Genomic DNA, 142,052 nt, shown 5'->3' with positions numbered 1-142,052 from the left:
CAGGAGTCGTCCCAGGATGTACGAGTTTATGCCAAATGAGTGCCTGGTTCCACAGACTACAAAGGGAAAATGCATCCAACGGAGAGGCTGCTGCAAATCCAGATAGGCCACCCCTTCCATGCTGGCAAACTGCCTTACATGCTAATGAACTCGTTAGAAGGCTAAGGCAGTGAACACGGCAGCGTTGGAATTATTCGAGGTTCTCCTTCAGACTGGCAGCAGAGTGTGCCCCAGAAGGCTTCTCTGTGGTCGGAACAAGGGGCTTCCAGAAGAGCTTGCCTGGGGGCTTGCCTCTGCTCAGGGTGTGGGAGCCCTTAGTTTATTTGCATACAAATTGCAGCGTCTATAAAATTCTCCAGTCAAGCAATTTTTAAGTAGAAATGTTATTGCTTCCCCGAAGGCGATAATTCCTTGGTTTTTCCTTCAATATTCTCCTCACTGAGCCGCGGCTCACATTGACCTAGATTTCCACCTTTGGAGTTTGCAGCAGGTACAAGGAGTTGGAGAGAGCCAAGAAGTGGGGGTCTCGGGGGTGGGGTGGGGCGTCCCTTTCAGGGCACTCAGAAGCTGGCTTCATGGTCCACGTCTTCCTTCATTTAGTCCTCAGGTGGAGTCCGGGGGCGTAGGCGCTGCTGTCACCTCCATCTCTAACGAGGGCAACGAGGCTCAGAGATGTGGTTTGAGTAGCTCGGGGTGACTGAGCTGAGAAAGGGCAGGGCCTGAACTGTAGGGACGTCAGACTGTCTCTGCGGATCGCAACCCCCCACCAGCAAGTGGGCTCCACGTGGACAGAGCCCAGCTGCTCCATAGCTGCCTCCCCTTTCCCTGCAGAGTCCGTGCAAGCATCCAGTCTCTCAGGTAGAAGCCAAGTGCTTTCGTCTCCATGACACCCGGGCTACTTTTGGTGGTAAAATAGATAGATGATAGATCGATTGATCAATCGATAAAAACAAAACGATGCCTATTGAACAATGTCCCTCCGGGCCATTCAGCGGCAGGTCCCTTCTGTTGTGCAACCAGTACCCCAGCCATCCGACAGTTCCAGGAACAAGTTCCAGGCCTGCTCAGACCTTGCTTACTCTCCTCGTTCGATCCCGCCAAACGGAGCCTGTTTCAAGGCAACCCTGTGCGCAACTGAATGAAACACCGCCTGGTCCCCACCATTGCTGTTTGAGCCCACGCTTGCGGCCACTGTGTCCAACCATCTACTTGAGGGCCTTCCTCTCTGAGTTACTAGGAAGGGGTAAAGGTTAACTTAGATAGGCGTTGGCATTGACCCAAGACCTGAGTAATGAGGTCGGAAGACAAGCTCAGGAAGGGCATTCCAGATGGGGAGTAAGAAGTGGGGAGAGCTACCTGAGGGAATGAATAGGAACTGTATGCCTCACCTGGGGTTGCACATGTAGAAAGCTACAATCCCCACACACATACCCCTGCCCCATGCCTGTTGGTCCCCTGCCCGCCTGTACAACCTCACCCTGAGCTCCTCCCTCAGGTACTATGCCAGTCCTCTTTCCCATTCTCGCCTTGCCCATGTCTCCCCACTGGTTCCTGCTCATCCTCCCGGCTCAGCTGAAGCAGCGAACCCTTCCAGGGGCCTTTGCCCGTCCAAGCGAAAGTCAGCACAAACTACAGAGTTCTGAAGGCTTCCTGCAGAATAGTAGCCAACGTTGGTTTCTGTGTTTGTCTCTACCTTCCCTGAAAAGACTGTACCCACTGAATTCCCCTGGGGGCCTCCACTGCAGGTGGATCACAGGTACACGGGAACATTAGCTCATGAAAACAAAGCTTGGTTCCCCATCCCTCTTTTCCTTTTTAATGAATTTTTAAAATTGTGAATTAGGTGGTAGAACCCCTTACCACCACCCCCAACTTTACACATTTTGTATTGCAAATTAGATGACGCTTGATAGCTCATTGATTGTACATTCACACACACACGCACGGATATGATTTCAACGCCCCCATTGCAGTCCCCTCAAGCTGCACTGCATTTCATTTTACAGTCCCCGTCTCTTCCCGAACTCGCCATGCTTTGGCCTTGAGTTAATGCTGCCCTTTTGACCCGAAGTGGTTGAGTATGCTAACAGAGGGGTGAGCTCCTTTCCAGACCTGAGAAGTGATGAGGGGGCTTGGGGCTCCACCCAGGACCAGGGAGCGTGGTCTCTATGACTTACAGGGCTGAGGCTTACAAGCGTGTGAGACTCAATGACTGCTCACTGAAGTAGAACGTAGACCATTGTCCTTGTGCGCTCTGTGGTGCCAATTGACTTGGGTGTCCCCTGAGGCTCTGGTTCTTATCCCTCAGGCCCAGCACCTCATCCCTTTAGGCTGTTGGATGATGTCGAAGAAGTTTCCCCATCTATACTCCATCGCATTGTGATGGATCTATTTGCAGCAAAGGTAAATACCCACTTACAAACATGCCTCTCCCTCCTTGCAGGTCTATCCAAGTATCCTTGTAGATCACCACTATTACAGGATTACGTAGATAACAATATTTGCCTTGAACCCTTGCAAACCTCCCAGTGTCTTTCCTGGACTCCCCACTCCTTTATGGTGGACCCCTTAGGGACAGGTGCAGGTGAGAGTAACACCTCACTATCAAAATCAACAAGCTCATTAATAAATTGGGAGCAAGATCGGGCCTTCTACTCCCAGGGAGTCAGTCTCAGAAATCCACAGGGGCAGTTCTACCCTGTCCTGTAGGGTCGCTATGATTCGACATCGACTCCGTGGCAGTGAGAATCGATAAAGTCATGAATACACAAGCATACTGTGCACCTGTTATTTGTCAGACCCTGGGGATTCCAATGGGGAGGAATCAAGCCCCTCCTTTAAGGAGCACAGAGCATTAAGGGCGGCAGGTAGCCATGGCAACAGTCCCACACCGTGTGACAAGAGCTGGACAGACGGTAATGATGGAGCCTTTGCTAGAGAAGTGGAGGGCTCGGGTGGTCAGGGAAGGCTTCCTGGAGGTGCTAATGCCTGGGCCTTAAACTATGACTAGGTGTTAGGTTGTATGGACCTATGAGAACTAATTAGGCTCATAAGAGGAACGCACAAAGGCCTGGAAGAGATTGTGGGGTGCTCTCAGGGAACTGCTAACATATGGGTAGGGTGCCGAGTGTAGAGGGGGCTAGGGGAGCTAACTCATGACAGACAGTCTGGGAATAATCATGAAGGGGCTTGGGGTCACTCTGTCAAATCCAGAGGTGATTCTGAGTGATAGAGAAGTCTAAGAACTTTAGCAGAAAAGTCTCTCTCCCTCTGTCCGAAGAAGACAGAAGAGGGTAGTGGTAGATATCTGTAGTGATGTGAAATTGCTTAGTGTGGCTTTTCCAGAAAAGCCAACCATTGAGCGGCCGCATGCAATCCCAGGCTGCAGTGGCAGAGGCAGCAAAGACACTGGAGGCCGCAGCACCCGGACCACAAGGCACAGCTGAAGGGCCACACTGAGGCTGTAAGGCAGAGGGGCCGGCTTCCGAGCCCCCAGAATAAGGCGGAGGCCCAGAGAGATGGCTGCTGACTGGAAAGAGATATGCCAGGGTCTCAAGACTGTGTCCTCAATGTTTTCTCATCCTGACTGCGGTAACCTCTTAGCTTCCCTAGTAAACCCCCAAATCATGCATCTTGGCGGTGAGAGTTCTGGTTGTCATTGTGGACAAGTAGAGTGAGTGCCCAGGGAGAACAGCTGGTGTCCGAATAGACGAGGGGGGAGGGGGGAGGGTGGAAGGGGGTCTGAGCTGGGATGCAGTTGGGTTCTTCTTCTCCCTACTGAAGCTGGAGGAGGTCCCATGTGGCCCCTTACTGTTTGCTCAACATCAATTCATTTATCCAGAACCACTCCGGTCCTGCTCTTGGGAAATGCTCCTTCCCTGGGGCTTTGAATAGAAGCGTTTCTCAAAGTGGGCAACACTACCCCCTGGAGGTGGGCTGGTGGTAGTGCTGGAAGGATCCACAGGGACTGCAAAAGTGGATGCCTACTTATCTTGGATTATGAGCTCAAGCACAAACCCTTTTAATTGCCGGGGGGCTGGACATTGAGCCCCTTCTTGTTTTTTATTTCTGGAAAGGGGGCCGTGGGCCAATTAAGTTTGGGAGCCTAAAGAACGAAAGCTTGCTGTGTTACAGACTGTAATATTATCTATGATTGTTCCTGAGTTAGGTGCAGCCTGGTGGCACGGTGGTTGAAGTGCTCCGATGAGAGCTGGACGTGGCTCTGAGGGAGAACGAGGTGGCAGTCGGCTTTCGGAAGGACTTACAGCCCTGCTGTCTCCGGCTTTGGGCTCTCACGGGAGAAGGTCTCAGGTTACCTGACAGCGTACCCCACAACATGGACATCAGACCCGAGCTTACATCTCAGCAATGTGAATGACAAAAACTCAAAAAGGCAGAATTGAGAGGTCCTTGTGTGCCCCATGTTCTCAGTTTGGCCAGAGGGTAGATACTGTGGCTTTAGAGACTGAGGACGAGGGATGGACCTTTGTTATATTTAAGGAACTGGGGACATCCACAAATGCTTTGAGACAGTTACAAGGAATTCTGTTTTATGGCAGACCAGTATGCAGTGCATCCAGGATGCCAACCAGCTTCTGATGTAATATCTAAAATGCATGGCGCCACTTTTGCTGACCGAGAAAAAAGAAAAAAGCCAAATGGTGGAACAGGCTGCAACAGGCAAATGAAAACTGTTCTGTTCCTTAACAACATCAGAAGAGACTAATGAGGTGATGCTAGCCATGCTGCTTCGTCAGTTTCCTGGTTCAAGGAAGTAAGGCTTGTTCCTAGGAGGCCTGACACTGCTTGTGTCGAATGTAAAAACGATGGGCAGGCTGGAGCCGCCGGGGCGATTTCCCGGGATTTAAGACACACCATCCCGTGCCATGAGGCCACCTACGCCAAGAAAGAAAAACTGAAGTCGTCTACTTTAACAGATGTGGCTTTATTTATCATGTGGGTCAGGCCATTTTTATCATTGGAATCAGAGGGGATTGTAAAATTAAAACTTTGTGGACTTAAATAATTAATCTTTTGTTCACCTTAGTGAGCTGTGAAATACAAAGGCCTCATGGACAGCGGAGAAGGGGGGGAAGGGAGACTCCGGATAGGGCAAGATATGACAAAATAACGATGTATAAATTATCAAGGGCTCATGAGGGAGAGGGGAGCTGGGAGGGAGGGGGAAAAAAAGAGGACCTGATGCAAAGGGCTTAAGTGGAGAGCAAATGCTTTGAGAGTGATTAGGGCAAAGAATGTACGGATGTGCTTTATACAATTGATGTATGTATATGTGTGGATTGTGATAAGAGTTGTATGAGCCCCTAATAAAATGTAAAAAAAAAGAAAAGAAAGAAAATTATTAGGGCAAAAAAAAAAGAAATACAAAGGCCTTAATTTTGTATAATAAACTTTTATTTGTTGTCAAAAAAAGAGATTTACAGCCATTCCTTAAAGTACCCCACCTAATTCACAATTAAGAACATTTTTTTATTAAAAAAGATGTATGCCTTGGAAGTGCTGTTGGTAGTTCTACTCAGTTTCTAGAGTCACGAGGGGTCAACACTGACTAGATGGCAACAGATTTCTAATTTACAACGAAAGACCCTCCAGTCACAAAGACTTAGGGACTGTTGAGGAAGCAGAGAGACTGGCCTGAGACAATTGGAAGTGCCTACAGAAGGAAAGATGCAGTGGGAGAACTCAGAGTGCCTGAAATATTTGAATTTGAAAAGATTTTAAGTTTTTCAAACAGTGTAGGTGAATTAGGGGTCTATCCATTAAGAATGGAGGCTGTTAAAAAATGCATGACATGTCTTCCCTGTGAATCAATAGTACTAGTGGTCTTGTTAGGCGCCATGAAGTCAATTCTAACTCGGCACCCTGTGCACTGCTGGCCCCGCCCCCTCCTCCCTGAGCCCACTGTTGCCCTCACTGTGTCCATCCCTGTGCATGGGCAATTGAGAAGGGGCCCTGGAAGGACAGTGGTTCAATGCAAGGCGGTGGTTGCTGGTTGGTCTTTGGTTTGAACCCACCACCCTCTCAGCAGCGGCTGCTGTAAAGGTACTGCCAACAGAGACACTGGGGCAGGTGGACTCTGTCCTGCAGCGTCATTGTGCGTGGGACTGTCCTCAACCACACCAGGCTTGTTTCAGTAACCACTGAGGGACGTGTAATGGAGAGTCGATCCAGACCTAACACAGAAAAGTCAAGAAAGCAATGGAAACAAGTTACTCATGGAAACAGAGGTCACGGATAAGCAGTTAAGAGTTCAAGTTGGTTGTCTGGAGAAAGGAAGTTAGAGATTGGGTAGAGAAGAGGCAGGTGTGATGGCTGTTGTTATTTTTTTTTTTTTACTATCTAGGTATTTCTTGGATTAAAAATTAAATACATTTCCCTTTTAGATTCCCTTTACATAATTTAAAGGTACGTTAGTTATGAGCCACAAGAGTAGGATGGGATTGAGTTTTTAAATCAAGCAGAACCTCTGTATTTTTGTAGACTTATGTGAGTTTATTAATCTGCCTATTAATCTATCTAAACACAGTTTCCTCAACTGTTAAATGTCAGCGTGAAAGTTAGAAATAACCCTGCCTGAGTTAACATACACTCATTGTGTATGTGTGTGTTGCTATGAGTATATCATGTTACGCTGTGGATAACATGTGGGACGAGGAAAATAAAAAGACCTTACAAGGTAGTCGCTGAACACAAGCATCTAGTGTCTCAGTCTTCGTGGGTCAGCGATCCAGGAAGAGCCTCGCTGGGTGACACTGCGCGGGAATGCTTATGAGACTGCAACCAGTGTGTCCACCAGGGCTCTGGCCATCTCAAAGTTCAGATGAGCTCAGGAGTCTGCTCCCATGGCTTCTGGCAAGATGCAGAGGATCTGCTCTGCTGTGTACAGTGGCAGCTGACTTCCCCGAGCGAACAGTTCAAGAGTACGAAAGAGTGGCTGCTAACTGCAAGTTCGGCAGTTCGAAACCAGCAGGCACTCCACAAGAGAAAGACCAGGCTTTCCACTCCCATAGAGTCACACTCTCAGAAGCCCCCGTGGCCAGTTCTACCCTGTCCTATCCGGTCACCATGAGTCAGCAGCAATGCAATGGCAGTGGAGAAGAGGAAAGTTCGTCTTTTTATAAATTAATATTAAAAGTTGTGTTCTGTCCAGTAGAATAGCCAGCAACTCCAGCCCTCACATCAAGCATCTATAAAAGGACTCCCAGGAGATGGGTCCTTGGGGGCCATCTTAGAGACCATCATACTGACTGGCCCCATCCCTGTCTTAGGTCAGATGGTCCAAGCTGGGGAAATCAGAACATTTCTTTGGGATTTCTGAACTTGACTAGAAAGAAGAAATCCCAGATCCATCTGTGGTGAGATCTGGAGACACTGTGGACCACCAAGTTTTCCACCTGGTGGAAGAAGCTGGTCTGTGGAGAACATGGTTAACTCTTAAAAGGAGACAGAGACCAGAGATGGAGTGTATTCTGACTGCCCATCAGCTTCTGGTTCTATTTGAGCCCAAGACACCCCTTGCTTTGGCCATTCCTATTCGTTTGATTAAACAATAAACATCACCCCTTGTGGTAGAGACATAATCTCCTGTCAACTTGTGAAGGGGTGGAGTCTAGTCTGTCAGTCAGGTCATAGTCAATGAGGCCTCTGTGTGGGCATGGCCTTCTCCTGAAGATTCTGGGAACTCCTGTATTCCTCCCTGGAGGTGGGAGACTCTCTCTGCTTCATCTTCCTGCTGACAAGACACATGGAGTCACGCTAGAGCTCTGGAGCAGGAGGAGCCACGTGGAGACCCCCGCCAGTGCTGAGATGCTTCCAGGGTCACTGGAGCCACAAGACTTTCCACCTATTGGCCTGTGATCTTCCTGCATTCAGCGTCATTGCATGTGCTGTGTGAATCTGAAGAGGAATTTATAAATTGGTATCAGATATAGGGGCTAATATTGGACTTATGGACTTGTTTTGGACTAGGCTGTTTTCTCAATATTCAATTGCTCTTGTATATAAACATCTGTCTTATACACAAATGAGTGTCTATGAATTTGTTTCTCTAATCAATCCAGATTAACATACCCCTTCTTTTGCTGCCTGAGCTAATTCCTAAAGGTGTGTTTGGGGGTTGTCCTTTGTCACGAGGGAATGATGACAACTAACTGGATCCCGAAGTCCTGCGGAAGCAGGGAGATTAGCTAGTGGTTCAGAAGAGAATTGCCAAGAGCCTAATGAAGGCCCAGAATAGGAACAGACAGGATGGGAAGATTGGGGTTATCGAAAGCTCATCTTCTTCACCTTGTGGTCCCAGAGATTACCCTGGCAGCAGGCACATAGTGACAGTTAAGGTTGTGTATCAACTTGGTGGGGCCAGGAAGCTCAGTGGTTTGGCAATTAAGATCGAGGGAGCACCGGTGATGAGCCCTAATAAAATGCATTCACTTCCCTGATGGGATCTTCTGTGAGCAGCCAATCAAGGGCAAGGGTGTTTCCTTGGGGGATGACCTGTTTCCAATGAATGTGAATTCTTTGGCAAAGCTTGCTTGGCTCTCGCTGGGTCTGGATCCTGCTCCTATGATCTGACCTCCGTTTCTCTGGACTTGAGCCAGTGGCTTGAGTCTTGCCTGCCGATCCTGGGCATCGCCAGCAGCCTGCCCTCTTACTCATCGACCTGGGAGTCAGTCATCTGGCAGGAGCTTGGGCTCATCAGTGCCTGCAGGTACATGAGTAGAGGAAGGCTGCAGCCTGACATGGGACCCACGAACGTGGAACTTGTTAGCCGCTACGCATGTGTGAGCCATTTCCCCGAGGTCATCCTTTCTCTCTAAATGCACATACAAGCTTGACTGCTTTCTGCTCTTTGAGAGAGCCCTGCTCGAGACAGTAGGGATTCGGTAAATATTTGAGAAAACAATTCAATGAACAAAGGCAGAGAGAAGAACATCAAGGCAGTCCTTGCTAAACAAAGAAGCGATGGATGATGAAAATGAGGGGAAACAAAAACTGGAATTGAATGATCGGGTGGATGCAGCTCCAGTCAGTCTAGCAAGAGCTGCATTGGACAGGCCAGTGGGGAGGGGGCAAGTTCAGTATTGAATGACTGGCATGTTTTCGAGTTGAGTTGCAGTCTCAAGGAGCAGAGAAGGCAACAAGGGGGCACCGGTGCCCGGCCCAGGCCCTCCAGAGCTCTGTCCACGTGACCAATGGTGGGCAGCAACCACCGCAGTCAGAGCCTATTGACTCACTAGAGAGAGACCTAGTTTTGCAAATTGGCAGCGATTGCACCCACCCCAGAGTCTGGTGGTCCTTGATTAGCAGTGATTAAAGTTGGCGTGACAGAATCAGCTGTCAGGTGTTGGCCTAACAGGTCCTGGCTCTCGGCACCGGCATTCTCCGGGGTCCCCCGCATGACAGTTCATTTTCCGGCGGGGCTGGAGAAAATGATGGAGCTGGGGCACAGAGGCCGGAAATTGGACATTCAGGGAAACACATTTGCTTTTTCCCTTTGGGGATGCCCATATCGAGACTGGGCATGGCTGGCAGCTTTGTACACACTGGCATTGTGAAGCTGTCAGAGGTGGGAAGTGGTCCCTTTCATATCGGCGCTCCGTGCCCCATCAGAAGCCGTCTAGGGAGGTAGGTAAGCAAAGGTTGTTCAATTTCCCGACATTTAGTTGGAAGTGCTGCGCTGACGCATTTCCCTCCCCAGGTGAGGCCCATTAGCATGAGTCAGATCTGCTCCAGGCAGCCCTGCTGCTCACCAAGCCTCCTGGCAAGTGTTCCTCCTGCCCCGCTGGCCCAACAGCACTGGGCAAAAGCTGCTTTTGTGACCTCAGGCTGTCCTGCTCTGCGACAGCAGCGCTGACTCTTCCAAGTGCAGGTGGAGGGAGGGAGGTGGGTGTCATGGCCAGCTTGGGGTTGGGCTGGAAATGCCACGCTCATCCCCGGCTCTGGAATATTCCTACTGGTTCCCCAGCACTGCACCTCTGCCAGAGTCACCCAGGAGTGCAACATCCTTCGTTATATTCGTTTCTTTTTAACTTTTCATGTTCATTGTGGGAAATGTCAAGCATGGAGAAAGAGAGAGAGAGAGAGAGAGAGAGAGAGAGAGCGCTACCATCCAGTTTCAACCATCTTGCTTCATCTACACGTCCCCTACTGGATTGTGTGAAGCAGACCCCCAAAATCACGTCAACTCATCTGTATATATTTCACCAACACAGAGCCGATGCCGACTCACAGCGACCTTACAGGACAGGGTAGACCTGCCTGTGAGTTTCTGGGACTGTAACTCTTCACAAGAGTGGAAAGCCCCGTCTCTCCCCTGCCGAGGGCCTGGAGACCTGGAACTGCGGACCTTTCCGGTAGCAGCCCAACCTGCCACCAGAGCACCTCCACGTCTGGAGGTATTCTGGAAAACAAAGATGTTTAAAAAGAACTGCCACAATATTCTTAGCACACCTGAAACCCTTCACAAGGATTTCCTTCAGCCGGGATCTGCCCTGTGACCCAAGGAGCGAGCACCTGACCCAATTTTCTACTGAACCTGGATCTGTAACAGAACCATCAGCTTCGCGTTCCTTCGGGCCTGAGGTTCTGGCAAGTGCAAAGATAGGAAAACAGCAACAGATCGGGTCAAAACCAGAAGATCGTCCCCGCACCATGGCTGTCGTTGATGTGGTGAGCAGCTTTGGTCATTTTTAAACCATGTATTCATTTTTGCCATCTTACTCCACCGACTGTCTCCTTACATACCATCTGTTCACTCCGCTAGAGCGGGTTATGCCATCAACCATGCTACCAGCTCCGCCCCGCCCCGTGCCCTCAGGGCTGTGATTCTGCTGGTTGGGGTTGGAAGGGGATGCAGGGCGGTAGATTGAGCACCTTGCTACCTCAGTGTGGTATCCACAGCCAGGAGAGGACAAGAACTGTGCTCCCATCTCCCGCCTGCAGGTATAACCTACACAGAGAAGTACACAGGGCTGGAATCACTAAGTATTAACTGAAACCCAGGAATGAGATGTACACAGCACAGCCTAGTCCAGATCCCGGCTTGCCTAGGGTTCTCCAGCCTGCCCCAGATCCACAGCCTGGGTGCTCCGGCCTGCTCCCGAGGCTCCGGCCTGCTCTGGATCTCCAGCTAGCAGCCACATTTTTTCGATTTTTTCCCACCTTCAGTTTTGCCATCTTATGTCCACGCAGGCACTTTGCCTCCATACTTTCTTATTCTGATAGAAAGCTAACCCTGAAACAGATGAACCCTCAGGACCAATAATGAGAGTAGCGAAACCAGAGGGTGCAGGGAACGTGGGGAAGAAAGGGGGAACCAGTCACAATGATCTACATATAACCTCCTCCCTGGGGGACGGACAACAGAAAAGTGGGTGAAAGGAGACATTGGACAGTGTCATACATGACAAAATAATAATTTATGTTATATCAAGGGTTCATGATGGAGGGGAGGTAGAGGAGGGAGAGGGAAAATGAGGAGCTCATACCAAGGGCTCAAGCAGAAAGCAAATGTTTTGAGAATGAGGATGGCAACAAATGTACAAATGTGCTTGACACAATGACACAATGGATTGTGATAAGAGTTGTATGAGCCCCCCAACAAAATGAAAAAAAATACCCCAAACCCCAAAACCGATCCTGCTTATTACAGAGCGCCCGGTGGAGATCTCCCAAGGTACAAGCACCTCACTTCCGTAATTTTTAAATGCTTCCTAATGACCTACTATGAAGGAGTAAGCTCATCGCCATCAGGTTGATTCCAACTTCTAATGGGCCTGTTGGGCACAGTTGAACTGTCTCTTTGGGTTTCTGAGGCTAGCCATCTTTATGGGTGCAAAAAGCCTCATCTTTGTGTGAGAGGCTGGTGGGTTTGAACCATTGACCTTGTGGTTAGTAGCCCAATTTGTCCCCCACTACACCAACAGATAATCTACTGCTAAATATACAAATGGGCACATGTGAACACACACACACACACACACATTTAAAATCAGGTCTTTGGGCCTTGACCTTTGCTACCAGGACTGTCTGCTGAGAACAAGGAGTGTCAAGGTGAACAGGTCATTGTGTCTGATCAATGTGACTGCCTTGGGGTTCTGGCCCTACTGAAATGCAAAGCTGGTTTCATGAGACTGTGCATTGTAATGAAGACTTCTTCAGCTAGCAGTCTTTTCCTAACTATTAAATACGGGGGTGGAGGCGGGTAACTTGGAAGGTATAACATACACAGAGAGAAGCACACAGGGCTGGAATCTCTAAGTATTAAACCACAGGAATGAGGGTGGGGCACAGCACCGTTGCTATCACAGCAGTGGTTGTGTGTTAACGCCTCAAACCACCTTGATGGGTCAGCTGGGGGAGGGGGAGGGGGAGGGGGAGGGGGAGGGGGAGGAGGAGGAGGAGGAGGAGGAGGAGGAGGAGGAGGAGGACATCTTCAAGGGGGTGGCAGAGCCCAGGCCTGGAGAGCATCCTGTCTGTGCAGAGGGAGCTGGGGTGTGGGTGTGAGAGCCCAGGCTAGAGGCGCAGGTTGCCCACTGGGGGAGCCTGTGTGACCTGCCCACCTAGAGGCCCCTTGTTGGTCACCGATACTAAGTGGCCAGGTGGTCTACTGGTGAGGCGGAAGCTTTTAAATAAACAACCATCTCAGTGACTAGGCTGATCACATAAAGCGGTGGTTCTCAACCTTCCTAATGCCACAACCCTTTCATACAGTTGCTCATGTGGTGGTGACTCCTCAACCATAAACTTATTTCCGTTGCTACTTCATCACTGCAATTTTGCTAGTTATCAATCGTCATGTAAATATCTGAAAGGCAAGATGTACTTTCATTATCGCACACTGAACATGATTAAGGCATAGTGATTAATCACAAAACAATATGTAATTCTATACTGTGAAACATTTATTTCTAATGGCAAATAAATAAAATTTTGTCTGGAAGCATGGTGTAGTATGGGTAACAGTCTTCACGCCGGGTGCTCGTATGTGGGTGTATCTGCATGTGGGCGGACCTGCCTGGAGCCGGAGAGAGGAGCGGTGTCTTGGTTCCGAAGACCATGGGAAATGTGTGTTTTCGGATGGTCTTAGGCGACCCCTGTGAAAGGGTCATTCGACCTCCAAAGGGGGCGAGACCCACAGGTTGAGAACCGCTGACTTCCAGGAAGGATTTTTGATATTACAGATAGTAGCTGTTCCCATACAGGTCACATAATGATGACTAGCCTTTTGCACGAATGGAGGTGATTTGGCGGGGGAGAGGGGGAGCAGGGTAGAAGAGGTGATTTTGCAACCCAACTGTTTGAACTGATCTAGCGGGCCTGACTCAGAGTAGCCGACAGATATTTAAAACTCGGTTTTTCTTTTTTTTAAAATGTTTTATTAGGGGCTCATACAACTCTTATCACAATCCATACATACATGAATTGTGTAAAGCACATCTGGTACATTCATTGCCCTCATCATTTTCAAAGCATTTACTCTCCACTTAAGCCCTTGGCATCGGGTCCTCTTTTTTTCCCCCTCCCTCCCTGCTCTCCCCTCCCTCCTGAGCCCTTGATAATTTATTATTTTGTCATATTTTTCCCTGTCTGATGTCTCCCTTCACCCCCTTTTCTGTTGTCCGTCCCCCAGGGAGGAGGTCACATGTAGATCCATGTAAATCTGTTCCCTCTTTCCAACCCACTCTCCCTCTACTCTCCCAGTATCGCCTCTCACCCCCTGATTCTGAAGGTATCATCCACCCTGGATTCCCGGTGCCTCCAGCTCCTATATGCATCAGTGTACAATCTCTGCTCTACCCAGACTTGCAAGGTAGAATTCGGATCATGGTATTTGGGGGGAGGAGGAAGCAACCAGGATCTGGGGGGAAGCTGTGTTCTTCATCGGTGCTACATCGCACCCTGACTGACTCATCTCCTCCCCTAAACCACTCTGCAAGGGGATCTCCAGTGGCCGACGAATGGGCTTTGCGTCTCCACTCTGCACTTCCCCCTTCATTCTACCCCTCCACCCTCTGATATCACCACTCACACCCCTGGTCCTGAAGGTATCATCCGTCCTGGATTCCCTGTGCCTCCAGCTCCTATCTGCACCAGTGTACTTCTTCTGGTCTAGCCAGACTTGCAAGGTAGAATTCAGATCATGATAGTGAGGGGAGGGGACGTGGGGGGCGGGGAGGAGAAGCTTTGGAACTAGAGGAAAGCTGTATTCTTCATTGATGCTATATCGCACCCTGACTGACTCATCTCCTCCCCTAGACCCCTATGCAAGGGGATCTCCAGTGGCTGACAAATGGGCTTTGGGTCTCCACTCTGCACTTCCCCCTTCATTCACTATGGTAGGAAAAAAAATCAGTTTTTCTATAGAGGTTTAAGTAAAGGCATGTACATATGTAAATATATTTATATATGAGGATGGGAAATAGATATATGTGTATATATTTATAGGTTTAGTATTAAGGTAGCAGCATATGGACACTGGGCCTCCACTCAATTACTTCCTCAGTACAAGAATACTTTGTTCTATTAAACTGGCATTCCATGATGCTCACCTTCCCAACACGATTGCTGAAGACAAATGGGTGCATAAGCAAATGTGGTGAAGAAAGTTGATGGAGTCCAGCTATCAAATGATATAGCGTCTGGGGTCTTAAAGGCTTGAAGGTTTGCAGCCATCTAGCTCAGAAGCAACAAAGCCCACATGGAAACAGCACACCAGTCTTTGCGATCACCAGGTGTCGAAGGGATCAGGGATCAGGCATCAAAGAACAAAAAAATCAAATCATTGTGAATGAGAGGGAGTGCAGATTGGGGACCCAAGACCCATCTGTAGGCAACTGGAAATCCCCTTACACAAGGGTCGTGGGGAGGAGATGAGCTAGTCAGGTGCAGTGTAGCAACGATGAAATATACAACTTTCCTCTAGTCCACCCCAACCAAGTATCATGATCCCAATTCTACCTTACAAAGATTGGTAGACCAGAGGATGGACACTGGTACAGATAGGAACTGAAAATACAGGGAATCCAGAACAGGTGATCCCTTCAGGACCAGTGCTGAGAGTGGTAATACCGGGAGGGTGGGGTGGAAAGGGGAAACCATTCACAAGGATCTACATATAACCCACTCCCTGGGGAATGGACAACAGAAAAGTGAAGGGAGACATCGGACAGTGTAAGATATGGCAAAATAATAATTTACAAATGATTAAGGGCTCATGAGGAAGTGGGGAGTTGAGGAGGGAGGGGAAAATGAGGAGCTGATGGCAGGGGCTCAAGTAGAAAGCAAATGATGAGAGCAACAAATGTCCACAGGTGACTGACAAATGGCTGGCTGGCTGGACTGTGATGAGTTGTACGAGCCCCAAATAAAATGATTAAAAAAAAATCAGTTTTCCTTGCCTTCTTCTAGGGCCCCATCAGGACTCCCATGCTAACCCCTACTGGCCCAGACCTGTAGCCCTTCCCTAACCCTGCTCTAAAGGGAGGCCCCTGGGATTTGTTTAGTCACCAGTGTGGCATTGTGGCAGCCTTCACACTGTGGATGCAAAGACGTGGGTGAGGGCGATGCTAATAGACGCCAGGGGACCCTGGCAGTGACAAGAAAACAGCCTCCCAATGAGCCCTTGTTGGACTCTTCATGTGGCCAGACTCTAGGTCTAAACCCAAAGCAAAGCCGCTGGTGGAGTTGATTTGCACTCCCTGGCATCCCTGGGGGACGGAGCGTCTACCTTCCCAGGCTGCAAGTCTTTACGGGGGCACCTTGTTCTCTCGGGAGCGTCCAGGAACAGACTGGCCTGCAGCAAGCACTTAGAGGTGAGCCAGCATTACCATAGCAACCCCTTCTCTCCCAGGGAAGAAACCAAGGTCTACTCCACTTCTCTGAAATTACAGTTCAGAGGCCTTAAATTCAAACAGCTGTCCACAAGCACACCAGGCCGAGCTCAGTTCAGTGAAGCAATTCGTCCTCATTAGCCCTCCCTATTTTCTCAAGAAAATTACCTTTGGCTCCGAAGGAGGCTTTTTAGGCTACCTTTTCACAATACGTCTCCAACTGAACATCCCCTTGAAGCACAGAATTAGGGAAAAAGCAAGGAGTGTGCTAGACCAGTCGACAGGGAAACTGTAGCTGGAGGGACTGCCACTGTCTGCAAAGGCAAACGCCACTTTCCCCACAGCGAGTGCAGGAGTGGGAATGTGCAGGGGGTCAGGCGGGTGAAAATGGACTGATTTCACCATCTCCCTAATCCTCTTTACGATCGGACTAGTCTCTTAGCCCTTTGTGTCTAGTCTCCAGCTTGATTAACCTTTGGATAATAAGCTTATCTAGTGATTTACCGCCTCCTCAACACTACTCTGCTTATCATTTGTGCCTAAACAGGAAATGGTCTCTTCCAAGAGATGTAAACGTGAGCAGAGGCGTAGTTGATCATTTCTGGTGGTTTTCATTCATTTGTATCGTTCCAAGCTTCTGGCTACTTGTACTTCTTGCCTGAAGAACTTCCCATTTCTTGGGGTACAGATAAGCTACGGGGCCGGTTTCTCGGGTTTTGTTTGGCTGAAGCAGCTTTTGTGAATGATAGTTTCACGGGCTACTTAAATCTCAGCAGCTAGCCACACACTGTTTGGCTTGCGTGGTTTCAGATGAGAAGTCTGTGCGCATGCATTTGCTCCCCTTCTGGCCCATAGCAACCCTACAGGACAGAGTAGAACTGCCCACTTGGTTTCCAAGGCTGTGATCCTATGGACACACAGTGGAGTCACTGGTGAATTCCGGCTGCTCACGGTCAGTTATTGACCGTGCACTTAGTCATTGTCGCCGGATCTGGCTGCTCTTTCCTTGTATCACTCAAAAGCACAACCAAACTCTATGCCATCCAGTCAACTCTTGACTCATAGCGACCCTGTAGGATGGGGAGAAATGCCCTGGTGGGTTTCCGAGACTGTAAGACCACCTTTCTTCTTCGGGGTGGCTGGTGGTTTTGAACTGTTGACCTTTGTGGTTACCAGCCCGACACGTAACCACTAAACCACCTGGGCTCCTCTTCTTTATACTTAGTTCCTGCCTATTTAATTAGGGTATGTGTTTTGCTCATTGAATGTATTCGACTGGGGCTTGGTTTCGCTTTGTGGACCTATGAGTTCAGTTTTCGTCAAGTTTGAAAATTAAAATATTGGACATATTTTCAAAATAAATTTTCCTCTCCATCTTCCACCTCCCAGGCACATTAACGGTAGCTATCTATCCTCCAGGCCACTTCATTCCTAAGCCCCTCATCCTGTGCTTCCCCTGGCAGTTTCTATCACTGTTTTCAAGCGTGTAGCTCATTTCTTCTGTCGTATCTAATCTGCTGATAACCCTACCTAGTGATTTCTCATTTCAGATAGATTTGTCATCAGCAGAACCTCTGATGTTTTAATAGCGCTTATTTCTCTCCTAATGGCTTCTTCATACATGTTTATAATAGCTGTTTTAATGTTCTTGTTGGCTAGTTCCATGCATTCTGGGTTAGATAAAAATCAACTGAATTTTATCCTTGGTTTTGAGGTACAGGGCTCCTGCTTCTTGGAGGCTGAATAGCCAAGAACATGACTTTCGTGTTTGACTGCTGTATCTTCCTTCCTGGGTGGCCACCCAGGAGCCTCGGCTCAGAACTTCTCTCCACCACAGACAAACTCGGGATTTGTCTTCAGCAAAGATGCCAGACAGATTTCTGCAGACAGATTTCTGCAGTTGTTTTTCTGTGTAGCTCCCTCCTTTCTTTTTAAAGCTTTACTAGCAGTTCATCCACATGTCATACAATTCAATAATTCATCATGTCAAGTTGTACCATGATCACCACATTCAATTCTAGAACATTTTCTTCCATGTAATTTTTTTTGCTGATTGTGGCAAAAATAGACATACAAAGCATTCGCTAGTCCCCCAACTTCTACATGTATCATTCAGTGCCATTGATTATACTCTTCATGTTGTAAAACATTATTGATATCCTTTTCCAAATTATTCCATCACCATTAACATAAACTCAATGCCTCCTAACTAACAACTCTTTCTCCTTCACCCATGGTAACCATTGATCAAGTTTGGTTTCTATTTTTTTAGTAGTTTTCTTGATATAATATTCACATATCATACACTTCCATGGTTAAATCGCTTTTTTAAAAAATTTTAACAATTTATTAGGGGCTCATACAATTCTTATCACAGTTCATACATATACATCAATTGCATAAAGCACATCTGTACAGTCTTTGCCCTAATCATTTTTTTCTCTTTTCTTTTTTTTTTACATTTTATTAGGGACTCATACAACTCTTATCACCATCCATACATATACATACATCAATTGTATAAAGCACATCCATACATTCCCTGCCCCAATCATTCTCAAGGCATTTGCTCTCCACTTAAGCCCCTTGCATCAGGTCCTCTTTTTTTTTCCCCCTCCCTCCCCTTTCTCCCCTCCCTCATGTGCCCTTGGTAATTTATACCTCGTTATTTTGTCATATCTTGCCCTATCCGGAATCTCCCTTCCCCCCTTCTCTGCTGTCCCTCTCCCAGGGAAGGTTAAATCGCTTTTAAAATGAGTTTTTTAAAATCATTTTATCAATTGAAGGGCTCTTACAATTCTTATTACCATCCATACATCAATTGTATCAGGCATATTTGTATATATGTTGCCATCATTCTTTTCTAGAGCTGGTATCAGCTCCTCTCCCCTCCCCCCGTGACCCCTTGATAGATTATAAATTATTATTTCCATGTCTCACACCGTCCACTGTCTCCCTTCCCCCATGGCTTCTGTTGGTCTTCCCCCTGGAGGGCGGTGTGTGGTTGCTGATCATTATGATCAGTTCCCCCTGCCTTCCCCTTCTCCCCCTAGCCCTACCCATCTGGTATCACGATTCCCATTCCTGCTCCCGGGTTTCATGTGTCCTGAGCTCTTCTCTCTCTTATCTGCACCTGTTTATATGTTTTGGTCTAGCCTCAAGTGAGAGGCATCACTGGGATCATGGCGGTGGGGGTGAAATGAGTTTTATATACATCCTCACCATCAGTTCTAGTGCTCCCTCCCCCGTTCCCGTGGCCCGTTCTAGAACTCTGCTTGGAAAATTCTGCCAGTCTCACCGACTATTCCCAATCTCCATTGTCTGTCTCAAGACTACAAGGTAGCCTGACTGTTTCAGTTTCCTCTCTGTGCTTGCCGGCTAAGGAAAGGCCTCCAGGCAGAACAGTGCCCTGATCACAGGACTCTTACTGAGTTCTCTCTCTGTTCCTGGTCCTGTGTTCCCTGATGTCCAGTCTCTTCACCTAATTGCCCAGTTGTTAAGTCCAGCCCTCATCACAAGATTGTTGCTATGAACAGAAGTCCTGGGGACCTTTTAAAAAGAGGCCCCAACCAAGATCCACTGAGTCCAAGGCTCTAGAGCAGCCTACAGCATGTCGTCATGGTTACAAGGTGGCTTGCTAACCGTAGGCTCAGCAGTTCAGAAGGACCAGCTGCTCCATGGGAGAATGAGGCTCTCACTCCCATTAAGTTTCAGAAACCCACATAGGGGCAATGCTCTGTTCTATAGGGTTGCTATGAGTCAGCATCGACTTAATGGTTTGGGTGGTTTTTTTGGTGGGGGAGTAGGGTGGGGTGAGTTTGGACAAGCTAAGATTGGCTTTTCTCTCTTAAAAACATTTTATTGAGGGCTCTTACAGCTCTTATAACAATTCATCTATCAATTGTATCAAGCACATTTGTACATATGTTGCCATCATTATTTTCTAGACATTTACTTTCTATTGAGCCCTTGGTGTCAGCTCCCCCCCACCCCAAGTTTTTCTTTAAAAGGTTATAAAACAACAACAAACAAACCCAAAGAATGTGCAACAGAGCCTGTATGTGGCCCACGAAGTCAAAAACTTATGTTATTGGTTCATTACTAAAAAATCTACCAACTTCTGATCTGGAGGGTCTGGGAAGCTAGTGTCGAACAATACAAAAACAACAAAAGCCTTCCAAAGTGATTGTGTTGTATCCACCCCAACATCAAGGGACCAGAACAGGGGATTCATTACTATGGCTTAAAAAGTGGTCTTTGGAGCCAGGTCCTGGGTCTTCATGTATGTTCTCTGTTTCTATAGCTGTAAAATAGCAATTAATGAACAGAAATAAAGAGATTAAAGTTATTCCGGTAAAGTAGCTAAGTATTGTGTAACCCAAGTCACGATATGCAATTAGCTGTAATTTATTGAATAAGTGCTTGTGATCTAAACTCCTTTCTCTTATCAGAGAAAGTCACAAAAGTGTGTTGACTAGTTCCACTAACAAGACATTAACCCAGTGGTTTTCAACCTGGGGGTTGCATGACCCTTTCACAGGGGTCGCCTGATTCCTAACAGTAGCAAAATTAGCAATGAAAATAATTTATGATTTGAGGGGGGGGGTCACAACATGTGGAACTGTAGCTGCATTAGGAAGGCTTAGAACCACTGCATTAACCTATAATACATTTCCCTGATCTGTTCCAAACTCCCCCCCTCACCGCTCCATCTTCAAAGGTCCTTAGTGATGGATTCATACCATCTAACAAGTCTTCTCAACTTTCCACCACACATACCGTCTATGGCTTCTCTCTTGAGGTTAATCATCCGTATACCTGACATCTCCCATTAGCACAGGACACTTCTCCCATCATTCTCTACTGTGCTTTAAGTCTACACCCAGTCCCTACTGACATACATGCACATATGGCCTCTCTTCAAAAGTAGTCACCTCTCAATTCCACATGATCATTCCCTCTTAAGTTTTTAATGAAGTCTACCTTCCTTGACCATACTCCTCCATTCCCCTCTCCCTGAAATTCTGGTTTTTGCCTTTGCATTAACGTGTTAAAAAGGCATCTTAAACATTGGGAATCGTGGCTCGGTGGGCAAAGCATGCTTATCCTAGCTCTTCTGGACTTTATTCCACCATTTTCCTAAATATTCCCTTAATCCCAGCTGCAATGAATTACTTGCTGTTCCTCATCCCGACTGCTACACACCTCATTACTTCAGGCCTATGTTCTTTTCCAAGTTCAGCCATCCTCAAGGTTCAGCTCAAGTGCCACCTCCCTCATGAAGGTAGCCAGATGGGAAGGCTGAGTCAAGAATTGTTGGATTAGAAAAAAATCAACACCATTTTGACAAATTTGAGCTTGAGTTAACTTTGTAGCTCTCTTCCTGAAGAAACATAATAGTAGAATGTATTCTCTTTCTTGGTAAAGACTTCTTTATGGTTAAATGATATCCGATTGGTAAATTACACCCAGACTAGAAGAAACTATCAACTCTAAATACCTGTGAACAGAAAAGTCATTTCCCAGGATGTCCCGCCATAATATATCCCAAACCTAAGGTGCTGTTTGCAAACACCTGGTCACTGACTGTATGCTTAAAGGTCATCTGACTGAAGCTTGTCAGCCATCCACGGCAATAGGGCCTTATTGTCTCTCCCACCCTAAGTAGAGCCCACTCCTGATAAGGATTGCTCCCCTGAAGGAGAACCCAGACACCTGAGGAGAAGCCAACTCGGGGACAAGCTAGGTTAGGCTGCCATCTGGACTCTAAAGCCTGCTATCTTGTTACATGTATGTCTTCCTGTCACACATGTGCCTATTATATAACCCCTTCCTATTACGCATGTGGTTACCTGTAATTAGGGGGGCCGACATGCCCCTAGAGCGTATGTTAAGTCTGGGCTGAAAATATATTTGCTCTCTCTGCACGGATCTGGCTCCTGATGATGGCCAGAGGTGAGCACTTGCATGCTTTTGACGTCTCTGTAATTTTACCCCTTAGTTACACAACCGCCCCTTAGACCCATTCGATTGTGGAAGCTGGTACCCACCTGATGGGGAGTTATACGGGTGTCTTCTATATGCCATGCCTCTTAGAACTTGGGCATGTCTCTCGTAGGGACCTATGGACTCCTTACGAGCCAGGCTTTTATTGGCAACGAGAACTGCAGGGCAGCCAACACTATCCTGTTCTGGCCTTAAAACAGTACCAACTACTATTCCCACCCCGATGGAAGGAAGACCCCTCATTGGCTTGGGCACTTAGAATTGCTGGAAATACTGTGAGCCAGAAAAGAAAGTGAGGCAGTTGGTGGTGGTCTTAGTTCAAACACTATAGGGCAAAAGCAGTAACTGTCAAGACATTTGTGGAAATTTGCAGGCAGGTAATATAAGGTGAACTGGAGAACTGGGAATTTTGCAATCACCTGGTAGGTGGGTTTTACCTTTATAGTCGTATATTACTTGATAAGCAGAAATCAAATGTTTTGTGGCTGGGGAAGGCCACACAATCAATATGCCAACCACGGACAGCGGTTGTAACGGAGCCAAACCACTGAAGTAGTGAGATCAGACTTCCTCGTAATCAGCAAGCGCCCCTGTTCCTCTTCCTGGAGTCCTGGCCTGTTACAGTGTCCGTGTAACGTTATTCCGATTCCTCATAAAAGTGTGCTTTGTTCTCACCAACCAGCATCTTCTCTAGAACAGACCTAGCTGCTCACATTTGGTAGGAAGGAGCCCATTTTCCCCTGGAAGCCTGCGAGCACAAACTACCCAGCCTCCTGGGACCCTGCTCCTTCCAGAGCTGCACCGAATGTTTGACAAAAAGCTCAGCCAAGTTGTTCGTAGAGCAGGCCAAATGAAAAACAAGGCTATCTGCCTTGTGGGTGTACTATTTCTCCCACGAGAACACTTTAAAACATTAACTATGGTTATAGTTTTGTCAGATATCTGAATTTTTAAAAGAATTCTTTAGTATGACATTCCATTAATAGAATTATTCTATAGAAAAGCTAAGTATATTTACTTACTTATCAGAATCTTGCTTTGTGAAGACTAACAAAAAAATTAGCAGGGGCGCTCACGTGCACAGCACATGGGAGAGGGACCCAGGGATATCAGGCCAGGCAGGAAGCCTCCCCCAAAGGTGCCAATCTCATGACTGTGGCTCAGAATAAACTATGGATTGAGAATTCTAGAACACTTAATTACATTCATACAAAACCTGTCCAGACTAAGAGGGAACAAACAGCACAAGGGATGCTGAATGGTTTAACATCAGGCCAGGTGGATGCCAAGGCTACATCAGTCAGTATGCTGAGCAATCATCCTAGAACCTCAACTATACAAAGCACACACCAGGATTAGAGCAAGGCAGGTACAACCTTACTTGCTGAACAGAAACAGGCCCTCTGAAGCGTTACTGGTAAGATCCAAGACTACACTACAGGCTTCAGTATGGAGCACACCTCAATGTAAAGCAAGTAAAGATCTTCACAACTGGACCAATAATCATCATGGTGAACAGAGAAAAGACCTAAATTGTTTAGGATCTCAATTTACTTGGATTCATTATTAATGCCCATAGAAGTAACAGTTATGAATTCAAATGACACCTTACGTTGGGTAAATCTGTTGGTGCCAAAGACCTCTTTAAAGTGTTGAAAATAAAAAATGTTACTTTGCCTGACCCGAGTCATGATACTTTCAACTGCCTTATATACATATGAGAACTAGACAACCAATAAGGAAAACTAGAGACAAAACGGATGCTTTTGAATTATGGTGACAGTGAGCAGGGAGAATACCACCGACTGCCAGAACGAACCGATCTGTCTTGGAAGAAGTACGGCCAGAATGTTCCCTAGAAGCAAGGATGGTGAGAGAAGTCAGGACCAGGTAGTGTCTCATTCGGTTGGATACACGGTCGTAAGAGTTAGAACCAACTCCGGAGCACCCAACACCACCGCCATGGCTCCTCGTGAAGTGTTACGACAGCAGACTATGGGCACGTCAGTGCATGTGATGAAGTACCAGGGCAGTGCTGTGTTCACAGTGCGATCACGTCACAGCAAATGCAATCATAACTGCTACTGCAGCGCCCTTTCTCCCACCCTATTGCTTCCAGACAGGAATGGGGCAAAAGGCATGGAGCCTCCCAGAGAAAGCACGTGATGGATACTCCGGATCAATGTGAGCACTGGGAGCTTCCTGGAAAGGTTGCTCCGCAGGAGATACAAACCGGGAGCCTCAGGGGACTCACTGGCACGGTTGAGTAAGGAGGCAAAAACGTGTTAGCCACACAGACACTGCAACACACTCTTTAGCACATATACAGACTTTCTTCAAATTCCTGGGTAGCAGCCTTAGTTCTGAAACTGACAGTGCTTTGCAAGAAAATCCAATGTTCAGAGACACAAAGAAAAAAACAAGCACACGGGGGGAAAATATAACTAAAGAGCATTTATTTTTGGCTAGGATTTGTATCTTGAGGATGTAACCAACTGTTGTTACCACGCCCACCCCCACTACCATCTTGTGGAAGGATTAATACATGAAGGTTCTACAGTGGATATGAACACGTGGAAGATTCGGAACTAACATTAACTGACAAGGAACAGTTCTCTTGTAAGCCATCGTAAAAATGTTTAAGTAAAAAAAAATGAAAGAAAAAAGAAAAGGTGGGGAAGTGAGGGAATCAACAGGAAGTTCAGGTTGAACACATTCACTCCTGGCTACAGTGTCCACACGACGGACACAGGACTACTATAATACAACCCCCACTACAGCACACTGTACACGGCTGTGTTCCAGGCCCCCCCCCCCAGATGCTTCCAACTCAACTATTTCCCAGCCTGTTGCGCCTGCCGACGAAGGAGCACGTAGATCTTCTCCTTAATCCAGTCTTTGTTGTAAGGCTGGTATGTCTGGGTATCAGCTCGGTAACTGAGGAACAAAAAGGTTATAAGCAAGGTTAGCGTGGTCTGTTCTAGTCAAATTTTATACCCCGTATCTATCTCAATGTTAGCATAAATGTGCACATTCCATGCGTGGATCCAACAGCTATGGGATGATTACGCACCCCCTCAATTAAGCGATAGGAATTTTGGCGTACTAAACACAATCTTGTAGTACAAAAGGCAAGGTCTAGAAATCTCTCTAGAGGTAGGTGATGGTGTGCCCTGGGGCTGTGGAGGGCACTCAGATACTCACCCGTTTTCTTGGACCTCAAGTCTTGAATTGCTGGGAGGGAACTAATAATTTGTCGTCACCCCCCACCCCCACCCCCGAAGAGGGAGGAGCAGGCCAAATAAGCATGGGAAGCTATGATTACAATGTTGATTTTTTTTGGACAACGCATGGCCAGAAACCACGGGTCCTTTCTCCTACATTTGCTAGTTTTATTGTTCTTTTTAGGGTGAAAGATGGCTTTCCATTCCCATTAAGAGTTGCAATCTTGTCCTAAGACTGGCTGTACAACTCTTCTTGATGTGCCAAAACCACTGAATTACATGATATGTGAATTGTATGCCAATCAAACTGTTGGAAAAAGAGGATTACAATCTTGGGTACCCACAGGGCAGTCTGTAGGATCACTAGGAATCAGAATCTAACCGATGCCAGTAAGCTTTTCTGTGATTAAAACCCAAAGACTAGTATGACCTTCACATACCTAAATTTATTTTGAGGTAAAAGGGGGGGGGGGAGCAAAGGGGAAAGATGCATGACTGAGCCTCCATCGTCTGGTCTGAATTGCTTTGCTGCCTTGCTGTCTGTCATGCAGAGCACGCAGGAAAGTGGAACAGAAGCAATTGGGTTAAAACGTTAACACCTTTCCATTTGATTCCATTTTGACCCATTTTAAATTTGTTCTAGCTTTTAATATTTTCTTTTCTATTAAGCTTTTCTGTGTTTTGTATTATTTCGAAAATATATAGGTATGAAATTCAGGACAGGTAACTCTATAGACAGTAACTGGATTCATGGTTTCTTGGGGGGCAAATGGGGAGCTGACACTGAGGACAAGGAGAAGACAATCTTCTACAATGGATTGCGGTGATGATTGCACAACTCCTTTTACTATGACTGAGCTGCTAAATAGGGAACATGAATTTCAGATCGATGAAACAGAAAAGCTTAAGTGGAGAGCAAATGCTTTGAGAGTGATTAGGGCAAAGAATGTACGGATGTGCTTTATACAACTGATGTATGTATATGTGTGGATTGTGATAAGAGTTGTATGAGTCCCTAATAAAATGTAAAAAAAGAAAAGAAAAAAAAGAAAATGACTAGGGCAAAGAATGTACAGATGTGCTTTATACAACTGATGTATGTATATGCATGGATTGTGATAAGAGGTGTATGAGCCCCTAATAAAAAGTTTAAAAAAAAGAAACAGAAAAGCATTGCTTGCACAAAGATTTCTCTCACCCTGAAGCATGAGAAAAGGAAACCTTATTATCACCTGTAACTCCCTCTTAAATCTAATGCTCGAATGATCACAAGACAATTTGTTTTTTCCCAGAAGACAAAGTTTAAAGGTAAAAAGTTTCAAGAGTCAGGCTGGCCAGGTTGAGCAACAGCAGAACTCCCAGTGCCTTCAGGAGGGTTTAGAGGGCAGGTATCGGTTAGTAGCCAGTATCAAGGGACCTTTGAGGGAATCAAAAAAAGAGGGAGATCATATCCACCAGACCTCAAACTTGAAATCTACCTCCTTACCCAGTAACATTTCAGGGACCAAATGAAAGCTAAAACATACCACACCACACCCACCCACCAGAGTTTTCAAATACAAAGAATCATCAGCATTTCACAGCCACGTGCACCACCTGGTGGAAACAGTGCACTGCATCCTAGAAGCCTGGCGTGTAGTTCAACTACAGAAGTAATTTAGGGGCAGCCCAGAGAAGCAAATGACTGGATTTGCCGTTTTCTTCTTTTAGCTGGAATTTTAATTTCTCAGCATAATTTCACACACATACAAATGGTAATAAGGAAACATATCAAAGCAGGAATGGTTTAGCACCATCGATAGTACAATCTTCCCCACCAATTGTTAGGTTAGAATTTCGCTTATTAAAATGCATACACTTCATTTTACAGAATGTTTAACATGGGGGAGGGTGACAAGAGAGGGAAGAGTCCTTTAGTTATAAAGTGAGAAGCATTCTAAAAGTTAAAAATTTTCTTTTAATATTCTCTGCTCATGCTTCCCAATTAAATGGAATCATATACTTTACGATAAAACAGAATAGACTGCAATGGTAATTAATGAACACCGGAAGAAGCAAATTTTTAAAGGAACAGAATTTCTTAGAACTGTACTATCTGGGGTCACATCTGACTCAATGGTGGCTGAGTTTGGGTTTTGGGGAAGTACAGTATCTGGGCAGAACAGCCCAAAATAGATGTCATCACCAACATGACCCTGCTGGCTGGTAAGCATACAGGGGTCTATCAGTTTGTATATTGTTTCCGACTCATGAAATATTCATAATTTCCTCTCTATGGAAGGCTGTGTATTGATGATTATTAATGGCACTGAAAAGGAGATAGATTAATACTCCCTAGCTTTTGGAAGAGGAGAATCTTGTAGCTACTGTTATGGTGGGCTAAGCGGTAACACCAGCAGGGCTGGCTCTCCAGCCACCAAGGAGAGAGCATGTGAATTTTCAAAGTCCATCATTCTAGTGACATACACATGTGTATAACAGATGTATGTGCACAAACATGCATAATATATGAATATAAAAATGTGAACAGATGCCAATTTAGACATGTAGTCAAAAAAAGCAAATGGATGGACCTATAGAGAAAAAAATGGTTCTAAATTCTCCACTTGGGACAGAAACATAACCAATAACAACTACAGTATCCAGTCTTTGCCAAAAAAAAAAAAAAAAAAAAAAGTATCCAGTCTTTCAGAAAGACTGTTAAGAACTTCATAGCCGCATGAGTCTCTTATCTATACTACTGAAATAATGTAAAGTGTGCACATTTAGCTCTTGGGCTTACATGGTGTGGCATAAAGTTAGAATAGCTATGTTCTGTCAAGACATACTTGAAGCATGTCCCTTATACCCAGTTTTTTTTGGGTATGTGTGCAATTTTCGGTATCAAAACAAACCAAAAACCAAATTCACGCCAGTCGATGTTGACTCTTCTGAACCATCTGTGGGTTTCAGAGGCTTTTTCTAGGAGTAGAAGCCCTGTCTTTCTCCTGTCTAGCTATTGGTGATTTCCAAACTGCCAACCATGTGGATCGCAGATCAACTCCTAACCACGACACCACCAAGGCTCCTTTCAAATCGGACAGACTGACAGCTCTTCATGGTTACCAATTCACCTCAAAGAATTTGACATCCATGAGCCATTCTCTTCATGGCATAATCTTAAAGAACCAGTTAAAACAAAATCCCTGCTTTGACCTGTCAATCTAGTTCAAAACTCGGGTCCTGCTCTGTTTGCCACACAAGCACTGGATCTCAAGGTCCTGTGAGGCAGAGCTCATCAAACTTTACAAATGAGGAAAGAGACTTCGTTACACCAAGGAAATAGGCCCAAGGGAATGAGCGCACGATGGTAGAGCCAGGATCCAAACTATGCTTAATTTCAATAGCGACAACTTACTGTTATGTTCTTAATCAGTGAGTGTCTCCTGCGATGAGTTAAACAAGATTCTGGATTTAAGTAATTTAATATTAGGAACAAACACCACATCCCAAAGCATTGGGTGGGGTTAGATACTCCCTGTCTCCATGGGTGATTTTTATAAAATAACAAAGCTGCCGACTTAAAAAAAAACAACAACACCTACAATTAAGAATGAATTGAGGCTACCGTCATATGTTAAAACCAAAACCAAAATTAAAAACCAGCCCATTTCCATGGAGCTGATTCTGATTCCCAAGAAGCCTCAAGGATCGGGAACTTGTGGCAGAGGGCCCTAAGGCTGCAATCTCCCCGAAGCAGACGGCCACCTCCTCCCGAAGAGCAGCCTATGGGTCAAATGGCTGACCTTTCAGTTAGCAGCCCAGAGTTAGCTCCGTGTCATTGGGTCTGCTTTTGTCACATCACCTGTGTTAAAATCTTATTCTGTGTTAACTGAAGTATCTAGTCAGTTTTTAAATCCAGGTGCAATAATTTCCCAGAACAAAAAGATACTTTAAAACTCCTAGTTTCATGAAGTAATGAACTTCAATATTCTGGGAATGTAAGATGCCACAAACTTCAGCATGTAATAAGCAACATGGGAGGGCTTCCCACCTTTTTAAGACACCCCATCAATTCAGCTCTCTTCACAATTAACCCAGAAGTGCCTTAAAAGACAGGCCTGATCTGCTTCTGATCAAGAGTTGTGTTCAGTTGGAATCTGCTCAATGGTAATCAATTCTTTAAGCCCAAGAATTAAGAGAAGTTATACATAATTTAAAAGCCATGCCTCAAGTTGTATTATATACATGACAGACTTATTTATTATTTCTTTAGTATCTATTTCGTGCAGGTACAATTCTCTTGGGGCCTACAATAAGCTGTCTTACTGGGCTGTCTCCATTCCACACCTCTCCCCTCCCTTCATGCCCACTTAACATTTTAGGTCAGCCAGTCAAAATTACATGGCTTTCAACACCTGAGTGAATACATTGGGTCTTTCTGTGTATAATGTCAAACTGTAAGCAAATCGACCAAGAGGGGTCTTCAACTGCTCAGGGAAAAATGGGAGTAGAAAGAATGAACATTTCCCACGAAGCTTTCAGGACTCACTTGTACAGGCATCTGAAACCAATACAGAGACTAGTAGTTGCAGCTTTGGTCTCTTACAGACCCAAAACAGGACCACTTGAAATGTTTGGAACAAGAAAAGGAAAAAAAAAAACGAAGTGGAGAAAACAAGCTTCTGTTGGGGAATCACACAGCTTCAGCCAGGAGGCCGGCCTGCCACCAGCTGTGATTAAAAACAACAGGGCTTTAAACCAGTTCCTGATTGTGCCCACGAAAACAAGGGCACATGGTGCGTGACAACTAATCCCCTTGCACGTCATCAAATTCTTACCCGGACAGCAAACTGGCTATGCCCTCAAAGATGGCAGCTGACCATCTGAGTGGGACACCCACACCTCTTTCCCATTGAGCCAACATCCTACCTGTGCAGGAGACGTGGCTTTTCTACAATACACAAAGCACCCTGGGCCCCCAGGCTGTGACTGAGCCACATGCTGACCCGTCCGTCCGCAGTTAGGGCACAGGTCTCTCTCACCAGTGCTCCTGCAGCTTCTTGCACAACACGTGGGAAGTACTCAGAGGCCAGTGACTAAGCCCCACCCCATTATAAGACATTTCCATTTTCCTCTGCATAATCAGGTCTACTTTCACTTAGTCTCCCATCTACTCATGCTGAGAAGATAACTCTGTAAATAATCATTACTTATTTAATACAGTGGGGGTATAAGAAAATTCTACTTAGCAAAAACTGAACTTAGTTTGAAATTTGAGCTGGTATTCTCTCTGTATACTAATTGCATCAACCTGCCAATTTCTGTTTCTGTGCCTTCAATCTTATGACCATGCCGACAACTTGATTTATAACTTACATGTATGCAGATGAAATATAAATTACTACATATCACTCAAATGCAAAGGTCAGTGCCAAGCCCTAGTGAGCTTCCAGTGCTATAAATCACCTTAAATACAGACAAAAAGATTTAGTTCCATGACACAGTGGCTGATACTTACACAAGACAGCTGAGGTCCGCCAGATCATCAATGAAATCAAACAACTGGCTGATGTCGTATGTAATCGAGGGACTGTTGGGGTTCATCCTCTTCAGATGCTCTTCATACATTTTACAAACACCTGGAAGGGAGAAGAACCAAGATCTCACAACTGCGCACAAGTCTATGTACGAGCAGTTACATAGTAACATCAAGATTTAGTCCTATAGCACTGGACTGTGAAAAAATGTTATGGCTGATGGTTTCTGTGACTAGCAATTAAAAGAAAGAAAGAAAAAACCACAACAAATCCACCAGATTGTTAATAAGAAATAAAGGAGTTACTACTTCAAATCACCAGATCAAAAGGACCTTACCTAGGCCAATCCACCAAGTTTTTCAATAAATAAGTATTACTAATGCCCCAGAGTAAAAATAAAAGCAAAATAACAATGCTTGAGAATGATGAATAACAAACGAACATTTCCCAATTTCAAAATCAGGTGCAAATAAATAAAAATGAAAGGGGAGGAAAGAGATTAAGCTTAGGCAGTTAAGATCCTGGAGTCAGACATCTTGAACTCCAGATCTGTCCTTTACTGTGACAACTTGGGCAAATGTTTCTTCAATCCCCTGAACCTAACCTGTCAAAGAAAGACGACGACAATTCAGAGGTGAGGATTATAAGAAATGTTATGTTAAAATTAGCATAATAAGCAAGCACGGAATAAGTAAATGCACTGACAGAAAGCTCCCATCAACATAACTATTTATTAAAGTTTATCATACCTGGAATGTCTACGAGGTTAAAATGAGTAATTTCTTAAGAATTACAGGCCCACAATATAAAACAAATTTTATGCAAAACAATGTACCACTTTGAGTACAAAATTACTTCCATAATTGGACCGCCAGGTAGGTTAAAGGGAATAGGATCAATTCATTTTATTCAAGGAAATACTCCATTCCTAAAAGCATCCTCTACCTTTAAGACTTCCATCATCAAAGAGTAGTAAGTTGAGTGACCTGGGAAAACATGTCCTACACATACACACACAGGCCCTTTGTCTCCTAACTTCACTTCTCCAACGGGCTAGTACAAGGCAATGTGCAGCCACAGAGTTGTCAGGGTTTCTGACTGCTACTGTACACTACACTGCCATCAGGGACACCACTCAGGAATTACTTAATCAGTGTTTTCTGGCTAAGATCACAAAGAGGAAAATCTGCTCCTGGGAGATTGTACTAGAGGGCCTAGTGGAAGCAATTAGACAACACAATAAACACAGCCGCCTCTGCTTGTAGGCGCCTCCCTGGCAGAGTAGTGGGTTATGTGCTGGGCGAGCGGCAGCACCAGCAGTCTGAAATACTGGCTTCTGAGGGATCAAGAGCAGGCTTTCTACTCTTACAGTCAGTCTCGGAAAATCACAGGGAGTCCTACTACCCTGTCCTGTAGGGTCTCTACCAATCAGCATCAGCTCAATGGCACCAAATTTGAAAATCCTCCAGAGTTCGTTCTCTCTCTCTCTCTCTCTCTCTCTCTCTCACACACACACACACACACACACACACACCCCACACACACACACACAGCTATTAGAACAAATATAAAAATCTAGCTAGATTTCAGGAAACACAATCAATTATAAAAATTCATTTTATTTCTATAAAACAAGGAACACCCTGAAATAATTTCCATTTAAATGCATAAAAAATAGAATTCTTATGACTTAACAAAAGTTTAAGACTTCACACCAAAAACTGTAAGATATCACTGCAGTACATGAAAAGAACTAATAGATGGGAGCTCTTGTTTAAGGATTAGAAGGCTTAATTTTAAGATGTCAATACTCCCCCAGAAGGATCTATAAATTTAAACCAGAGGGGAGCGGGGAGGGAGAGGAAAAATGGGGAGCTGATACCAAGGACTCAAGTAGAAAGCAAATGTTCTGAGAATGATGAGGGCAACAAATGTGTAAGACACAATGATGTATGGATTATGGTAAGAGTTGCATGAGCGCACTCTCTCACTAACTGATTCATTCTCTCACTAACTCAAAAAAAAAGTTACATGACCCTCTAATAAAATAATTAAAAAATTTAAACCAATCCTTTATCAAACCTCACAGCTACTTTTGCAGAAATTGACAAACTGAAAATTGAAATGAATATATGTAATAGAACAGAAATGAGAATCTAGAAATAAACACACATGTACAGTCAATTGGTTTTCAATAAGAATACTAAGACCAGGGGTGTTGCACTCAATTATAACATGGGCCATTTGGTGCAACAGGCAAGATTCACACAGGCCACATCAGTTTCAAATTTTGTTAAATTTTATTTTGAAGTGAGGATTCAGGAATATGGATAGGATAATTAAAACACTATAATTGCTCTTAGTTAAGCATTTATTTTATATAATGCATTTATAAAACTAAAATTATTCTTTTTACCTGAAATTAGCCTGCACTTTCCTCCTACTAGTTTTCACTTACCTCTTATGGTGCGACAGGAAAATGTAACAAAGCAACTAATAAAAGACACAAAATGTTGGACAGCCGACAAACAGTAATGCACAATCCTAATGGCTTCCTGCTAAAATGTTCACTAGCCTTACGCTAGCTAGGATTCCTAACAGCACAACCCAGAGTGCTCTTTTTAACCTTTTCACTATTGGATCTGTCTACATGACATCACAGAGTGGCAGACAGATCGCTTCCAAACACGTCGCTGGGCCTGAGTCAGTGCGTTTATACATGTCCACAGGCCCGCAGGAAAGCACTCGGCCACGTGTATACTCCTCTTCAGTAGTTTTACGGTTAACGAGGGAATTGCGTGTACAGTATTGCCTCCATCTCCCCTAAGTGCTATTTTCTTCATGACATTTTTTTCTATTTTCATTGGAGTAGAAGCAGAGATAACTGATGTAAGAGTTTACAGGTGATGCCGTGGGTAGGAGATAGGGTGAGGGGATTTCGGAAGCAGAGGGAGCACTAGAACGGATTGTGATCAGTCACACAACCAATTCTACTTTTTTTAATTTAAAGATCATCTTATTGGGGCTCCTATAATAACTCATACATCAATTGTATCAAGCCTATTTGTACACGTTACCGTCATCATTGTCTAAACCAGTTCCTCCTGCTCCCCCCCCCCCCACCTTCTTCCTACCCTCCTGGACAGCTTGTTTTAAAAGTGATTTAATCATGGGAGCGGGGAAAAAATAAAATGTTCTACAATAGAACGTACAATTGTAATGATTGTATAATTCTTCTCGGTATGATTGAACTACTGAATTGTATATGTGGATGATGTGCCATTAAAATGGGTTAAACAAATTAAGAGGGAAAAGCAGAGAATGAACAATGTGTTAATTAAAGGGTGTGAGTGGTGTACAACTGGTTTAAATGACGTCATCCTGACACACACAAGAGGAACCCTATTTGTGATGATCCCATGTCTGTGTTCTTATCTCAATGGCTTACTTTGGGGAAAATGAACAAACCACATGGCTAAGAGAGGCCTTCTGAGTATTAGTTCACCAAATGGATAAAAAAATTATATTGACCTGGTTCCATTTGCCTTTTCCCCTAAGTTTTTAATTTCCTATTAACATCCTAGAGGCTACAAACAAACCTCAACAGCTTTTAACATTTGTCCAAGAGCAGGCTAATAGGTTCAGAAGACACTCCAGAGCCTGCCTTAACAACTCCAGTGTTTGGGCTTAACAAGAATGTAAAAAGGATGCCAATAAATATTTACAGAATATATAAAATCATGTGATGGTTTTTGAAATTATATACACATATAAACTTGATGAAAAAGAGTACAGTGATACTTTCAGGAAGACAGTATGTGCAATTCTTTTACTCACCTTCCATGCACTCATTCACAGATTCGTAGTCGGCGTAAGTTCTACCTTCTGGCCTCTTGGTAGGCTGGACTAACAAAATGGTGTGAGACTGGGAAAAACAAGGTTCCAATGTAAGTTTCTAATTCAGATTCGTAAAATTAATAATACAAAATCTCCATTCATGACACTAATGGTTGTTGCCCTTCCCCAGGGTGGAGATGATCTTAAATTTAATTACAGTAGCAATATTTTTTCAACCTATGGGTTGAGACACCTTCAGGGGGTCAAATGACCCTTTCACAGGGGGTCAAATGACCCAGATTCATAACAGTAGCAAAATTACAGTTAGGAAGTAGCAAGGAAACAAATTTTATGGTTGGGGGCGGTCACCAAAACATGAGAAATTGTATGAAAGGGTCGCAGCATTAGGAAGGTTGAGAACCACTGTCCTAAGGTTTTCTTAGCCTCTCAGTCCTTGGTGACTGCTCCTTTCTGGAAATTCTATTGCAGCTACTACCTGTAATTGCTTAGCATGGTCCCTTGCACTGCTTTTAAAAACCAACAGCACTACTGACCTTCTTGGCTGAGTGCGTTCCTGTGGGTCTGTCTAGATGCCACGCAGAATTCCCAAAGGCCGAGGGGGTGGTCCAAATCGCACCCGGCTGAGAATCATTTTGCCTACCAAAATGTTTCCCTACACAATTTCTGCTAAGAGTGTAAGGTTGAATAATTAAATTCAAATAGATGCAAGTCTGCTGTAATCCTAATTCTAAACCAAATAAAACATCCTCTTCTTTTGCTGTACCAGTGCTTTGGGACCAAAAGAACCCAAATAGCCCACCCTCTCTCCAATATGTGATAGGATGTCCAAATTATTTTGAAATGATCAAATGGGAGCTAAAACAGCTGATGCCTAGACATTCTGAATAAGCGACGGGAAACGAGTACTTTGAAGATAACATAAAGAGCAAAGGATTATTATATTCCTCCCTTCCCCCTTTTGACTTTCCTCTGATAAGAAAGCGTTTGAGGAGATTTGAGACCTAATTAGAACTCAATGACAAGAGTACGGAACCTCTACTCATCTACACAGACCTCTATACAAAAACCAAATCTGCCATCTGAGTGGATTTCAACTCATATTCTACTTGGTTATTTGCTAAACAAAAAATTTTTGTAACTTACTCACCTCCAAAAATCTTTCAATGGCTCCTTGGTTACGGAAACCCCCCCAACAATCTTTAAGAAGGCAAGGCTGCCCTGCTAGATATAAAGATCACACCATCTGCCAAACACAGCTTAGTCACTGTCTGTTTTTTCAGGACCCTTTCCTTTTATGAACTACTGGTTTGTGTCCCCAAATGATTGTGTCTCCACATTCCTTATGGTCATCTTTTATGGGGGAATGACCGATACAAAATACAGATTTAAAAATCTCCCCCCTTCCATTTTACAATAGGAAAAAATGGTGGTGAAACCCCAAATCACGAGAAAAAGTTATGCATAATTCCTTAAATTCTCAAAGATTATCAAGCAGTTGTGATTCGCTCTGATACATGTCTGCTTACTTTAATTTCTGCATTTTAACAACGTCAAAGAAATGGCATACAGCAGAAAAAAGGGCACGCACGGGGGTAAAATGATATCCCCAGAGTCAAGAGCCCCGACGGCACACCGGGCATGCCCTGGGCCAAACCACCAGCCCCTGGCGGCTGTCCTCTCCTCTCCTCCTCCCCTAGATTCGTTTCCGAAACCCGCAGCGAAGTTCGAATCTGTCCGCTAGGATCACTACGACTCAAGATGGAGTCGAGGGCATCGAGTCTGAGTTTTCTGCTAGTTTGAAGCCGTGTCAGAGAAGCCCTCGGCCGGAAGAGAAAGCTGTGGCCCTAGAAACCCCACACGGCAGTTCGACTCTTTTCTAGAGCTTTGTTCTGAGTCGGAATCAACCGGACAACAAAGGGTTGGTTTGCTTTTAGGCTGGATCCAACACTGTAAAAACCCCGATTCATAACAAATACAACTTGGCAGCGTTCATTATCAATAACGCCGTTGGACCGTGACAAAACCAGCGACCAGAGCCGAAATGTAAGTAAGCCTGGTTTCACGCAGCCCCCGATGGCGTCTCCCTTTTGGAACAACTCCACTCCCACCTCAGCCCGATTCTACGGGATTTCTTTCGGCTCAATGGCCTCACTTTTCACGCTTGAATCCCAACAAAACTTAAGCGGGGTTAATAACAAGGCAGGATCAGGGGACACGGCAATTTAGCGAGATCGAGCGGCACGAGATGCAATTTACGGAAGGAACGAAAGCCAAGGGAGAGCGCCGAGGCCGCACACCGCGGAGGCCCCCGGGCCCGCCCGCCCGGCCCCCGCGCCGAGTGCCAGCTTCCGAGCAGGTTGGCAGACCACCCCGGGCTATTGTTCCCACAGCCCGGCAGGGCGCTGGGAGGGAAAGGGCTCCGCGCCGCGCCGCCCCGCGCGCCTCCGCCCAACACCGGCCGGAGAGGGCGCCGCCTCAGGCACCGACCGCCACGCTGCGCCCGGGCCGAGATCCGCCACGCTGCGCCCGGGCCGAGATCCGGCGCGCAAAAGCTAGGGCGGGCCCAGGACGCGGGCCGCGCTCGGTGGCGGGAAGCAGGAGGCTCGGCCCGCGCGGGAAGGGCGCAGGCGGTGGAAAGGCAGAAGGATGTACGGGGCGGAGGGAGGCCGGGGCCCCGGCGGCCGAGAAGGCCTTTCTCACCATCGTGCCGAACTCTTTCGTCGCAGCCGCTGCCGAGATCCCCGCTGCACACGAGCTCAGCCGCAACGCCGCCAACAGCCAATCCCCGCGAGAGAGGCCGCCGGAACTCGTCGACGTCGCAACGGAAAAGTGCTCTTTGGAGCATAGAGGCGCCGGGCGCGCACTTCCGGCAGCTAGAGCGGACACTGACTCTATTCCGGCCATCTTGGCTAAGGGCAGGAAAGACGTCTCGGAAGGTTTCGCCGCCTGAGAAAGGATCGTTTTTGCCAAGACGCGGCTTTCCGTAACCTCAAAGTTGGACCTTCTGGGAGCAAGGGCGCCGGTATGTGCCGAGAAACGGGCCCTTTCTCACATGCCCGACTCAAAAATGGCGGCAGCCTGAGGACCTCGGGCCATAGGTCGGGTGCAACCCGGAAGTACCTTTCTAGAGGAGGGGGCGGGGAAGTAATCCGGAAGTGGGTGTAGAGAAGAGTTGCCACTTGGCGGCCATGGCAGCTGTAGTCTCGGTACCTCCGGGCCCAGGCCCGGAGGAGCGGGGTGCCGCGGGCAGCAGCGGGTATAGGGCAGAGACAACGTTGCATCACCTTGGCTGCTGAACCCCAGGAACCATCGTCAGAGACCCGCGGGACTCTTCCCCATCCAAGACTCGGAGCCGACTTTGCCGGGACTAGTGGGGCAGGTCCCAGCCCTGGGGGAGTGGGGATCACCGTCGGGCGATCCCCTGGGGGGCCGGGGCGCCCGGGAAGGAACAAGTTCGCTTGAATTTTCCTCCCCTTCTTGCTGCCACCTGGGACGTTGTGTGTGTGTGTGTGTGTGGCAGGGAGTGGGCCCGCTGTCCCACTCTCATTACGACGATCTTAGAGAAAGCTGGTTCGTATATTTACCCTATTGACTTCCCGTCTCTGATAATCCACGGCAATCCGGTGGCTGGCATCAGGGGACACCGACGCGTTGCTGCAAGACCTAAGGTTGCTGCAAGTTTTCTTTAGTGCTAGGAATAGCCAAGCGGCTTGTTGACGGCGCTGCCTCGTGAACGGATCTGCTGGGAAGGAATCCGAAAGTACTGAAAAGCCCTTCTGTGGAATCACCACACGTGTTTAAGAACCCAAGCACCTTGAAACCCACTAGGAATTTATAGTCTGGTGGGAATAAAGAGGGCAAGATGGATGATTTCGTCTCCATTAGCTTGCTGTCTCTCGCTATGTTGGTGGGATGTTACGTGGCTGGAATCATTCCCTTGGCTGTTAATTTCTCAGAGGTAAGAGACGCTCAACTTTCTGTCAGCTCTCAGGAAGGCTGCTAGCAAGTAGTGACAGATGTAAAGGGAAGTGGCTTCCCTGTTAATTTCAGAGCTGAAGATCTTATTAAGGAAGACTTTTAAATTTTTTCCAATTAAAAAGTGGTTGCGTTCTCGCCAGAGGTACTGGCTATTCTGAACCTTGGGCTCCTGCTGGAATTGTAAAGAAAAGTCTACATTTTCTCTAAGAGAGGCATCAAACCTTTCTTTTGATTCCGGGAGTTTCTGAGGAGTCAAGATATCGATTGTTAGGGAGAGCGAATATGCTGTTTGTTCAAATGAATGGAAGTCAATATAACTTAAGCCTTTTGAAAAAGCATATCATTTTTTGATGAAAGTTACTTGTTTTGGACATGCACACTAGGAAGAATGCAAGAAATAAAAGGTGGTGTTTAACTCATTTCCTTTCAAGGAGAAGAACAAAATTTTCAAATCTAGTTAGAAAGGAATTGATTGTTAGTGTGTTTTGACATTTTGGGCAGTTTGGTTACCTGTCATTCTTTGTGCAAACGTCCACTATGGGAAAAGAAGGGTAAATGAAAGCTTTGTTCAGTGAGATTGCAGGAGATGCCTCTGTTGGTGCCCTGGTGATTTCACAAAGCCTGCAGTGCTCAAACGTTTAGGAGGGAAAACGAGATTCAGACAGAACAGGATGTTAGGGATATTTCCTGGGGGTTAATAAAAAAGGCCCTTTTTCCTCGTGCGCTTGTAAAAGTGCAAAGTGGGGTGGTGGTGGTGAGTACCGTACCTTGGCCTGTAGGTTCTGAAAAGGGAAAGGTACAGTCCGGGAGTGAGGTTGGTCTTTGAGAAACCTAAGGGAGGGGAGGCATTGCTGGTGAAATAGCTTGTGTGTGGGAAAGAGAGTGGAGTTTGAGGAAAGTCGGTGCCAGATAGGGAACGAACTAACTGTCCTTGATTCTGGTTTACAGTGACCCGATAGGACAGTAGAACTGCCCTGTGGGTTTCCGAGACTTAACTCCTTACAAGAAGAGAAAGCCTCATCTTTCTACCATAGAGCAGGTGGTAGTTTCGAACTACCTGCCTTGCAGTTAGCCTATTGAGTTACCCCACCAGGATTCCTACCAGATAGAAGGGAAGTTTTGAATTGCTATTTTTGTTGCCTTTTCTATTGATCCCTCTCAGCCCCCCCTTTTAAAAATTGATACTTTTAAGCATCTAATAACAATGAGCTAACTTTTTTGAGTACATACATAATTTTAAAAACATAGTGAGGTGCTGAGGAGGAAATTGGCCCACACACAAGTGTTTGCAGTGCGTTAGACTCGGAGCTGATGTCTTACTTCTAGTTTTCTGTGACTCACAGAATTCTTAGCCACTCTACATAGCAGAGGTAGCAACCTGCTAGCCATGTACGGAATCCAGCCCACTTAGTAGACTTACTGTGTTAGGTTAACAAGGTGCTTCATTTTATGGTTGTTGTTTGCCTGTATTCCTTGAAGGCAGCAGCAGAGAGCCAAGCAGTCCCCGATGGTCAGGCATTCCCCTTGGCCTGTGAAGCTTACTTCTCTTCTTTTGCTTGCCCTAGGCCATATTTGTTTATTTTTAAACTTGTTATTGTGAGTTAGGTTAAGTTTACAGAGCAGATCGCCACTTGTACCTTCAGTTCATCTGTTGGCTTCCCCTCCATGAAGCATCACATACCCCACTTCCTCCCTGGCGCTGTTTCTTGTTTCCATTTCCTTCTTTCCTAACCCTCTGCACTCTGTCCTTGGATGGAACTGCCCTTTGGATCTTAAACAGTTGATTATTATAACCCAGGTTAAGGCCTGAAGGGTGACTAGGGGCCAAAGTCTTCGAGGTTGCACCAGTCTCTGTCCAACCAGTAAGCCTGGTCTGAGGATTTTGAGTTTTGTTCCACATTTTTCTCCCACTCTGCCCAGCACCGTCCAATGGGATCCTTTTCAGAGCAGTTGGTAGTGGCAGTCAGACACCATCTAGTTCTTCTGGTTTGAGGGATATGGGAACTGATGTTTGCATGACATGTTTCCATATGTCATCTAATTTTCAGCTCTTGTTTCTCTGAAAGGGAGAGTTCGATAGTTGCATCTGCGGTGGTGGCACCTATCTTTGTGAATGCTGTTAGGCCAACTGACCTTGCTACCTCCGGGACTATGGGCTGCTTCCCACTGATCTGTTTCCTGGCCTCAGACATCAGCCATGTTTCCTTGTAAACTGTGTGAGAGTGGAACTGACACTATTAGGGTTGACAATTGTGAGATTTGGGGTGGTTGTGTGTCTAAAAATATGGAAGGGGTTTCAAAAAGTCTTTAGAAAAATGGAACTAAAAGATAGTAAAATTTGTCTACAAAGCTCTTGAAGCTCCTCATTTGTAGGTCACATTTACTAAGAACTAGAATTCATCCAAATTAACAGCTGTTAAAATGTTTTCCTTCTGTAAAATGCCTGGAACTTTATCAATTTCAGTATCTCCATGGACTAGCTTGATTCATTATTTGAATATGCAAGTATATGCCACTTAAACTTTATAGGAAAGAAATGTCTGCCTAAGTGGTGTTATTAACAAGGCAATTAATAAAGATAACTTAGTCGGCCATGTCATTTATAGCTTTCTAAATGATGGTCAAATGTCTTTTCCAGTTGGTCTTAAAATTCTTAAATTCATAATATCTATTATTATGACAGGAGCTATATATAATGGCCTGTTAGAGTAAAAAGGAAATTTAATAAACTTAAAGACATTTAAGAATTCAACTGATGTTTTCTTTTAACTGATGTTTTCTATGTCATGGAAACTACTTGTTTGTTCCTGGAAAATTATACTCAACCTGTCAATGTATTGTGACTCAAAAACTAAACCGATAGCCCCTTAGTCGATTCCAACTCAGAGCGACCCCATAGGCCAGGGTAGGACTGCCCTTGCAGGTTTCTTAGGCTAGCTCTTCATGGAATCAGAAAGCCTTATCTTTCTCCCACAGAGTGGCTCGTGCTTTCGAACTGCTGACCTTGTAGTTAGCAGCCCAGTGGATAACCATTTCACCACCAGGGCTCCTTGGGATTTGTGGAGCTATCTTGTTTTTTCGGATGCCCTCCCTGGTGGTGTAGTGAGTTATGGGTTGTGCTGCTATATGTGCAGGATTAGCATTGGAAACCACTAGCAACTCCTGGGGCTTTCTACTCCCATCAAGAGTTACAGTCTCAGGGACGCAGAGGGACACTTCTACACGGTCCTATAGAGCTTCCAGGAGTCGGCATCGGCAACTTTGCAGTGAGTGAGATTTGCTTTTGCAAATGTCCTGGATTGTTCCAGTGCCCCTGTGGGTAGTGTCACTCACATTGGGGACCACTACTCTAGTCGCTTCTCCCCCTTCTTCCCACTGCTGGCAGTCATCAAAGTCTGGTTCTTTCTTCATCTTTTTTGTTAAGTTTGTTTCTTTTGATGTGATCATTTCCTCGACTGTTTTATAAAAGTGTCTCCTATAATATTTGTCGTTGTACATTTTGATATTTTGTTGATTGACCGTTTCCATGATTTTGTAGCAATGCTTTGATGATGTGCCCTGGCACATATACTCATAGCTATAATGGGTACACAGGTGGTGGTCATTTTTTTTCTTTTTTTTTTTTATTAAAAAACATTTTATTAGGGGCTCATACAACTCTTATCACAATCCATACATATACATACATCAATTGTATAAAACACATCTGTACATTCTTTGCCCTAATCATTTTCTTTTTTAAAAATTTTTTTTAAAATTTTAACAATTTATTAGGGGCTCATACAATTCTCATCACAGTTCATACATATACATACATCAATTGTATAAAGCACATCTGTACAGTCCCTGCCCTAATCATTTTTTTCTCCTCTTTTCTTTTTTTACATTTTATTAGGGACCCATACAACTCTTATCACCATCCATACATATACATACATCAATTGTATAAAGCACATCCATACATTCCCTGCCCCAATCACTCTCAAAGCACCTGCTCTCCACTTAAGCCCCTTGCATCAAGTCCTCCTTTTTTTTTCCCCTCCCTCCCCCCTCCCCCCTCCCTCATGTGCCCCTGGTAATCTATACCTCGTTATTTTGTCATATCTTGCCCTATCTGGAGTCTCCCTTCCCCCCTTCTCTGCTGTCCCTCTCCCAGGGAAGAGGTCACATGTGGATCCTTGTAATCAGTTCCCCCCTTCCAACCCACTCACCCTCCACTCTCCCAGCATCGCCCCTCACACCCTTGGTCCTGAAGGTATCATCCACCCTGGATTCCCTGTACCTCCAGCCCCCATATGCACCAGTGTACAGCCTCTGCCCTATCCAGTCCTGCAAGGTAGAATTCGGACCATGGTAGTTGGGGGGAAGAAGCATCCAGGATCTGGGGGAAAGCTGTGTTCTTCATCGGTACTACCTCGCACCCTAATTAACCCATCTCCTCTCCCAAACCCCTCTATGAGGGGATCTCCATTGGCCGACACTTGGGCCTTGGGTCTCCACTCTGCACTTCCCCCTTCATTTAATATGGTATATATATACATATACACATATATACACACACTTATATCGTTGTTTTTTTTGCATGATGCCTTATACCTGGTCCCTTGGCACCTCGTGATCGCACTGGCCGGTGTGCTTCTTCCATGTGGGCTTTTTTGCTTCTGAGCTAGATGGCCGCTTGTTCACCTTCAAGCCTTTAAGACCCCAGACACTATCTCTTTTGATAGCCGGGCACCATCAGCTTTCTTCACCACATTTGCTTATGCACCCATTTGTCTTCAGCGATCCTATCATGGAGGTGTGCAGTCAATGATATGATTTTTTGTTCTTTGATGCCTGGTAACTGATCCCTTTGGGACCACTCGATCACACAGGCTGGTGTGTTCTTCCATGTGGACTTTGTTGCTTCTGAGCTAGATGGCCGCTTGTTTATCTTCAAGCCTTTAAGACCCCAGTCACTATCTCTTTTGATAGCCGGGCACCATCAGCTTTCTTCACCACATTTACTGTTCACCCATTTTGGCTCCAGCCGTTGTGTCGGGAGAGTGAGCATCATAGAGTTCCAATTTAATAAAAGAAGGTATTCATGCATTGAGGGAGTGTTTGAGTAGAGGCCCAAGGTCCTTCCGCCACCTTAATACTTGACCTATAAATATAGACACATAGATCTATTTCCCCATCTTCCTATATATATTTGCATGTACATGTCTTTGTCTAGACCTCCATGAATGCCCTTTGACTCCTAGCTCTTTCCTCCATCTCCCTTGACTTTCCTCCTGCCCTACTACCATGCTTCATTGCCACCTGGGCTAGAGTATACCTCTTCTCTAAGCAACCTTACCCTTGATCATTTCCCACCATGCCTGCCACTTCCCCTTCTCTACCATTTGGGGTCCCATGTTTTTCCCTTGTCCCTGGGTTTGTTAACACCACTTCCTTACCCCCCCTACCCCCCCACCCCAAGTCCCCCCGGAACTGTCGGTCCCGTTGTTTTTCCTCCAGATAGTTCATCCAGCCTGTCCTATTCAGACAGACCTGTGGAGTCACTAACATGCACGAAAACAAGACAGAGGAAAACAAAGCAACAGTATACAACCAGACAACAAAACAACAAAAACAAACTACTGACAAAGAACAGAACAAAACAGTTCACAAGAGAAAAGCTTGTAGTTAGTTCAGGGATCGTTTGCTGGCCCTTAGGAACGTTTTCCAGTCCAGTCTGTTGGGGCACCACGCCCTGGCCCCAAAGTCCACTTTCAGCATTCCCTGGGGACCTTGCCACTCCATTCCCTTGCTGTTCCGCTGCACTCCCCCAGTGATTTGCCTCGGTGTGGTGGGATCAGGTCAGGTGCAATTCCCACACTGTGTCTCCGGTGCTGTCCCCTGTATCGCCCTTAGTCACTGAGGGGCATCATGTCTCATAGTAGGGCCAGCCATGTTGTTCTCTCTGTGGACTGGCTGCTCTACTCAGGAACATCATCATCACGGCCTGGTGGGCCAGGCTGTGCTCCACTCTCTCCTCCTGCCCCTTCATCTGCTCCCGTGTGCTCTGATCAGATATGTCCATCTCCCGGAGCTGCAGAGTCAATGTCGTCCTTTGGAACACATTCTTTTCGGGGAAGGGCAGGAATCCACTTAATTTATGGTGCTGGGGCCAGCCTCCCAGACCTCTCCACTGGTTCCCTCCTCCACGCCGGGATATTGCATTCACACCTTGCGACACTGGGTTGAAGTCTGGTCCCACTTTCCCTGTGGAGATATAAACAATACCCTCCCATTGGGTGGATTAATGCCCCATGAGGTGGTCATTTTTATGATGCTGTTGTGATTTATCATTTTAAGATTACTTTGCAACAGACTTCTAATAGCAAGTAAAGTCTCCTGCCTCCCTCATCCTTAAAACTGTCCTCCACTTTGTTGGGGATCATAAAGGCTGTCTTTGGGGGCAGGTATTCCTGTTTCACCACGAATACTCCCTCACTCAGCAAGACAAAGACTTTTCTCCAGCCTTCCTGCCTTCTTGTATTTTTCTTACTGCACACCCTCCATTTCTGTATTCCACTCATTCTCAAGTAAACTTCGCTCTTTGCTCTTTCAAAGAACAACTGACTCACTCATAACAAGGATCCATGGGGCTTCGAGTTACCATCAAATCAGAGGTCTATTGTGTCTGGAGAACACGCTGGTTCAGCAGGCTTCTGTTCCAACCACAGGCTTGACAAAGTTGTCGTTTTAAGGACTTTCACATTGTTCCTCTCATGTTAACATGCAACAGATTGTACGCCTGTTTTGGAATGTCATTTTTAAACTCAGCATTTTCTGCCATTTATCCAGACAATCAGTAATTCCTTGGGTCTGAACTCCAGATTATTGTCTGGTGGATGAAACTAAATTGGGATCACCAACTGATTCAATATTAACTTTCTTAAAAACCTGCTCACCTCACCCATGTGTAGATCATGAACTCTTTGTTTGCACTTGGCCTTGATGAGCGTTATCTTATTAATCCTCAGGGCAAGACTACAAGATAGATACTGATCCAGAAAGTGATTGTCTCGCAGTTCTGGGTGCTAGTATGGACTTCAGATTTCAGGATGGGATGAGACCATGTTCCCACTGAAGGCTCTAGGGCAGTGGCTCTCAACCTTCTTGATGCTGCAACCCTTTCATACAGTTCCTCATATGGTGGTGACCCCCCAACCATAACATTATTTTCATTGCTACTTCATCACTGTCATTTTGCTACTGTTATGAATCAGGTGACCCCTGTGAAAGGGTTGTTTGACCCCCAAAGGGGTCACCATCCACAGGTTGAAAACCACTGCTTTTCCCTCCCAGCTCCTGGTTGCTCCAGGTACTTGTTGGCTTGCAGATACATAACTCCACAATCAAGCACCGAGCTGTAATCCCACACCTGCCTCTGCTGTCTGCCCTTTTGGGTCTTTCTGTTTTATAGATTAGACCCAAACCCGCCCTGCTCCAGTATGCCCCATGTTGACAGTTAACATCTAGACACACCCTCTTTCCAAACTAGGTCTTGAGGTCACTGGTACAAAGGCTACAGACTCCAATAAGCTTTTTAGGGAACACAATTCGATCCACCAGTCTGTTAAACCTCACTTTTTAAGTGAGCAGATTCAGGCTTGGTAGTATTAGCATTTGTACCCCCAGTACCAAAGCTGCTGACTATTAGATGGTGTTGCCTTTTGTGGTAAGCACTGTGTAAAGAAGGATGGAGAATAAGAGGGGGCAACGTTGGTACCTTTATCCCCCCCCCCAATTTAGGAACACCTTACTTAACACCTTATCCAAACAAGGAGCTTCTTTACCATTGTGAATATCTTACTGTTCGCGGTATTTCCCATACCCTGCTCTTAGTTGTTGTCGGAAAACTTGAAACGCCTGAGGTAAACAACCTTCAAATCCATTGATGTCTTTAAGAGAGAATTGAGTGTGTCTAAGATGACCTTTAACCCTTTTGGAATTCATCTCTGAAGTTCCTCTCATTTTGAACTATACCAAGAGTAATTTCGCCCTTGACAGCTTCACTGTTGATCCTGATGTGCTGGTAGAGGATCGGCATCTTTGTCGAGGGAAGAAGTCCTGACATGGATTTTAGTGACAGTAAAGTCTGGTCCCTAATTGCTTGAGAGTTACATCCATTTACCTAATAGCCCACCACTGCCTTTGAACCCATTCCAAGTTCTGGACATGGCACAACTAAGTGCTCCTTAGAGTTCTGAGACTGTCCGTCTTTGAGGGGAGCAGACAGACTATTCTTCCACCTGAGGAGCAGATGGTGGGTTTGCACTGCTGATTTCTGTGATGAGCAGTCCAATGGCTGACCCACTATGCCATCAACACGGCAAAGCCACACTCATTGCCATCACCCTGCCCCCCCCCCCCCGCCACACCACCACCACGAGGGCTCCTTACTTTATCTCTTGTAAACACTATTTATCTGGGGGTAGATTTTTCATCGACCGACACGCCGTACCTTGGCCTCTGCACCTTGTAGTATGTGCCCCGCATTCGTTCTTGTCATTGACAAGCAATTTCAGGAAGGCAGGCAGATGTTAGAAAAACAAATGACTAATGAAAAGAGTTTTGTAGCGTAAGAGTTTAGCCCAGTGCCTGGGAGTTTGGATTTGGGTATCAGCCTACCTAGATTCAGATCAAGGTTTATTAGCTGAATATAAACCTGGATCTCTCTTTCTCGGCCTCTTGTTTTCTATATAGCCGGGGTGTATTTATAGAAGTACCCACTTGATAGGATTGTGAGAATTAATGAGTTACTATACATAAAGTGATGATAACTGAACTGCCATCATCAGTGCCTAGCAGAGGCCCCTGGGGAGTCCAAATGGGGACTAGCCTGGCAGCTTGGTGAAAGCTGGGCGGCTCCAGTCCCCCCAGAAGAAAGTTGTGGTGATCCACAGCTGAAACCCCTGTGGGCACACCTCTCCTCTGGTGCAGGACCGGCTTTGATGCCCTGCTTCCAGTTGTTGTCTGCCTTTGAGTTGATCCTGGTTCCTGGAGAACCCGTGTGCCACAGAGTAACTGCTTCATAGGGTTTTCTTGACTGTGACCTTCATGGAGCAGATTATCATCCTTTTCTTCCACGGGACCATTTGACTCATTTGAACCTACAACCTTTAGGTTCACAGCCTAACAGTTTGCACCCCTAGGGACCTTGATTTGATAGTGACTGGTGATGGTGAGGAGAAGGAGGAGGATATTGGCAGCATTTCTCTTGTGTAGAGCTGGGCTATCCAAAATCAAAGTCACTGCCATCGAATCAATTCTGACTCCTAGCAATCCAATAAGACAGGGCAGACTGCCCCTGTGGGTTTCTGATACTGTAACTCTTTATGGAAGTCAAGAGTAAAGCGCTCCCAGAACTGGCTGGTGGTTTTGAACTGGTGACCTTGCAGTTAGCAGCCCAATGCATAACCACTACCACCAGCCCAATGCATAACCATTATCCATGGCCGTTATTAATCTACCCTAAAAACCAGACTCACTGCCATTGAGTCAATGCTGACTCATCGTGACTCCCTGTAGGTTTCTGAGACACTGTAACTGTTTACAGGAGTAGAAAGTCCAGCTTTCTCCTACAGAGAGCTGCTGGTGTTTTCCAACTGCCCACCATGAGGATCACAGCCCAACTCGTAACATTTGTTAATCTAAAGTTCAGGAAAGTCTCTTGATAAGCCAAGTTAGATCCTAAAGCTCAAGCATTTCCCTCCTTCTCTACTGTCCTGCCAATTGGCTCATTTGGTTCCACTGGTTGTTGCTCTGTAATCTAATAGACTAATGTGCTCTTCATAAAGGATCAACTCTCAGCTCTGAATTCACTCTGCAAAAACGGGGCTTGGCCCTTTAAATGTTTTTCCTTTGCCAACTGGTGTAGTGTTATACTTTGCCAGAAGAGGGTCAGGATACTGGGGAGAAAAGGGTGAAATTTCCTTCATCGTTTCCTTCTGGTGTGCTTGCTCAGAAGCTCTGGTTCGTCTCCCTGGTAGCACAGACAGCTGTCCCAGTGTCCAGGCTCTGCCCCCGGCTCTGGCAGGGCATAGCAGTAGGCTGCACCCAGCAGTAGTTCCTGGCACCGTCCTTGGTGTAGGCATGTCCCTATGCGAGACACTTGTTCATGAACAGCTTTCCCTGATCCTTGGGCACAGATACCCTGCACATCGCACAGGGCAGATTGCAGCAAGCCCTGCCAGCGTGGCACTGCGCAAAGTTCTCCAACTTTCTCCGATCCCTGGCTCTTCCCACCACCAGGGTTTGGAGCTCTGCCCTGGTGGGGCCTTGTGAACTCTCTTTCTCAATCCTGGGGTAGTGGCTGCTCCAAGCATTTTCCTTAGGAGCCAATTCTTCATCTCTCCAGTGCCCTGTGAAAGTTCAAATTTTTCTGTTCAGACTATGGTTTCTCTTTGCTAGTTTGTCTTGGACTGAAAGATCTAGATGGTGGGTCATAAAATCAAGTGACTCTTGAAACTTGGCAAGAGGATCCAGCCTAGGAAAGAACACAGTCAGGATGTCGTGAGGGATGGCAGCTGCCCTTCAGTGATAGTGCCTGGGTTCCCTGAGAGCTGTGGTTACCCAAAGGGCACATGCCATTGGAGGGCACCAGCCTGACACTGCCAAATCCTTATTTCTCAGAAACCAGAAATCTGAATTTTCATATGAAATCTCCCAAATTTTCAAATGTGGCTACTGATTTACTATGTGGGCCAAAAAAAACCCAACATGTCTATGAATTGCCAGATTCAAACTTCTGGGCTAGAGTTTCTGATTTCTAAGCCTAGAGCAGTGGGCAGCAAGTGCAGGGAATAAGTCACACAGTGCAATAGCAAGGGAGGCGGCAGGGAGACAGTGCATATTGTGACGTCACCTCGAAGTACAATTTTTGAGAGCCGTGTAACCAGGGACCTGTCGCGGTCCCACGGGGGTCTTATGCTCCCAAGGGTGACCACAATGCCTTGTTAATAACAGCCACCACGTCACTGCATGTGCAGGGTCTGTGTTGAACAGTAACCACGAAAGGGAAGAATTCTTGTCTTGGTCTAAAGGAGAGAAAGCTTATCTAGTGTCTCTTGCTGTATAAGTAATAGAAGCCCTTTGTAGGGTATTTAGAAAATATCATGTTTGCAAAACCCAAAAACCTCCTAGCCATCAGGTCTGTGCTTCCCTGTAGGGCACGCTAGGACTGCCCCCATAGGTTTCCGAGGCCGTAATTGTTTATAGGAGGATAAAGTCCTGTCTTTAGCCTGTGGAGGGGCTGCTGAGTTCAAACTGGCGACCTTGTGGCTGGCAGCCCAGGAAATAACCACGACACCACCAAGGCTGGGTCATGTACTAGGGGCTTCAAAAGGTCATGAGAAAATCCCACTATCTTAAAAATATACATTAACAGCTTTGTTGACATATACTTCATGTGTCATACAATTTAATTACTCAGCCATGTTAAGATTTGTGTAATCATTACCAAAGTCTATTTCGGAACATTTCCTTCTCATACTCCTTGTTTGCTCCCCATTCCCCCCCTCCATCCTCCCCTGCCATGCCCCATGGTAATTGTTAATCAGTCCAGTTACTGTCTCTATAGATCTATCCATTCTGGGTTTCATATTACAGAAAGTCGTACAAAACTCAAACAACAACAACAAAAACAACAACAATGACTAGGCAAAACAGAAAAGAAATAAATTAAAATCTGAAAACACTTTAAAATGTGTCAAAAGGGAGAATAAATGACAAAGTATTACGTTTTAATCTAACTGTATCCACCATAATTGACTTAGCTACATCCACTCTCTTTTGTTGCCATCTTTTCACAAACTTTTCAAAGCCCTCTCATCTGTGAAAATGGCTCTAGGGGGAAGGGAGGCCATTTGACTCCGAACTTCCCAAGGGGGAAGGCGAGTCAAGCCCTGCGGTCCAAGGTTGATTCCTGTAAGGCGGATGTCAGTCACCTGCCTTCTCCGACCTTTTTTAATATTAACCATTCTTGACAGTAGCTGTCCCCCTTCTCCTCTGCTAGGTCTGATAACGTGTTAGAATAGTCAGACCTGGCAGACCGGATTCTCAGTGAAGGGGTTTTCTTAGGGAAGTAGTACCAAGTTACAGGTCAGGATGCAGTTCTTTGGTCCCGACAGCTTCTCAGCTGTGTCCACAAGTCGACCTCTCCCTGACCCTCAGCCTCTTGGGCCTCTTGACTTGGTCCACCTTTGCGCCTGTTTGGGCAAGTGTTACCAAACTCCTTAGCCTCCCCGGTCAGTACTCAAGGCATGCACCCCACTCTCCAGTCGGCCAGCCCAAGGTGATCGGCTCTCTTGCTGCCCTGTGTTTCTGCACACCCACTGGGACCGTCTTGTGCACAGGCTGGGAGACGCTGCACCATCTTCTGCCAGCCTCCTGGTCCCGCAGCCACCATTTCTCTGCCACAGCCTCACACCAGCTTGCAGGGTCCCCTGGTCTAAGACAGTCTCAAGTTCAGGGGTCCTGGATTGTCCATTTGGCTGAGCAGTGGCCTCTGGGAGTGGCTTCAGTTCTGCGTGAGAAAGGCGTTTAAGGTCCTCTGTCTCAGGGGCTTCGCCAGGCTCTGTTAGACCAGTGAGGTTGGTCTTTTTTGTGAATTTGCATCTTGTTCTACATTCACCCCTTGCCCCACCCCCACTCACCCACCCCAATTCTCTTTGGGACCTTCCAGTGTGTCCTGGTTAGAGCCCATGGTTCTGGTCTCAGGCTGGTGAAGGCGGTGGTTCATGGGGCTATAAGCCCTTTGTACGGATTTCTTCTTTGATCCCTTTTTCCGACATTCCCCTTTGCTCCAGATGGAAACAGACCAATCATTGTATCCGAGGTGGCCACTCCCAAGCTTTTAGGGCCCCAGATGCTACTGGGCTCTATGGGAACTGTGTGAGGCCAGTTGACCTGGAGATTATGTTCCCTGAGACAGTGGGTATTTGATTAGCTGAGAAGCTTCTATAAGCACTTCTTAGAATAGATGTGCATATACAAGATGGACTTCAAAAAGTGGGAGATTTCCATTATGTTTCAATTCGATTTGTCCATGAGCGTTTTGAAGGCACCCTTGTGTATCAGGTGGCACATGCAAATGCATATATAACAGTATCCACAGCCATCCCTGTGTATGCCACTGGTGTTCTCCCAGTGTATCCCAGCGGATGCACCAGTCCGGTGTATCGCTCACCAAGTACCGTTTCTTCCCAGGGCCTCGTATGTCCCGGTACTCTCCACAGTTGGCCATTGTTCCTGCCTGCCTCCATGTCTTCCTTTCCCTGGGCCACATTGTGCTGGGTCCCCCATATTATAGACTGCCTCTCTGTGTCACCAGAAGTAACATGTCAATATGAGTTGAAATCAACTCGATCACAGTGAGGGTTTTTTGCTTATGATTCTCTCTAGCTGGTAATTTCTTTCTCTCTCCCTGCCATCTCTGGTAACCTTCAAAGAATGTTCCTTTCTGGGTGCAAACGTATTCTTGGCTTTTTACAATAGTGGCCTCATACAATATCTGCCCTTGAAATAGACTGTTTTAGATTGACAGGAAAATTGTGTACAAAATAGAATTCCCATTTATTCCCACCCCACAGCTTCTCATATGAACAGTTCTCATTGTGTGGTACATTTGTTACAAGTGGTAGACCAATATGAATATGTCATTCTCATTAACCGTGGTGTAGGTGACTCTTCGTTGTACTGTCAGTGAGTTTCAGCACACACATAATAATGTCATCATGCTTTGTGCTCTACCTGTGCTTCACCCACCCCCACCCCAGACTCCTGGCATCCACTGATCTTTTTAATATCTTCGTTAAGATCTCTTTAACTTTGCTTTTTCCAGAACGTCATGTAGTTGGAATCATAAGTATATAGTTTTGGATTTGGGGGGCTGGCTTCTTTCACCTCTAGCTCATTCATGTGCTGTCGGTGGATCCCAGAGCACCACCTCCATGAGTCTTCGCAGTAATATGCCCTTCAGGTTCCTCTGTGACTTTGGGGGAGTTTGCCTTTTTTGAATCAGAGTGTGGGGTAGTTATTTTAGTTTGGGTTTATTTATTTATTTTTTTAAGAGAGAATGCATTGAAGTTTAAATTCTGAGCACCCAGTTTGCAGAAAGAAAGCTATGGATGACAGAGGAAGCCCCAAACCATTTGCAGGGAGCCCGTGTGGGTTAAGCCTCCAGTGAACCCCCTGTGATCGCTGATCATGATGGAAATAGCCCTACCAGAGCCAGTACATTGGAAAGTCGATTAATGCAAGTGTAGCAAGATTAAAATTTCATTCTATGATTTTCTCCTTTTTGAACCATTTTAAATTTGCTCTCTTTTTTTACTACTTTCTGTTCTTTTGGTTTTTTTTCTTTAATCATTTTATTGGGGGTTCATACAACTCATCACAATTCATACATACATCCATGGTGTCAAGCACGTTTGTACACCTGTTGTCCTCATCATTCTCAAAACATTTGTTTTCTACTTTAGCCCTTGATATCAGCTCCTCTGTTTGGTTTTTGATAGTCATATTAAACAATATGATCCCAGACCTCCATTTCTTTACTGTCTGGAAAAGCCGTCCATACAAAAGGGAAACAAATCAGCCTTGTCTCCCAAGATTAGAGGAAGGGGCATGACTACCGTGCACCTGCTGTCACCTCCTGGGAGTTGTTACTTTTCCTGCCAGCTGAATTAGGACAGGGGAAGTGTCTATGCCAGCGGCAAAATGGCAAATACAGTGTCACTGTTCACTTGAAGTTCTAGCCAAGTGTCTGGGTTTGGCTCTGCTTTCGATGGAACACCTTCAAAGCTGGGCTTGCATGGAGCTGCTGATGGGAGAGACAGTGATAGCCTTTGTTCTCTGCTGGCGCTGTGTTAGTGTGCTGATACCATACTGATCTGTGAGGACACACAAGTCCACGGGCGGTGCAAGTGCATCGGGTGGTGGCTGTTGCGGACCAAAAGCTGGAGGCTGGAGCTCACCCAGGGGTGCCTTGGGAGAAAAGCTGGCCATCTGGAATGCTGTTCCCAGTGGAGTGCACCTCCTCCCTGACACAAATGGGTCTGCCATGAATTGGAAGTGACTGGCTTTTTATCTGATCAGATGGAGCCTGGCACTGAGGAGCAGCATGGTTAGAGAACTGGTCCAGGCTCGCCCTGCTGCTCCTTAGCGCCAGAAAGCTTCTGGTGTCAAATCTTGGTTGCAAAGCCTTGAACAAAGTTCAGATGTGAGTTTTCTTCATTGCCCATTATGATTCATTAGCAGCACGTACCAGTTGTTAACTTGACATTGGGAACTCTCTCCTTCTTGAGGCAAGTGCATTTGTAAGACTGGAGAAAGTCTTTATTGCCTGAACAAGTTGCTTCATATCTCTTCATGCATCAAAAGGGATCAATTGAAGGGATTAACATTTTTTTAGGGGTCAATCTTATAAAAAGATAGGTAACATTAAAAAAAATTTTTTAGGAAACTAATTAATGCTGCTTCTGCTAAAATGAGCATGGTACATGGCAGATTGAGATAAGTGGTTTTCCATATGAAAAGCTTTAAAAATTGTTGCTCTAAGTTCAGTTGAACTAAATAATGTACTGACAGAGCAAGACAGGGGGAGAGGGAGTAAAAAACCAAGAAGTATTTATTCTATTTAACTACCTTGCCAAGAAAATGCAACAGACTCCAAGCTGTACTCTGACCGTTAATAACATTGAGGACGTGCTGCTGTTTGAATTGAAGCCCCGTCAGTCGTTTGGCTCAGCGGACTAAGCTGTGACATTGTCAGCGAGAAAGCCAGCGGCGCTGCACAGTTCATGCCTCTCAAGTCGACCTCTCATCTCTCTGACAGAAACTATTGCTTTGGGAGCTCTAGTTCCTCCTTGAGCTACACTTCCAATTTGTAATTCTTCATTTAAATACACGTTTTTTGTGATTTCCCATAAGCGAAACAGAGGACATGTCAACATTTTGTTAGTTCTGATAGACACACAGCTCTGCGATCAAATCCCTGGTTATGAAGTTGGCTGAATGAGGACAGCCCAACACATGACATGGGGCTGCATCTCTAGTGCTTGAGAGAAAGTAGATTGAGTCTAAAATGATTCAAGTAGTTAAGAGAGGTTTAAAATACAAACGGAAACTATTCCCTTGGTAGTGATGTTTACATTTAACTCTTGTCAACTCTCTCAGCCTGTTGGTTGTTTTGTGCTTTCATGATAGACACCTGGGTAGTAACGAATGTCAAGGTGTGAAGCAACAGTAACGCTGGCTGTGATGGTTAAGCTTATCCGTCAACTTGGTGTGCCCTGATGCTCCGTGCTCAGCTGTTATGTAATGATGTCACTTGGTAGTTGTATAAGAAGATTAGTCGTCTTCCATATTGTGATAGGGTGTGGTCATCCTCCATTTTCACTTAAGGCCAACTGGTTTCTGGAACCTAACCAAAATGAGAAGTGAGGAGTGAGTGGATTTATCAGCAGTGTTGCCTTCATAATATTAGTTACTATGAAAGAGCTAGTAGAACTCTATCAAGCTGATAAAAGATTTGTAGGGCAGTCTTTTTATCTCTTTGTTGACTATTGGAATACTGAATGGAATCCAAACCTGTTTGGGAAAAAACAGATGTCAGATATTTGCATGAAGTAGGTAAATGACAGTACTGCCTCCATTTACTTGATAGAGTCCTACTGTCATTGTCTATTTAGTGAATTTGCCTCACCTTGCGCCAACGCCATGGACACATGGCGATGCAGTGGTTGGGAACTGGCTGCTAACCGAAAACTGGCAGTTCAAATCTAGCAGCCACTCTGAGGGGAGGGGTTTGTAGATGGCAGTCTACTTCTGTGTACAACCTTGGGACTGAATAGGTTGTCCTACAAGGTCATTGTGAGTCACAGTTGACCTGATGACAATGGGTTTTGGCTTTTGGTGAGCCAAATGACAAATTCAGAATCCATTGCATCATGGAAAATTCTTACCGTGGTTATACCTATAAGGAGAATGAGAAGTCCTGGAGATACGGTGGGTTACAAGTTGGGCTGCTGACTGCAAGGGCAGCAGTTCAAAACTACCAGCCACACCACAGGAAAAAAAATGAGGCTCTCCTGTAAAGACTTGCAGTCTCGGAAACCCAGAGGGCAATTGCCCCTTGTCTTGGAGGGCTGCTCTGAGTCAGAATCGACCCAGTGACAGGGGGGTCGCTTAGGAGGATATTAGGCTCAGTTCCCCTGTACACATGGAGAGACGCTGCCACCGCATCTGGGCATTCGTTTGTATTGAACCAGTGAGGTGGTGGGTACAAGCTCTCAGGGCTTGCGTTCTTGCAACCAATAATCAGGGAGAGTCTGTTACATGTCAAGTTCTGTTCTCTAAACTGAGGCTTCAACTGTGAATTGCACACAAAAACTTCTGCTTTTGTAGAACTGAACTTTTGGGGCAAAGAGGTTTTTTTGTGTCCTGAATTGCATGCTTTATGAAAGATCTGTAAACCCCATTCTATATATCCATTGGAAAATACATTCTCTTTGTCCTGGCATGGGACATAGAACCCCTGTGCCCTGCTGTCTGTCTGTCTTTAGTATTTTCCACAATCGCGAAATCGCTCCTGAGAACCCGTTTGAATGTGTTGGGGACCCTCTCACCCCAATATCTCTTGTATTGTATATGTGATACTTAAGGACCTTTTCCTCTTTCCGCATTTTTCATCTTGCTCCTTTCCTGGTTCAAGCCTGTATTGATGTGATAGACATGGTTCTGCCTTTGTGAATAAGTGCTGTTGAAAGTTTTGCCCTGTCACCGACCCTCATCGTTTTTAGAAATAATGTCCAGTCACTTAAAGAGTTTAATGTGTGAATTGTATGCTATTTGGATTGTGTCCCAATAAAACATTTTTGTTTGAAAAACTAAACAAACCTACGGGGCACAGTACTATACTGGCACTTTGGAAATCACCAGCATCTGGTTTAGTTTGTGGTTTTTAAGATCACTCTAATACTGCCAAGATCCCAGGCAGTCAAAAAGTCTTGCTACCATGGCTCCAGTTCATACATCTATGGGTTTATTCCGAACAAAATGTGCTCGACATGCTTCTGCCATCAGTGGATGGCTGCAGACAAGTCCTCTTGTCTTTATCTCATTGGGTGCCTTCAAACAAATCCCAGCAAACCCGTGGCTTCTCAGCACATCTGCTGGGCCAGTTACATCCAAGGCAGCACGGGGTCAGCTCAGAAGGTTGTAGATTTTTCTGAAAGGACACAGGATGATCATGGGGTGTGGGTAGGGGATTTCTTAAGATGTTTTTTGAAAATCACATTGGTAAATAAAACCAAAAAATTCACTGCCATCGAGTCAGGTTTGAAGCATGGTGACATTAAAGGGGAGGGTAGAACTGCGCTGTGAGTTTCTGAGGTGTAGCTCTTTAAAGGAGCAGAAAACCGCATCTTGCTGCTGAGGATCTGCCTGTTGGTTTTGAACTGCTGACTTTGCAGATCGCAGCCCAACGCATAACCACTATGCCACCAGGGTTCAAAAGGCCAGGAAAATTGTACAGAAGAACTTTTTTCCTCTCATTCTTGGACAGTAGCAAGGGCTGTTCCATAAGAATTCTGTCGTGAAACTTTACCCCATCTAACCAACAGCCATGATCTTGCCTGTGTATAACCCGCTATGCTACCAGACCTCCTTTTACACCAGGGTAACATTACCAATCGGGCAAATTAAAAAGTGGCAGCTCCTTATTTTAATTGGTATTGATGATTCATGAAGCGAAACCGTTGTTCACGGTTTGTGGCCATTGGGGGATTTGATCTCACAAGCAAGCAGTTCACAGCTGTGATTGCAGATAGGACCCTCCCGACCAACTCTTTCATCCATGTCTGGTGCTTTCTTTCCAGGAGCGGCTGAAGCTGGTGACTGTTCTGGGTGCCGGCCTTCTCTGTGGAACTGCTCTGGCCGTCATTGTGCCGGAAGGCGTGCACGCACTCTATGAAGATGTTCTTGAGGGTGAGAGAGAAGGGCCTGATGTGACGCGTGTTATTGACATGAAAGGTGGGAAGGGGAAGTTTGTGGTATTTTACCCCCTGAACACAGATCATGTACAATTCTACCTTGGGAAGAGCTCTTCGAGAAAATTTTGGACGTTTGGGCAGTTTGCAGCTACCCCAGTTCAAGAATACCAAAACCCACACTCCCTGCCATCTAATGGATTTTGATTCATATCCACCCTATATGGGTATCTGAGGCCCTAAATCTTTATGGGAGCAGACAGCCTGAACTTTCTCCCAAGGAAGGGCTGGTGGTTTTGAACTGCCAACCTTGCAGTTAGCAGCCAGACACTTCCCGTAGTGCCACCAGGTTCCTTTTGGGCTATGTAATAGAGCATCAATGCCAGTCTTTCACATTGGAGCCACTCTTATTCCCCGTCCCTCCACCATGGCTGTGAGTTTTCAGAAGCAGATCACCAAGTTCCTCTGGGTGCCTTCAAACCACCAACCTTCCACTTAGTAGCTGAGTGCTTCACTGTTTACAGCACCTAGAAAGTTCCTTTTTAAATGCCTGCCCATTCACAAAATTTTCCAAATCCTACATGCATTTTCAGTGTGATTGAAAAAGTATATTGATCAGCAAATTTAGGTTCAAGGACCTTTTCTGATAAACTTAATAGCTAACTGGTGCAGATTGTGAGGCAAACCCCACCACTAAAGAGTTGATACCGCCTCACTGGCCCTCTGGGCTGGAGTAGAACCACTCCATCGGTTTCCACAACTAGTGAATCTCTAACAAAGCCTAGTCGATTCTTCTGACATGCGCCTACCTCGCTTCGTGGTAGTGTTCCCCTTTGAGACCGGTCTTTTGTCTGGCTGAAAATTATAGCCCTGAGGGTGAGTTCATTTCCAGACCTGAAGGGTGACTGAGCACCATAGTCTTAAGAGTTCTACCAATCTCTATCTGACTCGAAGCCTGGTTTGCTGGGGTTTTTAAAATTTTGAGTTTTGTTCCAGATTTTCCTCCCATTTTATCCAGGGTCTTCTAATGGGATCCTGTTCAGAACAAACAGTTGTTGGTGGTAGCCGTCCATTCTTCTGCTCTCAGACTGGTAGAAGCTGAGATTTGTGTGGTCCATTAGTCCCCTGGACTCACTGTCTCCAGGGGCCTTCGATCATCATCACGCTCCTTTCCTCCAGCAAGGGGGAGGGATGAATAGCCACACCTTAGGTTGCTGCTCCTGAGCTTTTCAAACCCCAGCCTCTTCTTGCCGAACTCCTGAGACTGTGGTCCTGAGCCTCAAAGATTCTATTTCTGGTTTTTTGGCCAGTAGATAAAAATATAATTGATTTTAAATATTGGCCTCACATTCTACAACTTCTTCATTCTGGGAGCTTTTGGATTTTGTTTTTATGGGGGCTTGTGGGGGTAGAGTCCTTAGAATGTTTTACAGGGAAAAACCCCTCATGTTTCTCTGTTGAAGACATCTGTTAATTCATTTGAAATGTGCTTATTTTTGCTGCTTTAAAAGATTCAAGTACTCCAGTTTCTGAGTTATATTGAGGTTGGGTTATCTTCCATTGGTGATTGGTTCAACTTTTTTGTTCCTTTGTATGCCACAAATATGAAGGTCCTGTTAACATCTTCAGCAGAATATATCTCTTTTTTTATTTTGCTAAGTGGTTAACCTGGTTAAGTTCAGATTACAAGATTTGTTTTAGCTTTTGGGGGTGATGATTTCAAACTTTAGTTCCGTCTTCATAGCCTTTGTGACACTACTTTGGGCATATACTGTGCCCAAGATGGTCAATTTAGACACAAGATTAAAGAAGCCCTTTGCCCAGCCAGCTCCACCCTCTCCTGTGGGGTACCAGCCCCCACAATCTGGGATTATAACGAGACTTTTCCCCAGCTTTGTCTCCCCCAAAGACATGCCAAACATTAGAGGCTTTTTGCCAGTGTATGGTGGGAGATCAGATGCTTAGAGACATCCTCCCTGAAGACAGTCAGTTGCCAGACTACTGTCTGGTCCCACCACTGATAGCCCCCCCCCCCCCCCCCGCTGTTAAGGACAATTGGCTTGTAGTCATGGTTTGGTTCTTGTAGGTGGAGTTTACACCCTACTAATAATAGTCTCTATAGTGAACCAGGGAACAGGGTAAACCTGCTCAGTGACATCCAAAGTTAGGCTGCCATCCTGAATCTAGGATCCGTCCATCTTCCATCTTGCCACATGTATACCCCCAATCCTTCCTCTTCCTATTGCCTGTATACCTCTGGGTCACCCCTCTCCCATTACTATGTTTCCTATAACACAAGCCTTTCCTGTGACGTATGTCTTCACCTGTAATTAGGGGGCTTGCATGTCCCCAGAAAATATAAAAGCCTTGGTTAGCAATAAATCTCTCTCTCTCTCCACGTGGACCACCACGTGAGGCTGCGGTGAGCATTGCTACCATGAAATGTGTCTGACTCCATTATTTCAATCTCTCTTCTATCTCTCATGCTCTCTGAATTTACTATAATCTTTACTTATTGTCACTGTACAATTACCCCTACCGCACCCGTGATGTTGTGTGTTAGGAGCTGACTAACCCTGACAACAGTCGAATGGGTCCCAGGGGCGGTTGTGTAATTGAGGGGTAAAATGAAAGAGGCATCAGACAAGATAAAGCATGCGAATGCTCACTTCCGGAACCATCATGGCTTCAGTAGCCAGGTACACCCAGAGAGAATATGTTTCCAACCAAGGCTCCTATACAGTCCATGGGCGGGCCGGTGCCCCTCATTACAGGTAACCACATGTGTACCAGGAAGGGGTTGTACAATGGGCAAACGTTTGACAGGAAGATGTACACGTACAAGATGGGCGGGCTCTAGAGTCAACTTGGCAACCTAACCTTGGTCATCCCTGAGCTGGTTTGACCTTCAGTGTCTTTGGGCTCTCCAGAAGGGAGTGGGCCCTGCTTAGGGTGAGATAGACAATAGAGTCTGATTGCCTTAGAAGGCTGACAACCTTTAGGCAGATAACCTTTAAGCCAGTGGTTCTCAACCTGTGGGTAGCGACTCCTTTGGGGGTTGAAGGACCTTTTCACAGGGTCGCCCAGTTCATCACAGTAGCAAAATGACAGTGATGAAATAGCAATGAAAATAATTTTATGGTTGGGGAGTCACCACAACATAAGGAACTGTATTAAAAGGTCGAGGCATTAGGAAGGTTGAAAACCACTGTTTTAAGCAATTGACCTCCAAGTTTATAGTCATTGACCACGTGCCTGCAGACTGCCCCTTAGGCTTGGCATACATTATGGGGGCACAACCTGGGGAATAACTTTTCTGTTTCCTATACTCTCCAGTCTTCTGCTCAGACTCTCAGGCTCCTCAGGGCCCATTCCCTTGTATCCTTCGTACAGACAGATGGGGTTTCTCTAGGAGTTTGAGCTCCCTGTCTGTTCTTTCTAATTGCCATTGCTCAGACCTGGATGGTCTCAGGCCCAGGTGGCAGGAAAAAGGACAGCATCTATTCCCCAGACCCCAACGCATCTTTAGGCCACTTGTGCCCACTTTTCTAGAGTGGTGAGGGTTTCTTGGGTGTGAGCTGTCTGTGTTGCTGCTATGCAGTCCTGTGACTGGGCTGCTTTGAAGGCAAGACTGGTGGAGGATAAAGGGCAGAGGGGGGGAGACAAAAGGCAGCCTTCGCTTCATATACGGGTATTCCTCGGCAGCCCTCTCCTCACACTGGCAGGAAGGACAAGGTCCCCTGGAGTGTTGACTGTCTGTCCTCCATTAGCCACCGTTCCACTTTCAGATCCTTGGTTGGTTTGCTGTGTTTTGTCTGGCAGTTTTTAGTTGTAATCAGTGGGTGTTTGAGGTTGAATAGGACTTATTCCATCCTGGCCCAAACCATACGTCCCATTATTCCCTCTACAAGATCAAATATTAATATTCCACTCCATTTTTTAGGTAATTCAACCATGGTAGTAGCTTTCAACCTAAGTTGGCGTCAGATTTTCCAGCCCTCTTAATACTCTTAACTGTAGTCACATAACTTCAGTCCCTCTTCTCCGTCTTTGTCTTTTCTCTCTCCTGCCTTACCTCCTCTTCCTCCCACTTCTCATCCTCTTTCTTTATTTTATGTTAAACTAACTTGTCTTCTAGTTTCAAGGAGTTGCTCATAGGCTTCTAGAGTCTATGATTAATGTCATGTGAATTCACCACAGTAATAAAAAAATAAAGAAAAATTTCAAGAGATTTATATATTTAAATAAAATAAAACAAATGAGTAAATAAAAATCACCGTTAGAAAAAAATGTAGCTTAAAGAAACGTTCAGGAGTTAGAAAATAAGGTTTTGGGTTTTTAACATTTTCATGAGAATTAGGTGAAGGCATACAGAGCGGATGATTAGTTTTATATTTGTACACATTTTGTTTTTTAACTCGTCCATTGCATTCCCCTCCATCTTCTCTGCCCATCCACTTCCTCCCTATTCCCTGTGTCCATTGCTCCTTCCGGCCTCTCTGCCCTTTGATCTTGAATGGTTGATTATTCTAACACCTGGGTGAGTGACTCAGGGCCACGGTCTTGGTGCTCCCACCAGTCTATCCCGCTGACAAGCCTCGTCTCTTTCATGCTTTGCAGAGTTCTGTTCTACATTTTTCTCCTGCTTTGTTCAGAATCTTCTAATGTGATCCTCTTCGTACAGACGGCAGCTACTCTCAGGGTTTTGGAGAATGGTGTGTGCGAGCCCCATCAGTCCACTCGTCCACTGGGCTGACTGTTGCCTGTGCCTTTCGTTTTCTTCGCTCTTCTTTCCTCCAGATGGAGAGAGACCAATAATCGCAGGTTTACAGAACAGAACGCAGTTAGAAGGTGTGTACGCCCAAACCAGAAGACACAGGGGGCCTTTTTCTTCATGAAGTTTAAATTCCAGATGTTGGTGATGCACTGGATCACAGCCCAGGAATGGATGATATCCCGACCTAGTGCTCAGCTAGACATTGAACCCCCAAAGGACGGGAGGTCCCGTGTGAAAACATTCTCAGGGGAAGATGTGTTCTCGTTTTTGGTTTGTTCTGCCTTAGGAAAACACCATCAAGCGAGCGAGGCCCAGAACGTGATCGCATCAGACAAAGCAGCCCCGGCCCCAGCCGCCCACGAACACGAGCCGGGCCACCAGCACGCGCAGCTGCACGCCTACATCGGCGTGTCCCTTGTGCTGGGCTTCGTTTTCATGCTGCTGGTGGACCAGATTGGCAGCTCCCACGTGCATGCCACTGAAGGTGAGTGACTTCCAGGTGGTCTGGGCCGGGTAAGCAATTTGCAGCTTCGGGAGCCTCCAATGAGCCGATGGGATCATCTCTGTCCATGGCCTTAAGCGATACTCACACTTGAGCATTGTATTCAGTTAGAGGCTCTAGGCAGTGGTAAGCCTGTGGCACAAGGAAGTGTTCATCATTACCCTGGTTTGCTGTCAAGCTAGCAAACTGGTTGAGAGTCTAGGGGCCGAGGGTCTTTACCTGCCTTTGTACCCTGAGCCCTCAGGCAGTCAGAGCCTATATTGCTTTGGCAGGTGGTGCTTTTAAATTCCTAAAGGATAAGACATGGATCACAGAGGGACGGGGTTTTGACATATAGTTATCAAAACATTAAAATAAATATGTGAGACTGATGTATGGCTTTTTCAATCAACATGTTAAATAATAAAATAGATTTAAATCATAAGTAAGTTAAATTTTACCTTTTAATACATCAGGGTGACAAGTCACAATTGGCTTCGCTTGAATAGGAACGTGAAACTGGGGGCAGCTTTAACCAGACAGCGTGGCAGCAAGGTGTCCAGTGGCTTTGAGTGTCTGTTCTGATGGTTCCTAGTGTCGTGACTCCTCACTCCCAGGTGGATTACACACATCCGTAGCTTGCTTTCCCTGCAAAGATAAGCTGCTTTTAAAGAGCACCTAGAATGCTCCATCATAGGAGCTTGTCTGGAGATCAGTCAGTTGAATCTTGGCTGTGTCAACATCTTTAGTGTGGTTTATGTTCAGGGGAGAAAAGATCCGATTCTCGGTTCAGCCCCGATGCCCTCATGCTAGAAATACATTTGGAAGACTTTTTGAGTACAGTGATACCTCTTTTCAAGTATATTGGCAGAGAATATTGCAGATAAGAAAGGGCTGGAAATATCGTAAGTATCCTGGGCCGCAGGGTGCGACCACGTAACCTCGTCATCGTGCGTGCTGGGCCTCAGTGCTTGCCTCTCGCTTCCCATAACTTGATGTCCACGTCTGTTCACTTCATGTCTTTCTGATAGTATTTACTGAGGTGTTTCTTATGACAGCAGTGCCGTCTTCGTGTGACGCAGACACGTGTCGTCTCACTCCAGCAGGCATTATTATGCAGTTCTTGAGTACACGGTGCTGTGTGCGCATTTGTACAACGTGCTAAAAAATATTGACTTGACCGAAGCCAAAGTGTGCCCATCAGCAGATGACTATATAAACAAATCGGAGTGTTTCCATTGAAAAATAGACAAATCCCAAAGCTATTGAAGCTATCCCAACTCACAGTGACCCTCATGAGAGTGTGGCTGTCCCGGGGGATTTCAGGAGAGAGTGGGGGGTCTTTAACTCGACAGGCTGACAGTGGCTACGCTGGTGTGCTCAAGCATAGGAGTAATTGTGAGCACAGCACAGGACGGGGCAGTGTTTCGTTCTGTGGTCTAGGGTCGCTTCGATGGCACCGAACACGCTTCCCAGAAGCAAACCACCACATTCTCTTTTGAAGCTGTTGCAGTCAACAGCTACACACTTCACCACGCCAGTGGCGAGAGGACGCTTCCTGCTTCTGTAACGGGACCCCCACGGGGCAGCTCTGCTTGGCCATGTAGGGTTGCCGTGACTCCGTAGCAGGGGTGGATCGTCGGACTTAAGTGAAATATCCAGAAGAGGCAAGTAGATGGTTGACCAGCGACCAGAGTTTATTAGTGGTTTCAGGAGTGGGTGGGAACGGGACATGGGAAGCTGTGGCTTGAAGGATACAGAAATTTTGACCAAGTTGATGGCGGAGGGGGTGGGGTGGGAAGTGGCTGTACAGCCCGGTGAACTGTACGTGTAGAGTGGTTGCAATGGCCGCTGTTCTTGGTCTATATGTTACACCGCAGTTAAAGGGTTAATTCTGTATACTTCATTGTCAATCTGGAGACAAGACATTTAAGTGAAGAGAGTCTTTGTGTCGGGCTGCTAACCACAGGGCTAACAGTTCGAATCCATCAGCTGTTTGTCGGCAAAAGAAGAGGCTTTCTGCTTCTGTACAGAGTTACATCCTGGAAGGCCCACGGGGCAGTGTGCTCTGTCCTGCAGGGTCGGACGATCCAGCATTGACTCCATGGCAGTGAGTTTGGAAGGTGATGATGTAGAAGAAACTTGGAAGTAGCACATGGAGCCCTGTGGCACAGGGATTAAAGTGGGTGGCGGCCAGTTCGAGCCCACTAGCCACTTTGTGGGAGAGAGATGGCATAGTCTTCCTTAGAGATTGACTGCGTTGAAGACCTGATGAGGCACTTCTGTCTACTCTGTCCTGTGAGAGTGATAGAGACGGTGTACAGAGCTCTAGGTTTCCAGACCGAGAGAGGTGGAGCCCTGACAGTACAGTAGTGAAAGCACTCAGCTGCCACCTGACAAGTAGTGGTCCAAACCCACTAGCCACTCTGTGGGAGAAAGGTGTAGTCCGTTTCCATCATAATTACAGCGCGCAGTTCTGCTCTGTCCTGGAAGGTTGCTCCCCAGCTCTGAGTTTGGTTGGTAAGGGAAACGGACCTATCCCACTTGGTAAAGTAGATGGGCCCTCAACAAGATGGATTGGCACAGTGGCTACAATGTTGGGCTTGAACATAACCATTGTGAGATTGGCACAGGATTGGGCAGTGTCTCACTCTGGTATACATGGGGTCACTGTTAGTCAGAACTGGCTCGCAGCACCGAGCAACAACATAAGGGAGATGGACATAGAACTAGACTTTGAACAGTGTGTAGATCTTGGATTGACAAGCTGATAGGTTAAGGAATAGTGACGAATTAAAGGTGGAGATTTTAGAGGAAGGGGAAATGAGGATGTTAGAATATGTTAAAGAAACTAGCTTAAAGGACTGGCTAGTGAGCAGAAGGAACCAGTTGGCAAAAGACTTAACAACCTACCAAGTGGCACAAAAACACACTGCCATTGTGTTGGTTCCTACTCATAGCCTACAGGACAAGTATCATTTGCTCCATGGAGTTTCCAAGAACAAAAATCTGTACAGGAGCAGCCAGCCTTATGGCTGGTGCATTTGAACCACTGGCTCTGCTGTTCGCAGCCCAACACTTACAGACTGTCACCAGGGCTCCTTGCTTAGGAGAGCAGTTGGGACGAAACTGGAAAAGCAGCGGGTTTTCTGAGTAGTTCACTTGATGCACCAGGAGGAGGAGCCCGTTCAGAAAGGGACTGTGACCAGGCTATGTAAGAGGAATTAAATCGGCATGAGAGTAAAGGAAAAGCCCACTGGTTGGCTGCTGCTACTTTAGATTTGAGTTGGTTGTTTACCCATTCAGAAAGAGAAAGTCGTTTATTGCCAAGCACTGAGTACGGAGCCAGGAGAACAGTCCCTTAGATCGGACCCCCCAGTAGCTAGGGGTTCCCAGGATCACGGGGAAATGAACAGGGGAGTTACAAAAAGGGGTGAGGTAAGACTGGGGATTTGTTGTCGACTTGATAGAAATTTAGGTTAGTGTATTGTTGTTGAGGCAAGGTGGCAGTGAGTCAGTCCCGACTCCTAGCGACCCGAGGTACAATAGAACGAAACACTGCCTGGTCCTGTAGCTTCCTCCTCATCGTCTGCCTGAGCCCATTGTTGCAGCCACGATGCCACACATCTGGTTGAGGGGCTTCCTCTTTTTTGCTGATTCTCTACTCTATCACACCTGATGTCATTTTCCAGGGACCAGTCTCTCTAGATAACATGTCAAAAGTACAGGAGACGAAGTCTTGCCACCCAAACTTCTAAAGAGCATTCTGGCTGTAGCTCATCCAAGATATATGTTTGTTCTTTGGCAGTCAACAGTATTTTCATACGCATTGTTAACACCATACTGCATATACTTGAGTATAAGCTGAATTTTCCAGCACATTTTTAATGCAGCTTTTGTGGTAAAATTAGGGCTCGACTGATATTCGGGTCGGCTATAGTCAAGTATATACGGTAATTCAAAGGCATCCATTCTTCTACGTCCACTCTGATCTTTTCTTTCTTTCCGATCTTTTTGAATACCTTGTCCTTCCCTCGTGTCATCTCACAGTTCTTCTGGTTGTCTCTCATTCGTGTTGGATTTGTCAGCTCTCTTCTCAAGATGGACTTTAAATTCAGGTGGCATACACTGAAGGTTGTATTTTAGAAAGCGGGGTTGTGTCATCTGCATAGCGGAGGTTGTTAGCATGCTTCCTTCGGTCCTGATGCTATCTTCTAGGTTGGGATGGCTGGTAGTGATAAATGGGCAAGGGCAAATGGGACAGACGTCTGGTGTTCCAGTGAAGATCAAGAGGCTGACTGAGGAAGGGGAAGAGGTGGACAGTGATCGTTAGATTGGCCTGGAAAGAAGTGACGTGGAGTGGTAGAGGGTTAAGGAGTGAGGAAGTTGAGCTACCCTTCCTTCAGAATGTGTCTGTTAAAGGGAGACTGCCTCAGGTGAATCGTTCCCTTCGACTTCCTTCAGAACAGGGGTGTCTTCCAGGTGTTTGAAACGGAGAGAGGCGCTTGTGTGGGAAAGTAATGTAGTACTTTAAGAGCTTTCAAATAATTTTTCACCTCCAGGCCAATGTTGTAACAGTTTCTATCTCACATAGCTTAATACCTGTCCCTCTCATTTTCACTTTAGATTCTGAAGCAGCGAGGCCCAGCAATTCCAAGATCACCACCACTCTGGGGCTGGTGGTCCACGCAGCAGGTGGGCCTGGCTTCTCTCCGCTGCACGCAAGAGGGGAGGCGGTACTGGTCATCAGTGTTGGAGGGGCTGGCTGCCAGGGGGCAGAAGGGAGGATGCGTAACTAGACCAGGCACTCCAGCACCAGCCTTGGCACACTGAGTCATGCCCTAAAAACTGGGCTGGCAAGACAAGAATAAGAATGCCTTTTATCATTTTAAGTGGTTGGGGGCGGAATTAGATGAAATTTAAGCTTCCGTGCTCAAGGATAAAGTTTTTTGAGTAGTAGTTTTCTTTGGTGTTTCTCTCATTGCACTTTGGTGCATCAATAGATTGTTGGTAGCAGAGTGCGTGGTTCAGTAACAAAAGCAGAAATAGCAGATGTGGAATGGTCCAAGTCAGTGCTGAGTTCTTTGCATGCATGGCCTCATTTAATGGCCCACAGACCCTAAGGAATACAAACTTTACTGAATCAGGTTTAGAGAGTTGAGCAAACTGAGGCTCTGGGAGATTGAATAAGCTTCCCAGTGTCAAATTCGCCCTCTCTGACCCTCGCCCACGCTTGGCACGCTTGTTCCCCCTTACGGTACCTTCTGTTGCTCTTTTCCCACATTCAGCTGATGGGGTCGCTTTGGGAGCAGCAGCTTCTACGTCACAGACCAGCGTCCAGTTAATTGTGTTTGTGGCCATCATGTTGCACAAGGTGAGCCAAACCGGGGTGGGGGGTGGGAGGTGGGACTTGCTGTTGGAGCGACTCCTAAAGTGTGTCTGTCGGTGGGTAGCAGCTCAAGGAGCATGGGGTGAGGCTGCAAGAGAAAATAATGTCAGTGTCATGTTCGCTCTGTTTGGGGGCCTTGACTGACTGACTGCTTGGAGCCCGTTTGGCTACCTTCTTCCTAAATGTGCTTGGGGTGCTTTTCTGTTTGTGGCCCTCTAACTGGTCACAGGAACGCTGACACTGCCTGCAGGTGTCGCATTTTTTTTAATAGTAGTGTTTTAGCATAACTCGTTTTCTCCTACGCCCTGTGAAGGCATATATTCATGGGGAGTATTTCCCTTTTCTAATATCAATGAAACAGCACATTTTCTTAGCTTAGAGCAGAGGTTCTCAACATGGGTGTCTCAATCCCTTTGAGGGTTGAACGACCATTTCACAGGGGTCGCCTGATTCATCACAGTAGCAAAATGACAGTGATGAAGTAGCAACGAAAATAATGTTATGGTTGGGGGGTCACCACCACATGAGGAATTGTATTAAATGGTCGCGGCATTCAGAAGGTGGAGAACCACTGGCTTAGAACCTGGTTTCCCTAAAAGGTAGAGCCCCATTTTGATACAGTACCTATTCTGTTCTGTACGAGAATTCAGTCATTGACATACACTTCCTGGTGTAGAAGGACTCCCAAACTTCAGAGTGAAAATAGGGATTTTTCCCCTCTGTAGGCACCAGCTGCATTTGGACTGGTCTCCTTCTTGATGCATGCTGGCCTAGAACGGAACCGAATCCGGAAACATCTGCTGGTCTTTGCACTAGCGGCACCCGTCATGTCCATGGTGACGTACTTAGGACTAAGTAAGGTAAGTCGGACTCATTTCTAGCGTAGCTGGACAGGCCAAGTCTCTTGTGAGCCACTAGAACGTGTGGTCTCTTGTTGAATATTCTTGTTAAATTACCCTTTGAAACTGACATTAAAATTAGGAGTGAAACCCAGACAAATGTCTTAATTCCAAGCCAAAGTCCTCTTCATAAATTTAGCTTGTCCTTAGTCATTTAATTTTAAAATGTCATCCCTGTTGAATCCAGAAAATAATTGCCCAAATAGATGCTAGTATTCCACAGGTGGACAACAAATCACAGCCACCGATATCTGCTGTTGCGATAGGCACGGGAGGCATGAATGACAAGCCACGAGGCAGCTTTGAGTGAAGTGAGAATGAGCAAAGATACTTCGCTTAGACTCAGTCTCCTGCCCCCAGTTCTACCGCGCGGTTAGGTAGCTTAGACCTGAAGCACAGGTTAGGTAGCTTAGACCTGAAGCACAGATACAGACCCGACCGCTGTATCTTCCAGGACTGCAGGCCTGAGCAGCCGCCCCTCCCCATCTGACTTAACAGTCAGCCACAGCAACAGGAGGAAAATCTTAGAACCAAACTCTTACGACTTGAGGTTAATTCAAGAGAACTGCTTTTCCCGGTGTCTGAAGGGTGTGAGTCTTCTCGGTGTCCATGTTTGATAGGGTCAAAGAGCTATGAGAAGAAACTCATTTGAAATGGGGTGGTTAATGAGGGGCCAAGTGCCTGTCAATCAAGGGCTTGCTGACTTCGATTGCTAACAGTTGTTATAAAAACCCCTTTCTGTCCACCCAAGGACCTTACCTTTCAGTCAGTGAACAATATAGCTTTCCCCCTAAAATGTTACCAGTTTATTGATCAATCTAAGTTTTTAAAACTTGGCAGGAAGATCTGGAGGCATGGAGTTACATATTATAATTATGGCCTGTGCTTTTCTTGAGGTTTTAATCAAATCATCTCAGTTTATAGGCCTGCTCTGTTAATTGGGTAAGTCCAGAATAATTGTATAAAGTTTAGAGGACGGGGGAGGTCCTGCTCTCCATGGCCACTCTATTGGCAAGCGCCTGGTGCCTTGTGGCTCTAACAGTGTCTTAACGCTGTGAGCCACGGAGGGGAGAGGCCACGCTAATGTCTAGCTGCCCCCATCCTAACATCAGATAGGCTGCACCTGTCCATCAGGGCTTGGAGCTGGCTTGAAAAAGCAACCTGAGCATCATTGACCTTCATGTACCTTACCCAGAAGCTTCCTGTAAGTGACAAAGAACTGCTGTGACCTCCAGATCTCCCCACTGTCCCAGATAGCACCCATCATGAGGAGCATGTGATTTTCACGGGGACTTAATTGTCCTTTCTCTCTGTTTTTCTGATTTCACAGAGCAGTAAAGAAGCCCTTTCAGAGGTCAACGCCACTGGAGTGGCCATGCTCTTCTCTGCCGGGACATTTCTCTATGTTGCCACAGTACATGTCCTTCCTGAGGTGGGCGGAATGGGGCACAGCCACAAACCCGACGCCCCTGGAGGGAGAGGCCTCAGCCGCTTGGAGGTGGCCGCTCTGGTCCTGGGCTGCCTCATCCCACTCTTCCTGTCCATAGGACACCAACATTAAGTGTTGAGATCCCCGCCTCTGTCCTGGGCGCTTGCCATCAGCGAGACCTGCTCGCTGACACAGGGCAGCGCTCACTTCCTCGGTCTCGTGTCCCACCTTGCCCATCTCCACCTGTGTCCCTAGACTAGAGTCTGGAGGGAGGTGCAAGGAAACCCCGGCAAACAGGGAAGGCCTGTAGAGTAGAGAACAGCACGCGGCGATCGGGGCGAGACGGTCCCTTGTCTTGTCCTTAAAAGGGCCTGGGCTTCGGTTTGAGTTCTGATGTTTCTCTTAACCCTATTCTCAGGGAAGATGGACTTTAGTTTTACGGACAGTGGAGAAGTTCAGGCTCAGTGAACGACTAATTATGACGGTGCAGTGTTCTCTAATTAAGCTACAATCTCTTCTTTGCTGAGGGGCTCTGCCACTGTCCCCATTGGTGTTGACCATGATTCTCACCATTGTCATCGTGTCCGACTGGTGCTTTTACCGCCTAGGCCACGTGCCTTGGCAGGAGGTCAGAGTGCCCACCATCTTAGATGCAGAAGGTGATGGCATTTCATTTGGGGCTCACGTCAAGTAGAGAAAAAACCAAAATATTAGCAAGACACATCCGGAGAGCTGACTTGCTCCTGGGGAGGGAGTCTCGGGAAGGCTCCTTGTGCTTGGGCCTCTCTGGCCGGGCTGCGCCCGAGACACCAGTGTTCCAAGCTCTTCTTCTCACCACCTTCTCCAGCACCTCCTTACGTAAGGGAGAGCCAAGCACCGGGAGGTGTGGGCCTCGGCTTTCCTTCAAGAGCAGTCAGCGTGCACAGTATCTTTGGAAACGAAGGGGTTAAATGTTTCCGTGAAATGGGATAGTTACTGACATCTTTGTGATCACCGTTTTAAAAGTAAAACACACATGTCCTTCTGTGCGTGTGTGGCTAAGCCTGATCTCAGCAGATCAGCAGTCCCTCTTAAAATACTGGGTGCCACTTGGGGCACATGAGGTCTGCTACTCAGCCCCGTCCGCAGCGACGAGAGGGTGTGGCACCAGGGAAGGCGTTGCCTGTTGATTGAACACTTATTGAAATCATGTCTCTTGACCCTTCATCTTTGCCCTGCTTCTCTCCTAACTTTGCCCGCCCGCCTGCCCCTCTTCCCTACTCTTTGCTGCTGCTGCTGACTGCTGGGGCAGGCAGGGTTCCCCAGGACAACCACTTCTCCGGTCCTGATGACGGAGAGACGACGGTGTCTATTCTGAGCCCCTCAAAGAAACTACTGTGGTGTCGACCACAGCTTGTTAACGCCCTCGAACGTCACCTGCTCACGTCTGCGTGGATCACCCACGCCCACTCACAGTCTGACCACAGGCAGTGAGAGAGAACAGTGTCTAACAAACACTTTGGTCCCATTTTCCATGTTTAGCAAAAGCCCTGTTAAATCCTGTTCTGTCTCATAAGTGTATAATACTGTACTGCTAATTTATTTTCACTTTCTGTACCATTTCAAAACATCTTACGGAAAGGGGAACCAAGCTGCCTTCTTCAGAGCAGGGGATTCAGGAAGCCCATCAAGCAATCCCTAAGGATGCATAAGCCAGCACCTTTGCGAAGTCCTCCCGCTGCCCTTGGAAATAGAGCTCGTGCACCCTCTGCTGGCCACAGACCCAAGTAGCACCCGGTGCCCTACCTTGGCCGCCATCCATTGCGTTCACTTTTCAACCCCACAGGAGGACCCGCGTGGAATGTCTAAGCGGTTCGGACTGTGCTGAGTCGAGGGGCTTCCTCAGCTCCTTCAGAATGCCATGGCTACCTGGAAATGCGCGAGTGTCTGGCCCCGTGTGGTTTGTAGCCCCGTGTCTTCTGAGCAGAGTCAGAAAGCAGTTCTGCTGGGAGCCTTGCAGCAGCCCTTGCCGGCACACTCACGTTTGGCTGGAAAGCCCCGTAGGGAGGGGCCTCGCACTCTGGCCAGGACTGCTGTGGCTAACTCCACGTTCGCCTTCCTCCCCGGCCCTTGCCCCCAGTGAGGAAACTGTTCAGCTCTTCAGAGCTGTGTATTCCCAGATCTCAAAGCTGCGCCCCGAGACCCATTCGGCTCTCTTGTGGCCAGCACACAGACATAGCCATATGAATCCTGTAGGGCTCAGTGCATCGCCCAGCGGAAGGGGACCAGGCTGTGGGGCCGAGCTTTGCTACCACGGCGGGCATGGCCCAGGAAAGGCCATGCTGATGTCCCTGGGCTGGCATGTCACAGCTCTGTCTCCCTCTGGTTTGAAGCTGCCCCTTCGTGGTAGATGCCTTACTGCTCTCACCCCTAGAGGACACTGGCAGTGCTGCCAGGAGCACAAAGGGCATTGCTGGCCACCACAGAGAAGCAGCTGGCCCAGACCGTGACCCTCCCTTTCTCCTTGCCAAAGGCAACCGCAACGGCCATCCAACGCCCCTCTCTGTATGAGCTTTCTCCCCCGCCAAGGACCCCAAGGGACTGGCCAACTTAGTTGAAAAACACTACTGATCCATTTCTCCTCACATCTTCTGTAGTGACTTGCTTGCCCCTCCCCAGGTCACCAAGGCAGCCCCATTTTTCAGGCAGAGGAAGGTGGGGCGTTGGAGCTGGTGCCACCTACAGAGGCTGTGTTTGTTGCGCCCCGCCCCCACCCACGTCCCCTGCCCCCCGCAGTCTTGCTCCTCCTGTATTTTGAGTCATTAGGAAGGGGAAAGGGAGCAAAACAGCCAAGTGACCATTTTGAGTGATTGGTTCCTTGTAGAAAGGAGAAAGCTGTAACTGGTCTCCTCACCAGCCACATTCTAAGTGCACTGCCTGGTTTGGTTTGGTTTGGTTTCTTTCTTGTGGTTAGAGCCTCCAGGACATGCCAGCACCAGAGCGCAGGGAGCCTCTGAAACCCGGGCTTCCTGCCGCTTCCACCCCTCGCGGAGAACTTGCGTCCCCACCCAGGAGTCTCAGTCAGACTCGACACTGTCACAGTAATATCGTAGGCGTAGTAATCACCTGGGGATCGAGGAGAATCTAAGATCCGGGGCGTCATTTTGGAAGGCAGAATCTGTTAGAAAGGCAAGTTCTCAGTGGGGGTGGGGACCAAGCCAGAATGAAGTGGCCTAGAACTCACAATGGCTAGGTTCTGACCTCGGGACCTGTTTGTCAACAGCACAGGCCCCAAAGACGGTTCCTGCCCTTCAGGTAACTGGGACTATTTCCTAGACTCATCCAAATCTAATGCCCGTCAAGTGGGCATCCCTGCACCTGCTCTATGGCCCAGCCGCCTGGCAACAGGAAGTACGGAAGGGACTCCATTGTTCAGAGTGCACCTGTCAGTGATGCCATGAAGTGGTGAAAACCTTTGTTCGGAGTCGCCAAGATTTGCCTCAGGAGGCCGGGGACGTATGCCATTGTGAGCTGGAACTAGATGCCCACATGGGACATGGGCCCAATTCTCTGTCCCGGTGGATCTCTGGTGACTTGGAGGTCTTGTGGGACCCACTGCCGTTCCCTGGTTCAGAAGGCTGGATGGCACTTTTAAACGTCTCTTTTTCCGGATCCTTTGTAAACATATAATCATTCCATGGATGGCTGCCTTATCATTTTCTCTCCACTTTAATTGTGAATGGTTTGGGGAAAAAAACACGGATGTTTTTTGATTTGTTTTATGATAATAAATTTTTATTAGTGCATATCCTGTGTGGCTGTTACTTGTTACTTATCCTCTTGTCAGCCCCCCCCCCCAAATGTGACGACCGGACCCACGTTTGAGCAACAAGAAAGGAAGGTCTGGAAAGCCGTGACGGGGAGTGGGGAGATTCTCCTACTGGCTCCTCTTTTGGGGAACGGATGGATTCGGTGTGCCAGCAAACCCAAAAGACATTTATCGGCAGTTTGTGACTTGGCCATTGCTCTTAGTACTCTTTATGGGGGTACCGTTCTCCTCTCAGAACAGTGAAGCCAGAGCCAACCGTGGGAGCGCGGGACACATGGCAAAGCCAGGGCCAGCAAGGAGAGGGTACCTAAAAAACGGGAATCACCCCCTTCCCCATCCTCAGCAAAGCTATGGATTTAGTTGTTTTGGGTTTTTTTATAAAACAACCTATCACCTTCAAAGTACTCTCCATTACTGTGGGAAATAGAACCTGGAAGAGAGGGCATGCAAACAAACTCTAACATTCATATGTAAGGAGTGTGGGAGGCCCAGACTCCCATGGAGGACACCTTCACCTTGTGAGTGGGGGCTCCTTCCCGCTCACATTCTCCTAAGTTAGTTATTCCCACGAAGTGCCCCATCATAATGCCAAGTGTAAGGTGCTGCTTGCAAACATGGCTGCTACTGTATAGCTTGAAGGCCAACTACTACTTAAAGGCGATCTGCCATCAAAAGCAACCAGACCCTATTGTCTGTCCCACCCTAAGTAGATTGTTCCTCTGGAGGAGAGTTCAAAGATACCTAAGGTCAAGCCAACTCATTGCACCAAGGTTAGGTTGCCATCTTGACTAGCGCCTGCCCATCTTGCTACCATTGTCCTTCCTGTCATGTGTATACCTCTACCCTCAAGAGCCTCTCCTTCCTATTGCACGCACACCCCTAGCTCATCCCCCTCCTGTTACCTGTATGCATCTTGTACAACCCCTTCCTGATAGATGTGTGCTTACTGTGGCCTGCCTGTCTGAGAGTATACAGCTTGTAAGATTACATAATCTGTGTGTGTGTGTGTACCTGGCTCCTGAAATCATGACTGGAGGAGGTATGCATTTATCTTGTCTGATGTCTCTACCCCTCAATTACACAGCCACCCCCCTGGACTCATTCCGTTGTGGGGAGGCTGCCCCCCCCCGCCTCAGTTTACATATAATACATTTGTCAAATCTGCAATTTCCTCTTGGAAACATTTTTCAAAGTCATCTGTTTGGATGGCTGATGGCACCGCCTTCATTCTTCACCTCTTCTTAGTTGCCAAATCGCTCTCCTTTCATGTTCTCTGCATTTGAGGAAACAAAAGAATTTGCAGAGTGAGGTCAGGTGAGTAAGGTAAGTGAGGCATGCTGGGTTTTTGTTGTTTTGCCAAAAACTGGTGCACTGAGATGGCTGCATGATCAGGTACATTGTTGTGGTGGCAAAACCATTCCCACAATTGCCACAAATCGGGCCTTTTTGTTACACAATGTTACAGAACCTCTACATAGAAAGCTTGATTAACTGTCTGACCTGGTGGAACAAACTCCAAAGGACACCCAAAACGAGGTTTGTCACCAGTCGACATTTCACCTTTTTTGAAATGAGAAAACCACTCATATACTTGAGTTTTTTCCATAGTGCTGTCCTTGTACGCTGTGTTCAACATCACAACAGTTTCTGAGGCATTTTTCCTGAGCAAGAAAGAAGATTTCACAGCCTCATGCTATTCTCGTAAATCAGTTATCACGAAAAATGAGGTTTGAGCGAAACTGCTCTTATGAAAAAATTAACTGTGACCAGTGAGAACCTTCCCAGGGACCCACTGGGTACAGTTAACCCAGAGCGAGTTGATAGCAGGAAAATTGCATATTCCAAAAGCTTACTTCGCCTGGGGCAATTGTAGTCTTTTTGGGTACCCCCTCGTATGCTAGGAACAGTTGACCTGGAGCTGAAGATGGGCCACTTGATCACTGCCCTCTCCCTCCCTCAGACTGAGCCCTAGAACTCAGTTTTGGTTTTTTAAACACCTGTATAAATAAGTGCTGTACATGGCCGAGTGCCATTTAAACATGATTTGTGTGTTGAATCATTATTCGTTTGCTATTTATTACTGGCCCACTAGATGCTGGTTATAGTATCTGTTGCAGTGTTTGTGTCCCGAGTGTTGCGCGGTCCCTAGAAACGCCCACATGGAGAAGTGAGAAGGTCGACACGTGCGCGTCCTGCTGGCCTGCAGGAACTCGAGGCTGCACTGCTGCTGTCATGCCTTGCCAGGAGAAGGACTCTCAGGAATTGAAGACCCGCCCCTCATCCTGCTGCCCTGAGTGATTGTGCCCGAATTCAGCCAACACCGCCAGGAAATTCGGTACTGTTTTGTTTTGAATCCTGTAAACTAGCGCTAGGTGTTTTTACACTGTAACCTGCCCAGTCGGACCTATGTTCTTTACATATCAAGTACTTCTCTAAAACATGCCTTTACTCTGTTACTCCCACCTCCCCACGCCCTAGTACCAGCTCCAGGTCTTAAGGAATAAACAGATCTAATCGGAGGGTGTGCTTTCCCCTCTAATTTACAATACCCACCCACCGCTCCCTACTCCCCCACCCAGAACCAGGTCTCCTCTGCAGCTCTGCCTCGGGGACAAACACCGAAGTTGGGAGCCAGGCGGGCATGAGGCCAGGTGTGCCGTGGGCCATTCCCTGGGATCCTGTTGTACTAAGCCAGCACTAGCATGTGTAAGCAACTATCTGACAGGTTCAGGGAACTGCATCCCCCACTGCTGGCTCAGCGACTGATCTCTGTTGCAGTGTTGGCCATTTCATGATTTGGGGCTGGGGCTCAGAACAGGTGGCCCGTTCGGTTGCCTTCGTGTACAGAGGGACCCTGATAAGCCAGAGCACTCTCAGTGGAGGGGCCCAGGTAGCCAGGGCATTCGAGAAACTGTGGAAGACACTGGGTCGGCTCCCTATCTCCAGAAGGTTCTCGAGGGCACTCATCTTCAGCCACAAGAGGGCGGTCAGGTACAGCAGGGCACAGACTTACCCAGCGTGCTCCAAAGGCTGGAGCCAGACCGCTGCAGCCTGAGCCGCCTTCCATTTTGTTCACTGGACCCCCTGCCTCAGTGGAACTCTTCGTGGCTCAGGTACTCCTCGGTGCTAATGGTCAAGGGCGCTTCAAAAGTTTTGCTGGGAAATGGAACTAAAAGGCAATGGCATTTCCCCATGAGCTCTTTGAAGCCCCCTCCTCCTACAGAAGGAGTATAACTTGTGGCAGCCCTTTAAGAGCCTGCAGTTCAGCGACAGTTTCTCACGGGTGGGGGACTATGGGCGAGCATGGCTGCTAAGGAACACTGGGACAAGGCAGGGGGCCCAGCGGAGGGCCCAGCTGAGTTCACAGGCAGAGTTGCAGGAGCTGGGGTGGCCACTGGAGAGCAGGAGGACCTACTTGGGGACTGACTGGGTGCACCGAGGGGGAGGCCAAGCTGGGTATGCAGGTAACTGGCTTTCCAGGTGACCTCTAAAAAGGCATCCAGATTTAGGGTTCTGTAGGTCCTCCGGCCAAACCAGGTTTCGGTAACTCCTGCCTCAACCCCAGGTGCAGTCCCCACTGGCCTCAGTTCCTGTCTAGGGATAACTCATGGAGGTTGGGTGGGCACAGCCTCCCGTACCCTCCCTACCCCCACCCCCAAGGTGGACCTGGCCTGTTTCTCCTCTCCGGCCAAGGACCCAGGACTCCCTCCATTTCCCTTCTGGGGATCAGAGTGGCCATTCCATTCAGAGGGCCCGTCTTGGCATAGGAAGAGCTGCCTTCTCTATCTAGTTTCCTGCACCCAGCAGTTGGGGCACCCTCTGCTCCCCGGTTTCTTCAAGGGGACTTGCCCTGGGCCAGGAAATATCTTCCACCACCCCCTCCTCTCTCCCACCGCAGCCACTGGCCTCTGTGTACTCAGCCTGCTGCCAGCTCACTAGAGCCTCACTTTGCACCCCAATTCCTTCCAGTCAGCCCCTGGTGAAATTGGGTCTTCCCCTGGGTGGAGACCGGGAACAGAAGGAAGCTGTGTGAGTAGAATCCAATGTCACCTTCTTCTTGGGCCCTACCTTCACCCTGCCTGGTACCTTGAGAACCCAGCAAAGACCCTACTCCTGTATCTGGGGAAAGTTCAAACACTGACCGCCAGCCGCGCTGCGGGAGAAACACTGGGATTTCCATGCTCCTAAACAGAAACCTACAGGGGGCTCTGAGTCAGCGGGGAGTTGGGTTTTGTTGTTGCTGTTGAGTGATGCTGAGGGTTGGAGCTGCCCCTAGGGTTTCCCAAAGCTGGAGATCTTTCCAGAACAGACAGCTGCATCCTTCGCCGCCAGAACAGCTGGTACATGCGAACCGCCCGTCTTTCAGTGAATAGCCCTATGTTTACCCCACTGGGACCCCAGTGCCCTCATGGTGAAAAGACCCTTTTTTTGCCATGATACCTCTAGGGTTTCAAGGTCACTTTCCATTGAGTGAAAATGGAGCTGACCCTGCGCCCATAATCTCTGGTGCTGGTCCAATATTGCTAATTCTCCTCTTGATGAGGACGCAGCCCCTGGAGCCACCACGGGCAATTTGGGAGAGGGTGTGAGACTGTAACCCACTAGGATCAGGGTGAAGCAGCTCTGGTGGCATAGTGGGTTACCAGTTGGGCTGCTAGCTCCAAGGGTCACAGTTCGAAACCACCAGTTAGTCAGTGGGAGAAAGATGAGGCTTTCTACTCCTGTAAAGAATTACAGCCTCGGCAAAGCACACAGAGAGAAGTCTAAATGCAGGCCTGTATGTAAATATATATATATAACACTATGGAAATAGATCTGTATACATATATATTTTTAAGTACTAATGCAGCAGACAGACATTGGGCCTCTACTCAAGTCCTCCCTCAACGAAAAAGCTCTTTGTTCTAATAACCCAGCATTCTGTGATGTTCACATTAACAATATGATCACTGAAGACAAAATGGGTGCAGAAGCAAATGTGAAGAAAGTTGATGGTGCCCAGCTGTCAAAAGATACTGCATCCCAGGTCTTAAAGGCTTGAAGATAAACAAGCGGCCATCTAGCTGAGAAGCAAAAAAGTCCACACGGAAGAAGCACACCAGCTTGTGTGATCATGAGGTGTCAGTGGGATCAGGTATCAGGCATCAAAGACCCAAAACAAAAAATCATATCCATGTGAATGAGGGGAGCACTGAGTGGAGACCCAAAACCCATCTGTAGACAATTGGACATCCCCTTACCGAAGAGTCACAAGGAAGAGACGAGCCAGTCAGGGTGCAGTGTAGCACTGATGAAACATACAACTTTCCTTTAGTTCTTTAATGCCCCCCCCCACATACCACTATCATGACCCCAATTCTCCCTTACAAATCCAGCTAGAGCAGAGCATGCACACTAGTACAGATAAGAGCTCACAACACAGGGAATCCAGGACAGAAACCCCCTCAGGACCAATAAAGAGAGTAGGGGAAGGTAGAGAGGAAAAGGGGGAACCTATCGCAATGATCTACATATAACCCCTTCCCAGAGGGACGGACAGTAGAAAAGTGAGTGAAGGGTGATATTGGACAGTGTAAGACATGAAAATATATATATAAATGATCAAGTGTTCACGAGGGAGGGAGGGTGGGGGAGGGGGTAATTAGCTGATACCAGGGACTCCGGTGGCAGGAAAATGTTTTGAAAATGATGGCAGCATATGTACAAATGTGCTTGACATAATGTATGTATGATTGGATTGTGATAAGAGCTCCCGATAAAATGATTTTAAAATGAAGAAGAATCACAGCCTCTCCTCGAAAGCCCACAGGGCCAGTTCTATTTTGTTCCCTCTAGAGGGTGGCTGAGTCAGCACAGGGCCCCTGGCAGGGAGTGGTGGTGTGTGAATCCACACTTCACCCACAAGAGGGAGCCCTGGATGCCAGCGGAGTTTCTGGACAGTGTGAGGCCCATCGTGATGCCTTTGGATGCCAGGAGCCTGCATGACTGCTGGGAAACGGCTGGCCGGGCAACGAAGTCCTTGGAATACCCAGAAATACATCCGCATTGGTAGCCTAGGGTGTGCAATTGTTAAACAAGGAGAACGTTGGAGCCAGCAGGAAGCTGGCTAGTTAAGGGAATCCGATCTAGGGAGGTCTGGAATGGGAACTTGCTGGAATGGAGGTCTGGAATGGAGGTGGGGTGGAGTGGGGGCTTCAGTTTGTGTGGCCCCGGCAGGAACCTACATGGAGCCTGCTCACAGGGATGCTTGTGCATCCCTTGTGGAATTGTGAGAAATCAAACAGACTGGACTGTGTTGTAAATAACAGCATCTCACTGACTGAGCAAAGCCAGGCACTCGGGAGGCCTGCATTCCTACCCCCTGTAAGGCTGGGCAGCTGTGGTTGGCACTCCACTTGTTCTGTCTTCGCATTCAGTCCTGCCACCAGCCAGGACAGCAAACACAATACAAGCAGAAGCAGCTTCTCCAAAGGATATCTGGGCTGAGTAGTCAAGGGCAGAGGACACCCCTGGAACATCTAGCCAGTACCAATACCAACTCTGCCTAGCACGTTAATTCTGCCACATGGAGACCCCCTGTGTGTCAGAAAAGCTCACTTTTCACAAGTAGATCGCCAGGTCTTTCGAGACACCTCTGGGTGGAGGCACCTCTGGATAGACTCAAACCTCCAACAGTTCTGTTCGCTGCTGAGCTAGTTGCCAGTTTGAGCAATCCCAGAGTCTCCCTGAGCTATGTAGCCATCAAACTCCTGCTCTTTGCCTCAGGGTGGCCTTTCTGCCTAGTTGTTATTATATTTTACTATTGAAAAAAACCATTTTATTGGGGGCTCTTATCACAATCCTTACATCTATCCATTGTGTCAAGCACATTTGTACATTGTTGCCATCATCATTTTCAAAACATTTTCCTTCCACCCAAGCCTCTGGTATCAGCTCATTTCACTGCCCACTCTCCACCCCGGCCCTTCCTCCCTTATGAACCCTTGATCATTATTTAAAAAAATGTTCATGTCTTACACCGACCACTGCCTCCCTTTACCCATTTTTCTGCTGTCCGGCCCCCTTGGGGTATATGTCGATCTTTGTGATCCGTTCCCCTTTTCTCCCCACCTCCCCACACCTTACCCTTACCCTCCTGGTATTGCTGTTCTCATTATTGGTCCTGAGGGGTTTATCTGTCCTGGATTCCCTGTATTTCCAACTCTGATCTGTACCAGTTTACATGCTCTGGATTAGCCAGATTTGTAAGGTAGAATTGGGTTCATGATAGTTGAGGGGAGGAAGCATTAAAGAACTGGAGGAAAGTTGTATGTTTCATCGGTGCTATACAGTACCCTGACTGGCTCAGCTCTTCCTTGTGACCCTTCTGTAAAGGGATGCCCAATTGTCTACAGATAGGCCTTGGGTCTCCACTCCACACACCCCCTCATTCACATCGATATGATCTTTTTTGTTCTGGGTCTTTGATGCCTGATAGCTGATCCCACTGACACCTTATGATCACACAGGCTAGTGTGCTTCTTCCAGGTAGGTTTTGTTGCTTCTCTGCTAGATGGCCACTTGTTTATCTTCAAGCCTTTAAGACCCCAGACATGATATCTTTAAAAAAATTTTTTGACACTATATCTTTTGATAGCTGGGCACCATCACCTTTCTTTACCACATTTGCTTCTGCACCCATTTGTCTTCAGTGAGTGTGTCAGGAAGGTGAGCATCACAGAATGCCAGTTTATTAGAACAAAGTGTTCTTTCCTTGAGGGAGGACTTGAGTAGTCTGTCTGCTACATTAATACTTAACCTATAAATGTATGCACATAGAGATATATCCCTATCATTATATATTAGTATATTTACATGCCTGTATTTAAGACTCTATAAATGTCCTTTGCCTCCTAGTTCTTTACTCTATTTCCTTTTACTTTCCCCTTGTCCCACTATCAGGTTCGGCCTTCATTAGGGTTTCAGTAATTCCTCTTGGCCAGCATTGCCCATGATCAAGCCCAACCAGGCATCCTCTGCCCTCCTTGCCACGCATTTTAGATCACTTGTTGTTCCCTTGTCCCTGGGTTTATTGATATCCTCCTTCCTTCCCCCCTCCTCCCCCTCTCTTGTGTCCCTCCGGAATCGTTGGTCCCATTGTTGTCTCCTCCAGATTTTCTGCTTAGTTTTAACCCCTCTGTGAGCTGAGGTCTACAGGAGCCCTGGTAGCACAGTGGGTACATGTTGGGATGTTAACGCAAGGTCAGCAGTTCAAAACCACCACCACCTGCTCCAGGGGAGAAAGACAACGCTTTCTACACCTGTAAAGAGTTACAGTCTCAGAAATTCACAGGGGGCAGTTTTACCCTGCCTTGTAGGGTCACTCTGAGTCCGCATCCATTCAATGGCAGAGAGTTGAGTTTGGGGTACAGAGGGGATGGAGAGGAATGCTTCTCTCTTTTCCTTTAGGGGCTTCAGAGACTGAAGCAGGGGAGAGCCTTGAGCTTCAGGTAGATGGGGAGCTGAAGCTTTCCCAGGAACCACCAGGGCTCTGTCAGCCCCTTCTGTTTGGGCTGCTCAGACAAGGGCTGCAGTTTGAACCACTACTAGCTGCTCCGTGGGAGAAAGGGGACTTTCCACACCTGTAAAGAGTTTCAGCCTGTACTACAGGGTCGCGATGGGTCAGCATAGGCTGGATGTAATGAGAGGTTTGGGCTTGTTTGAACTGTGCCTCACTCTTTTACGCGGACAAGCTGTAAAATGTATTTGCCAAGCGACTTGGCTCCTTACAAGAACGCCCATTTGCAAGCCTCCGCCCCGCTGGCTTCTTTCTCTCCGACGCGAGGAAGGTGAGCCGCAGAGAAAGGAGTTTTTTCCCAGGGCACAGGTGAACCAGAGGTGCGCTGGGGGCTGGGAACGCGGTGACGAGCCGCAGCGTGTGCGAGTGAGCGGAGTGCCTCTGACTTACGCAAACTCAGTTCCCGACCTTGGCGCCGCGCCCAGCGCAAACCTGCTAACCTAGCATCTCCCCGGCCGCCCCGGAGCGAGGCCAGCCGCAAAGAGCGGCCCGAAGCCAGCGAGCGCCGCCTCGGCCGGCTGTCCCGGGAGCAGGAACCCAGCGCGAAGACGAATCACGACGCTTACTGCAGTGACCGCCCGGGATTGGTCCTGCGTGCCAGGTGTTGAGGCTACAGCCAGGTGACCGGAAAAGAAACCCGATCCGGAGGCGGCGGCGGCCGTGCCAAGTGAAAGGCATCCATGGGGGAGGGGTGGGAGAGCGGGAGGCGGCTAACCGTGATCCTGTTGTCTCTGAGCGGGCACTTAACGCACACGCACCCCGGGCACACAAACACGCGCGCGTACACACACACACCCCAAGCGGGGACTTTCAGAGGCGCCTTTACGGACATAGCTCTCCAGGTCTTACTTGAGCCGTGCAGTCTGGCGGGTGCTACCGCCTACCTCTTGGCCAGTCAAAATCCTGGTACAAGCACCTCCACGTTACAGTGGAAGGAATCAACACTCGCCGAGTTGCGCGGAGTCCTGGTGGCGCTGTGGGTTAGGCGTTGCGCTGCTAACCCCACGGTTGGCGGTTCTAACTCAGCAGCCCCTCCGGGGAAGAAAGAGGAGGTTTCCTTTTTCTGTAAAGACCCACTGTGCCAGAAAACCTCTATCTGGGTATTTTGGTTTTTATACAAGGAAAGAGTTGGGATTCCAAACCCTTCCGCCTGCCTCTCGCACGCCTAACCCCTACGGCCACAGTACAAAGCAGATGTGCCCGTTGCGATGCAGGCTCGCAGGGAGCGCACCGGGCGCCCGCGGGGATCGGGCAGGGCCCTGGTACGGATCCCAGCCAGAGCCCGGACTTGGCGGACGCGGAGCCCAGCCCTCCGGCCGGCGCCGCTCTGATTGGCGCGCCCCGCCGACCTCCCGCCGGGCTCACCTGCCCCGCCCAGCCAATCGGGGACACCAGAATTGGGCTGTCGCGGGAGGGCGGAGGGAGGCGCGCGGACGGCCGGAGGCCCCGCGGCCTTCACAGCGAGCGCGTCTCCGCCGGGACTCGGCCATCCGGAGCCGGGCACTGCAGGCTGCGCGCTCCTGGCCCCGCCGCGCCCCTCTCGCGCCCGGGCTGAAGCCCAGGGTTTGAATGCGGCGCCCGCGGGCAGGGCGGTTCCACGTCTCCGCCCGCTGAACGGCGCCTCGACGGCGACCCCCGAGCTGCAGGGGCTCGGCCTCCCAAGGCCTCGGGGACCCGCCCTCGTTCGCCTCCCTGGAGCGCCGCAGCCCGCAGCGGGCTGCCGTCCTGCCGGTCCGGGAGCTGCCAGAGCCCGGCCAGGGGCAGTCCCGCGGAGGCACCGCGGAGGCAGGATGTTCACGTCCAAGTCCAACTCAGTGTCGCCCTCGCCGTCCATGGAACAGGCCGACTCGGACGCACTGGACATCAGCACCAAAGTGCAGCTCTATGGAGTGCTGTGGAAGCGGCCCTTCGGGAGGCCATCTGCCAAGTGGTCCCGGCGGTGAGTGCTCCCTGCGCGATGTGCTGGCTCTGAGACTCTCCTCCACCCCATCAGTGGCTCTCTGCTGCTGCCACTCTTTGTGACCTTGGCCCCAACTCTTGGTTTCTGAGGCGAGATCTACCTGGATGAAATGGATCTTCCATGTCGTCGCAAGGGGTTAAATAGTTGGGGTGGGACCACTGTGTGTGTGTGTGTGTTAGAAAGTTGGCTGCAGAAATCAGTTGGGAGAGGCAGTGGTGGGAGCACCTGCGGTTGGTCAGGTTGGAGCAAACTGCGGGGAGGGAGTCCACCATCCCCCTGGAGCTCCACTGCCCACTCATTTGCTTTACAAGCCCTGTTAGGGTCACTAGAGGACATACCTGGGCTGAGAGTCGGGCCACAGCTGTCTGTGTTCACCTTTCCCCACCTGCACCTTCTGAAAGGGAGAGGGGCAGGAAGGGCCAGAATTTTCTTAAGGGTCTGTGCCCACCCCTGGAGGAATGCTGTTTGCAACCCCTCCAAACGTCCCCCGAAACTCACTGCCATCTAGTGGAATAAGACTCAAAGCCACTCTGTAGGTCAGGGGGGCCAAAATGCCCCTGTAGGTTTCTGAGACTATCAGTCTTTATCTTGCTCCTTGAGCAGCTGGTGGTTTCAAACACCCAACCTTAAAATAACGCCCTTTAAAATACGAAACAGTCTGAGGTCTAGAGAAAAAAATTTCCAGTGCTTGTGGGAGAGGGAAGGGCTCCCGGAAAGAATGGAAGACGCAAGGGGCGGGAGTGGAGCAAGGACCTCCGGGCGTTGGGGAGGGAATCAATCCATCCAGCCCAGAAGACCCATCCTTTGAAGGAGTGACGTGGGGTGCCAACACAGCCTCCTCTTGTTTCTACATCAGCCTCTGAGGCAGCTCCCCAGACTTCAGTTGCCATTCTCGGCCTATATCTGGGCCTGTACGGATCTGCAGTGGCCACTGTGCAATAAGCGATGGACTGCTTGCTCACTGACCAGTCCAAGATTCAAAACCACCACCATCCACTCCTCGGGGCGGCTGTCTGCTCCGGTGATGACTGACAGGCGAACCCTGTCTGAGTCACAACCACTCAGTTGTGTTAGGTTTGACTTTGAGGAATTGTGGAAAAGGGCCATTCACAGCTTCAGCCCGGCCCCCTGGGGTGTGTCAGAATTCTCAGACCTCTTGGGTCCCACCCCAGAGATGTAGCCTGATGGGTAAGGAGGGGTGGGTGTGGATGATTTTGTGCCCCTTCCTCATTTCCTCATCCCACCCCAGCAGTCCTTCTGTGAACAATGCGGGGGGCGGGGGCGCTGTCTCAAATGTTCTTAGAATCACAAATCACGTAGATGTGATCATGGCTGGCGCCGATGCTCTCTTTGGATGAATAATTCAATATTTCTGTAAGGCCGCAGGACAGATGGAGCTGTGCGCTGTGTTTTACACTTTCCATAGCTGGTTCACATACTTCACATTTTTCAGAAAAATGTATTTTGTTGTTACAAATGCACACAATGGAACATCCATCACGTCGTTAGCTCCTCTAGGTATAATTCGATGACACTGGTTCCATTCCAGTTGGGCAGCCGCCCTCCCCCTCCCTTTCTGAGCTGTCCCCGCTGGGGGTTGTAAACCCATGCCCCCCTAAGCTTCCCGTCTCATCTTCCCAGCTGCCATGGCCGGTTTGATCTCCGACAGGCAGACCTTGAAAGAGCACCCGCGCCAGACAGGTCAGCTGTTGTCTGGCCTTAAGATTTCAGGGGCATTTTTGGTGTAAGGTTTAAAGGTAATCTGAGGGCAATAGTTTAGGGGTTCATCCAGCCTCCATGGCTCCAGAAAATCTGAAGTCCATGAGAATTTGAAATTCTGCATCCTCCCCCCACCATCATTTGATCAAGAACCATCAATCAGAGTGTTCAATCTTGGTGGCCGGGCCCTATCCAGATCTGTGATTTCATGGTGAAGGAGTTAGAGAGATGTTCCAGAGGAGTGTTGTCATGTACTTTTGTTAGTTTTTCCCAGCTTCTCACTGGGATCTGATAGACGACAGGCTCCACAACTGCCTCCAAAGTTAAGGTGACATCTGGTCCCCTACGTGGAGATCTGGAGCAGAAAGAGCATCTGCGATGGCCCCAGATGGAGTTGTCTGAGCCACAGCCCTGGATGGCCAGGAGCAGCTTCGCCAGGCACTGAGTCGGGGCAGGCTGCGGCTTGCAGATTCTAGTACCGTCAGCAGGAATGCCCCCTCCATGCTCCCTCTCATCTCCCGGCAGTCCACACTCCTCCATTGGGTCTGGCTGCTGTCCCCATTTTGTTTTTGGATTTTCCCAACTAGACTTCTCTGGCCAGCTGCTTTCCCCTGACGACACCCCTAGTCAATGCTAGAGACCTGTGCTCCCTCCCCTCCCGGAGTGTCTCCTCATCACCACAGATCTAGTGGGGACCTGGCCTTTGTGGCCACAGTGGATTCCAGTGCTGGGAAGTACTGGGGATTAGAGCCCCCAGCACCATGGGAACCACAGGAGCTTGGGCAGCTCTCGTACCCTCACCCCAAGCCATCTCCATCGGTAGCCCCACGCCCACCCTCATCACCATCAACTCGGAGTCAGAACAGCATGCCTGCTCTGCACATGCCTGCTCCTCCTTATGAAGTCCTCCAGCCTCTTTCCTGTAGAGGAATTCTGGAGCTGCGAAGTCGGCTCTGCACTGGGTACGGCCAAGAAGGACCTGTTCACTAAGTCCTCTGTCCACATTTGTAGTTCAGAGGATAAGCCACACACATGCCCCGCCCCACCCCACCCTCGTGGGTCAGTCACCAGGCCAGCAAGGGGTCTTGCCTGGGGAAGGCACGATGCTAAGATGCTAAGCTCAACCCCCTCTTGCTTCCCGGCAGAGTGACCGGGCTCCCGTTCTCCATTTGTGGAGTGGAATCTCTGAACCTCAGCTAATTATCGGCCACAGGATGGCTTGGGGAGGGGGCAGCTGGGCCACCATTTCAGAGCCTAGCCATTAGGGCGATCGATGTCCTGTCAGGGGCAGCTGCGGGGAGGGGGCCTGGAAAGGCTTGGTGCTGCATAAATGATAAATGGGCCGGATGGAGCAGCCGGGGCCAGCTGGGAACTGTAGAACCGCTTCCACTCAGAGTCCTCCTCGGAGAGAGTCCTTCACTTGTGCCCAAGCAGCCAGCTTTCCGGGCCTGGAGATGCCCTTGAGCCAAAGGGCAGCACAAAGGGCAGGGGAGTGTCTGAAGCATTACCTGGCAGAAGGGGCTGATGACCCAATCCGCCCCTGAGTCCATGGTCAGGAAGAAAGCCCGGTGCTCAGGGACCCTGAGGAAAGATGCAGGGGTTGGGCACAGCACTGTCAGCTCTGTGACCAGGCTGGTTCTGCAGCCAACACTCTTTCTTCCTGGGTCTGCCACCACCTTTGCCAAGCCCCCAAGCCCCTCTTATACACAGGAGGGTGACTTAACCAAAGCCTTTCTGCACCAAACAAACCCACTGCCACTGAGTGGTTTCTGACTCACAGAGACTCTATTGGACAGAGAGGAACTACGCCCTGGGGCTTCTGAGATGAAATCTTGATGGGAGCAGACAGCTTCATCTTTGTCCCAAGCAGTGGCTGGTGGGTTTGAACCACCAGCCTTGTGGTTAGCAGCCCAGTGCTGAACCCACTGCATCCATTATCCTTCTGGCCTTTTCTCCCCAGGTGCATGGTGGTCATGGGGCCTTTGTCCAGCTGAGCAACAGTAACTGTTTTCTTCTTTTCCTTTTCCACAATTAGGGGGGTTATTTGGGAAGGTAATAGGTTACCACAGGTCAGGATCAGTAAACAGTAAGGAGATAGCTCTCAACCAGCAGCCAAGTCTCTCTCCGGCCCTCAGTCTCTCAGCCACGTGGTCTCTACCTACCTGGGCCAGGACGCTGGCTGCCGCTCTACATCATGGTCCCTAGAGGCAGTGACCCTTAGATGGGGGGGGCGAGGGGGTGATGCATAGGGGCCTCAGGGAGTTAAGATTCCCAGGATCACAGGAGCCAGGGGGCCTCAGAGTCAGTCACCACATTTCTTAAATCTCTGGTCACATGGTCTGACAAGTACCCGCACAGGTGTGGACCAGTCACACCTGTGACCTAAAACACATCAGGGAGAACTCCTTCCCTGGGAACTGGGCCTTTGCCTCTGCGCACCCTAGAGTTTCACATAGGGCTCAGGGGACGGACCTGCCTGCCACACTCTAGTGGCCGTGGGTTTTGTCCCGTTTCTGGGTCAGGTAACGGTTCCCAACAGTTTGCTGTGTGATGTGCTCCGTAAGGTCAGCTGCAGCATTTCTGCTTGTTTGAAGCTGTGGGGTGTACCTGGAGGCTGCCCCTTTAAAAATAATAATCAACCTGTGTTCCCCAGACCTCTGATATAGTGGCAATATGGGTGTGACCTGGGGCCTGGAGGGAGCCGAGGGGCCTGGGAAGGTCAGGGGGTACATTGGTGTCTGGACGTTGCTGTAACCAAGTGTCACAGAGTGAGTGACTAAGCAGCAAGGGTTTGTTGTGGCTCCATCTGTCATGAGGGAGCAGTGAGTCCGTGCCGACTCAGAGACTCCTGCAGGACAGAGCAGGACTGCCCTGTGGGTTTCCAGCTGGGAACTTTCTCGTGACCCCCTGGGGCAGTGGGTTTCCGAGCTTCTGAATCTTTATGGAAAAAGAAAGTCTCATCTTTCTCCCACGTGGCAGCTGATGGGTTTGAACTGCTGACCTTTCACCCAATTTCATACTACACCACCGGGGCTCCTTCAGATGGGATCAAGCTCAAACTCAAACTCATTGCCTTTGAGTCGCTGCCACTGAATTTTCTGCTGACTCCTTGTGACCCTCTAGGTCTAGGGCAAGGTAGAACTGCCTCTGGGTTTCTGGCTCATTGTTATGGGACAGAAAGCCTTGTCTTTCTCCTGCGGAGCAGCTGGTGGTTTCAAACTGCTGACCCCACGGATCACATCATAACATGTAACCATGAGGCCACCAGGGCTCCCTTCAGATGGGATTAGAACCCACTTAACTTTTTAAAAAGTCATTGTGTTGGGAGCTCTTACAGCTGTCATAGCATTCCATGGTCCAGTCACCTCAAGGAGTGCTGTACCATTGCTACCACAGTCCGTGTCAAAGCGTTGCTCCCCTTTGTCCCTCCTTTCCCTCCCCTACCCCCCAGGAACCCTTTCAATATACCCATTCACATATGATTCACTCCCCTCCTACTTAATTTTATTATGACCTCTTGTGAACTGGTAACATCTCCGAAGACTCTGCACCCAGACAAATCACACGCACAGATGCAGGGGTTACAAAACCATCTCCACCCCACTGAGTGGACTCAGTCTTACAGCAACCTGGTAGGGCAGAGTAACACTGCTCTGTAGGGTTCCCGAGATGGTAGCTCTCTACCGGAGCAGACAACCTTCTCTTTTTCCCAAGAAAATGCTGGTGGGTTTGAACCACCCATCTAGCAGTTAGCAGTCTAGACCTTAACCCTCAGTGCCATGGAGTACCTTCAGGGGTTAGGGCTTCAACATGTCTTGTGTGGGGAAACACAATTCCATCCCAAACCGGAGGTGATGAGGAGGGGTCCCTATCAGCACTGATGAAGGGAAGCTTTGGAGGAGCAGTGACACCATCCCCAGAAGAGACAGCCGTGATCGCCAGGTGTTCAGGGCTGGCTCCAGCCCTCCTTGCAGAGCAGAACACGGTCCCCCCGGGCAGGGAGGTGCCTGCAGTGAATCTGCCCCCCTCTCCCTGCCCCTCAGAGGCACCAGCACATCCTTGGGTTCATGATAGATGATAGATACAATCTCTGGATCACACAGCCATAAATAAAATTCACACTCATTCATTCAGACCTTACCCCCCTAACCCCCACCCCCTGTGATGCTTCTGCCCAGCTAGGTCTGCAAAAGCTCAGGAAATGAGAGGTGGAAGCAGCTGTCCTTAGCAGGCTGTTGGTGCCCTGTTAGCCAGTAAGTCTCACCTGGGTGGGCCCACCTCCAGCAGAAGCACCCGGCAGTTCAGCTTTCTTGTGTTAATGGAAGAGAAAGGAAGGAAGGAAGGAAGGAAGGAAGGAAGGAAGGAAGGAAGGAAGGAAGGAAGAAAAGCAAAGCCCCAAACAAGTGCCAAGGCAATGCTGAACTGCTGCGAAGTAGAATGAGCTTGGGGCTTCAGGGCTGTGGGAGCTTTGGAAAGAGATCTCCAGGCCTTTCTTCTGAGGCACCTCAGAGTGGGTTCAAGCGTCCCACCTTCTAGTTTCTACTCCAACACTCACCAGGACTTGGAAAGAATGAAGCCGTTTCTCTAGGGAGCAGGGTGGGTGTGGTAGAACGTGAGCTGGGGCTCAGAAAGCAGGAGCTCGGAGCCCGGGTGCCCTGGTAAGGCCTTAGTTTTGCCTCCTCCCTGGCAGCAGCAGAGATTTCCAGCAGGGCATTAAAACACTACATACTCCAAACACAAAACTTTAACAAACAACTCCAGTCTAGTCATAGACGCCACCTCAGAGTCTCTCACCTCCTTGCAGCGACAGCTTCCATCCCTGACACAGGTAACCCTTCAGAACCGCCATGCATTGGCTCTGTTAACTGCTGACAAAAAAGCCCCATGCCTGCTGATGCGGGTCCGGACCCTTCCAGCCCTTAACCTTCCCCCTTCGCCCTGTACCAGCAGGAAGTAATCAAATCCTCTCTCGACACCCCTTTTTATCACTAAAAGGCTGGAATGATTGGGCTAAGCTGAGGCTGGCCGGGGCCCGCTTCCCTGCACGTCCCAGAAGGTCAGCAGTTGCCCCCTGGAATGAGGAGACCGAAAAATGGCGCCAGGGATGCCTGACTCCCCGATAACCGGGCACCCTACCTGCGAGAGCTGATAAATTGAATCCATAAACTTTCCCGCTGACATCCTGGACAATAAACCTTCCCTCTCCCCACTTCCCTTTAAAAACCCCAGACCCCAGGCAAAGCCCACAATTCCCCTGGACTACTTGCTAGACCATGGAGCTTTGCTCGGGAGCTGCCCCCTAATAAAGCTATTTCTGTTTCTGCTCTCCCTTTGTCCTGTCAGTTATCTTTGTCCATCTCCCCGTGCCTCAGTTTACCTCTCACTCGTCCTGTGCCTCAGTTCATCTTTACACTGGACCCAGGCCCTGCACTGGCCGGCACAGCTCAGATTGTGAAGCCGTGGTCCTCGGGGATCTTGCGGCACCTTGAGTGGGGAGAGTAGGAAGCAAGCGGTGGTGATTCAGGGCTACCCACCACTCGGCTGGCGCTCCTCTTTGCTGGGCACCACCGTCTGGGGAATCCTGCTGAAGAGGTTTGGAACCTCCAGGTGCCCAGGTGGGGCAGTGGTGAGACACTCAACTGTGATCTGAAAGGTCAGCGTTTCAAACCCACCAGCTGCTCCCTGCATGGGAGAAAGAGGCGGCAGTCCACCTCCATCGAGAGTGCAGCCTTGCTAACCCCCAGGGAGTTCCACTGTGTCCTAGGGGTCCTGGGCAGTTCCACTGCATCCTATAGGGCCCCAGGGAGTTCCACTGCGTCCTGTAGGATCCCAGGGCAGTTCTGCATCCTGTAGGGTCCCAGGGAGTTCCACTGCGTCTTGTAGGGTCCCAGGGCAGTTCTGCATCCTGTAGGGTCCCAGGGAGTTCCACTGCGTCCTGTAGGGTCCCAGGGCAGTTCCACTGCATCCTGTAGGGTCCCAGGGCAGTTCCACTACATCCTGTAGGATCGCTATGAATCAGAATCAACTTCTGGGCAGTGAGTTTGCTTTTGGTTTGAGACTTGATCTCTTGATGACTTTAAGGTCTCCTGACCTGTGTCTTGTGGACGTTCTCCAGGGGGCTTGCTGCCCCTCCCCCCAACACCCGAGGCAGACAGGAAGTGCAGGCAGCGTGAGCATACTGAACCAGCCCTGTGACAAAACAGGGCACACTTGGGAATGTGTTGTTCCTGCCTGCCTCTTGCACTTCTGTCAAGTGTCTGAAAAGCTGCCCCCTTGACTTGAGGATTTACCTGTCTCTAAGCCCCCCACACCTGTTCCTAATGCGCAGGGGGTCCAGGGGTACGGGAGCTGGAGGGTGGAGGCTGCTGACTCTCCTGTGGAAGTTTACCTAGGGAGGAAAACGCTGCCAGGCTGCCCTGCGGGCAAAATTGACTCCCTGCCTGCCTGCGGGAGGGGGCGGGGATGGGATTGGCTCCCGTAGCTAATCCCAACCTGAGGGAAGTCTGAAACCAGAGCTGGGTCCGTGCTAATTCCTAAAGGACTCCACATTCTTGCTTCCTGAGTTTCTGGATTAACCTGCGCTCTGGTGTCACCATGATGGCATGTTTCACCATGACCTCCTAACCCTGGAGAACCCATGCTCTGATATGCTCCCAGTCCTTGCTCCCCTGCCCTCCCATCACTCATGCTCCCCACTGCCCTCCAGGATTTCCCTGGACCCCCAAGGTCTTCTGCGGTGTCCTAAAACCCATTCCTGCCCCAGCCTTTGCCTCTCCAAACATTGCCAGAGGAAGCAGAGGATGGGCCCGACCCCCACCCAGCCTCCAAACTACCTGCCCTATGCTGCATCCTCTAGAGAGCAAAACCAGGGACTCTCTCTCTCTCTCTTTCTCTCTCTCTTTCTCTTTCTCCTTTGTAGAGGTGGGCAAGTCCCAAGCCCACGGGTCAGACGTCAGGCTGTAGGTCTCTCCTGACTCATGTTGTTGATGACCCAAAAGTGGGCAGGTCAGACAGCAAGCTGTTGGCTCACAGGTTGCGAAGGCCATCAGGCAGTGTGGCGAGCCACTGACTGAAGTGTCAAGAACCCGAGGTCAGACGATGGTGCTCTAGATGCAGGGTCCAGAACAAGCAAAGAGCCAAAGAATTTGCCAGAATGTCCAGATACGTTGGATGTGGGCCACACCCCGTTTCCCTGGATTGACTGCTCATAGCAGATCTCATCATGGACCCAACTAATTACGTCAGTATCAGGTCACATTGGGGGTTGGGGTGGATGGTTACATTATGACGTAACTCCTAGAATGTATAGTAATCACCAAATCATGAGCGTCTCGGTCCAGTCAAGTGGCCGTATGACGGAAACCATCAGAGTGCACAGTCCACGCAGCCATTCCTCTCCCCTCCGACTGGATCTGTGGGAGGTCAGTGTTGGCCGTTAAACTCTGCCTGAGCCCTCACGAAGGAGCCTGGTGGTGTAGTAGTCACACACTGGGCTGCTTACCTCGAGGTCGGCGGTTGGAAACCATCAGCCACCCTGTGGGAGAAAGATGAGGCTTTCTACTCCCATAAAGATTTACAACTGTGTGTGCTTGCTTCGGCGGCACATATACTAAAATTGGAACGATACAGAGAAGATTAGCATGGCCCCTGCGCAAGGATGACATGCAAATTCGTGAAGCGTTCCATATTTAAAAAAAAAAGATTTACAACTGTGGACGCTTGGCCCCCCACAGGGGCCGCCATACTCTATCCTATACGGTCACTAGGAGTCAGAAATCAACTCAGGGGCAATTTTTTTTTCCCTTGGCGATTGGGTGGCATTCAGAGCACAAAGGAGGGCAAAAAATGCTGGGCACAAAGCTCAGGAAAATCCCTCCTGATTCCTTGTGTGTGCACCCTGTCACCCAGGCCTGGGTCCCAGTCCTCCTGTCACTCCACATGTGCTTTTCCCAGCCTGCCTTTGCCTAAATCTTCCCCAGGTCCTGCTGAGGTTGCCTCCCAATCATGAATGCATCCCCCACCCCCACCAGAAACAATAATTTAGCCTCACCAAGCACCGCGTGAAACCCCAGCTCCCCCCCGCTCCACCCACTCATTGTGGGAGTACCTGGCGGCCCGTCACTGCCCTGACCCGAGCTGACCAGGAGCTGGCAGCCACTTTTGGAGATGAGCTCTCTCGGGTCCGATGTGGTGAGGAGGGCAGGGTGTCGGGGTGCAGCTGGGCAGTGCAAGAAGCTGAGTTCAAGGCACAGCTTCTCAGGGGCCTTGAGTGTCAGTCATACCTCCACCTCTTAGGGTGGCTGTGAGTGATTCCCAGAAGGTATTGCCAACCCAACCTGTTGATAATAGCAAAAACGTTGCCCAAAAGGCAAAGTGTACATCTTGGCAAGCCCTAAATGCTCCTGACTCTAAGAACTAGTGGTTCTCAATCTTCCTAATGTTGCCACCTTTTAATACAGTTCCTCATGTTGTGGTGACCCCCAACCATAAAATTCGTTTCGTTGCTACTTCCTAACTGTCATTTTGCTACTGTTATGAATTGGGCGACCCCTGTGAAAGGGTCGTTTGACCCCCCAAAGAGGTTGTGACCCACAGATTGAAAACTGCTGCCCTATACCCAATCCACGGCTGTCACCGGCTGATGGGGCAGTTGAGGGGGCACCCAAAGACTGAGACTGGCAGACCATGCTTCTCCCAGGACTGAGACTCTGCTTGGAAAGGGCTGGGCTTCAGACAGGAGGGAGGGCAGGGCGGATGCAGCAACACGCCCTCTGTGTGGAGGACAGGGAGCTGGCCAACTGGGCAGGAGCCAGGAGCTTCCGCCTACAGGAACCTGTGAGCACAAAGGGAAAGCAGACTGGGGAGGCTGCTGCAGAACCCAAGCTTACAACAGCAATCTTAGTACTTGCAGCACTGATGGAAGTTTACGAGACACCAGACAGGGCTCTGAGTCTCCAGCTGGATGAATGGATGCATGGACAGATGCAAGGATGCCTGGGTAGATGGATGCATGGAGGCACGCATGGATGGATGGATGCGTGCATGCATGCATGCCTGGATAGATAGATGCGTGGATGAATACATGGATGGATGGATGGATGGATGGATGGATGGATGGAGGGAGGGATGGATGGAGGGATGGATGGAGGGATGGATGGATGTGTGCGTGCATGCATGCATGCTTGGGTGGATGGGTGCCTGAATGTATGGCTGGATGCATGCATGCATGCATGGGTGCATGGATGGAAGGGTGGAAGGATGGATGGATGGATGGATGGATGGATGGATGGATGGATGCGTTCATGCATGTATGCATGCATGCATACTTGGATGGATGGGTACCTGAATGCATGGACGGATGCATGGATGCATGGATGGGCCGGCGGGTAGATGGGTCGGTCGGTCGGTAGATAGATAGGTTCCATCTACTTGACTGACTCAAAGAGACCTATGGCTTAATCAGAACAAGCTACTGCCCAGTCCTGCACGATCCCCTTGATGGCCACAGGTTCAAGTCCATCATTGGGGTTTGCCCCCTCTGTGCCAGCAGTTTCTGTCTTCCTGGCCCTCGGCAGTGTCCCCTGCACCAAACAGGATTTCCTCCTCCGGGGACGGCTGCCCACTGCTGACGTGTCTGAGACGAGCAAGTTGGACAGTGTTCTGCTGTGACCAGGAGGTCTTCATGGGCTCACAGCAGATCGCCAGGCCTTTTCTTAGTGCCTCTTCCTCTGGAAGCTCTGCCGTAACCTGGCCACTAGGGAGTGCGGTTCGCATGGCTTCCAGCACTGACTGACACATGGGCGATGGGCTTCTGTGAGGGAATGGCAGTAAAAGGCGGAGCCTGGGCCGGCGGATGCAGATCAGAGAAGGAAAAGGCAAATGTTCTCTGCCAAAAAAAACCCAAACAATGATAGAAAGTCGGCCTCCTATCGAAGGGGAAACTTCTTGAGACCTGAAAACAACAAGGTGGCCCCTTCAAGCTCTGGCCTTAGGGGCTTCACTGAGGGTACCGATGTCAACAGTCTTGGGAGTTCTGCTCCCTGCCTTCCATCGCTGCTGGCTCACTGTCCCTGTGGGTTCCCAGGGCGCTCACTCTTGACTGGGGCAGAAAGCCTCATCTTTGTCCCCCGGAGCAGACGGTGGTTTCAAACTACAGAACTTGCAGTTACCAACCCAACTCGTCACCCACTATGCCACTGGGGCTCTCCTGTGCGAGAGAAGTGTTGTGATCCTTTCAAGTTACAGATGAGAGAGCTGAGCTCAGAGATAGGAGGCCGTTTGCCCCACCGAGCAGCTAAGTAGCCGAGCTCTAACCCTTGTTCTCCCAGCCTCTGTACCCACAGCCTCTGGCCCTCTCTTTCCTGCCCCCCGCCCTCATGTTGGCAGGAAGGAGGCAACATCGCTCTGGTGCTGGGGGGGGGGGGGAAAGGGGGATGAGCAAGAGGTGGGTCCATTCTCAGCTCCACCTCTGTCCTAGCTGTGTGTGGCACACATGTGATAACTCCTGAGCCTCAGCTTCCTCATCTGTAAAACGGGACAAATAAGTCCCCAGCGCATACCTCCCCCCGCCCCAGATTGTCGCATGGCTCAAACATGCTGAGTCGTCAGGAGCATTAGGCTAACACGGTAGCTGATGTGGGGGGTCCGCTCAGTAGGGCTTGATCTGCTCCAGTCCAGGTATGGTGCAGCCCAGTGAGATTTGGCTCAGTAGAAGGGCCCCCTGGCGTGAGGTCAGAATAAGAGAGTCTGGGAAGGTGTGCACCGGGGGCTTTGTAGGAAGAGCCAGGAGACGGAGTGAGGGTGCAGGAGCAGTTGTGGCGGACCCGCTCAGTCACATGGCTGCCGGGCTATGTGCCACCCACGCACAGGTGATGTCTCAGCACAGCAGGGAGGATGGGTCTGCTGTCAGTCCCGCTCAGAATCCTGGAGAAGAAGCCAGCCGGCAGCAGCCAGCAGCGTGATGCACCATCAGTGAGCCTCTGTCTGTGTGTCTGCGTGACTGTGAGTGGTCACGCGCTCTCACTGTCATGGGCAGCTGCTGAGGACCAAGCAGGGTCTGTGGCTGGTGCTCAGGCATCCTTTGCCCACTAGCCACAGGACTTACTGAGCCCGCCCAGCCGGCTCCTCCGCAGCCGATTCCTTCCACCTGCAGGCCCACGGTCCACCTCTGAAGCTGCGGCGCCCACACCTGGCACCCTCCCTCTCCTGAACACGGGCCATCCTGACTGCCCTGTTTAATCCCCGAAACCGGAGCCTCCTGTCCCCTGACATACCCAAGCATCCCTCCGCCAGCTGTGTTTTGTTTGTTTTTCAAACGTTTAATTGTGAATTAGGTGGGGTTACGTAGCAAATTGCCCTTCTTAAATAGTTTTGTTGGCATGTAAGCAACATATCACACAGTTCAATAGGTCACTCGTGGTTTTTTGCATTCCATCACTCAATCAGCATATCAACCCCCCACCCCCTGACTGGCCCTGTTTCTTCCTGCCCCTTCCTCCCAAGTTAACACCTGTCTACCGTCCAGCAGGGCAGGCAGTGTTGTGGGCAGGGGTGCACAGGGTCGCTATGGGCTGGGACCAACTCAATGGCACCTAACAACAACCACCCGAGCCTATTGCTTCCTCTCCTCCCTCCCCTCCCACCCCATAACCATTGCAATCTTTCGGTAAGAAGACCTTTCCTTGAATGCTTTTTAACAGTGCTCTCATAGCAATGTCTTCCCATGTGTGTTTGCCTAACTCTATTTCTTACCAAAGCAAAAGCCACTGCCACGGAGTCGATTTGGGCTCACCGCAAACACAGTAGAACTGCCCCCATGGGTTTCCATGACGGTAACTCTTGATGGGGGCAGAAAGCCTTCTCTGACTCCCTCAGAGGAGCTTGTGGGTTTGAACTGCTGACCTCACAGCTCACAGCCCGACTCGCAACCCACTATGCCTCCAGGGCTCTTCTTCAGTCTATGGTGGTTTTCTCCGTAACCTTGACCCCTGGGGCTGCATACACCTCTCTTATCAATCTACAGTCCACCTTCCCACCACACCAGAGGCCCTGGGTGGTACAAACAGTCCAACACCAGGCTATGGACTGAAAGATTGGCAGTGCAAACCCACCCAGACACCACAGAATGCAGGCCTGGTGATCTGCTTCTGAGAGGTCACGCCTTGGCACCCCTTTGGGGCAGTTCCACGCTGCCCACCTGGGGCCCTTGTGAATGGGAATCGCACCCGCTCCCATACACTCTGGAGCATCAGCTCAACAGAGCAGGGTCTGTGTCTCCTCTACCCCCAGCTGCATCCCCAGTACCTAGAACAGTGCCAGCAGAGTAGATGCTCATTTGGGATTTGTTGGATCGTCAAATGGCGCCTCTCTGCAGCCCCAAGAGAGAGCTGTGCACCCCTAGTTTATAGAGGGAGCAAAGGGCCACTCAGCCAGACTGGCTTATCTGAGATTGGAGCTGCGAGGGAAGGGGATTGTTGCAGAAACTAGCCCCCTCCTGGCCCATGCGTCTGACTGCACACCTCCTGCCCAGTGCCCTGGCCCAGAGCTCTGGCCTCCCCACTGGGGAGGGCTCTGGAACAGCAGGACAAAGCCATCGGAGGGGTTTGGGGAGACGCCCTGATGCTGCGGTTGGTGCAGACTCAGACTTGGGAGTACAGATGGCTCAGCCAGGCCTGGGACTCGCCCTCGCCATCTCATTTGATCTCACAGCAGTCCGCTAAAGGGGGTGCTGCTGTCCAGCACCTCTCACAGGAAGGGCATGTCTGTCGGATGCCAAAGCGCATGCCCTTATGACCTTCCAAAGCCCCTCTGGAATATGTATTGAAACCCACAGACCCGAGGGGCATGCCCCTCACTCGCCAGGGCCCTAGCACCCCCTTGGGAAAAGACAAGCCCCCGGGGTTGGCAGAGGGAGATCAGTGTCAAGTTCATAGCTGAGCTATAGGCATTGAGACAACAGCAGGGACCATACTGGGCACCCAGGACGGGGAGGGCATCATCTTTGTCCACAGGGCGGTGGCAGGCAGGAGGTCTTTCTGGAGCTGAGATGACAACAGGCAGGCCTGTGGGGAAGCTGAGAAGGTGGGCTGGGCTCGGGTTCTGGAGTGGGGGCTGTCGTCTGCTCTTCCCTCTAGGGGCAGATGGGCCTCGGATAGAGTTGGCAGTGGGGCTGCACCCACTATCTGGCTGGGCAGTGGGTCAGTGGAAATCAAGAAAATGAGCTGGCGGGAAGGTCAGACAGCAGGAGAAATCTGAGCTTCACCTCCTTGCCAGCTGTCCGCTTTCCCATGGTCCCCAAGCTGCTGTGACCGGCGGAGCCACCAGCAGCTGTGACTTTCCACGGCTCTCACTCACCAGAGGGTGCTTTCAGCCAGCAGTGTGCCGGAGAAGCACTGTGTTCAGCATTTGAGCCCCTTGGCATGCTAACCACAAGGGCAGCAGTTCGAAACCACCAACCGCTCTGCAGGAAAAGGATGAGGCTTTCTATTCCCATAAAGATTTACCAGCTCGGAAACCCACAGGGGCAGCTCTGCCCAGTCCCAAAGGGTTTAGCTGAGTCAGCATGGACATTATAGCAGTAAGTTTGGCTGGGTGTGGTGTATTTACACCCAGGACGGTATGGATACTGTGTTAGACAGGGTTCTCTAGAGAGACAAAACCAGATTGCTAGTAATTTTCTATATACATTTATAAAGATAGCCATATAATACAAGAAATGAGCAGTTAAGTTATAAAGCAGTACAAATGGCTCAGATACCAAGATAAAGTCACTGGAGGCAGGGTGGGGAAGAGTCACATTGTCGGCCACAGAGCACACACGCTGTGCTCACTTCTACCAGCACACACACGCCCCAGAAACCTTCAGAACCTCTATCAAGTTCTGCTCCAATCCCATTACTACATTAGCAGGAGCCCTGTGGGAAGAGGCCAGCCACTTTGGGTGTCCCTGCAGGACACTTAGGGTCTTGTCACAGTCAGCCCCACTCATTAGTCCTAGAGAGTTCACGGATTGGCATCAGGGATGCTGGCTTCCAGGCAGGCACAAAGCACCTGGCCACAGAAATCAAAGTCAGATTAGAGTCCCAGCAGATGGCTGCGGAGCCACCTGAGCCAGAAGGGATGCAGAGGTCACCGTGCAGTGACTCTCCACACCTCCTTGGTACCTGGAGTCTCTCTGGTGATTGGCCTCCACAATTACTCGGAAGCTTGAGTGGTCTCTCTCCCCTCCTCGCATCCTGGGCCGCACCCCAAGACACTGGAGGCGATGTCTCAGGGCTGACGTGCTCGTGGGAGGCAGATGTACAGGAATGGGGCCTGGGGAGGTGACACTGAGAAGGCCCTTGTAAGAGCACCCGGGCCCAGCCAGCTGGGGCCTCCCTGCCTCCACTGCCTGGTCTGCGGTCTCTGCCCAGATGTGGAGCCTGGGGCAGTGCGGATGAGTGAGTCTGAACTGCCTCCCAGGGGCTCCCTGTGAATCCAGCCCCTCCCTGAGAAACCTCACCCCTTCTCTCCGGCTTGAACCCCCCCGCCCCCCCGTAGGTTTTTCATCATCAAAGAGAGCTTTCTGCTGTACTACTCAGAGAGTGAGAAGAAGAGCTTTGAGACCAACAAGTACTTCAACATCCACCCTAAGGTGAGGCAGCCTCCCGAGACCCTGCGGGCCCAGTGGGCCAAGGGGGTGGGGCTTGGGCAGGTTAGGGCCCAGCAGTGGTTGTGCCTAGCCTGGCAGAGTCTGGGCAGCAGATTCTCCTGGATGAGTGAGACTCCCCTGGGCCCCTCCTGGGTTGGACCCCCTCCCTCCCTCCCCCTGGGAGTCACTGGTCTGCCCAGTAGCCCAGGACCTGGCTTCAGGCTGCAGTCCCTAGGGGGCCCTGAGTGACCTGGGCTGGGCGGGGCCGGGGCTGCTGCTTCTGATTCTTCCTCAGGGTGTCATCCCTCTGGGGGGCTGCCTGGTGGAGGCCAAGGAGGAGCCCAGCATGCCCTATGCCATGAAGATCTCCCATCAGGATTTCCATGTGAGTGATGTACTTCTGGCCTCATGCTGGCTTCCTGATTCCCCAGAGGGGGAGGGCGGGGATGGGGGGGGTGCTGCCAGAGCTGCGGGCGCCCCCTCCTTCGCCTCCAAAGAACCCAGCTCTCAGGCAGCCCCGTGTCTCCCCTCCTGGCAGGGGAACATCGTGCTAGCCGCTGAATCGGAGTTTGAGCAGACCCAGTGGCTGGAGATGCTGCAGGAGTCTGGGAAGGTGTAAGTGCTCTCAGAAGCAGGGCCACAGGGGCGGGAGGAGGGGGCAGGGAGGGGAGGGGAGTGTGCTGCTGGGCCGCCTTTGAGCCCCCTGCCTCTCAGGCGCTGGGGTAGGCAGGGGCCTTCTGGGCTTCCTGTGGGCAGGGCTGTTGGAGTGGGCATGGGTGGGGGGGGCAAAAGAAAGGAAGACTGAACCTGGGAAGGGTCTCCAACAGGATCCCTGGAGGCCGCTCTTGTCCCTAGTCACAAGTAGCAGTCAAGGGCACTGTCTTGTCTCTCACTCCTGGGAACCAATCCAGGGTCCCCATGCCCACCTCAGTTCCCCTTGGCCCACCACAGACCCTAGGGGGGCTGGAGCTGGGGGCTTGGTCGTTCTGGCTCCAGGTCTCCAAAAACCCTGCCTCGCACCGTTCATTTGCCCATGACCCCCTGTCCCCGCACTTGCCGGAGTTCCAGCTGGAACGTGCTTTCTGCTCATCCCTGTCATGCTGAGTGGGCCCAGGCTAGGCCAGAGCAGCTCAGGAAGCAATCTGGTCCCTGCTCTCCAAGTGGCCCACTTTGCAGCCCGGGCTGACCTCCAGTTACTGTAACTGAGATCGATGCTGGTGGCGTGCCCAGAGCTCTGGGTGCCAGCAGGAGCGCACTCAGGACACTGGAGAGGAAAGGATGGAGGAGGCAAAGGCGACATTCTCTTTCACCCCCCCCCCTGTTCTAACGGCATGCTCGATCTCCTCTCTCCCATCTGCCCTCCCCCCCCCGTCCCCCCAGGACCTGGAAGAACGCCCAGCTGGGAGAAGCCATGATCAAAAGCCTGGAAGCCCAGGGCCTGCAGTTGGCCAAGGAAAAGCAGGAGTACTTAGGTTGGCTGGAGGGATGGACTGGCAGCTGGGGCCAAAGGAAGACCCAGAGAACTGCTTCCATAGAGATCACAGTTCTACTTTAGGAAAAACCAGTTCTACTCTGTAGCCCGAGTCTCGGGACCGCCCTGAGTCAGGAGCCTTTCCCACATGCCAGACACAAGCACTACAAGCGGTCAGGGTTTGGCGTTTGGTGGTTACGAACCTGGGCTCTGGACCCTGCTTTGTGATCTATCCATTAGTTGTGTGTCTGCCTTTTAGCAGCTCAGCCTGAGTCACCCTCTCTTCATCCTTCAAATACCTTTCAGAGATGGGCTAGGGAGAAGGGGCCAGGGATACAAGAAGAACCTGTACTTGTGTCTGACCTGTGGGAAGAGCTCTGTGAATGGACTTGATGATCTTGTCTTGCCCTGGACTTTCAGGAGACCCCATGGTCTCCCCCTCCCCCCCACCTAGTCCACCTTAGACCCTGGCCACAGGGTTCTCGGTCCCTGCACCCTGGAATGGCTGGTAAACATACCCTGTGTGGGAGAGGTGAGCATAGGGGCTTGGTTCTTTGCCTGGTATCCTGCCCTAAACCGAACCCACTGCCATCGAGCCGGTTTCAGCTCACAGCGACCCTGTGTAGCATTTCCGAGGCTGTGATTCTTTATGAGAACCAATAGCTTCAGCTTTCTCCCACGGAGCAGCTGGTGGGTTTGGATTCTCGAATCAGCTGAGGCCCCAGCCCGAGTTCCTCTCTGCCCCCCATCAGCCAGACATCAGTGTGGGTGGAGGAGGCCAGGGACACCCCCCCCCCCAGCTGACAGCATTCCTGGGAGGCTCTGAGACCCACCGGGGCTTCCAAAGACCAGGCTCCATCATTGCTTTTGGGCCAGTGATGAGGAAGGCTGGGACAGTGCAGACCAGTAGAGCCATGGCCCACGTGGGTCCATGACCAGGAGCTACAGCGCCCCCTCTCTGGGCAGCATGGCCTCTTCCTTGGGAGAGGCTGCGGGTGGGAGCGGGAGCCTGTCAGACCTCCGAGCTGTGCTGACTTGCGTGTGCTTGCTTTGGCAGACAAACTGATGGAGGAGACCGAAGAGCTGTGTCTACAGAGAGAGCAGAGAGAGGTAGGTGACATTCAGCAGCGCTGCCCTTCCCCTGTGAGGCCCAGAGCAGCCAAGGCACTGGCTCTGGCTCCCGGCATTCGGGGATGATGCAGGGGAGCTGGGCAACCAGGGAGAACTGGTGGGGAAGTCAAGGCAAAACAGGGGCCGAGGGAGGAGACGGTGCCTGGGACTTGCTGTGGCATCTTGGCAGGGAGTGTAGTTCTCCTCGCAGCCCCTGGGAGGAAAGTGAAAGGATGGGGACTCCCTTCCAAGGGAAGTAAGAGCCATCCCAAACCGCTATCAGCTGTGCCACTAGGGAAGGTGCTTTTGTCCCTGGTGGTACCCCTGGCACGCCGCCACGGGTGGCCTGGCTTATGTCTGGCACTGCACTCAGGATCTCCAAGCCCTTTCAGTGTTGTCCGAGGGGGCCAAGCAGTAGAAGCCCTGGGAGGACACCAGGTAAGTGCCCGGCTGCTAGCCGCCCCGCCCCCTGCCCCCCACCGCTCTGGGGGAGAGACTTTTGGCCCTCTACCTCTATGACGATTTCAGGGGAAGCCCCATGGCCATCCTTTCCCACCACTGCCCCTACTCTGTCAGATAGGGTCGTGATGGGTCAGAACCGACTGGCCCACAGCAGGTTAGCCTCGGCGGTAAAGGAGCCCCTAGCCTCCTTGATGGTGGGGAGCCCTGGAGTCCATCCATGGAGTCCTTAGGGAAGGGCAGGGGTTGCGACAGGGGTCCTGAAGCCAGGCTGCCTTGTTTCTGCATTTGCTGTGAGACCATGAACACGCTGCTTGATCTCTCTGAACATCAGCATGCTCCTCTGAAAAACGGGGACCGCAGGGATGTTGACGAGGTTGTTGTGGGGGCTGAGATGTTACTGTCAGCGGAAACCGGCCTCCAACAAGCAGAGGGCCGGCATCGCAGTTGCACAGCGATGATATGTAAAGATTATTGTCAAGTCATAGAGGATAGGAAAAACAGGGGCGAGAATACATTTATGGGAGCATGCTCCCCTCAACCCCTCTTGATGGCCCACGTGGAACTGGTCGAAGAGAGCAAACCTCTACTTACCTGGAATATTTATAGGTAGCCTAAGACATGCAAATTCAGTCATTGCATGCGTCACAAGGTGGGTGGTATCCACATTGAGGTCCCTGAGCTCATCAGTGAGGAAACCTAATACCTGCCTTGGGGGACGGTATGAAGGGGGCTGGTGACAGGCGGGAAGAGAGAAAAGGCTGTTGCTCCTATAGGGAGATAGAATCAGCCATGTGCTCTGTACGGCAGCATAGCTGCTAGAGGAGATCTGTGGGAACGATCTTTAAAGCAGGATATTGTCGTTGGGCTTTATCTCTAACTTAATCAAAGTGGAGGCTTTCCTACCATGGAATGCCAGCTTTCCAGATTCCCTCTGTTCTAAGTTAGGGAATATAGTCCTTGTCCCATTTCCCTAGTGTTAGTTTCCCATAAAATACGTAGGCTTCATAAATAGCTGTCACTGAGAGATCATAAGATCAGCATAAGGGCCCATCCTGTACAGGTGCAGCTGCAGGTGCCGGGCCCCAGGAGCCCACAGAGACCGGACTGGTGCTGCCCATGCTTCTTTGCCCATTGACTTCCTTTGGCCTCTTCCACCTAAGCCCTGGGTTGGGTGGCCTTGGTTCAATGCCTGACTCACACTGATTTGACTCTTGATAACCCTTCACCCCTCCCAGCTTGTCCCAGAAAAGCCCAGGTTCCTCCCCACTGTTCTTTCCCCCTTGCCCACCCCCCAATGCTGGCCTGAAGATGGGGACCCCCAAGGCTCTCCCACCCTCACAGCTTGATTGTAACACAGGACACAGGAAGGTCCAGGTCCGCTCTCAGGCTGCTCCTCCTGGCTTTGTTTCACAGAATCTCGCCCATTGATTCTCCCAGCTGGGCTGCACCACCTTCCTGTCAATCACCAGAACCAAATCCCAAATCCCTGGGGGATTTGCATTAGGATGACAGTGGGGGTGGAGGCGCCTGGGCACTCTGCCCACCCTGAGCCTCATCCCCTCCCACAGTGGTCTCCTGGGGGCCCCATGCCAGAGTTTGGGCATCTTCGCACATTTTGGTACATTTCAGGAAGTGAGGCTGCTCCTGTGTTGTCAGCAACACAAAGCCAAGCTATCCAGGAAGCCCGGGATGGGATGGAAGGGTGGCCCCAGCCACTGGCCTGGAGACAGACTTATCCATCAGAGAGGCTGAATCTGGGGCAGCAGGCAGCTGGAGGAAAATTTAGACACTCTATCTAGGTCTTTAGCCACGAAATGAGGGCAACGGAGACCCACTGCACACAGGCCTCGCTTACAGCCATCGAGTGCTGAACAGGGAGGCTCCCCCACCCCCTTTTCTATCTCCAGCTGTGAATTCTGGGTATAAAATGTGGTGAGAATCAGGCAGGCCCAGCTGCTGTGGGGGTGAAGGTGGCCCCTGAAGGCTGGACGGGGAGAGAACTGTACCCAGGTTCCGATCAGTCCCCTGTCAGCTGAGTGCTCTAGATCAGGAGTAGCCCTCTGGCGCTGAGTCTTCCTGCTCAGACTCCTCCCCAATGTGCTCATCTATTGTACGGGGACCCCCTGTACCATCTCCCCGCCAAGACACAGAGACCGCCTAGACGCCTTGGACTTGCAGCATGCTCTGCAGGCAGGAGAGGCTCACGCACACATGGGCTGTGGGTCACCGTGCCCTCCCGGTGCCTCCACCTGGCAGGAGGGCCTGGGACTCAGGCCCAGAGCAGAGACCATAAGAGCAGGCCCTGGCCCCGTGGCCTCATCTCCCTCAGCCGTGAGGTGGGCAGTTTCCTTCTCGGACTGAGTTGTGAAGGCTCACCTTGCACACCGGCATGCCAAGGGAGAAATCAGAAAGGCCTGGGGCCTGGGGTCAGCTCCCCGCAAAGGCACAAAGAAACCAAGTCAGTTCCAACCGAGAGTGACCCTGTGGGACAGAGAGGATCTGGCTCCATAAGACTCCCAAAGCTGCAGCCTTTGGGAAGAGAAATGGCCTCCGCATTTTCTCATGAGCAGCTGCTGGTTCAAACTCTCAGCGCCTGGGCTTGTCCCTGCTGCACCGTTAGACCCCCCGAGCTAGTAGAAGGCAGCCATAAAACACTACCCACTGCGGTCCAGGCAACGCGGACTCATAGTGACTATAGACCAGGTGAGAACTGTCTGGTTTTCCAAGGCTGTAAGTCGTAACAGAAACCGGCTGTCACATCTTTCCTCCTTGGAGCCGGTAGTGGGTTTGAATTGCCAGTCTTTCGGTTAGTAGTTCGAGCGCTTAACCAGTGCACCATCAGGGTGCCTTGACTGACAGGACCAAAACCAGACTCCTGCCATCGAATCTGCTCCGCCTTTTGCTTGTGTGCTGCCCTGCTCTCACACAGCGTGGAACTGCCCCTATGGGGGTCTCCCAGTGTGCAACTGCTGGGCTTCAGCTGCTGACCTTGCAGTTTATAGTCCCTTGCTTGGTCCAAAGCCCCGCCAGGACTCGATGGTACATTTATACACATCAAAACCAACACCCTGGGAATCCAGGACAGATGATCCCTTCAGGACCAGTGCTGAGAGTATTGATACGGGGAGGGTGGAGAGAAGGTGGGGTAGAAAGGGGGAACTGATTACAAGGATCTACATATAATTTCCTCCCTTGGGGATGGACAACAGAAAAGTGGGTGAAGGGAGACATCGGACAGTGTAAGATATGACAAAATAATAATAATTTATAAAGTATCAAGGGTTCATGAAGGAGGGGGGAGCGGGGAGGGAGGGGCAAAAATGAGGAGCTGATTCCAAGGACTCAAGCAGAAAGCAAATATGTTGAAAATGATGATGGCTGATAAGAGTTATATGAGCCCCTAATAAAACATTTCTTAAAAAAAAGAAAGAAAATGATGATGGCAACAAATGTACAAATGTGCTTGACACAATGGATGGATGGATTGTGATAAGAGTTGCCCGAACCCCCATAAAATGATTTTTTTTTAAAATCAACACCCTACCCACAAATCCATTGCCGCAGAGCGCATTCCAATCCAAAGCCAGGCAGGATACGGAATGTTCATAGTGGTCATATAAGGAAGTGTGAGACTTTCCAGGGAATTGCAGGAGCAGACGCAGGTCATTGGAGGGCCCAGCACCTGCTAGGCCAGGCCTTGAGGGTGGCAGGAGGAGCGGCAAGGGGCATTCTCTTCTCACGGGGCTTACATCTAGCATGAGCCCCCATTTTGTCTCCCCCCCCCCAATGCAGAGCTAAGCCCTGCCTTACTTTTCTTTGTTTCCTCAAGAGGACAGTGAATCCTGTGGAGCATGGTGAGCAGGAATTTTGGGGGCTGGCAGAGGAGAAGAGACCTGGGGACAAATGCTTGAAAGAAGGGATTAGTCTTGCTCTGCGGCCCCAAGGGGAAGTGTCGGGCCCACTGAGAGAAGGTCTTCAGAGGCAGACCTGCCTTGGGTTGGCATGGAACAGGTGGGGTGAAATGAGCTGTCCCCAGCCCTGAGTACCCTTGAGGAAGTTGGCCGGGAGTTGGCTGCTGCCCTCCGCTTGGCCAGTCTTGGGTTTTCCTAAGAGCTCTTCACCGGCTCTTAGTTTGCTGGTTGGGAGATAGAAGCTTCAGGACTGAGAGAGAAAGTTCTAGGGAGCGGGGCGGCTGCTGAAGGGAGGGGAGGCTTGGGCAAAGGACTGAGGTGGCCACAGGGGTTTTGCCATGTGAAGGAGAAGCACCCAGACTTTCGGTGCCCTTTCTACCACCTCCGCCTTTGCATTTGGAGCCCTCAGAGTGGCAGTCTGAGCCTGAAAGGAAGTGCTTGTCGGGGCTGATATGGGTGACCCTAAAACCAATTGCTGCCAAGTCCAAACCCAAACCAGTAGCTGTTGACTTCGCTCTGGCTCATGGTGGCCTCGGGTGTCCCAGAGCAGAGCATAGCTGAGCCCAAGCCAGGCCTTTATTCCTCTGGGTGGTCTCAGTCTACAGACCTCAGGCCATGACCATTTGTACTCCCCCAGGACCTCTGAGGCTGCCTTAAGAGGGGTGAATTCCCTGGCCTTAGATTTTCATTTAAGCAGAGTTTAGACCATCTCTTGGCAGGAAAGTTGGACAGGAGATTCAAATGTCTGTTAAAAGACCAAATTGCCTTTAATGTTCCTTTGCCTCTGTGTTAGTCTGGGTAGACTACAGAGACAGATTCATAGACACTCGTATGTGTATAAGAAAGAGCTTTATAGATAAGAGCAATTGAATATTGAGAAAACATCCCAGCCCAGTCCAGATTAAGTCCATAAGTCTGGTATTAGCCCATATGTCTGGTACCAATCTATAAATTCCTCTTCAGACTCACGAAACACATGCAATGATGCCAAGGGCAGGAAGATCACAGGCCAGTGGGTGGAAAGTCTTGTGGATCCAGTGGTGGGAGAGGCATCTCAGTGCTGGCAGGGGTCTCCACGTGGCTCCTCCAGCTCCAGGGCTCTGGCATAGCTCCATGTGTCTTGTCAGCAAGCATGTCTCGCAGGGAGTGAGCGAGTGTCCCATCTCCAGTGAGCTATTATTCCCTTAGTGCCTCCAAATGACGTCAAGCTGTGACCTGATTGACAGGCTACCCTCCACTCCTTCACTCTTAAGTCTCAAACTCCACAGCCTCTGAAAGGCCCAACTCCTGGGTCTCACTTCTCTGATTCTTTCGCACAGCGACGGGTGCTGCGTAGATACTTCTGAGCGATTGGATCAGGTAGACAACACCATCTGACCACACACGCTGGGGCCAGCTAGAGGTCCAGAGGTTGGGTGGGTGGGAATAAGCAAAGTCAAACAAGTATTTTGCTAGATTCTTTTCAGGTGGGTCAGGTTCTCCTTCTGATTCAGGGAGACATCGCTGGGGGCGCGTGGAAACAAGAGTGAAATCTGGGGGGAGAAGATGAGAAAGAGCAAGAACCCCGCGAATCAGGCGTCCCTACAAGTGTGCCTCCAAAGGCACCTCCCTTGTCCGTGTCCCCCCCAAATACACCTCCCCTTGTATTCTGCCCCCCCAAAGACACCTCCCCTTATCCATTCCCCCTGCCCCCTGCCAAGAAGGCACACAGGAGCACACAGGGGCTGGGTTTCTAGTTCCTAAAGGGTCCAGTCTGTCTCTCCTTCTCCCTCCTCCCTCCTCCCACCTCCCTGGCCCAGGCTTTCCTGCCTCTGCAGCCTGAGGGCTGAGCTCCAGGGAGGCTGCAGCCTGTTAAGGTCTCCCCGCTTTCCAGATGCCTTCAGCAAAGACTCCTTGTTCTCTCAGTCTTGAGTCAGAAATGGCTTCTTGCCTCGCCTTTGCCATTTCTAGCCAGCGCCTTCCAACCAACTAAACCAAACCCGCCACAATTCCAATTCATAGCCGGCATGTAGGGCGAAGGGTTGGCCGAGGGTTTCCAAGGCTGTGCATCTTTGTGGAAGCAGCTGCCACGGCGTTCTCCTGCAGAGCAGCTGGTGGGCTTGAACTACCAACCTTTCAGGTAGCTCCCAATTGCTTTAACCGTTGTGCCACTGGGGCTCTTTTATGGAACTGCACATGTCCACTTTCTCCGCTCGGGCTGCAGAGCCACCAGCCTGCCTTAGGGTGTTAAACTCACTGCCATCGAATCCGTTCTGACACACCGCAATCCTGTAGGACAGGTGGAGCTGCCCCTGTGGGTTTTCCAGACTGGAACTCTACGGGAGTAGAGAGCTTTATTGTTTTCCCATGGAGTGGCTGGTGGTTTCAAACTGCTGACCTTGAGGGGAGCAGCCCAGTGTGTAACCCACTACACCACAGGACTCTTTCTCTTCGGGTGTTAGTGACCAGAATGCCCCAAGGTCATAAACATGCAGAATTATAATCACATGCAGAATTATAATCACATGCAGCTGTGGGGGTATAATGAGAGGGTCATTTCAAAGCCTGCCTTCAGCTGCACGCTCCAGGTGTGTTTTCATAGCCCACGCTCGCCGCAGGCTTCGGTTTTGCTGAGAAGGAGTCATGCGGTCGGGCCAGGGCCCCTCAGGACTTGCTCCAGGTGTAGACTGGTGCGTACCCCACCTCATGACACCATCTCAGCCAAACCAAATCTGTGATGAGCGTGGCCCACACCTGGAGCATGCTGAAGGCAGGCTTTGAGGTGACCTGCATCTGAGTGAGTGAGTGGGCTTTCTGAACCAAGGAGCCCTGGGCCGCCCGTGACTCTCCTCTGCCGCTCTGATTCTCCTCAGGAGCTTGAACGCCTTAACCAGGTGCTGGAGGCCGAGAAACAGCAGTTCGAGGAGGTGGTGCAGGAGCTGCGGATGGAGCAGGAGCAGATCAAGAGGTGATGGAGGGCCCATGGGAGGGATGTGGGGAGGGCACATGTTCTTGGACAGGTTTGAAGAGACCTCCACCTGGCAGACACTCAGGAATGGATGACTTGGTTTGGTTCAGGGATGTCCAGAAGGAGATGTAGACTCCCACAAACAGCTCGTCTCTGCCCACGGTGAAGTGTGAGGGGTGAGCAGGTGCCAAAGACTCTCCCTTTGAGCCACACACCCCTCCTGCCTGCATGAAAGCCTTTCTTATCCAGGGTCAGACAGTGGGCAGCTGCTCTAGCAGTGGGGTTAGCCAGCATGCCCTGGCTTTCCTGCCTGTCCTTTCACAATTTGGCTCATGATGGTACACGCATGGTCTTTAAGTGCATGCATGGTTTGCAAATCTAGTTGCACATTAGTCTACTGGAGTCAAAGTATAGTCCAGGAACCCATGTTTTAAAAAGCTTCCCAGCCATCCAGGGATGGGGGTAGTGTCGCTGCTGCTGGTCATCACTGTCACCCTCCTTTTCAGTGTTATCGTCACCACGGGGTGTGGGAAGACTTTTCTTGCGGCAGCCTTACAAAGGCAGTGAAACAAAATAGACCTGTATTTGGAGGAGGGAGATGTTCAGAGGGTCTTACCAAGTGAAGTGCTAAGCTTCCAGAACTGTCCCCCACACTGGAAGAGAGGACACGCCCCCTTCCCTTGAGGGCTTAGTTGTAAAGGGGAAACTGAGGTACAGGGAGGAAGATGGATATAGCTGACAGGACAAGGGAGAGTAGAAACAGAAATAGCTTTATTACATGGGGGGCGGGAGCTCCCCAAGGAGGTTCCAGGTTCCGTGACCTAGGCCAACAGGTCAGGGCAGTCCTACTCAGCAGCTGGGAACAAAGGGGTGATGAGGAATGTATGGCAATTAGCATATGGGGTCTGGAAACCAGGGAGAGTTGCTTGTGGATTCCTTGTGGCTTTCTTGAACCTGGAACTTCTGGTTTCACTGGTTATCTTATCTGGCACTGGCTGCTGCTGACCTTTGGGGTGTGCAGGGAAGCACTGCAGGGCCCGGACCTGCTTCAGCTTAATCCAGTTCAGACCCAGCCCAAACATTAGTCTTCTTGGGGAAACCAGCCTCACACCTCGGGCCCACCATGCAATAGGATGTTATCTGGGCTGCAAGGCCGAGTGCAGATGCCCTTCCTTGTAGGGCTTCAGAAAGATGTGTGATTCGTTGGCTCGACTAGAGGCTAAATAGTGCTAGGCCTTGGGGTGTGCTGGGACTTGGAAAGTTGGGGAAAATGGAAAGGTGTTTCCAAGCAGGAGGAGAAATGAGCAAAATCTTGAGGTGACCAAGGCTTGTTGCGAAGGCAGTAAGGAGTGTGTCACTCTGAAAGGGGCCTCACCATGTCTTCGTGACAGAAAGTCTGGGTTCTTGCAGGGGCTTCTATAGGGAAGACATGGGTGAGCCCAGGGCCCCTTTGCTTCTCCCCCACTGCACCCCTTTGCCTGGGGGGGGGGGGCTGGGTTTGTTCTGATGGACAGACACCTGGAATAAGCGGTTCCAAACCCACTTTGGTGACAGCTGTTTCTCTTGTTCCTCGGCCCCTAGTCTGTTTTTGGAGCCCAGGAAGACAGGGTGGGGATGGGGTGGGGGGTGGGGCTGGCCTTTAAGAGCCTCTGAGCCACGTGAGGTGGTGAAGCAGAAGCATTCCTGTAGGCCGAGGAGGTGGGAGTAGGTGACCCCTGCCAACCTCAGCCCTCCACCCCTGCAGAGAGCTGGAACTCACAGCAAGATGCCTCAAGGGGGTGGAGCAGGAGAAAAAGGAGCTGAGGCACTTCACGGAATCCTTGCAGCAGACACTGGAGGTGAGGGGCCCCTGCGGAGCAGGAGGGGAGGCTGGCCTAGGGCCCTGTGAGATGGATTTTCCAGAGGAAGTCTCCAAGAGGGGCATGGTACAGGGAGGGAGGTTTCTTCTCTATGGACCTTGGGGTGCATGAGGCCCAAAGCGCCCAAACCCAGAAGGACAAAGGCAAGCTTGTCCTTGCAATGACTGTGGCTCTGGGAAGCTTGTATTTTGATTCCAGCCGGACGACCGATGAGCGTAGGTGGGGGGGCACCCACTGCTTCCTCTTGAGGTTCATTCACTTAGCGGTTTGCAGGCAAGCTGAACAGGAAGAGAGCTGAATCACCAGGTCACCTTCATTTGACACCACAGAAATGAGCTGACAGGGAGGTGGCATGTGCAAAGGACAAATATGAATGCCTTAGCGTGGCAAGAAAGTGGCAGCTCTGGTCCCGGTGGCTCCTCTCCTCTTCTCCTGCCTTGCTTGCCCTCCACTGCCCCCCTAAATTCTCTACAAAGACACCCCCAGCCCTACTTCACACCACTGTGCCTGCCCCAAGAAACTGTGATCTTCCATTCCTCCGTGCCTCGGCCCATGCCATTCCTTCTTCACCGAAGGGCCTTTTCCGCTCTTCTCTGCCTGGAGAACTGGTCCTTCTTCCAGTGCCCTGCTCAGATCTCACCGCAGTGAAGCATCCTCGACTCTGCTAGGCAGATATGGCCTCTGAGCTTTGGGCTCCCACAGCATTCTGTCTGTCTGTTACAGTACAGGACTTCACCTACTAGGTTGTACTTTCCAAACCATGAACTTCACAAGCCTGTGTCTGAGTGGCTGTCAGCACCAGCGAGCCTGGCACATCATGCGAGACCTGTCCATATTGACGGACACCCGGCTGCCTTCAAGGCTGGGAGGGTGTCCTTCCGTTTCTACTCCAACGACCAGCCCTTGTTTGGGTTCCTCTGTTTATCTTTCCCTCTTTCAGGGCCACGAAATTTTCAGCCCCAGAATGTTCATGCAATGCCCAATCCCAGGCTGATCAATGGGGAGAACATAGACGTGTGCTTGGGGGCTGACTCCTCTCCCATGTGTTTCACCACATCTCCTCTGCCCACCGTGAAGGAACAAGGACCCCGGAGGTCCAGGGGACTCTTGGGCCAGGAGACTCCATTTTAGTCAATGTCACCTCTCCCTGCACGCCACCTCGGGATCCTCCCCGGCTTCTGCCACGGAGCTGAAGGAACAGCGAGATAGTCCTGGTGTTCCTCCGGGAGGACAGAGAGAGGAGGGCATGACTGGAACTGGAAGGCAAGTGAGGGGGCAGTGACGGTGGAGAACCACCAATTAGACCCCTTCTCCCCGTTCCCTCCTGGCTCCAGGAACTCTCCGTGGAGAAGAAGAAGACCCTGCAAATGCTGGAGGAGAATGAGTCCCAGCTGCAGACCCTGGCCAATCAGAGCGAGCAGCCCTCCCCCTGCGGGGGTCTGCACAGTAACCTGAGGCAGATCGAGGAGAAGATGCAGCAGCTCTTACAGGAGAAGCTCCTGGCAGAGACAAGGTGAGCTAACCCACGATCGACTTCAAAAACAAACTCGCTGCCATCGAGTCGATGCCGACTCACAGCGACCCACCGTGGGTTGGGACCCCGTAACTGTTTACTGAAGTAGGAAGCCCAGTCCCCCCACCCCATGGACCCCTGGTGGCTTCAAACTGCCAACCATGCGGATCACAGGCCGGCTCGTAACCACCAGGGCTCCTCTGACCATCAGTAGGGATGTGATGGTTTTCCTCAAACTGATATTTGGAATCCGGTGCCACTGTCCTAATAGGCCACTAAATTCCTTTTAGCTAGAACTCAGTGTCCCCACCAGACAAGCGATCACAGAACCCAGTGCTGATTCAAGAGTGATCTCTTGCAACGTTGTGGCCTGTACAAATTGCCACGAGGCCCTTAGAGCAATGCTTTGCGGTGGACTGGGCAGGGACTCTTAGCCTCTTTTGACAGATAAGGAAACTGAGGCCTAGTGGGGTTGTAGGGCTTCCCTGAGGTCTCTTAGCTAGCGACCCCCAGAGCCAAGACTAGTCTCTTAAGTTAAGGGAACTGACTAGACCGTTTCTCTCATCACTTGAGTGACAAGCCCCAGGAAGTTCTGGGCCCCACAGAACCCGGGCCTCAGGGTTGCTCCAGCCCAGCCTCTAAGGTGAGTTCTGATCGGCAGGATGAAAGAGAATGAGGAGCGCTCCCGGGCCCTGGAGGAGGAGCGGGAGTTCTACTCCAGCCAGTCGCAGGCGCTGCAGAACTCACTGCAGGAGCTGACTGCCGAGAAGCAGCAGGCTGAGCGGGATCTCAAGGTGGGGGCCCAGGCCCACTAGGGCCTGAGTGGGCTAAGGGGCCCTTCCCTCACCTGGCCCTGGCATGCATTCCACCGGCCCTCACACCCTCTCACTTTACTTGAATGATCTCTGCAGCCCCGCTCTGCCACACAGCCAGGTGCAGCGGAGCCTGACACTTCAGTGGGCCCTCATGGGTGGGCACCTGCTGGGTGCAGGGCTGTGCTCCCACCACCTGGGAGAGGGTAAGATGTAGAAGCAAGGATGTGCCAAGTCTGAGGGCAAGAAAGCTCCCTTGGGCCAGGGGTACCCAGGGGAGGCTGGGGGTGGGGCTATGAGAATGCGCCCTGTACCCTCAGGCGGAGGTGAAGGTTCGCATGGACTTGGAGAGGAGGCTGCGGGAGGCCGAGGGGGCCTTGAGGAGCCTGGAACAAGGGCTCAACTCCAAGGTGCGGAACAAGGAGAAGGAGGAGAGGATGCGGGCGGACGTGAGCCATCTGAAAAGTAAGCCCCGAGTCCAGCCTGGGTGCGGCGGGGGTGAGGAAGGGGTCGGTCCGGGTATGGGGTCCAGCACAGGCCTGCCTGCGCACTGGGTGACTCGCGCATGGGGGTGGAGTTCCGTCCTGTCCTAGACACCTGTCTGCAGACCACCGTGGACCGCTAGTTGGGGGGTGGGTGCCGAGGGGAGCACCCAGCGTTTCTTCCCTTCCCCCCAGCTCGGGGCACTTGTTCTCTGCACCCCCAGCCCCCAGATGGCGGCAGATTGTGGTCACAGGGCCAAAGGTGGTTCCCGTCCCCTCGGGGTGGAGGGGTGCAGATTGCCCACCCTGCCCCATCGGGGCCCCTGGGAGGGTCGGGGTGTGGCCCATGCTGCAACGTGCGGGGCGCCCGGGGCGCAGGGTTCTTTGAGGAGTGTATCCGCAACGCCGAGCTGGAGGCCAAGATGCCGGTGATCATGAAGAACTCCGTGTACATCCACAAAGCGGCCACGCGCCGCATCAAGAGCTGCCGCTTCCACCGGCGCCGCTCCAGCGCCTCCTGGAACGACAGTGAGTGTCCCGCTGCGACACAGCACGGAGGGTGGGGCGGGCGCGGCCCCCCCGCGATTCTCAGCTACTGGGAGCAAGTGCACCCCTAGGCATTGGGGTAAGGCCTTGAGCCGAGGTGGGCGAGCCTAGGATCCACGGGGAGACGGTGGGTAGCTGGCCCCGGGGACCGGCCAGGTCCGGGCGGAGGCGGGTTCGGTCACCCTGGTGGGCCCCTGTCTCCACAGTGAAACCCTCGCAGTCCTTCATGGCCTCCCAGTTGGAAGCCAACAACATGGAAGAGCTCAAGGAGGTGGCCAAGCGGCTCAGCCGAGACCAGCGCTTCCGGGAGTCCATCTACCACATCATGGCCACCCAGCCCGGAGCCCCCTCCCTGCTCCCCCGTGCTGCAAAGTGATGAAGGATCCCTTTTTGGCTTCCCCAGTGGCTCTGGGTGGGGATTGAGGGGTGGGCTGTGCCCTACCTGCACCCCACCTGCACGCCTCAGGTACCTGGGGGCTGCCTCCTCTTCTAGGCAGGGCTTCCTTTGGTGGCCGCCACACCCTGACCCATCCCAGTCCCCACTGTGGGGTCCAATGAGACGCATGCTGGGGGGCCTGGTGCCATGGAGAGGCCAGGCGAGGAGGGTTTAGGAGTGGAGTGGGGAAGGAGACCTGTGGTCAGTGCTGCCCCCTGAGTGCAGACAGCAGCCCTGTCATGCCCACCTTCTCTCTCTGCCTCCTTCTGTGTGACTCTGTGCACCCCCCCCACCACCATATATAAAAGGCCTTACTCGTACCCTGTCTTGATACTGCCTTTGCCCCACAGGTTCCTAGCCCATTGTTGCTTCTGACATTGACCCTGCACCCCACATTGCAAAGCAGGGCCAGCCTGCGCCTCAGAAGCCTCTTTTTAGCTCACGGCGCTCCCGACTCCTTCCGATAGCCAACTGCCCCCCTAAGACTCAAGGACTGTACACAGGTACCCCAACTCAGGGGAGTCCACACATGCAGCCTCCACATCCAGGCAGGGCGAAGGGACCCCATGTGTCCCTTCCATGTATGTGCTCAGAGCCCGGGGCCTAGCTAGACGCCGAGGGCTCTCCCAAAGGGAGACTTTTCAGGGAGTGGAAGGAGCTGGCCCTGACTTCTCTGTCTCCCTCCCAGCCACCCCTGCTGTGGTCGGCTCACTGGCTCCTCCCCCCTGCAGGGTGACATCCTGGGACCAGGACCCCGTCACATGGGGAGCCCGCACTGGGGACAAGGCCCCTAGCCATTCCTCCACACAGAGCCACGTGGGTGAGGCTGAAATGCCTACAGGCAGCTCTCATGGAAGTGGGGCCCCTGTAGAGACCCGAAGGCTCTGGGGCTGGTTCTGCTCCCCTGGGGAAGTCAGCCCTGTGCGTACTCCAACCCAACACTCTGAGGCTGCCCATGTCTGTCCATCTCTCCGGGAAAAGTGTCCACCTGGGGCTCGGGCAGCACTGGGGGGTGGGGGGTGGTAAAAGGTGCTGTTCACTGGCTCTTGGAACATGAGGGAGATGCTGGGTTTGCGAGGCAGTTAGAGGGCTGTGGAGAAGCAGGCAGAAGTTGCTGTGGGCTGTGTCCTCCGAGGACGCATGTATGTGTGCTGTGCCTGGCCAGGCTGGCGCCCTTTATGCTTGGGGCTGCGGCGGAGACCCCACCTCCATGGTTTCTTCTCAGTGACCTGTGGACTTTGATGGGACAGTGAGGCTCGGCAGTGGGGACCAGCGTGGGACCAGGAATAGAAACAATAGATCTGAAAGGGCTGATGGGTCAATGTCAAAGCTTTCGCAAGCATAGCTGTCTAACCTCGGAGCTGGCTTACCAGCTGCGCGTGTGTGGGGACCCCTGAAATAGGGGGGAAGATTTATAAGACCAAGATGACCTTATTTAGCGATGGCTCTGTTTTTCAGGAAGTGGGTGAACGCCTTGCTCTTGGGGAAAGGGGCTTTGCAAAGTTCCAGATGCATCCTTTCTCACAGTCGGCAGACTGTTAACCAGAAAGGAAAGGCTTTTCCACGCACAGTCCCCGCTCTTGCTCCTCCCTTCCTCCCTGTGCTTCCCGGGCCTCAGACAAGTCTGGGTTAGCTTTAATCAGCTGACAGATCCATCCACGTATTGATTTGTTCAAAGCTTCAATGTACTGACTGTGGTAAATAGAAAGAAAAAAAAACCAAGAACAGCCCTGCCTCTGTGGAAATACATACGGGTGAAAACTGCGAACTGGAATGTACTGACATGATTATTTTTCTCTTTCTTTTAACCAAAACCTCTTTTGGCCAATTAAATGAGGCACTTCCTGCAGCAGCCAAGTACTTGGTGTCATCTTTGCTAGTGAGAGATCGCCCCCTGTAGGCCAGCTGTGGAACGACTGAGTACTGAGTACACGCGCACACACACACACACACACACACACAATTAATTTAGGAATGAGGAACTACGCCCCGCTGCTGCACCTCCTGTGAGTGCTTCTTAAATAATTAACTGAGAAATCTGTGCTCCCTCCCTGAGGCGCTGGCTGTCCCCCTGTAACAAGAGCTCTCAGCTGGACTTGGTCTGCTTTGTGCTCCGACCCATAGGACAGGCTGAGCCTGTGCAGCTGCCTCAGGGAAGCGGAAGGGTTGGCCTGTCTAGAAGCTGACAGCTTGGCGGTGCTCCCCGAAGAGGCTTTGTGATCTCATAAGGCAGCGCCAGCCCTGACTGAGGAGCATGGGGGTCAGCGTGCCCCTGCTGTCAGCTTTGCCCAGGGCTGTCCTGGAGGAGGTTGTGCCAGCATCCCCCTTCTGTCACCCCATTAGGGTGGCACTTCTGTGGCCCTCGGTGGTGGCGTTTTCCCCCAGGGAGAGGCTGGCATGTAAGACCCTCAGCTTTTGCCCCACACCCCGGCCCGTGCCTCTGGGAAGGATCCACAGCCTCTCTCTTGTCTGGGGAGGGGTATGATTCTCACCCCTACCCATCGGACCCTGTGGGGGCCAGGTGGCATCTGGGGTGAACCTGCATTGCTTGCACGTTTGCAGTCCATTCGGGGGGTGTCCACCTTCCCGTCTCAGGGAGCTGGCGCGGGGGGTGTCCCCTTTGGTCACGTCTCAGGGAGTCGGCCCAGGTGGTGCCCACATTCCCATTTCAGGGAGCTGGCCCAGGTGGTGTCCACATTCACGTCTCAGGGAGCCGGCCCGGGGGGTGTCCACGTTCCCATCTCAGGGAGCCGGTCCAGGTGGTGCCCATGTTCCTGTCTCAGGTAGCCGGCCCGGAGAGTGTCCATGTTCCTGTCTCAGGGAGCCGGCCCCAGGGGTGTCCCTTTTGGTCACGTCTCAGGGAGCCGGCCCGGGCGGTGCCCACGTTCCCATCTCAGGGAGCTGACCCTGGGGGTGTCCACTTTGGTCATGCTGGAAGGTTGTAACAAACCCTCTGGACAACAAGCTGCCCTGGAGCCTCAGGTCCAGGCTGGCAGCCCCTGTGGACTCCCTGCAAGGTCTCCCTGGGTCTGAAACCCTGTGGCTTTGAATCCTGGGGGGAAGTGCTATTGTCCTTCCCTGCCCCACCTCTGGGGGAGCAGCGGCAAAGGGGTGTTCTGTGCAAGGCTTGGGAGAGGAGACAAGCTTGTTCTTGTCTCTCAGAAAAAGAACACTTCTGTCCAAAGCCACTGGCATGAGCCAGCTATTCCCACTTCAGGCGAGTGCGGACCGCACATGGTGCCCCGTCCAAGCTCAGTTCTCTTGCCTGCACTTTTCACTGCCTCTCCTCTGCCCTGGACTTGGGCTTCTATTCCAGGCTGCCAACCCTCTGACACAGTCATGAGCTTCCCTGCTCCACCCCGCGGGGTTCAGGTGACTCAGGGGGAACTTTCAGAAGCAGTTCAAGTCCCAGAATCCTCATGATTAAGGGTCTGAATGAGTTAGATCCAGCGGTCAATGTGCCACGCCAGCCTCGTCTCTGGGTGAAGCTTGGTGAATGGGGAGCAACGTTGGGGTGACTAGAGGTTGCAGGGGGATGGAAAGCTCAACAGGCTGGACAGCTGCAGAGCCTGGAGGACCGGGCCTCTGTGCTGAGAGTCCAGCTGTGGAGAGTTGGCCCGACCAACACTGCCATGGATGGTCTTAGATGGTCACTTACAGAGCACTGGCTCCCTTGATAAGTCACCCAGGGCTGTGGAACGTCACACTTCAGAGGGCCAGGGAAGGTTCTGGTGCTGCTTTGTGGCTTCTGACAAGTCACTCTTGAAAATGCTTTGTGTATTTTCAGTGGGTAGGAAATACGTCACTTGGGCCTTAGGAGGCTACCTTCTTGCTTGGGAGAGGGAGGCCCCTTTCTCATCACCATCCAGCCTCACCCGCCCTCCCCTGGGCTGCAGACCACCAGCAGGGTCACCTTGCAGGGACAGGACTTTCCAAATCCTTCCCCTACAAAGCCACCTGGCCCTGTGCTATCCAGCGAGGCCTTCTGGGATGACTGGAGTATTTGGTGGCTCGGAAGTGCTGTGATTCCAGCCATGGAAGGAGTAGGTCACCAGATGTGGCCGCTGGTGCCCCCGGTGCCCCCAAAAGCACAGTTCCTGAGGAGGACCTCGTGGCTCAGTTTGGCTCGGTGCCATGCCAGGGTCTAAAGGGATGAAAGGAGAAGACTCTGAGATGGTTACAGCAAAGATAATTGGTACATCTTCTCCCAAGAAAAAGGTAATCCTGACTAATGATGATCCCTTGGGAGGCTTTCCTGGTAGAAAAAAATGTCCCCACTTATTCAACTCTGGCATCTGAGGCCTTTGCTCAGTCTCAGTTTCCATCTTCATCCACAAATATTACTTGTGATGTTATTGTATGAAGTCCAGCACATACATGATGAATGGAGGAGACTCACCAGGGGAAAAAGCTTCGCTGGGTAGAGCTTTTGTAGTACGCATTTTTCCTGCTAGGCAAGCATAAGCAACTCACTCTGAGTTAGTGCACACAGTGGTGTCACCTGGGAAGGTTCTCGCTGTTCACAGTGAAAGCAGTTTCGCTCGAACCTCATTTTTTGTGAAGGCCAATTTAAGAGAACAGCCTGTGGCTATGAAATTTTGTTTCCTGCTCAGGAAAAATGCCACAGAAACTTGTGATGTTGAACACAGCTTACGGACAGCACTCTGGGAAAAACTCAAGTGTGTGAGTGGTTTTCTTGTTTCAAAAAAGATAAAATGTCAATTGAAGACAAACCTTGTTTTGGACATCTGTCAAGTTCCCAAATGGACAAAAATATCAGCCAAATAATGCACTTTTACTTGAAGACCAACTACGGACCATGGAGGAGATGGAAAGTTACCTGCACTGTCTTGGAGCTCCATTCAGTGAATTTTAATGGAAGATTTAGGAATGAGAAGAGTCGCTGTGAAATTTGTGCCTCGGGTTCTGACTGACCAGGACAAAACGTGTGGACTGGAAGCGTGCCGTGCTTTGAAAGAACAGCTCTGAAGTGACCCAGACTTTTTCCCCAAGGTCATTACTGGTGAGGAGACATGGTGCTATTCTGACAACCAAAAAGCAGGCATGATTCATGCTCATGGAAGTTGCCATCATCGCCTCACCCCCCCCCCCAATAAAAAAGCTCGTCAAGTGAAATCAAAGATCAAGACGATGCTCATTTGTTTTTTGATGTGAGGGTTGGAGTTTGTTCCACCAGGTCAGACTGTCAATCAAGCTTCATCTTTAGAGGTTCTGAAAAGATTGCGTAACAGTGTGTGACAAAAAAGGCCTGATTTATGACAGATGGGGTACTGTTTCTTGCCACCGTAACAATGAATCTGCTCATACAGTCGTCTGAGTGTGCCAGTTTTGGCAAAAACAGAATGTCTCTCTTGCCTCTTGCACCTGACTCACTTGACCTCGCTCTGTGTGACTTCTTTCTGTTACCTCGAATGCAGAGGGACGTGAGAGGACAGCAATTTGAAGACTTCGAAGAGGCGAAGAGAAGAACACGGAGGTGCTGTCAGCCACTCAGACAGATGCGTTTGAAACATGTTTCCAAGGACAGAATTGCAGATTTGAATAATGTATTAAGTGTAATGGAGTGATAAAGTTGGTTTGTAAAACTATTTAAATACAAAGCTTTGAAAAAAAATCCATTTGTGGGGAGAATATCCCCTTGTGGGGGACCAGCCTCCCACAATCGAATGGGCCCAAGGGGCGGTTGTGTAATTGAGGGGTAAATTAAAGAGACGGCAGACAAGATAAAGCATGCCAGGTCTCACCTCCAAGATTGCTTCAGGAACCAGGCCCGACCAGAGAGAGCACCACTCATCATGTCTTCTTATGAGATCTAGGGCACGAAGGCCATGGGAAGCGCATACGTAACAGGAAGGGGTTGTATTAAAAGCATTCGTGAGGGGGACAAACTAGGGGTGTAGACACAATAGGAAGGGAGGCACTAGAGGCAGGCATGTGGCAAGAAGGCACATATGTAACAAGATGGGCGGGCTCTCGAGTCAGGATGGCAGGCTAACCTTGGCCATCTCTGAGCTGGCTTGACTTTAGGTGTCTTTGAGCTCTCCTTCAGGGGAACAATCTATGATCTTGATCAGAAGGGGGTGGGACAGACAATAGGGTCTGATTGCTTTTGATGACACACAATCTCAGGCAGATATCTTTAAGGAGTTGACCTTCAAGGGTACAGTCAGTGGCCGTGTGTTTGCAAACAGCACCTTGGATTTAGCATTATTATGGGGGGACACTGAGGGGAATGACTTAGGAGAATGTGAGTGGGACCTATGTCCAACCCAAGAACATGGAGGTTCCCTCCATGGAAGCCTTGGCCTTCCAGACTACTCAACGGATGCATGTTGAGGGTTTGTCCGTTTTTGTAAAGAGAAACGGATTGAAGCTTTATTCTGCCAAGTGACTGGCCAGTCGGAAGCGCCTGGCTGTCTTCCCGGACAAGAGGGTCAGAGCCTGGGGAAATTGGGCCCTGCCCCTTGTCTTCTGCTAGATTCCCTCCCGATTGCCTGCTCTTCCTCAAGGACACTCTGGTGCGCACCTCTTCCTCCTGCCCAGCAGGTGGCAGCAAACACTGGTTCCGATGGGCGCTGATGCTGGGAACCGCAAGCCATTGAGACACTGCCCCAGCCTCCCCTTGCTGTCCCCTGTGAGAAATGAACCAAGATTCTGCCTCTACCACCTTCATGAAGAGTTCTCTCATACATGGCACATTGGTGTTCTCTTTTATATCCCCTCACCCCTGTCCTTGATTCACAGAAAGAGGGAACCTGCAGAGGCTAAAGGTCTTGCCCAAGGTCACACTGTTCGTAATGGCAGTTGGGATATTTGAGTTCAAGCTCTCCAACACTGACTTGGTGGGGATTGGGGGAGTTTCCTCTGTTCGTTCATTACCAAGGCTGGCTGGTCCAGGACAGCAGGGTCAGAGGTCAGCGTGTCTTATGCTAGAGGCTTTCCTGAGTGGCCAGGTAGTCTATATGTAACAGACTGACAGAAACTCATGTATAAGAGAGAGTTTTACATAAAGGGTAAGTGCATATCAAGAAAACATCCCAATTCAGTGCTGCCCAAGCGCACAAGTCCAACGTTAGCCCATATGTCTGACACAAATCCACAAAGTCCTCCTCCATCTCACAAAACACACACACTATGACGCCGTCTGCAGGAGGAGAGCCGAGTCAGTGAACATGTAAGCATCTCAGCGCTGGCAGGGGTCTCCACACGGCTGCTCCAGCACCCAGGGCTGCATCAGTGTAGGTCCATGTGGCTTCTCCTCAGGGATGTTTTGCAGGAACTGATCCTTGCCAGCTGAAGCAGGACACTGGCTAAGGCAGCTGCACCCTGGTCTGACCATCAGAAAGCAAGAGACCTGAGAACTAGAAAGGCGAGGCTCACTGAGCCATTCATCTCTCCGCCCTTCAATTAACCCCACGTGTGTTTATCGGCCAGCTTGGCACAGTAAACTTGAACTATCTCACAGACAGTTGACACTTGAACAGGCTTCACAGACACAGTTTGGTGTCATGAATCTCGCTCTTGTTGTTCAGTCACCACTAACAAGCTCAGTGTCCCCTAGGCATTGGCCGATCCTTGCCCCCTCACTCCTATCTCATAACCATGAATACATGTTGGCCTCTCTCTATTTGCCTACGGTGGTTCGTGTCTATGGGACCATACGGTATTTGCTCTTTTTATGACTGACTTATTTCACTCCGTGTGTTTTCAAGGTTCAGCAGGCTGGTAGGGTGTACCAGGATGGCATTTCTCTTCATGGCTGAGTGGCATTTGGGAGGATGGAGGGAGCAGTGCGTAAAAGCAGTGCGTAAAAGGATGGAAACACCTGGAAACGGATCATAGAGATGGCTCCCACCTGAAGAGCATACGAAATGCCCCTGAACTGCATAGGAGAAGAATGTTGAAATGGCAAATGTTTTGTTACATGTTTACATATTCTTAACCCAAATTAAACAGCCACCACAGCTTGCAGAATGCATGTCAACATCTTGGAGGGAAAATCCTAGAACAATCACATGTTCTTAACCTATAAAAGCCTAAGACTCAAATGACTGTGGGGAGTTGGTGGGTCAACATTTGTGATGTTGGAGTCAAAAGCAAGCGAGATCCACAGGATTCTAGAATTGCCGTAAGAGCCCAGCACCAACAACATTTAGTCACGTCGGGCGTCTTTTGAGGAAGGCTGCCGCCCCTACACTCTGATGCCGCAGAGACTGAGCGTGTGAGGGGAAAGAAGCACAGTCATTGTAGACTTTGAATCAAAACGAGCACACTCAGGTGTGGGATGGGAAGAAGTTCTAAACATACCTGAACCAAGGTATCTTATTTCTATTTCTGGTTTTATTATGCCCGAGAATGATGTAATTTTTAAAAACACCTAATCTGAAAGAGCTCTTTCAGTCATTTATAAAAGTTCCAAATGAAATCATAGCACCACTGTTTCTTTAGCAGCATTAACTTATTTTTATTATTGTTGCTACATAGTGGGGTGTCTTATATGCAGTCGTGTCTTAATGGGATGATCTGCACTGTGTGTCCATACTGTCAGCAGCAAGAGGAGAAGCCCTGCCTTCAGGGAGCAGACAATAGACAAATCAACATGGATGGGGGGTTGGTATGAGTAGCAACTAGTTCAGGGTCAAGAAGAAGCAGTGTAAATAACCACCATGAAATAGGTACTTTTGGAAAAGGCTATTCTGAAGAGGGGGGGCACAAAAAAAGATGTGAATGAGGCATTATCTACATTGTTCTGAAAAATGAGGCCATCCGGATGTTAAGAGGAACACTGCTTATTTGATAAAGTGACACAACAAACCCCAAAGACCCCCAAAACCTACAATGACTCAAAGACTCAAAACTTTTCTTGCTGAAGGGGCTGTGCTGGACCAGTGAACAGTTCCACGTTGCAGGAAAGCATCTGACCACCATTCTCACATTTTCAGCCTGAGGCTGCCCAGTGGGGGAGGGGGGTTTACAGACCCCAGGGGGTCACAAGACTTCCTCCTTTTCACCTCTTCAGGAAGCTGAACAGAACCTCCATAGTCTCACTTCATTGGCAGCAACCCAGTCATGTGGGCACATCTTCCTGCAAGGGCATCTGGGAAATGTAGTCAGGCTGAGTGCCCAGGAGGGGAGTGTGGATGCAAACGATCCCAAGGCCAGGAGGCCTTGCACCGCTGGCTGCACGCTGTAGGCCACACCGTGGAGGAGGGAGACGGCCTCCCCTAAAGGAAACACCAACTTGCCTGGCCTGCCCCGGTCTCCCCTGTGGCAGCGGTTCTCCCACACAGGATTCAGTTTACCTCCTTATTACCAGAATGGGTGCCAGATTTTAGAAGGTTGTGTGTTATACTTGTCTTAAGCAATGAATCATGATATTTTTAAGGCAGGAGAGAATTTTTTTTCAAAAGTGTCCTTTAAAACTCATCAGCAGAGCAGGAAGTGAGTGACTCGGAATGCAGAGCTCCAGGTCTCTGGGATGCAGAACTGAGCCCTGGTTGTAGAGGCAAGTGGGGGCCTTGAAGGGGAGTGGGCTGTAGCAAATGACTTCGCTATGCTGAGTCTGGACCAGGGGGCTGTCATCCCCGCCCCGACCACTTGGTAGCGCTGTGGAGGGGCGCCCGAGAGGCAGGCGCCTCTGTAGGTAAGTGGGCGCCAACGTTCCTTGCTCAGCCTGTCTTTTGGCGCGAAGCCTTGGCAGGTGCCGCCAATGAAGGCGGCGGTGGTGGGTTTGTTGCGAGTGGCCCCAGAGGGAGGGCGAAGGCACAGAGCGTGCGTGGGTGGTCGGTAAAGCCGGATACTTGGAGGAGGAGGCTGCATCCTGCGGACGACAGGAGCGCGGCGCGTGCACTTGGGAGAGGCCCCGGCACCCCTAAAGCACACTTAGGAGCGTGCACTGGAGGGCGAAGGCCAACCACGGCCCATCATCCCGCTCTTCCTCGCTGCATCTCCTTGAGGAGTTGAAAGTCCCTTGTTGGAAAGTCTTCCCCCCTCCAGCGCCACCCCTTTGGGTTGGGGGGAGGGAGAAGAGGGAATCTGTGCCTGAAGGTCTGGACAGCCCCGGGGAAGGGCCGGGGAGCTGGGGCCTATGGTCGACAGCCCACCCCCTGGGGCGCCTGGACGCACCTTCCAGAGGCAGGCAGGGGCCTGGCAGGACCCAGAGTGTCAGGAGCCCATGCTGTTTGCCTTCTTCCCACCTCCACGGGCCTGCTTTGCTGCTGGGTCCCCTCCTTCAACCATTGCCCCCATTCCCCACACCCCAGTTCCAGAGGCCCCTAACGCCTCCCACTGGCGTCTGCGCCCCTCACTACAGCATGCAGTGAGGAGAGGGGGGGGGACAAGTCGCCTTCTGGTCCTTCTGGTGGTGGTGGCCTGAGCGGGCCTTGGAGTCTGTCCCTGATGCAGGGCGGGCCCAGGCACAATGGACGCGGTGCTGCCCGGCCGGCACCCTTTCCAGGCTGGCCTGCACTTGACTCTCAGGCTTTTCTGTGACTGAGTTTGGGAAGTAGATCACCAGGCTCCCACCCCCACTGATCGCAGAGCCCCAGGTGATCCACCACCGCCAGGTGGATGGTGCCTCTGGGCTGGGGAGCAAGCATGGGTCTCTCCCCACTGAAGGCAGAAGCCCCCCCCCTCCCTTCTAAGGCTTTGAAAATGAAGGCAAAGGCATGAGAAGGGATTTCTTCAAACGAGCCATTGAGGTGAGGCAGGGTTGACTGAGGGGAATCTACTTGGAAAGAGGGAGACCAGCCAGGAGACTTCTGTCACAGTGACCAGGTGAAGCTCTGAAGCCCTGAAGGCTTGGATCAAAGTAGTAGCCACAGGAAGTGGGACTGCAGGGCGAGAACTGGGGACTTGCTCTGCGGATCCTTGTGGTTGTTTTAGCCAACAGAGGGCAGTCGTGAGGCAGTCAACTTCCCGGACTTTGTGTGTTCCTACTGGTGAGAGGTCATTTCAGAATAATTAAGAGGTTTGTTGAGTTTTATAAAGCCATATACACCCTATTTAAAGGGGATTTTATTTTCTTTAACTTTTAAAATTTTATTTATTTATCTGTAGTGTTCAACCAGGTGGCTTGCGGTCTTAAGTAATAGTGGCTTGCATAGTTCATTCGTGTGCCGGCTCCATGCCAGATGCTGGCCTGAAAGATTTATCTACAGTTCCTTCTTTGATCCTCATAATTACCCTCGCAGGGGCAGGCACGGTCATTCTCTCCATTTTAAAGATGAGGAAATCAAAGCACAAGCAAACGAAGTCACACACCGAGCTCAAAGAGGATGGGCTTGCCATGCCACCCCCAGCATTCAAGTCTTGCCCAGTCACCTCAGTGGGGACCCAGGAAGGCCACAGCCCTCTGAAGACAGGGGGCTGCTGGGCCGCAGGGAGTGCTACACTCACGGGTGGGAGCCCACTGCCCCCAGAGGATCCTGAAATCAGCCCTTTTAGAGTGGCATTGCTCCAGCTTCAGGGTTGTCGTCGTCATGGCGACCCCAACAAGAACCAGACTGGACGATTGTGTTTCTTCTGCTGGTCACTGGCATCTTTTCAGAACTCCTTGGGTGCCTCACTCTGGGAGTTCTGTGCAAACCTGCTCAGCTTCCCCGATAGACACCCGTGTTGGATGACCCAGTCAGCAAGGTCAGCAGGGCCTTACTTGTGCTTACTTACTAATCAGTAGTGAACACTTTCCCATTTTTCCCACCACGTTGAAGATTCCGCTTCTAGGTCTCAGGTGGGGGTGGGGGCACCTGTCTTTGTCCCAACCCCATGGCTCCTTCCTACAAAAATCAAAAAGACTTTTCAAATGGATAGTCTCTTGGAGGGACAGAGTGCCCTGTTAGCAAGATAAGCACAGGCGTCCTTGTCCACACGGGTTTCCCCACGTCGTGGACTGACTGCAGGCCAGGGAGTAAGCACAAGCTTCTCCTGACAGACGGGCACAAACTGGGCAGGCTGGGTGCTGGCTGGAATGGTGCGTTTCCACCAGGCAGCTGAAAATCCTGCCCTCCGACCACCTGCCCCCATCAGTGCTGGCCATGTGTTCATGCAGATGAGGGTGCCCAAGGGGGCTAAACATAAGACGCCCCTGGGCTGCCTCTCCAGTTTGTGATGTCTGGGTGGATGGCGACAGGTTTTTTGTTGCTCGGAATTAATATTTAGCCTTCTGGACTTATTTTAAAAATCTACACATCTGTGGATCCCCAAGTTGAGATCTTCCTCCCTGCACAAGTTGACACATCTCAGTAGGGTCTCCTGAGGTATGTGGGGGGAGGGGGGTGGCAGCACGACCCAGGAACCTTGGGACTAACGTCAAGCAAAGAGCCAACCATCCCTTCCTGCGGTTCCACTGCCCTCGCCCTCAGCGGACAGCGCCCGGCACAGATGGTGGAACTGCCTCGCAGTTAGCTTCTGCCCAGTGCCAAGAGTTGGGACTCAGGTAGGGTTACAAAGTAGGAATTTCCGATGCAGGAATAACCCATCCTTCTTGTAGATAAGCCAGTAACCATTTGTCCAATCGGCTTAGTTCACAATGATGACCCCCTCCCCCCGCCCCTCTCCGAGTCAGGAAAAACTCCCATAGGATTTGCAGCCATCCCTCTCGTTGTTTAGCCATGCCCATGGGGAGAGAACTGGGCCACTCCAGAGAAAAACGAGCACTCCTTTGTCCAGGCTCCTGGGGAAGGTATTGGCCCTGCCACTCAGACGCCCAGTGCTTGGCTGAATCACTGCGGGGGAGGGGGGAGAAGGGAGACACGAGGTTCTGCGATGATCCAAGCAATCCACTCTATGGGGTGGGGGTGGGAAGAACACGTGCAAGGGAAGGACTCTCAGTACACGTGGAGGAGCGTGTGTGTAATTGTGTGTGTACATATGTATGTGTGCACACACACAAGTGTGACAATGAGAGGAGGGATGCCCCTACAGAGCCTGACTGCTGCATCATGGGATGACAAATGCTGAGGCCCAGCACATCCTCTCGGAGCTCCAGCGGCTGTTCCTGAAGGCTGGGTCAGTCCTGGTTTCCAGGGCAACAGCCTGAGGGGCAGGTCTGCAGGAACAGACTGGGGCTGTTTTGAATGATACACCGCTCAGTCGCTCAGTCTCACGCTCACAGGCAAAGAAAGACAAAGCCCAGGCACTGGGGTCTGGGATGGCAGCCGACAGCAGCGCTCTCAGGTTCGAGGGGTTGGCAGAGGTTCTTTATGGTGTCCAGTTGTTGGTGCCCAGTTGGGAGGGCGCCCTTTGGTTCCTAACGAACCCCATGACTTCTGTCTTTGTTGAGAAGGTGGATTCCTCCCTTCTTTTGACAAAGAGCTGAGGAATCCTGCCTGTGTGTTTGAAGGCCCTGTCCTGGATGCTTGGACCCGTGGCGAGCAAAGCAGACACACAGCCCTGTTCTCCTGGGGCTCCTGTTCTAGTGAGGGGCCCTGGCAATAGCGAATCCATAGAAGACACAGCCAAGTCTATAGCGTATCTTTCAGGGGTCTCTAGAGAAACATACCCGATAGAGTACACACACACACACACACACACACACACCACACACACATGACACACACAACACACATACCACATGCACAGCACACACATAAACACCATGCACACACACATATATAACACACACAACACACACATAGACAAACACCACGTACACCATGCACACACACAACACACATACACACACCACATATACATACACATACACCACATAGACACACACCACATATACCATGCACGCACCACATACACAACACACACATACACATACCACATATACCATGCACACACACAACACACAAACACACATACACACCACATATACATACACACACACACCACATACACCACATAGACACACACCACATATACCACACACACACCACATACACGACACCCCCCACATATACCATGCACGCACCACATACACAACACACACACACATACCACATATACCATGCACACACACAACACATATACATACACACACATGCACACACACAGGAGGGGCTTCAGAAAGTTTGTGGAGAAATGGAATGAAAAGCTGGTAGAAAGGGGGAATGATTACAAGGATCTACATATAACCCCCTCCCTGGGGGATGGACAACAGAAAAGTGAGTGAAGGGAGACGTCAGACAGTGTAAAACATGACAAAATAATAATTTATAAATTATCAAGGCTTCATGAGAGAGAGGGGAGTGGGAAGGAAGGGGGGAAAGTGAGGAGCGGATATCAAGGGCTCAAGTAGAAAGGGAATGTTTTGAGAATGATGATGGCAACAAATGTACAAATGTGCTTGACACAATGGATGGATGTATGGATTGTGATAAGAATTGTACGAGCCCCTAGTAAAATGATTAAAATAAAAAAAGAAACACTAATGGATTTTTCCCATGAAGTTTTTGAAGGCACCCCGTCTGTGTGTGTGTGTGTGTGTGTGTGTGTATGTGTGTGTGTGTGTGTGACTGGCTCACACAGTGGATATAGTGAGGTCCACAGCCCAGGATAGGTTGGGAACGTCACAGGAGTTGACCCTGAAGTTTAAGGAAGAATTCCTTTTACTCCTCGCCCCCCCCTTTTGCAGTTCCAGTTTTCCCCTGGTCAGAGGAGGCTCACGCCTGGAATCAAGGCGGTCTCCTTCACGTCCAGCCCGCGGCTGCGATTTGCTAGTCACGCCTGCACCGCCAGGGGAACGCCTCGACTCCGCTTGTTGCACTAACTAGCTGGTCTGACATTGCACCCGGTCACTCTGTGGCACACGACCTCTTGAAAGTGCTGAGAAGCAAGGAGGTGGCTTGAGGACTAAGGTGGGCCTGGCCTAAGCAGCGGTGCTTTCAATCGCCTCATATGCACGCGCACGAGGACACTGAGTAAGGAAGACTGGAGAAGAATTGATGCATTTGGACGGCGGTGCTAATTAAGAGCAACGAAAGAACCACGGACAGTTGAAGAACAAACAAATCTGTCTTGGAAGAATTCCACCAGAGCGCTCCTTAGAGGGAAGGAGGGAGAGACTTCGTCTCACGTACTTGGGACCTGTTGTCAGGAGAGACCAGTCCCTGAAGAAGGACATCATGCTTGGTAAAGTGGAGGGGCAGTGAAAGAGAGGAAGACAGTCAATGAGATGGCTGGACACAGTGGGCACAGGCATCAGAACCATTGTGAGGACCGTGCAGGACCGGGCAGTGCTTTGTTCTGTTGTGCATAGGGTCCCTGTAAGTTCGAGCCAACTCAATAACACCTCCCAACTACAATGAGACCTGGTGTTGAAAACCCTTTGCTGCACTGTCCTGCTCCGACATGCGCTGGATCGATTGAGGCAGTCAGCAACACACTCACTGGTTTCCACAGGGCAGCCTGGTCCACCAGGGCCCAGCCATTCAGTAATAAGTGGTTTGCATTCACTGTCCTGGGAGGGGGCAGGATTGGAGGAGACAGGGTCTCGGTTACCCCCTCTCACCCTGACCACCTCCAGCCACCAGGGGCTCCCCCAAGCTCCAGGACCTCAAAAGGAGAAACTCAGGTTGGAGCTCAACCTTCTCACCCGGGTCCCCACCTCTTACCTTCTCCTTTTCCCCCCAAAAGCCAAAGCAAACCCGCCGCCACAGAGTTGATTGCAATTCATATAGACGCCGTGGGACGGGGGAGAACTGCCGCTGTGGGTTTCTGAGACTGTACCTCTCTATGGGAGTAGAAAGCCGCCTCTTTCTTCTGAAGTACCCTGATGGTTTCGAACTGCTGACTGTGTGTTTAGCAGCCCAACCCATGACCCACTACAGCACCAAGGCTGCTTCTACCTATTTCAGGAATGCGGACTTTAAATGAGAGGACGCCCCCACAGCCTCCCTCGGTCATTGTGAGAGGAACCTTCCACACAGGTCTGGGTTCCTACGGGTCAGCACGCCACTGTGTGCTGGGCAAGTTCAACCAGGACAGTCCTGCAGCTCCCCTGGAGGAGGGTGACGTGTCACCTGCAGCAGCTGCCCCTGAGCCTGTTTCCAGGATGAGCAAAAGCCCTATGACTTCTAAGACTGCCAGAAGAACACGATTCTGTAGTGAAATTTCCTTCTCTCTCCCCCTCCTTCCATGTCTTTCTTCCTTTAACCCAATCTTTCCTTCCCTCCCTCCTTCCTCCCATCCATTCATTGAAATCCCCCCCCCCAAAAAAGAGAAATCCAAGCAGATGCATCCTTGTGGTTTCTTCCAAATTAAGAAGCATCAGCAATCAAATACTCCCCGAGTGCAGAGCCTTGATGAATTATTCATGGGCCAAGTCTACTGCACAATACCGAGCGGTTGTCCTTCAAGGTTGGGGCTGGGAAAGGGTCAAAGGAATAAGGTCCACCTCCAGCATTCATGGAGGTCAGAATCAATGTCAGAAACCCAATAGTCTAGGGCAGTGGTCCTCAACCTTTGTAATGCCTCGACCCTTTAATACAATGTAGTGGTAACCCCCCAACCATAAAATTATTTTCATTGCTCCTTCATACCTGTCATTTTGCTACAGTTATGAATTGGGTGACCCCTGTGAAAGGGTTGTTTGACCCCAAAAAGGGTCGTGACCCACAGTTGAGAACCCCTGGTCTAGGGGCTCAGTCTCAGAAGGCCCTAAGACAAGGATGGTGAAGATGAATGTTCTCTACAGGGGTTCACACCTCCTTGGCCTCGGGCGGGCGGAACCCTGCTCGCCCTAAGCTCTTCAACCAGGGACAGAAGAGGAGAGCACATAGTGGGCATCCCATCTGGTCTCACCCAATCTCTGCCTCGGAGCGGAATTGATCTCTCCCTCAGCTGGACTCACCGGAAGGGCACCAGGCCACTCTGAGTTTTCTGACAGAGATACTGGGCAGAGAGGTGGTAAGCTCGCAGCATGGGACAGGTTTGTCTGGGCTACGGCAGACCCCATCATCCCTGCATGCTGGCTGTACCAGGATTATCTAAGTGTCATTCGGGGTCCAAGATCATCTGAGGGTCTCGAAGGAATCACAATTTAGGGATCTGCTAGCTTTCTAGGGGTCCCTGGGTGGTGCACGTGGTGAAGTGCTCAACTTCTGGCTCAAAGGTTGGCAGTTGGCACCCACCCCGAGGCACTCGGAGGACAGGCCTGGCAATCCGTTTCCAACAGGTGGAGCGGTTTTGCTCTGCACATACAGGGTCTGCTTGAGTCAGGACCGGCATGATGGCAGCTAACATTTAGAAGTCGACTAGAACCAGCCAGGGGTGGTTCGGTTTCAGAGCAGAATCTGAAAGTTGGTTCTCTTAGACTCGAAAGTGGTTGGCTTTCTAAGATGTTGCAACTTGGATTCAGCTACGAACTTACTTCCCTGTCTTCTAATTTTCACTCCCACTGTGACTCCTGGAGTTGGGAAGGTAGGCTCTGCTGCTTCACAGCATTCCCAGAGAGGGGGTGTAGCTTCATGGAGAGTCCGAGAACCTTAGACTAACAATAACCTGACTTGATCACTGAGCACTGTCTGATCTTGGGAAAATAACCTAATCTCTCAGACACTTTCCTCTTCTGTGAAGTGAAGTGTTAGAATCCTCCTTTACGTAGGTATGAGGTTTGAGGTGTTGCCATGACTAAGATCTGGTCAGAGACATGTAATCAGAGAGGTGCACTCTGCTTCTACATGACTTCTGCCAGAGGAGAGTGTGTCCTTTCACAATATTCTTTCTTCATGTTGGTGTGATTCTGATGACTCAGCTTTGATTATGCAAACAGAGCGAGCATCCTAGAAGATGGAAGGCAAAAGAGAAGGACATTGGCTCCTGGACAGGCTTGTGGCACAGGACTGCCTCCCCTCCCTGGGCCACCCCCCCCCCCCAGAAACTATTAGACCAGGGAGAAACGAAGCACTCTCCAGCTAGCTGCTTCTGGGCTTCACCTACCAACCTGCCCCTCTTCTAAGCTTCACTCCCTCCCCTCATGACTCCTGGAACTGGGAATCTTAAAATAGGCTTTGACAAAAAGACTTATTTTGTTAAGAAGAAGAAGAAGAAAGACTCCTCCCTCCATCTTTACAGAGAGATAATACAGCTTCAAGGAAAGACCTGCTGCCTTGGTCTGACACCAACGTCCTTTGGCCCTCCTCTGGTGAACTTCACCCATGTTCTCAATGGCACACACATGATCACAGTGTCTGTTTGCATGACTGCAATCCCTGCCAGGCTGGAAGCCGTGGGTCAGGGACCCCACTCTCACTAACGCTTCTTTTCCCAGCCTCGGAAATACGGTTGGCACTCAGGAAATGTTGAATGAATTGATGTTAATATCCCAAAGTCGCAAATTGCCTTAGTTTTGCCTAAGGAAAATAAACCATCTCCACACGGTTAATACCAAGCTGGAGCAGAAGAGCAACTCTCAATCTTTGCTCACTTCCTCCAAACACACCCTGACTTCCTTGCCTGTCTAGACTGCCAGCCAAGTCTGGGAATTAAGTGGTTCCCACGGGACCCTCATTGTCTATGACCGAAGCCCAGGCTCGGGCTGGACCGAGTCTGTGTCGTTGAGTTCCTACAAGACCCTCACTATCACACCCAGTATGAGACTTGGAAGTTTTGTTATTAGGTTTGTGAGGTGTGAGATGGAGCAGGAGCTGCCCTCACCAGATCACTTGAGTCTATTGATCAAGGTAAGGTAGCTGCCATCTCAATTTCTTGGCACAGCCAAGTGAGCATTTCCAGGGTTGTTTCTATTGGTTGAAACATCTCAATTGGTACTCTGTCGAGCCTTGTTTTTGACCAATGCCTTCAATGCAGCTTGGACTTAAAGGAAGCTTTAATATCATTGCTCTCAATCATATGCATCTCTTGAAACAATGGAATAGTATTCCTTTATCGTTGCATCCAAGAGTTTGCCCGTGGAACCCTTCAGTATCGCAGTGCGAGGCTTGCTGGTGTCCTCACTTCTTTCAGCTTGAGCGGCGTCAAGGGTACTCCTCTGTTTGGGTTTCCTAACTCCGGACGCTCTACATTTTATTACACTTCGTTTCCCCCTCAAGCTGCCCTTTGAACTCTTCTGTTCACTTCTTTTACATTACTTCTTCCATTCAGTTTCTTTACTCACCATCCCAGAGCAAGTCTCAGAGTCTTTTCTGACATCACTTTGGTCTTTGTTTTCTGTTCTATCTTTTAAATGGTCTTTTGCTTTTTTGCATATATAACATCCTTGATGTCACCCTACCTTTCTGATCTTCAGTCATTAGTGTTCACTGAGTCAAATCTGTCTTTGAGATGGCCTCTCAATTCAGGCAGGATGTAATACCTAGAGTTGAATTTTGTTTTTTGTGGACTTGTTTTAATTTCCTTCAGCTTGCACTTGAATTTGCATGTGAGAAACTGCTGGTCAGTTCTCAAGAGGGCCCCTGGCTTTGTTTTGACTGTTGATATTGAACTTTCTCATTATCTCTTTGCACAGATAGACTCTATTTGACTCCTGTGTGTTACAGCAGCCAGGGCAACGCGTATGGTCTTCATTTATATTACTATTTTTAATCATTTTATTGGGGGCTCATACGACTATTATCACAATCCATACATGCATCAATGTGTAAAGCACATTTGTACATTCAGTGCCCTCATCATTCTCAAAACATTGCTCTCCACTTAAGCCCTTGACATCAGCAACTCATTTTTCCCTCTCCCTCCCCACTCTCCCCTCCCTCATGAAACCTTGATAATTTATAAATTATTTTGTCATATCTTACACTGTCCGATGTCTCCCTTCACCCACTTTTCTGTTGTCTGTCCCCCAGGGAGGAGATTATATGTAGATCCTTGTAATCAGTTCCCCCTTTCCAACCCACCCTCTTTCTACCCTCCCAGTATCCCCACTCTCACCACTGGTCCTGAAGGGATCATCCGCCCTGGATTCCCTGTGTTTCCAGTTCCTATCTGTACCAGTGTCCATCCTCTGGTCAGATTTGTAAGGTAGAATTGGGATCATGATAGTGGGGTGGGAGGAAGCATTTAGGAACTAGAAGAAAGTTGTATGTTTCATCGTTGCTACTCTGCACACTGACTGGCTCGTCTCCTCCCCATGACCCTTCTGTAAGGGGCTGTCCAGTTGCCTACAGATGGGCTTTGGGTCCCCACTCTGCACTCCCCTTCATTCACAATGATACGATTTTTTGTTCTTTGATGCCTGATAACCGATCCCTTCGGCATCTCGCTTCATTTATATTATTGAGAAAAATATGTTTATGAAAAATAAGTTGTTGGTCTTGGTAAGTTCTCTCATGTGATCTCCTAGTTGCTTTGATCATTAAGGCCGTGTGTCCCAACTCATGATTTTTCTTCTTCGTCTCCAACTTTTGAATTCCAGTAATGAGTAATGTGTTAGTCAGGGCAGACTAGAGAAACAAATTCATAGACACTCATACGGGTATAAGAGAGAAACTATACATTAACAAAACATCCCAGCCCAGTCCAGATCAAGTCCATTAGTCTGATACTAGCCCGTATGTCTGATACCAATATATAAAGTCCTCTTCAGACTCACAAAACACATGTAATGACTATCACAGTGCAGGAAGATCACAGGCCAGTGGGTGGAAAGTCTTGTGGATCCTGTGGCGGTGGAAGCATCCCAGCACTGGCGGGGGTCTCCACGTGGCTTCTCCAGCTCCAGGGCTCTGGCTCCATCAGTGTAGCTCCATGTGGCTGGTCAGCAGGATGTCTCAAAGGGAGAGAAGCAGAGAGTGCTTTTGGCCTCCGGGGAGCTATTTATCTCTGTTGCATCTCCAAATGAGGTCATCAAGCTGCGATCTGATTGACAGGCTAGACTCCACCCCTTCGGAAGTTGACAAGAGATTGATTATCAATGCATTTTTAAAAATCCATACATCTTAATTGCATGTTTGATCAACTTTAGACTGCGTATGTTGGCAAAAAGCTAATTTTTCATCTTTGGCACTAGCTGTTGCGTACATTTGAATAATTTTGAAGTTGGCCCGATCAGCCAACTGGAGAAGATTAATACTCATCCCCATTGCAAAGAAAGATGTCCAACAGACTATAGACATTACAGAACAATATCACATGCAAGTAAAATCTTAGGGTGTCAAATGAGAGAGATCATTGATACTGCCAGGAGACTCTAGGCTAAAAGCAGGGAATACTAGAATGATATTACCCTCTTGATTTGATTATTGAAAGGTATTTGACTATGTAGATCATCACATATAATGGTTAATATTGAGAAGAATGGGAATTCCAGAACACTTAATTGTGTTCATGCAAAACCTGTACATAGGCTAAGAGGCAGTTGTTTGAACAGAGCAAGGGTGTGCTGCATGGTTTAAAACCAGGAAAGGTGTGTGTCATGATTGTGCTCTTTCACTGTGTTTATTCATTCTATGTACTGAGAAACTAAGCCGAATGAAAAAGAATGAAACATCAGGATGGGAGAAAGACTTTTACAACCTGCAATGTGCAGATGACACACTCTTGCTTGCTGGAAATGAAGGCGACTTTCGGTACTTATTGATGAAGATTAGTCTGAGTTACACCTTAGCATAAAACTGAGTTACACCTTAACATAATAAAAACAAAAATACTCCTCAGTGACTAAGGGCGATACAGGGGACAGCACCGGAGACACAGTGTGGGAATTGCACCTGACCTGATCCCACCACACCGAGGCAAATCACTGGGGGAGTGCAGCAGAACAGCAAGGGAATGGAGTGGCAAGGTCCCCAGGGAATGCTGAAAGTGGACTTTGGGGCCAGGGCGTGGTGCCCCAACAGACTGGACTGGAAAACGCTCCTAAGGGCCAGCGAACGATCCCTGAACTAACTACAAGCTTTTCTCTTGTGAACTGTTTTGTTCTGTTCTTTGTCAGTGGTTTGTTTTTGTTGTTTTGTTGTCTGGTTGTATACTGTTGCTTTGTTAAAAAAAAATACTCAAAAAAAAACCTAAAAACAAAAATACTCACACCTGAACCCATAAGCAACATTATGATAAAGCGTGAAAATATCAAAGTTTCAAGGATTTTATTTCTCTTGGCTCCACAATCAATACCCGTGGAAGCAGTAGTCAAGATACCGAATGACTTGTGACATTGGGAAAATCTGCTGCACAAGATCTCTTTAAAGTCTTAAAAATGCCTGAGACATGGAGACATCCAAGTTTTTGTGGGAAAATGGAATTGAAAGATGATTGTGGGATATAAAAAGGCTGTTCCCCAGCTCCTCTCCCCCAAATCTATGTCAGAACTAGGACACTGCTTGCAACTAATGGTAAATGATTGTCAAGTTACCTCCCTCAGAGCAGTCAGACTACTGCCTGGTCCACTGTAGGTGGGGCTCACACCCTATTGACAGGATAGTGATTGTTTTCCTGGAGAGCTTAGAACAGGTCAAATCTGCTCAGTGACATCCAAAGTTAGGTTGCTGTCCTGAATCTAGGATCCGCCCATCTTGTCACATGAGTACCCCCCATCCCTCCCCTTCCTATTGCGTATATACCCCTAGGTCATCCCCCTCCTATTACTGTATTACCTATTACCCCTTCCTGTGATGTATGTCTTTACCTATAATCAGGGGACTTGCACACCCCCAAAGATATAAAAGCCTTGGTTAGAACTAAATAGCTTTCTCCTACTCTGGTCCCCTCTCCTCCGGTCCTCCTTCCCTCTCCCTCCTTCCCTCCTTCCCCACACCCTCTCTCTCCTGCCCTCCTCTCCTCTAGCATCCCTACGTAGACCACCAAGAAAGACTGAGGCGAGCATGCCACCATGAAATGTATCTGACGCCTTCATTGTGCTCTTTTATCGCTCCTAATTTCTATGACCTTACTACAATCTTTATATATATAAGCACACCGTTGCACCTGCCAGACTCGTGATAGTGTGAGGGGCTGGTTTCCCCCACAGATCAGTCTTGTGGTTTATGCACACCCTTGTTCATTGTAGCATGAGTCACAAGAGCAGGTTGTTCCCAAAGAAACGGAAACAACCCAAGTGCCGTGAATATATATATCAAAGCTAGCACAAACCGCACAATGGAATATTACATCAAATTAAAGAAGGATGAAGAATCCGCAAAAATTCATAATGTGGGCGAACCCGGAGGACATTATGCCGAGGTTGGAACATGTCAATCACAAACGGACACAGGTCAAGGTAAGCATCGCACACAGGAACACAGAAGAGAACAGACTTTGATGGTTGCCACAGGCTGGGAGGGGGAGGGAAAATCACTAAGTAGATACTGCGAGTAGATTCTTACTCATTTGAATGAAGAGAAAGGAGTGACCAACACAATCACACTAAAGGGAGAGAAGACCAAGAGAGGTGCCCAACAGTTACAAACCACAAAGATTATCACACACACAATCCTGCATAATCAGAACAAACAGTGATCTAATGAGAAGACACATAGGCTGGCAGGCGGGGTAGGGAGGGGACAAGGGGAGGGGCGGAGAAAGTGTTAAGAAGCACAAATGTTACTTTGAGGACGAAAGTCCATTTGACCCAAGTCCCTGGTGTTTGGGTCTCTTGTTGTGCATCACAAGCTGGCCTGTGACGAAGGAAGACTGAAGAAGGACTGATGCCTTGGCATGATGGTGCCGAAGAAGGCTGAACGTACCATGGACTGCCGGAAGAACAAACAAACATGTCTTGAACGAAGTACAGCCAGAATGTTCTTTAGAAGCGCGGGTGGTGAGACTTTGTGCCCCGCACTTTGGGCATGTCAGGAGAGACCAGCCTGTGGAAAAGGCTATCACGCTTGAGAAAGCAGAGGGGGGCAAACGGAGAGGAAGCACCTCATTGAGAAGGGTGGGTACAGGGGCCGCAACAATGGGCTGGAGCACAGCAACAATGTGGGGACGGGCAGGACAAGAAAGTAGTTCGTTCTGTCGTGCATTGGGTCACTGTGAGTCAGAACCAACTTGACGTCACCTAACAGCAATGAACATGGAGGGGGGAGAAGGGGGGAAACCCCTACATCCAAGTTGATGTGTGCAGTATAATTGGTTTTCATTGTGTATCCAGCTGTGGAGGTCTGTGAGGCCCTGGTGGCACTGTCGGGAAACCCTTGGACTGCAAACTGCAAGGTTGGACATTCAAACCCACCAGCTACTCCATGGGAGAAAGATGAGGCTACCTGCTTCATAAAGATTTACCATTTCTGAAATCCTAAGACAGGGTGACTGAGCCAGAACTGATACTGGCCGTGGGTGTAGAGGTCTATTAAGAAACCTGTGAGATTCACAGTCCTAGAGGATTTCTTTGGTCATTGGGTGTGGTCAACTATACCCCACCCAATGGTCTAAGGTCTTGACAACTGACCAAAAAGTCTCGACACTGGCCCAGGGCCAACCTTTCCTTGAAGACGCTGCCCAGGAATATGGGCCTTGGCAGCAGCTGGATGCTGCTGCTTTTTATTAGCGCTTCCTTCTCCTTTGCAAGTTCTTTTGCAGTTCCTGCTGCAGACAGCGGTTCTCCGTACCACCTGGGGATTCAGAAGGCAGTCTGCCTGCCTCCTCACCCACCAGCCGCCTCTGCTTCGGGTCTTGTGCATCTTAGCACGTTTAATGTGCTCTGAGGAGCACCCTCCCTCCTGACAAGGTCCCACCGCCCGGGTGTGGAAGCCGGGTCTGCCCAGCCCAGGACCTCTCAGGAAGGTCACCTGCGCCAGGGCTGAGTTATGCTAAAAACAAGGTGATGGGTGATTCTGAGGACAAGGAGAGTGCCCTGCCGCCGCCTCAGAGTGGGGCATTCAGACTTCAAGTTTGCCTCAGGCCTCCACTGACAGGAGATTTGGAGTTTAACTGTCTCTGATATTCGTTAGCGTGAGAAGTGTCCGCTCTGTGGACACACTAGCCACCCCATTCTCCTTCTCAGTGTCTGAGCTTTCTGGGCCTAAGCTCTGTAGTCCTGTCCTTAATGGGCCCTCCTCAGGTCCCTGCCCTGGTGTGATGGAACACAGAGTCATGGAGGAGGAAGGCCACTTCAAAGACGCCATCCAACTGGACTGCTCTTTGTCAACTGGGTCTCTGTGTGTGGAGAGTAAAGGACTCTAGCTGTCCCTGCAGAGAGTTTGGTCCTGGTGGCAGAGCTGGAGCTAAGACCTGGACCATCCGAAGGGAAGATAGGTTCCCACCAAGAGATGTAGCGAGGCCTGGTCCTCTCTGAACATCCCAGGAGAACGGAAATGGGGCTTGGGAGTTTGCCAGATGCTTGGACTGGTGCCAAACCATCAGATTTGGACCAGACGGTCTGGCGTGGCTGTGAGGCTCTTCCTGACCCCAGGTCAGTGCTGAGAGCCTATGGTGCTCCCTGCTTTGAAAGGGTGGCCCACTGAACCATGGGTGGAGGCTCTGCTTCAGGGGAAGGCCAGAGTGGGAAGAGGTATGAACAGGCACAAGAAGAC

The 142,052-nt window shown here is 49.7% G+C and overlaps 3 protein-coding genes, 1 non-coding gene and 1 pseudogene across 5 annotated transcripts; 4 read left to right on the top strand and 1 right to left on the bottom strand.

Moving 5' to 3' along the window:
* The first annotated feature begins 2,873 nt into the window (after positions 1–2,873).
* On the top strand, positions 2,874–11,153 carry LOC142426553 (U2 small nuclear ribonucleoprotein B'' pseudogene; annotated as a pseudogene).
* Positions 11,154–24,291: 13,138 nt separating this feature from the next.
* ERH (ERH mRNA splicing and mitosis factor) lies at positions 24,292–37,301 on the bottom strand. The gene is made up of 4 exons (XM_075531274.1): positions 37,159–37,301; positions 34,438–34,525; positions 30,582–30,702; positions 24,292–24,794 (listed from the first exon to the last, which is right to left on the bottom strand). The coding sequence occupies exons 1-4, from the start codon at positions 37,159–37,161 to the stop codon at positions 24,692–24,694; spliced, it is 315 nt and encodes a 104-aa protein (XP_075387389.1). The 5' UTR covers positions 37,162–37,301; the 3' UTR covers positions 24,292–24,691.
* Positions 37,302–37,603: 302 nt separating this feature from the next.
* SLC39A9 (solute carrier family 39 member 9) lies at positions 37,604–74,221 on the top strand. 2 transcript variants are annotated; one of them, XM_075531272.1, is made up of 7 exons: positions 37,604–38,416; positions 57,351–57,504; positions 62,525–62,722; positions 67,346–67,414; positions 68,008–68,093; positions 68,834–68,968; positions 70,338–74,221. In XM_075531272.1, the coding sequence occupies exons 1-7, from the start codon at positions 38,321–38,323 to the stop codon at positions 70,566–70,568; spliced, it is 969 nt and encodes a 322-aa protein (XP_075387387.1). In that variant the 5' UTR covers positions 37,604–38,320; the 3' UTR covers positions 70,569–74,221. The 2 variants fall into 2 exon arrangements, with proteins under 2 accessions (XP_075387387.1, XP_075387388.1); XM_075531273.1 differs by having other exon boundaries at positions 37,605–38,416; positions 57,351–57,459.
* Positions 74,222–84,420: 10,199 nt separating this feature from the next.
* Positions 84,421–117,152, top strand: PLEKHD1 (pleckstrin homology and coiled-coil domain containing D1). The gene is made up of 13 exons (XM_075531756.1): positions 84,421–84,740; positions 101,019–101,112; positions 101,405–101,494; positions 101,648–101,724; positions 102,490–102,581; positions 103,638–103,690; positions 110,916–111,010; positions 112,755–112,848; positions 114,204–114,382; positions 115,044–115,176; positions 115,515–115,659; positions 116,055–116,204; positions 116,429–117,152. Exons 1-13 carry the CDS (start codon positions 84,592–84,594, stop codon positions 116,596–116,598), a joined length of 1,521 nt encoding a protein of 506 aa, XP_075387871.1. The 5' UTR covers positions 84,421–84,591; the 3' UTR covers positions 116,599–117,152.
* LOC142426984 (U6 spliceosomal RNA) lies at positions 94,066–94,172 on the top strand. Its single transcript, XR_012779833.1, has one exon. It is a non-coding gene; the product is annotated as a U6 spliceosomal RNA (small nuclear RNA).
* Positions 117,153–142,052: the final 24,900 nt, after the last annotated feature.

This window comes from Tenrec ecaudatus, chromosome 14, assembly GCF_050624435.1.
Source record: "Tenrec ecaudatus isolate mTenEca1 chromosome 14, mTenEca1.hap1, whole genome shotgun sequence".
Classification (NCBI taxonomy): Eukaryota; Metazoa; Chordata; class Mammalia; order Afrosoricida; family Tenrecidae; genus Tenrec; species Tenrec ecaudatus.
This window is presented reverse-complemented; position numbering and strand designations above follow the sequence as displayed.

What these genes read in the sequence shown, in the direction of transcription:
- ERH (XM_075531274.1), bottom strand. An exon ending in TGTGAATGAGTGCATGGAAG is followed by an intron (nt 30,703 to 34,437) that starts GTGAGTAAAAGA and finishes TCTCCCTTCCAG; the next exon opens with GTGTTTGTAAAATGTATGAA. An exon ending in GCGGACCTCAGCTGTCTTGT is followed by an intron (nt 24,795 to 30,581) that starts GTAAGTATCAGC and finishes TTTGTTCCTCAG; the next exon opens with TTACCGAGCTGATACCCAGA.
- SLC39A9 (XM_075531272.1), top strand. Translation starts at nt 38,321, where the DNA reads ATGGATGATTTCGTCTCCATTAGCTTGCTGTCTCTCGCTATGTTGGTG. An exon ending in GCTGGTGGTCCACGCAGCAG is followed by an intron (nt 67,415 to 68,007) that starts GTGGGCCTGGCT and finishes TCCCACATTCAG; the next exon opens with CTGATGGGGTCGCTTTGGGA. An exon ending in TGGCCATCATGTTGCACAAG is followed by an intron (nt 68,094 to 68,833) that starts GTGAGCCAAACC and finishes TCCCCTCTGTAG; the next exon opens with GCACCAGCTGCATTTGGACT.
- PLEKHD1 (XM_075531756.1), top strand. Translation starts at nt 84,592, where the DNA reads ATGTTCACGTCCAAGTCCAACTCAGTGTCGCCCTCGCCGTCCATGGAA. An exon ending in CTGCAGGAGTCTGGGAAGGT is followed by an intron (nt 101,725 to 102,489) that starts GTAAGTGCTCTC and finishes CCGTCCCCCCAG; the next exon opens with GACCTGGAAGAACGCCCAGC. An exon ending in AAGCTCCTGGCAGAGACAAG is followed by an intron (nt 114,383 to 115,043) that starts GTGAGCTAACCC and finishes TCTGATCGGCAG; the next exon opens with GATGAAAGAGAATGAGGAGC.